This window comes from Perna viridis, chromosome 3 (assembly GCF_037379345.1).
Source record: "Perna viridis isolate PV_CMFRI_1.1 ecotype Kerala chromosome 3, ASM3737934v1, whole genome shotgun sequence".
In the NCBI taxonomy this organism is placed as follows: Eukaryota; Metazoa; Mollusca; class Bivalvia; order Mytilida; family Mytilidae; genus Perna; species Perna viridis.
Genome location: NC_142447.1, coordinates 31357429 through 31497039, shown reverse-complemented (window position 1 = coordinate 31497039; position 139611 = coordinate 31357429). Strand labels below are relative to the sequence as shown.

The 139611-nt window shown below is 33.9% G+C and overlaps 3 protein-coding genes and 2 long non-coding RNA genes across 12 annotated transcripts; 3 read left to right on the top strand and 2 right to left on the bottom strand.

Moving 5' to 3' along the window:
- Positions 1 to 5790: 5790 nt before the first annotated feature.
- Positions 5791 to 21749, bottom strand: LOC148621864 (serine/threonine-protein phosphatase 2A 55 kDa regulatory subunit B alpha isoform-like). The gene is made up of 8 exons (XM_088576655.1): positions 21584 to 21749; positions 21391 to 21462; positions 20784 to 20881; positions 19158 to 19323; positions 13921 to 14211; positions 9217 to 9381; positions 7847 to 8108; positions 5791 to 7542 (listed from the first exon to the last, which is right to left on the bottom strand). The coding sequence occupies exons 1-8, from the start codon at positions 21588 to 21590 to the stop codon at positions 7266 to 7268; spliced, it is 1338 nt and encodes a 445-aa protein (XP_088432781.1). The 5' UTR covers positions 21591 to 21749; the 3' UTR covers positions 5791 to 7265.
- An 8276-nt stretch (positions 21750 to 30025) lies between these two features.
- On the top strand, positions 30026 to 63871 carry LOC148621863 (uncharacterized). 4 transcript variants are annotated; one of them, XM_088576651.1, is made up of 25 exons: positions 30026 to 30268; positions 32549 to 32982; positions 33253 to 33348; positions 34144 to 34246; positions 38025 to 38226; positions 38814 to 39003; positions 41293 to 41388; positions 41865 to 42013; positions 44497 to 44614; positions 44921 to 46073; positions 47513 to 47602; positions 47884 to 48192; positions 48956 to 49116; positions 49773 to 49919; positions 51104 to 51237; positions 51477 to 51609; positions 51798 to 51913; positions 52277 to 52433; positions 59035 to 59160; positions 59625 to 59788; positions 60068 to 60173; positions 61102 to 61242; positions 61450 to 61589; positions 62719 to 62880; positions 63159 to 63871. In XM_088576651.1, exons 1-25 carry the CDS (start codon positions 30133 to 30135, stop codon positions 63262 to 63264), a joined length of 4869 nt encoding a protein of 1622 aa, XP_088432777.1. In that variant the 5' UTR covers positions 30026 to 30132; the 3' UTR covers positions 63265 to 63871. The 4 variants fall into 4 exon arrangements, with proteins under 4 accessions (XP_088432777.1, XP_088432776.1, XP_088432778.1 ...); XM_088576650.1 differs by having other exon boundaries at positions 59601 to 59788; positions 63159 to 63426; XM_088576652.1 differs by lacking the exon at positions 63159 to 63871 and having other exon boundaries at positions 59601 to 59788; positions 61450 to 61579; positions 62719 to 62858.
- A 15759-nt stretch (positions 63872 to 79630) lies between these two features.
- Positions 79631 to 83267, bottom strand: LOC148621862 (uncharacterized). Its single transcript, XM_088576649.1, has 2 exons — positions 82905 to 83267; positions 79631 to 82134 (listed from the first exon to the last, which is right to left on the bottom strand). Exons 1-2 carry the CDS (start codon positions 83125 to 83127, stop codon positions 80612 to 80614), a joined length of 1746 nt encoding a protein of 581 aa, XP_088432775.1. The 5' UTR covers positions 83128 to 83267; the 3' UTR covers positions 79631 to 80611.
- Positions 82043 to 110306, top strand: LOC148621861 (uncharacterized). 5 transcript variants are annotated; one of them, XR_015921248.1, is made up of 5 exons: positions 83852 to 84086; positions 87553 to 87651; positions 88305 to 88415; positions 89964 to 89997; positions 107496 to 110306. It is a non-coding gene; the product is annotated as an uncharacterized LOC148621861 (long non-coding RNA). The 5 variants fall into 5 exon arrangements; XR_015921245.1 differs by lacking the exon at positions 107496 to 110306 and adding an exon at positions 91185 to 91446 and having other exon boundaries at positions 83853 to 84086; XR_015921247.1 differs by lacking the exons at positions 83852 to 84086; positions 107496 to 110306 and adding an exon at positions 82043 to 82157 and having other exon boundaries at positions 89964 to 90537.
- A 4762-nt stretch (positions 110307 to 115068) lies between these two features.
- LOC148621860 (uncharacterized) lies at positions 115069 to 132032 on the top strand. Its single transcript, XR_015921243.1, has 3 exons — positions 115069 to 115101; positions 128662 to 128692; positions 131722 to 132032. It is a non-coding gene; the product is annotated as an uncharacterized LOC148621860 (long non-coding RNA).
- Positions 132033 to 139611: the final 7579 nt, after the last annotated feature.

The following is a 139611-nucleotide window of genomic DNA, read 5'->3' as shown; positions in this document are numbered from 1 at the left end:
TCCCTTTATTTTGTACGAAAAATCGGAATATAATAATAATTGAAAGGAAACTCATATCATTGCGGTTCAAGGGCAATAACTCTAACAAGGAGTTGTCCAAAAATTTTGACTCCAAGAAAAAATCAATTTTGACTCAAAGAAAACTTTGGTAGGACTAACCATGGGGATCATATCATCAATTGAAAGTTTCTATCTAGTATTACAGGTATTATAAGATGTTTGCCGAAAACTGCTGAAAACACCATTTTCGCCTTTCAAGGGCAATTACTCTGACAAGGAGTCGTCCAAAAACTTGGATCTCCACACACTTTTGTAGGTCTTATCACAAGAATCATTTTGGCAATTTAAAGTCTCTTTCTACCAAACATAGTTTTCAAGATATTGGCTGAAAACATGTAAAAAAACACAAAACAAAACAACAATTTTCATCTTCCAAGGGCAATAACTCTAACAAGGAGTCATTCAACAACTTTGACCTAATGCAGACTTTTGTGAGCCTTCTAATGAAGATCATTTCGGCAATTGATGGAATTTGGCTAAAACTTAACGATTTTGGAGATATATGCTAAAAAACTTCTGTCTGACCCCTATGTTCTATTTTAGTAATAGCGGCCATGTTTTTCAACAGATCAGAAATGGCCACATCTGGCCTTTGGCCAGGTGAGCTAAAAAGTGCATTAGCTGTAGATTGCATTGGAACCAGTAGCTCGGTATGAGATGATTTGCTACTTTCAAGAGTGAATGCCCATTTATAGTTCATTTGGGCTAACGTGTCGTCCCTTTACTTTTTTGGGAAAATTGATGTTTATATTGAAGTAAACTTTCGTTTGGAGAACAAGTGTTAGATCTCAAGTTGAATTGCCTTTGATATAATGTTAACAAATTATCAGCACTTCACGTTTGGAGATGTTATGATAGTTTGTGAAAATAGCTAAATATTTTAAAACCATGTGAAAAAGAATAAAATGTTTCGCAGGGCTAAGCTTTGTACTACCACAGTGGTCAACCCTGAACAGTTGCGGCATATGGACACAACATTCAAGTTTGATACAGTTCAGAGTTTTGATTGTGATTAAATGTTTGACACAGAATAAGATTCAACAAAGAACGAAATTGTGTAAGAAAAAAAAACTTTAAAATTTATTTAATTCGACAATTTCCATAACTGAAAAATCAATCAAGAGACTGCAAGCTATGTCGTGCTAAGAATACACCCACTCAAGCCGGTAAGGGAGACACCGAGGCGATCGGTAAACAGGATGTAGATGAACGAGAACATGAAAAGAGGAGACATGGTTCAAGTCATCATGCAAAAGAAATATACTTATACCAAATATCTAAGCATTCCCTCATATAGAAGCTGAAAATTTCCATCATATGCCGCCTGAAAAATGCCCAAGTCAATCGGTAACCGGAAAGAGAGGAGTTGGGAACCTGAAACAAGAGGCTCTCAGGAGCCTGAATCGCTCACCTGGTTGAAGTTTGTCTTTCAAGGGCAATAAATTTAACAAGGAGTTGTCCAACAATTTTGACTCAAGAAGACGTTGGTAGGACTATCATAAGGATCATTTCAGCGATAGAAAGTTTCTTTCTGTCTATTATAGTTTTCAGGTTATTAGCTGAAAACTGTAAAAAGAAACCTCTCATTTTTCATCTTTCAAGGGCAATACCTCTTACATGGAGTCGCCTGACAACTTTGATTCCTAAAAACTTTTGAAGGCCTTATAATAAGGGTCATTTCAGCTATTGAAATAATTTTGCTAAATCTAACGGTTTTCGAGATATATGTAAAAAAAACTACTGTCTGACCCCTTTGTTCTATTGGAGTGTTCATATCTCAACTCATACGTTATGCCAGAGCTTGCCGAAACTATGCTGACTTTTAGTATCGCGCTAGAACTCTAACAAATAGGCTTCTGGAACAGGGTTGTGTTGCTACAAGATTGAAGTCATCACTACAGAAGTTTTATGGTCGTCATCAGAAACTCGTGGATCGTTATGGTGTATCCATCTGCACCATGAAAACCGATTTATTCAACGGGTCATAGTTTTCCTTTTCTCGTTTGTCTACTCCGGACTTGACTTTTTATGAGCAACTCGGCGGGTGTTTCTAGAAAAGCAGAGGACGCTTGCCCTACCGGTGCACCTGGTCCATGCCATGCTCCCAGTTTTTAGTGGAGTCCGAGTCGTTCATTTGCTTGTGCTACTTTGTATGTATGATTTTAGTTACTTTATGTTCTTTATTGTATATGTCTGTTTTCCATGTCTGGTCTTTGTCCCTGGATTACATTCTTTTGATTACCGCTATAACCTTGGTTCCCTTGATTACTCTTAGTAACGGCGGCCATGTTTTTGGACTGATCAAAACTTTCCAGATCAGTTTTATGCATGATACCCCAAGGAAGGTTCATATCAAGTTTGGTTCCAATTGGTCAAGTAGTGACAGAGGAGGCGATCGTTGAAAGATTAAAATGGAAGTTTGACCACAGGTAGATCTTATCATGTTGAACACTTCTACCCCACGTCAGAATTTGGCTATCGGTTTTCGAGATATATGCGAAAAACTACTGTCTGACACCTATGTTCTATTTTCAGTAACGGTGGCCATGTTTTTTGACTGATCAAAAATCCCCACATCAGTTCTATGCATGATACCCCAAGGAACATTCACACTATGTTTGGTTCAAATTGGTCAATGTCAGAGGAGATTTTTGAAAGAAATAACATTGAAAATTGCAAAAAAGGTCAAAAAGGGGCAATAACCCCACCATGGCTTAACAGATTAAAATGAAAGTTTGACCACAGATAGATCTTATCACGTTGAACACTTTTACCCCACGACAGAATTTGGCTAAACCTATCGGTTTTCGAGATATATGCGAAAAACTACTGTCTGACTCCTATGTTCTATTTTTAGTAATGGTGGCCATCATTTTGAAAGATCAAAAATACCCACGTCAGTTATATGCACGATACCCCAAGGAACATTAACACCAAGTTTGGTTCTTATTGGTCCAGTAGTTTCAGAGGAGAAGAGTTTTGAAAAATTGTTGACGACGACGGACGCCAAGTGATCGCAATAGCTCACATGGCCTATGGCCAGGTGATCGAGCTAAAAAAGGGAGACACGGTACAATTCATCATGCAAAAGCAATATACCAAATATCTAAGCTTGTCCTACAATAGAAGCTGAGAAACCTGTTATAAAAAGTGGAAAGAACGGACTAATGGATGGACAAGACTGAAATTTACACCCAAACAAGTCAAATACCCGTAGATTAATTCATACGGTACAATCATCATTATGCAAAAGCAATATCCAATATCAAGGCTTTCCCTCCAATAGAAGCTGAGAAACCTGTTACAAGAAGTGTAATGGACAAGGTGATTACAATATAGCCCCAAACAAGTCAAAGAATACGGAGAGTTTCATTTATGCAAGACCACATAGATAAATCTGATATGATCATATCAGTTAAATCCTAAGTGTTAATAATACAAAATAGACAAATTTATTGAACTAAACAAATCCTTTATTAGAATTTTTCCAGGTTTTGACATATAATATAAAACACTTTGAAAAATTTTCAGTTTCATAAAAGACGGGCTAATGTCACATACCTCTTTCCCTGGACCTTCCTGTGAAAATATAGCCAGTTACTCAACTGGTTGTAGAAATTAATGAAAAAAAAAATCATTATATTTATCACCATATAGTAAACAATTATTATATTCGTATAATACTTATATTCAATTAAATGAACGTAAAAATATGCTTCATTGAAATCAATAAACAATTAATATGCAACTGCACTGAGTGAGACCTAAAAACAGAATTTATGTGTTGTACATTTTACCTTATCTCATGAACATATTAACACGCACTACTGATACAGCTCTAATTAAGATTGGGAGAAAATGTTTGACACAGGATTCGAATTTGCCTCAAAATGATGTGGCTCCCATTCTCCTAATCAGCACAAGTTACGTACCCAAAATCAATCCTCGTCCTCCTATTACTGTATAGCACCTTGTGGTATAATTTCGAGATCTGAAATTATCGTCGGGAATCAGAAAAAAAAACTTGTTTCTGGGTCTCTTATGCTTAAATGGTTCAAGTCACGATTCCGAAAATTAACCACGCCCTACCTTTGTTAGCGTGCCACTTTATGGTACAATTTCAAAGAGATCCAATCAACTCACCGAAGTCATTATCTAAACTTAAAAAAATGTTTGGTTTCTAGCCCCTCATTTCTGAACAGTTCATGCAACAACCCCATCCCCACAATTCAATTTTAATTTTCTTTTTGTGGAATGACACGTTGTGGTTAAATTTAAAATAGATCTATTTTTATTATATAGATAGCAGTGATTTATCGATTGTTCTCCGTGTAATTTTTTTTGATAATTCACTGTGAAATAAATTCGGTAATTTCACTCTCGCACTTTCTCCCGCCAAAACGTCACACCGCAAATATCAGTCCGCTGTTCACAAAATTTAAAATTTGTGCTGAAAATAACAATGAATAATGGAGGACATCTATATATTAAATAGGAAAATCAATTGGTTATCGTGAATAACCAAAATATGATCACCCGTGCCGTGCCAAGAACGCATTAAGATTTAACTCGTGCGCGGAACAAGTTCCGCACACTCGTTAAATATAGGCGCTCTTTAGTGATCATATTTTGGTTATCCACTCTTTCCTATTAATATTTACTCCAAGTTATTATCCAGCATAAAAGCATTTCAAAGTAGTTCATGTCATAATCCTTAACATAAATTTGGTAGTATGATACATCGTCGAACAATATCAGAGATCCATTCACTTCAGGTCGTTATTGTCCATGTAGTACAGTGATTTTTCTTGGTCCCTTATTCTTAAGTCACAACCCCAGCAATCCTTTTGTGGTACCATTCAAGAGTTCATTTAACATTTTCCCAGTTATTTTCCGTGAATCATGAAAAAGCCTGGTTTTTGGCCCAAACTCCTGAACTGTTCACGTCACAACACCAAAAATAGACCCAAGACTTTCCGTTGTGATACAATTTCATGGCGATCTATGGTTTTACTCAGTTGATAGGGTGGATGTGTCTACAGACGACAACAGCATGATACCCAGAAATTTAGCTTTAGCATAAAAAGTGTCTGCCTCCACACAATTTGATATTCTTATTAATGAAGATCAGGTAGGTGGAAGTTGGCAGAGACGCTGCTTTTTTTATTATATGATCTATTTTTCTGTAAAATATAAGCTGTCTGAACCTGTGATACTGTCGATATTTGTAAGCACACAAAAAAATCCAAGTTATTTCAAAGAAAACCAAATCTCTGAAGAAGATGACAACACCATAACATCATGCAAGGATTTTTTTGGTGGTTGAATACTTTTTTTTACATGTCATTGTAAACAACTAGTTCTAAACCTACAGACAGAGTAATCTAGAAACCCAGATGAGCCAAAAACATGCACAACACAAAATCCATTGACTGTGCCCAATTATCCCACTTAAACCAATTGATGAGATAGAGGTTAATTGTCCTTTACACAGATTCATTGACGGACTGATTCTCAATGATCCAACTAAAACCATAGGGAATGACAGACCACATTTTTTGCTGTCATATAAAAATCCAACTCGGCACATTGGGACTAGTATAAATCAATTTAATCGATTAAATATTCTCATTCTGAAACAAACGAAATATCTTTTATAAATGGAAGTAAAATCACAGTTGGACATTTTTTTACTAGCACATTTAAGTAGCTGAAGAAGAAGTACAGGGCTATATTCATTACTTTATTTTTTGTTATTTTTATCTTTGACATAAAAAATAATACTTTTTCAACAAAAACATTTGTTCACATAAATATAACAATACCTGCACAATCAAGTACATGATTTTATGACACTAATCTCAGGAAAATTACTTATAAAAAAAAACATGGCAATACATTGGGCAACATAAATTACCAAATCAAGATCTATAATTATTTCATTTAAGCTGTGACTTATAAATGATTTCCCCACAAGATTCAGTTGGAATGTAAAATGTTCATCACAAAGAAAATCGATGATTAGCTAAGAAGTGACTTTGAAGCAATAGAAGTAGTTACTTAAATTCAAGTTTCAAAAGAAAAAAAAATGCTTCAGTTTTTTATACACTTAATTCCATACCGAAACAGTTTTGACTATCATAAGAATTACATCTTTTAACTATACATTTACCATGACAATGAGCTACATGATTTAATATAAATGTAGAAAAATGTTATCACTCATTTAAATTTATAAAATGCATGGTGATCATTTAAAAACGGCTTACCATGTTCACCGAGGTCACAATTCTTTAGTCACTGGAAAAAACTGATTTGAGGGACCATCCTGAAAATTTTGATCTCTGTTGCTAGGTAAAATCTAGAGAAGTGAACATTCTATTTTTTTCTTGCTCTCTCCTTCTACAAGATCACTGCAAGTCAATAATGAATGAAGTCAACTTTAAATATATGGAAATACTAAGAAATATTCCCTCCCCCTCCCCTCCCCCAAAAAAAGAAGATAGAGTATTTCATAAAACCATTTACATGCATTTGCACCAAATTCTTACCACATTTAGAAACAATGATTGTTTACAAAATGATAGCACTAATAGTTGAGTGAAAAAAAATCTTAAGGACTGTATGTGATTAATGGAAGAGACAAGTTTTTGTAGCACTTCATTATGCACCAACTCGATGCCTGATAAATTCAATACCAGATCTGGTTTTACACTCAAGGATTACAAGAGACCTCTACAAATTTGAGTCTCATTCATCAAGAGTAAACCAATATAACTGACTCATGAAAACAAATATTTTTCAACTTGACTAGTGTAGTCAGAATAATTCAACATTGAATACTTCTAAACAAATGCTATTGCACAGATTCAGAACTTTTTATCAACTGATCTTTGGCTTGATGACAGAAGAAGGAATGTCGACAGCAGCCTGCAGCTGTTTCATATCACATCCCACCCACTATCTACTGACAGAACATTAATGCATGTAAAAAATATATTCAATTGTTCTGCTACAAAAAATGTCCATTTCCTTTAATGCCATCACATTCAGTACCGACATTTAGTTCTGCCATTCCTGTGTGTCAATAACTTAAGTAGATGTTTCATCACACTCTACCATCGTTGCCAGCACAATAATGAGTTAATGGACCAAGGTCTGATAACAGCACTATATGAAATAGGTAGAACTAGGCTTGTTTCACATCAATCCTTACTTTGGAAAATGTACAAGTTATTAGTGGCCGCAACTGCTAGTATATTTTCGTTAGGGTGCCAAGCAGTATGTAAAATTTTCTTATTGAAATCTAGACAGTCAACACTAATTTCTTCCTTCTTACGTTTTCCACCAGTACAGACTTTTCTTGGTTTGAGAACTGTTCTAGGTTTCATATTTTCTCTACTGGCCTCAAGTGTGTTGTCTCTTTTACTCTCCCTGTCAAACATCCTGAAGAAGTTGTTGTACGACCCAGTCATTATATGCCTGCAATAAATATTATAAAATTTTTCACATGCAAGTTAAAGTGATGAAAATCACACATTATCAATAACTGAAAATTACTTAAGGCATCATATGATATTTGTTTTGGTATTAAAATCAATACAATGCTAAGGAAAGCAATCTTTTTTGTTCTTAACAGAACATTAAACATGACATAATGAAAATGAAGTCTGGGCAAAAACGTAGAAACAAAATGAATATTACACAAAGATCAACAGACGTCTTTGACTCACTGTTGACCTTCTGCCACTTTTACTAAATTTGGTCATGGCCTCTCACAACTTACCTATCATCACCACTCCAAGAACATTCAAATTTATCAAAAATGCAGTCATTTTCATACAGAGAACACAATTTACTGCGTAAGTACTCATGAACTTGATATGTTTCTATTGGTTTAGTGTCCATTTGTAGGTCCCAAACTTTGACAGATAAATAGTCTCTAGTCACCATGTACCGACCATTGTGACTAAATTTAACATCAGATATACTAGAAATTATTTCAGAGAAAAAGCTTCTATTTGTAGGATCCTCAGGTTCTTCAAATACTACAAAGATAAAATAAATAAAATTACTATTGAGAAACAAACACGTAACGAAGTATTATACTCAATTTTATGGGGTTGAAATTCTAAAAGGTGTGCATTGATACTTACCCTGATGCAATATTCAACAAAAATGAATATTGTGATGGTAAATTTACATTAAAACTAGGCTAAAAAATGCTGATCAGTACTAACATTCAAATAAAATAGGATGCTTGATATCAATGTTAAAAACAGTACCAATCAGTGTAAAAAAGAACAGTACTTCAGCAGACATTGTTCTTTTTACCAGTATATTATACTTATTTTTGTACATAGGTAACGGGGCTCGCTGAATCATGAAGGAGAATCGCAGCACGAAGCCTATGGTTATTCTACCTGCCACTATCATTGCAATAGAACATGAGCAAGTTCTATTCCACAAATGTCTAAAGCAGGTTACTATTCATAATTCACACTATACTATACTGGCTGTTGAATTTATTTTTAACACTTAAAAGCTAGTTGAAAGAGACCACTTCAAAATTCAATACAAATCTAGCTAGGCTAGTAATTAATTTAAATAGCACTCTAGGCAGTATTCTGTCCTACATTATAACAATGTGCCCTACTTAACTACATGTACCACAGAACACCTGTGTAATCTTTAGGACACTTGTCTTTAAATTTTGGATAGCTGTCAATGATGATGACCTTGACCTTTAAATTTGTCATCCACCATTGAAAAAAAAAAAAAGTCTCATACTGCCTATAAATTTTTTTGAATCAAATTGTTGACAGGAGAAGATCAACTACATATGTTGAGGACTAACAATCCTACAAAAAATTGAACAAAATGACTGAAGGTAGGTAGAATAGTAACTCCCTAATCTTGCTATCAGAGCGAGTACAGTACTCATAGAATTTTTTGGGAAGATCCATTTTATTCTGGAAAAGTTGGGAAATAGCACAGAATTTCAATTTTTGCCATACCACTGATACATTGTAAATTCAAAAAGTTTCTCCATTAACTATTATTTAATAACAAAAAAAACCAAAAAAAAAACAAAAAACAAAAAAACAAAAACCCCAAAAATACCCAATGGACTAATCACAAAACTTAATCACTTACATTTGGCATGTTTATCACATAATGCTTGCTGGCGCATATCACATAGCCGAATAGTTCCTTTACTACTACTATATACAAACAAATTACACTCTAGTGGATGGAATTCTGCGGCAGTAATCACCTCTGTAAGCTCTTCCATATTGGCAGGTTTAATATCCACAATATCTTGGCAAACATTAAGGAAACTGACTGGTAGTCATCCAAGGTTTTTGTGTGGATGCCATTTCAGAATATATGTATAATGGTTTTCAGATTGTGTTTTGCCTAAGGCCGAAAATAATAATAGTCTAGTTTGTTTCCTGCTACCAGCAGGAAACAAATAGGGTAGGAAGGTAGGAAAATTGTTTTCTTGTTATTTTTAATTGAATTCATGGGGAAACAATATAAACTTGAACCATGCTTCAGCCAGAATGGCTATAAAATGTTTAGGTAAGGAAGCAGGAAACCAACATTTTTTGGGGCCTAACATGCGAATAAGCCTTTGACAGGGTAAAAAATAACAAGTCCTTAAGAAATTCAGAGGGTCCAAAGATAGTGAAGGGTCTTATATTTAATATGTATTTCTTTGGTGTACTGGCAGTACAAGAATTAAATCTTTTCCCTGCATTATCCAAATGAGGACAAGACGGTAACTTCGTGAAATCTATGTTGTTTTTTTTTTTTTTCGCTGAAAAAAGCTTCCAGTTTACTCCGAGACATTTCTAAATTGAAGTATGCTTCAAATACAATCTATACATATATTATCATTTTAATGATTGGTTGTGTTAATCAATTACGGGCATAAATGGATGCCGACCTATATTAACTACTGTAAAAAAGCATCCTTGACAAACCTTGTACATAGTTCCTGATGTGTGTCTGGTCATCAAATGGACTTCAATTAGTTTTAACAATGGACAGTTAAGAAGTATTAATTAACAAGAAATATTCATTTTACAATCCTTTAATCTCTTTTCACTTTATATTTATTGATCATAAATAACACGCTTTTCATCTGTGCCCCCGTTTATTGTGCCGACGTTTTAGATTAAAGTTGGACAAATTAACAATCAAACCAACTTCATGTTGTGTAATCATGTTACTAGTGTAGATTTTGGCAATTTGAATGAGAATTTTCACAAGTCCCCTCAACTCCCCTGTTGTGTTGGGGACCCTGAAGCTAAGGTTCCTGAAAACCCTGCTTGAACACATAACATACAAACCAATAATTTTTGCTCAAAGATGAGGACACAGAAATAAACCTTTCCTTCAAAAAGTAAGTACCTCAGGTTAGGCTAAAAACAAAAAAATGTGTGTAAACTGTATCCTAACGAAAAAATAAAAAAAAGAGGGTCAGCATGTCGACTTGTTTTTTTTTTTTTTAAATCATGCAGTAATATTTGTATTTCTGTTGGAGATGCCAGATACTCAGATACTATGTTTCTCTGAAATTTAGTAACAGTTTTATTGGTAAGTCAATAATAGTTGTTGCTTGCAACACCTATTCATACACCAATGTATTAAATTCATTCTAGGATTTATTCTATTTTAATTTCTAGTGTGAATCTGTAGTTCAAGATTTAGTAGATTAAATTTTATCATTTAAATTTTAATGATGAACTTCAATGTCTTCAGCAATGAACAAAAAGAATATAAAAAAAGATACAAATGTCCATGTAAAATGCACAAGATTATAAATTTTGTTGTCTGACATTACTGCAAATAAAATTATCTTTAAGGTTTATAGACAAGCTAGAAATCATGACTATAATATTGAAGATTTTAAGGAACCAGTAGAACTACATGTATATATTTTTTTTCAGAATAATCGATAGTCTTGCAATTCTTAAAAGAAAATTTAATGTGACTGGAAAATGTTAACTGATGTTTTATGCAAATTTAAGTCACATTTAGAATGGTTTTGCCACCGTTTGTTTGCCGTCAGCTTTGCAAGTGTCACACAATAAATTAACGACATCCCTTGCTATGAGGGTCGGAGTAATCAGTTTTGATAGAACACCCGTTTTTCAAATTAAAATCATTGTGTCCGTGAAATATATCAACAAACTTTGTATTGTCACTGAACTGGGCTATTACACTCTTCTTTTCCTTTCATGGGTGAATTTTTTGAAAGTTAGAGACAGGTCATTTGACCAGGCATGGAACTAGACTAAGATGTCGCCATGTTTGTTTGAATTGGTAATAGACAAAAATGTGGACGGAGAAAAAATTAGCTGGATTTTTCATTTTCTGCCAATTTTTCCTTTTTCCATAAAATGTTCAAGGTCGGCATCAAGAAACAGGGTTGGTCAGGGTACCCTAAACAACATATATATATATATATTTTTTTGTCCTATATAGATTTTCACAGCAAACATAATTAAGTTTGTCAACATACTTCCTGAAACTTCCTCATTTAGAAATCAGACTGTATTCATGAACGAAAAAAAATATACCTTCCATAATTCAATGGTTACTTAACCATTAGGCTCAGAATGTCAGTGCGGTTTAAGCAAGTCAAAACAAATGAAAGCTTTAAAATGTGACCACATGTGTCAACTTGTTTGTGAATACTTGGGTTATGAAGTTTGGAAATAACAGAAGGAAAGTCCAGCAAATGTATGTTACAATATTAAAGCAGAGAAACCCCATAAACTTCCTTCTTCTAAAGAAACCATCTGAAAAGTAGGTCATTACCACACATTGTACATAGGTAACGGGGCTCGCTGAATCATGAAGGAGAATCGCAGCACGAAGCCTATGGTTATTCTACCTGCCACTATCATTGCAACAGAACATGAGAAGTTCTATTCCACAAATGTCTAAAGCAGGTTATAATGACCAAAATGGATGACAATAGTGTGTTGGGGAAACTTGGACAAAGCTAGCAGTTATGGTGTGTCAAGAATTTTTTGTTTTGGTTTAAAAACATAGGACCAGAGTTTACCCACAATTAATTAGATAGGAAATGATTAATATATTTTTTAAACCTTGACATAGCATTGCTCCCCTCAAGTAAGACTTACTATTTTTAGCAAACTTAGTGCTGAGTTAGTTTTTAGATTACAAGAACTTACTGAAGCAACCTTACATCAAAAGTATGTTGTAACAAGAGGCTCTAGAAGAGCCTGAATTGCTTACCTGGCAAACCATATCCTATTAACTAAGTAAAGGTATCATGCTTTGTTACCATGTTTGAAAAAAACCTGCTGAAACAGAGCATCTACTGATGAATGCTGCAAGTTCAACTGAGTACCTAAGGCACTGTGAAATGTTGGAAATGCCTTTAAATTGTTTTTAGAACCTCTGTAAAAAATTTGGGCAGGAGTCCCCCCACATCCTGTTATCCCACCAAGTGTGAGGGGGGCATTACCACAATATACATTTGCTGAAAAAGAAGATAAAATGAAGCTAAGTCTTGGCTATACAACATTTTCATCATCACTTCAACTCAGAAGACCATGTTTACTGTATAAACCAAATATCATTGAAATTAAAGTGTACAAATTAGTAGGAAAATGGCAGCCATTTCGAAAATTTATGTCTTTACATTTCAACTTAGAATCCCAAGTTTCCTTAATCAACCAAAAATCACTGGAATCCAAGCAACTGGTAAAATGGGCACAAATTGGCAGCTTTTTTGAAAATGTTCACATAACAAAAATTTCAATATTGCCATTTAACTCAGAATATCATGTTTACCTTACAAGTAGCTTTCATCTTTCATTCTTCTATAATTCAGATAAAAATAGGAAGGGCACATTTGATTGTTTGTTTGTTGGGGTTTAACGTCCGAGCAGCAATATTTCAGCTATATTCAGACGAAGGACACATTTGACCCCTATGTCCTACTTTTAGTAATGATGGCCTTGTTTTTCAATTGATGCAAAATTTTAAACAATCAGTGTGTGCAGGATACCCTAAGGAACAATTATGCTAACTATTAGTAAGTTTTGTTGCATGGTTTCAGAGATTTTCAAAGTTGTACACGTGAAAAACAACAAAAAATCTGTTTCAGGGGCCACAACTTCTACATTGGGTGACAAGTAATTTTGAAAATTTCGACATAGGTCAGTCTTCTAATGGGGAACAATATTACCCATGTCAAAATTTTGCTAAATTCAACTTTTTTGAGTTATTAGCAAAAAAATGTATTTTAATCCTTTATTCTATTTTTAGAAATTGTGGCCATGTTTTTTTCACTATTTCAAAACTTTTGAACAATCAGTTTGTGCAGAATGTCCTTAGGAACAACTACGCCAAGTTTCATTCAAATTGTTCAAGCGAAGTCAGTGGAGATGTTTGAAAAAGGTAACTACAGACGACGAAGCAGAGTGATGAAAAATAGCTCACCAGCCAGGTGAGCTAAAAAATGTATTCAAAAAGGCAAATGTATTACATATTAATAAAATTCAATACATGATCTGTGAGTGGAAAAGTTCACTGACTGTAAAATTCAGGAGTGGCTGAACAAGTCTATTTATCTGCACTACACTTAACCATAATCATTAGAAAATCTATTTTTTTTTCTATTTTATAAAACCAGGAAAATAATTACCCATTCAATATGAATAACAATTATTTACCCTAATGTAAACCACAGTAATATTTTGATATTTTTAAGCATCTTTTATATTTTATATCAATTTCATGCTGCCTTGTTCATCAAAAACTTCTGATTTTTAAGCTGTTATGTTTCAAAATATACCATACATAGAAGGATACTGAAACTTTGATCTGTCACCTCCATGTGCCAGAGATTAATTCTAAGATCATCTGCAGACAAATAAGTTTCTTGATCACTGTTCACAGATATTGAGTTGATGTGGTAAGTATGAGCATTAGCAAAAATCCTCCTTGGACTGGCTTCAACCATAAGTTCCATAGGTTTGAAGACAGGAACTTTCAGAGTAGTAACAGAGGTAGCGTCTCTCATGATTCCTGTATCATCTTTTAAATTAAATCCTTCTGGTCTCTTGTCTCTTTCAGTAACTTTCCACAATTTGATTGTTTTATCTGAAAAGAAGTTTTACTATCATGTCCTTGTTCATCCATGGCATTTCAAACAGTCTTAAAGGCATGGCAAAGCAAAACTTTAAGCCTATTGAAGATAAAAAAGGCCCATTAACATTATAAATACAATGTAATTGTAATAAATGATGAAACAGGCCCTTTAGAAATAATTCTTTCCTGACCACTGCTTATGGCAAAATTCAGAAAAAATATGGGTTACTATCTACTTATCAAAATAGAGCTAAGAAGGAAACAATGTGTATGCACCTCCAAATTGGGAAATACAAGAATTAGGATAGGAAAGGCCGAGCAAAACATGGCTTGCTTAAAATATTTATTTCCTATTTTAGGGCAAGGGCGTATGCCACATCCACCTATGCACAGGGATCTCCATGGATCAAAATGAACACATGGCTGACTCTGTGGTTGGAAAAATTTTCATCATGGCACATGTCCTTTCAAACAGAAAATAACTTGCCAAAAAAGTATGATAAGTTTGAATGTGACGTATTTAATAGCACAAGCTACAGCATAGAAATTAACAATCAACAATGGTCATTTTTTCTGTCTGTATTGTCTATTTCAATTATACCAAGGCAACGTTTACCCTTACCTAGGCTTGATCATATGTCCACAGCTCTAGAGAAATTAAAATCACTGTTAGGTGTGGTCATTTTGTTGATACCATTAAGCAAGTTCTTTTATAATTTAACCACAAGAACTTTGGCAGTCAAATATCATCTTTGTCTGAATTGTGTCATTAAACAATCCTTCAGAACTTTTTGGAGTCAATCCATTGCATTTTAATACAAGTTAGGCAAATTGAACTGCTTTGCTGTATCAGATTATTTCCGAGATATTTAAGACATTGTTGTATAAATTAAGATTGTCGTTCCCCATCTCCTATTACATCGATCTTTATCAAATTAAATCTTGATACTTTCTACATTTCATTAAATGAAAAGTTTTCAAATTTTGTTCCTTAAAAAAATGAACAGTAGAAATCATTCAGCTTATTTGAAGCTTATTCATTTTGTCAACGGGGTTATTCGCAAATTTGAAAGATCTGAGATATGTTTACCCACGCATTTCCCTCCTTGACACATTAAACCCCCGGAAATAACCAATCAAAACATTGAAATTACCATTAGAATAAACATATGCGCCAATCATATAGATTGATGACATGTATAAGTGATTAATAAACAAGACTTATTGGGAAATACAGTGCAGATTTGTAATGCAAGACGCGAAATTTGAATACATGGCGCACAAATAATTAACACATTTTAATTCATGGTACAGTGAAAGAAATTAACAGTAGACATACGGACTGAGTCTATATAAAATCAAGCAGGTCTATGTTGAAATTGGCTGAATTTCCTTTGAAATGTACAGTGTGGTCTACATAAAATTACGATGGGTCTATGTTCACAAATAAGTTTCTAACACTGATGGCACAAGGAAAGTAACACATGGCGCAGCACCATGCAAAAAGAGGTCATGGAGAACACTGCATGTGCAGGCGTTTCATTAATTTTTCAGGCAGGAAGTACTTTACACAAAGTAGGAGGTACTAAATAAATTCGGCAAGGGGTCTGGGGGCCTTTAGTGGCCCCCAGTGGGTCAAGGAACTCCTGGATGTTAGCCTTTTTGAGAATTAAATTTTGACTTGAAAATATGGGATTAAGTTTGCAATATTTGCTTCAGTTTTGTTCAAAATATATGAATTTGAAATCAAGATATATGATGAATTTAGTTTCAAACCCCTGAAATCCAGGAGCTCCCCATGATTCCCATCAGATCCATTTCTAGACTAATGCTGATAAATTTTGTTGACTGTTTAATACTATGCCATTTTATATGAAATTTTGATAAATGTCATAGTTTGTTCTTAGGCTTTTATTTACTTGTTACAAAATTTGAACACTAACACATACAAATAAAAGCATAGGAACAAAACAGAACATTTATTTATTAAATGAAATTCCATAACATGTGGTGGTTCCTAGTGCTGATTATTTTCATGATAAAATTAAACTTAATTGTTGTTTATAGCCTAATTATTACTGTGACATGTAGAGCAATTGCATGTGTCTTATTGTGTAATGTTGGTCTAAAAATCATAGTCTGATAAGAAATTCTTTGCTTCTGAAAAAGAACAAGGCTGGCAGTTTTTGTCTGGTTGACTTTTAGATGGACAGAATTTTTTAAACATTACAATGTATTTATTTTCTATTATAATCAGTAGCAGTTTTGAATCCCTGAGCCAATATTTTTTTTATATTCTTGTGAGCAAAGGCCAGACATGTTCTTTTCAAACTTAAGGTTGACAAATTTTTTTACCGAACCTCCCTCTTTCCCGCCGAATCGAATGGTCATGCCTTAAATCATATTCGAATGCTGTAAAAGTCTGTTTCACATGTTAACTCAATGCACAAAATAATCGGTGATTGACATTGTTAAGTCACCATGTTTTCTATAAATGGACACTACGTTAAATCGTCGTAGGTTAAAGCACTTTACCGATTAGATTCCGACACGGACCTCAACAAAGACACCAATATAAACAATATTAAACACTAAAGATCACGATATTGGAGACATATCCATAGCCTAGACGGAACGATCTTAGATATCTATTTACTAGATTTTTCCTCATGATTTTTTTGGCTTTTTATTTTATTCTGCTGGTACCAGACGCTACCGTAGCTGGGTAAAGTACCAGGTACCGGCTCTTAATGACAGCACTGTATGTGCATACATTGCTCATTCAAATTTTGTAAAATTTTCACCAAATTTACCTGTATACAAAATTTATAAAAATTGTTTATGCTTTAATTAATAGTTTAAATTGTATAAGGGCAGTTGTAAAAAAAAAAAAAAAAAAAAATTAGGAAAATGAGAAACTGCTTGACACCCTGCTTCAAGAGAAAAAATTCAGATTTGGCAGGGAAATAAGAGAGCTGGATTACCATAATGAAATACATCATTAAGTACCTAATAAAGTGGATAACATGTATATATGTATATACAAGCAATACAACCATGACAGTGTTCTAAGATATTTTGGTCAACTTGACTTGCCACGGGTAAGTGGCCTCCGAAAAATGACTTACCCAGACTTTTAATGAACTCACCCACATTGAAAGTAACATTTCAAGGACAAAACATGTTGTATGATTTGGTAACATGTGCAACACAGTTCTTGTGTGGAAGACTATCATTATGGGACCAAAGGTTTCTATGCCAAGTTGTTGACCCAGAAACAAATTTGCTATGATTAGCTACGATAGGATATTCTTTACAACATATGCAGAGCATATGGTGCTTGAATTTAATATATTCTACCCAGAAAAAGTCTTCCTTCCTTGTCGATTTCTCTTTTCTTAATCATAAATTATATTCCTTTCCTTTTTATCACGTTTTGGTTTCTTAGAAGGGGAGGGCTCTACCTCTTTTGAGGATGTCAACCCAAAACTATGGAGATCCATTTTTATTTTGAATTTCCCATGCTTCAAACATTTAGTATTGTATTTAGAAAACATTGTTGGGCATAACTATGATAAAAACTTGTACACTCCTTGAGACGTTTAAATTTCCAGCACACACGAACGCTAAACGCTCACCAAACGCACAATAAACAAATGACGAAAAATAATAATATTGACATATAATGAAGACAGAAAAAAATAGAAAATAAAATTAATGAATTATATAAATTAATTATAGCAAAAATATAAAAATAACTGTTAAATCGAGGAAATAATCAAAGTACAAAAATACACAAACACTCCTATCATGCGCTTAAACGAACACAAAACGATGTGTAAACGCACGACAAACGATGCAGGAACGCTAAAATGGGAAATGTGAACTTCTCAAGGAGTGTATGGGAACTTTTACATTTTTATGGCTTTTTACCCTTTAGTCACCTTTCTCAGGCTCAGGTGCCACCTTTCCCCTCAATTCATTTCATATTTATTTGCAATCAAATATATAATGATGAAAGAAACTAACCATCTGTTCAAAGTAACGAGTTTTAAAATCTGTATTTTCTTATTTTATCGTTTTCGAATATAAAATTATTGTTTTCGCATCAAGATTGTGTTTGACTTCAATGGAAGAAAAAAGATCTAATTACAAGTGCCGATAGGATTGTGATGACGAAAAAAGCAAAACAAAACAATCACATTTTCTAAAGATTAAAACTTAAATTCAGCAGAAATAAATTCAGATATAATTGTCACAGGTCAAGAAAGTAAGGACTTGTTTTCAACATACCCAAACTTTAAAACTGACTTCCCCACGGGTAACCAAAGGCTCCCAAAGGACTTTCCCGTACCTGAAAATTCAGTTACCTCCGGTAATTGGAAATCCTAGAACACTGCTTGAATAAGTAATTGAAAAAACAGAAACAATTACTGACCAATACAATTCGGATTATACTGGACTCAAAACCTTGGATAACTAAAACATTTTGCCTGGTCCCTTCGACTTAACAAAGTTTGACTGTATTTGCAGCTAGAAGACTTAATGTTAGAATATTTCTCTTTTATCATTAACTTGACAAGACCATATGATTTAGGGATAATAAAAACAGGATTGTTGAAATATTTATAAAATATTCTTTGTTTACATATTAATATGCAGTACTTGTACAGTACCAAATGGTTTTAGTGACGTCACAAGCTAATAGTAAGCTATTGGTAAAAATCAGCAACATCTGCCCATGATCAAAACACTATCGCTTGAAAATTTTAATTTTGCATTACAGGTTTTTTATTTTTGATTGTGTTTGTGCGAATTTTCATAAGAGCCTAACTTAATGCCAAGGTGGTTTTTTCCTTCAAACAAAGAAAAGGATTTAAGTCATTTCATGATAATTAACTCCATATCTTTAAAAAAATAAATAAAAATTAACACAATTAACTATTCTAAATTTATACCATTAGTAGAAAGTAAGAAATTAGCAGGATTTGTTCTACGTAGCCATCTTATCTTGTTGATTTTTTCTTCTATCTCCAGACTTTTTAGATAATCAAATTCTGGTTCATGACTTTGGAAGGTACTGTAAACATTGTATTCCCCACGACGAGGCACAGACACTTTCCCCTGAAATCAGAAAAGGTTTAACTTGTAACACTGAAAATCAAGGCAGTGTGCAAAGCCCCACTAAGACAACAACATAATGCCAACTGGTAAACTCACTTTCTTACAGGAATACAAAATTTAATCTGCAGTTAGATTAGACAAAACTGATTTCTTTTATAATCTTTATCAGTCTATGTCACTATGGAAAGTCAATGTTCGGCCATGTCAACCTTAGTACTAGCATAGTATCATTAGTAGATTTAAGTGCCATATTAAGGATGTACATATACATGGAATAAAACTAAATCGCCCTCAATAAAAACTTAAATGGATGTTAATACAGGTTTTTCTACCTTTGATTTACTGCTGACTATTGACCCATTCCCAATGACAAAAAGTGTCTTTTTCCTAAAAATTTATCAAATTTCCCCAACTGAAGCAAGCAATATGCAAGTTGTCAATTAGTTTGTCTGTCAGTAGAACGATAATCATATTTTATTGATGAGTTGGCAAATCGTTATGGTCACAGTTTCTCAAGAGCAATTTTAAAACTGGGGAAAGAAACTAATCTATATCTCAATTTACAAGTTTTTAAAGCAGCCAATTTACAATAACTATTTCAGAAGTTCTTTACCAATATCTTCCATCAGTTGTTCAATAAAAGGCATCCAAAATGAGAAAACCATAGTTGGTTATGTCTCATAATAGTAAATGATTTTATTTGTTAGTTTCTTCCAGACTGACCAAAAAAAAAAGAAAAAGAAAAAAAGCCCTGTAATATATTGTGGTTTCATTTATTTTCATGGTTAGAGGAAAAACAAGATTTTGTTGGATACTCGAATTCCGTGGTTCATAGGTCAATGAAATAAAAAATGTTGACACATTCTGTATTTCCTGCAAATTGTCATTGATGCAATACTACTTTTGCTAAAAATTTTACACAAAAATAAGGATTTAAACTATTGAAAGTTGTTTTGAGGATGGGAGTTTTCCCACCTGCACTGAAATGCTTAACTTATTTTAATTATGATTAAAATATGTATGATACATGTTAGGGAATCAATACTCCTGTGTTCATTTTCCAGATTATGAACAAAGTTTAAATCAAGTTATGCCATTAAAACCTGAGGCATCATTGCGAGTTTTGTGACAAGCCAAGAATACCGAATATCACTTGTGATTCATTTTTGGTTAACTGACATTGCATAACACAGCTAGCCGCAAGGCCATACAGGTTTATATAACAATTGATATTCTGTCGAATTATGCGGGTAAGGGTAGCAGGATATCGACCTCAATGATTTGTTCACTGATACAAAGATTGAATGGAGTAAACATTCTTTCACAGAAGAAATTGTTTGTTGGAATCTTAATTTCATGCTTAAGCTCCAACCCCCAAAATAAGTACCTTATGAATAAAACTACAGTACACGATAGTATAAGCAGTAAATATATAACTAAATTAGTACACAAGAACCTACTGCCTTGTCCCGCTGGAATATTACAACACGGCCTCCTTTGTCACCAGTTGCCAAAAGATCCCCAGTATGGTTATATTCAACACAGGATATGATATCAGCTAAAATAAAATAGGATATTTATTCCTTATTTCTTCAAAATAAAAAATTTCAGACAGGTGAAACTAATCCACAACATTAAAAAGATTTAAGAAATATGATTGTCAAGATAATGGGTACATGGTTTTCTCCATTTTTACAATCTTTAAAACTTGACAGATTATTGTCATTTGTAAATCATGTCCTAAAATCTGAAAATTAATTAAAGTTGTTCTTGCATCGACAATTGTCAGTCGATTACAAAATATACTGCTTTAAATGATGTAACAGAACCTGGCTTTTTCAAGCCCTTCCAGAACAGAATAACGGGCTACATAACTATTCAAGTCTACAAATCATACCAATCATGTAAATAACTAATTTTTAATGTCAACATCAACATTAGCTATAGTTCTACACTATATAAATTGAAAATACCAGTGAATTCAAGGCCATAAACACGGAATTCGTAAACACATGAGGGTTTTTGTTAACCTGAACGGGGGCGGGAAAATTGTGCGAATCTTCTAACCTTCTGTGATATCTTCGGTTTCAATAGCACCCTTTACTTGGGAAAAACACCACTGTATGTCAGCACCATTACCTGAAACAGAAAGTGATAGACAATATTTCTCTTCCTGCAATTTTACTTACTCGGATTGTCAGAGTTGAAAGATTTGCAACAGACAGGAAGTGCTATAAAAAGGACCCAGTAATGTTCTTACCCGCCATTATTTCATCGAAATCGTGAATTATTAGGAACGCTTAAAGTCTCTACTTCTGATTTTGGGCACTTAAAGTGGACGAAGTTAATGTCTTTGACTGTGATGACATTGGAATCGAAGGTCGGTGTCCTGATTCCTAGTCAATATGGCGTTCGCATTTAGAATCAGGACATGACGTCATTCAATGGAATGCCGGGTAAAAATAAATTAGAGAATCTGACCTATTACCACTACAGAACATTCGGTAGATGCATGTAGACCTGATGAAATTCTTAAATTACCCAGATAAACCTTTAAGGTTGATATAGCAAACTCTTCCACTATTAAAGCTACTTGATCGCGTGAAAAAAAAAAAAAATATATATATATATATATATATATATATATATATATATATATATATATATATATATATATATATATATATATATATATATATATAATAGCTGAAATTTTAGTACTTAAATATGTATAACCCAGTACTAATGAACGAAATACCAATATCCCTCGTCCCTTTTAAATTCTTAAATGACAAAAAATTATCACGCAAAATAAGTGCATTATATGAAGTATGCAAAGTATGAGAGAGTAATCAAGGGAACCAAGGTTATAGCGGTAATCAAAAGAATGTAATCCAGGGACAGAGACCAGACATGGAAAACAGACATATACAACAAAGAACATAAAGTAACTAAAATCATACATACAAAGTAACGAAAGCAAATGAGCAGCTCGGACTCCACTAAAAACTGAGAGCATGGACCAGATACACCGGTCGATAAGCGTCCTTCAGAGAACTTCAGTTTATAATGTATTAAAATAATTACTATCAGTTTTAAAATAATTTATTGATAACACTTCAGTTATTATACATAATTCCTGCTTAATATTTTAGTAATCATACATGTAAATAATTCCTGAAAATTTCAGTAATTGTATATAATTTCTAAAAATGCTAGTTATTACATCCAAGGTATATAGGCTAGAAACCACTAATTCCACTTCCCATAGGCTTCTATGCTAATTTCACAATATTCAATGGTTTCTCTAGACTTTACATTAACTTTAACATGCAGAGCACTATATATCAGTATGATTCTACATATATCAGCTCACAATCCTCAGAATGGCATGTGGGGTTAGCAGACTTGCAATGCAGTACTGGTCACCGGAAGAGAAGGGTCTATAAATAGCATGGGAAATCCCAATGTTTTCACAAGATAGGGGTATATTTAGAAATCATTATGGAGATTAGGCTTCACATCACAAGAAGCAAAATGTACCTATTAAATGTACAGAAATGTTTTTCCTTTCAGAAACTGTTAAAATTTTTAAAATAAAATGAGAACTTTTTTCACAGCACTATGAGGAACAGGGGTAATTTCTGCGTAGGACTATTTTTCCGTACGTTCCAAATGCTCATTGGTTGAATTGGTGGTCTGTAACCTAAATATAGGGGTCAGAAAAAAATAGTTGATTATATAGGAAATCACTAAGCCATGACAGTGCCGTCAGCCCCCTCTTTTGTAAACCGCTGGATCACTCTCTGATACATATTAACTGAAATTTTCAGTAATTATATAATTCCTTATCATAGATTTTATTATCAATTTAGATCGGAAATCGGAATTGATATATTATGTCGCCAGAGCCTTTAGATTTGTAATGCCCTTTAGCATACTGAAATTATCTTCCACTACCGCAGGAGAATAGTCCCATTGGCATACCCCAATAAGGTTCAAATGCAGAAAGTTAGGTCCACTTAGCAGGTATTTCTAATATGGCATAGTTAATTCTATGCTATTGATGCCAATAAACAAAGCTAATAAACAACTTTTACTGCAAACTAAATATGCTGATTAATTTGGTTCGTATTAATGATCCAATTAAAAAATGGTGAACCTCTAACCTCATCAGTACCTGTTTATTTATATACATTTACCCGAATAAACCAATCGTTCACAATATTATATTCAATATCGTCGATATATTAAAGTTGTCTACAAATGCTTCATTCTTAGAAAATAATAAACCATAAATTTGATATTTAGCTAGAATTGAAAACCCTACGAGATTATAAATAGTCAACGATCATAGAAATGAAAAAGTCTAATGCAGGGCCTGACGAGTCCATATATTTACAAAAGGGCCAGGTGGTTCCGATGAAGAAACTTATATAAAGAAAGAGGTTCCAGACAGGGACTACACTCCCTGTTGCAGGCTATTATTTGCCACTCATTTTTTGTTAATTTTTAACAAAAGGGTAGTATATTCCCCGAAATCATCCTGATATATCACCCACTGTATCGTGTATTTTTATTATGGTTACCGCCTCGTGACAACGGAAGCCTGGAGATGACAAATAAAAATGAAACTTTGCTAATAGGCGATAGTATAGGAATTTTGATAATGCATTTCTTAGGGATGGTGTCAGTCTGTGGTCTGGTGTATTAATATCAGCTTTTTGTTATCATCATTCTATTTGGCTATTTTGGCATGTGCTATAATGATAGAGCTGTAGGTGTTTCTGGGCCTTAGAAGTGCATAACGAGTGTTTCTTGCACCAGACAATTGTAGCAATTTTATTATATGACTGGTGTTTATGTTAATGCACGTGTCTCTGGAACTATGTGCCCGGAAACTAAGCGTTTTTGCATGACACATAGGTGTTTATGCAATAACTTGTAGGACTTAAGCTGTATAACTTATCAACTGAGAGATGTAGCCAGTTCAGAGGGACACGTATCAATAAAGACATGCTTTTTTTTTATCTCCAATGATTGTGGCTTAAGTTTGAAGTTTCGACCTGGAGATCTTTAAATTGAAATGCCGACTTGAAAATTTAGAAACTGTATATGGCCAACTAGTAGTTTGTAGTTCAAATATGCAGTATGTTGGATTTCTTATGTTATTTCATCTAAATGTTCAGTGTAAACCAACAGAGAACTTGGATACTTCCTAAACTGGCGCATTGCCTGCTACGAACTTTGTTGCATGCTCACGAAATGCCCTTCATAATCAGAATGGTGTATTTAAAAAAATAAATCAAAGAGTTCAATATTAAACCTTTACAACCTTAGATACGTTTGAATTCGATTCCCGTACTTTCCTTTTATTTCTGATTTTATCCCATATTTTTGCAATTTAATGGTTAACTTTGGTTTGTATTATTAAAAAAAACCTAAATCAAAGAAAGCTCACATATCAACCATTCAAAAACCTTGCACAAAACATGTGATCGAGCTGCATATTTTGCGATTTCTTTTTGTGAACTGAAGGCGAATGAGCAAAAAGTAACAGCAGTATTCGGATATTATGGTTTTTTTTATTGTTTAGGCGAGTACTCATTTGATTTATAGTAACCTTTATTGAACCGTGGTTTGTAAATACTTTACTGTCATACCCCTAATATTTTGCTCCATGAAGTTTCTTCTCTCACTATTCATATAAATTTTAACTTTCTGGTCAGTTTTTTGAAGTAGCACTCCAGATAAGAATCATGCAAAATGTGATTAACTGTCTTAGGAGATAAAAATTATATAGAATGTACCGTAGAATTCATAATTATGGGAGAAAACTCTGTAAATGACAATAAAACACAATAGAAATTGTTTGATTTTCAATGTGGATAATCTCCTAAGAGCATAAGACGAGAAATTCGGAAAAGAGACAAATTTCGATGAATGGCAATCTATGTGCAGAGAAGGAGGACAATGTAACCATTAAGACAACAGTTCCGTTACTCAATGCCAAAAATGAACAATCAAACATCGTCAGAAAGACGGTAACAATGAGCATGCTGGAAGAAGAGTATCCATCAGAATTGTGGGCAAGAGTTTACACAGACGGTTCAGCCACAAATGCGACAACAAAAGGAGGGGCCGGTATCTACATAGAATACAGAAATGGAGAACAACAGTCAATGGCAATACCAACAGGATTACATTGCTCCAACTACAACGCTGAAGAAGAAGCACTCATCCATGAGGCAAATTACATCAAGGAAAAGCAGAAAATATGCAAGTAGTACTCTTAATAGATGCCCTCTCCGTAATACAAGCACTGACCAAAAACAAACTACCACAACTTGAAAGAGCTATTTACTCCATCAAAAGCCTTTAAACTGCCAAACAGTGGATATCTTCACATTGTGGAAACAACGAAAATGAAAAAAGCAGATAAGCTAGCAAAGGAAGGCGCTCAACAACAGCAAGATGAAAATCCTGTCTTCTACACAGAGATGAAGACCTTCATCAAGTCTCTGCACAATACCCCTCAGAAGCAAGATAGCTACCATCAACTAAAAAGATTTGAGCAAAGCAAAATCTTCAGGCTCAGGACAGGACACGACAGACTCAACCAACATCTGTACATAGTTTTGAAGGTCATACCATCACCTATGTTTCCCTGTGGATAAGCAAAGCAGAATACAGAACTCTTTCTGCAGACGTGCACGTTACAACAGGCACAGAGAGGGAAGATATGGGATAAACCAACCCCTATAACAGAGGAACTGTATGGACCTGTGGAAGACCTACAGAAGACGGCCAGATTTGTTGAGGAGACTGGCATTCAAGTGTATGGCGAACGACAAGAAGAAGACAAATTTCGGAAAAAGTCATCCTCTTGAAATGAACGAATTAAAATATAAACACCATAGAAATAAGGTGAATAACATGATAAAACAAGCCAGAGAACAATTTTATATATATGTTTTCTTAGACAGAGATCCGATTTTAAACCGTACTGGAAATTGCGGGTTAAAGCGCATTTATGCAAACCATCCTGGTCTACCACCATACCTCCATTAAAAGACTTAGTTAATGACATATTGGTATATGATGGAAAGAGGAAAGCACTTGGGAACAGGATTTTTTTATCTAAAAAATACCAATAAATCATTTTGTTTCCATATTTAAGTTATTATACGTCTTCTCATACATGTCCGCTTGATATTTAATGGCGTTTATACTATGCCCAGTTTTTCGTCTATAATGATATTTTTTTTTAGATAAAAAAATTTGGTTCCCAAGTGCCTGTTGGAAAAGCTGATATACTCAATACTTATTTTGTTCAATATCGAATATTAATGATACAAATTTACTTACCCCTGCATTTGAGAAATCACTAGCAAGTAATTATAGACCTATTGCTGTGTAGGTAAGGTATTTGAAAGTGTTGTTTATATATACATGTTTATTTTTTTTACACGAAAGATCTCCTTTATACAGGTATCAAGCTGGTTTTAGACCAGGGCATTCGACTGTACACCAGCTAATAGAAATCATCCATAATGTGTGCCTGGTTAAGAAAAGTTAAGCAGTGTGTTTAGTGATATTTCACGCGCGTTTGGCCGTGTTTGGCACAAAGGGTTAATAATCAAATTGAAAGGATATGGCCTTTCTAGCAACATTTTGAATTGGCTGATAGATTATATTAGCAACCGAAAACAAAAAAGTATTTTTAGAGGCTTATCTTCAGAATCTGATGTTTTGATTGCGGGTGTACCACAGGGTTCGTTTAATAGGAACTTTGATATTTATAATATCATAAATGACATAGCTTATCGCGTCTATTTGCAGACGATACTTCACTTATGTATTATGCAAGCAATTTACCAGACCTAGAACTTAACCTAAATAATGATCTTAACATGAGTGGGGAAAAAATGGTGTGTGACAATTTCCCCTCTTAAAACTGAGTTAATTTCATTTTCAACCATATCAAATATACCAACTCCAAAGCTGGTGTTCGCTAGGGAAGAAGTTGAATCTGTAGACAATCATATATAAACATCTCGGTTTAATTTTTTCATCAACTTGTCGGTGGAATGCTCATATTGACAACATCTTAAAAAGTGCAAACAAAAAAAATAGCAATACTTCGGAAGTTCAAACTTCTTAGTAGAGACAATCTACCAACAATTTACTTCACCTATATTATACCTAGATAAGAATATTAATATGCATGAGAAGTATGAGACGTGTGTAGTCAATTTTATAGTGACAAAATAGAAAAAAATTCAATATGAAGCAGTCAGAATTGTGACCGGACTCACACGATTTGCTAATACCGACTCATTCTATTTTGAAACCGGATGGGAACCTTCTCAATCAGTGAGAAATCGAATAAAATTAAACTTAATGTACAACATCTAACATGAAAATTCTCCCGATTTTCTACAGGACTCTGTAATAAGAAATATGAACGTTAATCGGGTATACAATCTCGGCAATAATGATAAATTGACAGTTCCATTTACAAGATTAGAACTATATTCGAAGTACTAGTATTTTTCCCATCTAAGATACTGTTATGGAACGAGCTTGATATAAACTTGCGCCAGTTGCCAACATTCAATCACTTTTAAAATACCGCTTATTAGAGGGAACGAATTCCCTAAACCGCCGGCATACTTTTCAGTTGGTAATTGAAAGTTTAAACATATTACATACTAGTTTAAATCGCAGATATTAGTAACCTAAACGCGTATCTAATCTGAGTCGATTCTACAAAAGATGCTAGGTGCAGAGGTGGATGGCATTGTGAAGATTCGCTTCACTATTTTACAGGAGGTAAATTATATCAAATTGAAAGGTTCGTTCTATTTGCAAGATTACCTTAAAATTTGCAGATATTCAAACAACACTCTCTGGTAATGATTTATCGTCTGATGAGCATAGTAGTAGATTTTTTCTTGCCGTGCAGAGCTACACCAAGGATACCCAAAGGTTTGGTAAATGATCATATGACAATCCTTTCTCTCTTATTTTTTTCTTTTTTCTTTCTACTTTCACCGCCATTCTCTCCGCTCTATGTCATTTGTTTATTTTTTTGTGAATATACTACTGATTGATGCTAATTATATTTTGTATTATATGGAGAGAACATTGATAAGTTGTCAAGTAAACTTGAGTTCAATCATCTTGTTTTATGGACAATAAAATGTGTTTAATCTAACCAATCCCATTTTTATTTCTGATATTAAGTTGCTTTATAGGTCTATATGGTGAAATTTATATTACAGAATTTGCATGATTCTTACAAAGACTAATATTTAATCATTCACAAGTCTGAGTAAGGATATTTTCAATTTGTTTCAATATTTTCAATAAATTTTCTTTCAATAACATTATTTTCGTAGACTAGTATGATTCGCTTTTCAACTCAAGCAAACGATTAACCGTCCTAAACGTGGTCTCGTGGTACCACGCTCGATCCAAGTGCGGGAGGTCTTGGGGTTTCGATCCCCGACCGAAACATCTCAAATGGCAGTCTCTATTTCTCCTCCAAGCACGCAACATAACGAGGCGACTAGAGTCAAATCTTTAAGTGTCCGAGTGGTGTGGCATATGTCCCTCGGTGAGCTACCAAATTAAAAATCCGACTCAGCGTGTCGGTCAGTCGGACTAAGTTTAAGAAAATATTTTGTTAATTATACATACTATATTGTGTCGTTACTTGAAATGATAGTGACAACTGATTCATCTTCGTTTCACTCATATCTATACCTTAAACTATTCATAGATGACAAAGAATATTTGAAATCAAACGCGATGATTTTTAATTACCAATTGTAAACTTACCATTTCTTAGTGATAATATACCAACATCTCCTGCCCACGGAGTAAACGTTTCACAACTGACCTTTTGATTGACCTTTTACTTCCAAGACAGCCTAGTATATTCAACCGTTGTTCCTAATATTACTTCTGAAGTCACAATTTGATTGACCAATACTAAGTTTCTATCTAACAGACGAGACAAGATATCTTCAAATTTCAGGCCTTACCGGATTGAAAGCCTAACGAACTTGACGCTTTTCGGATTTTACACGCTTGCAAGGTGAACAGTGTCGCTGATGGAGCAGGAATGTGTACCCTTGAAGTGCATCTGATGTCATTCGTGGTTATTTTGTGAGCATTTAAATTGCAAGCGCTTTAGATTTTTGTCTGCTGTCTTCTTGTTCTTACCTTCAGCTGTTTCATTTTATTGCATTTTATTAATCTGCTGTCTATTTTGTGTATTGCGATCGTTTCCTGTTGTCACATTTGACAATCTTTGGATTCCAATGTCTTTGTATTGTCCTTCAGTTGTGATGCGTTGGTACACAGGCACTTTTTTCTATCAAATTAGCCGGTTACTTTCAAATACGAATATATTCATATTTAATAGTAATCCACTAATGTTAAGTGCATGTGCGTCGGTATTTTGTTGCCAATATATATTTTTGAATGTTTGAAAAGGATTAAAGAGTACAGATCTCACAAATCTGACAATTAACTAACTTAACGTTCATTTCATTTTCTTTGTAGAAAGTGAAAATGTTTGCTGTGATAAATTAAATATACTATAAAGTCATACTAACATATGTCAGGTAGTCCCGATCTCACAGTGCATTTATCTGCTAATCGTGTGACGCATTTTAAACTGTTTTGTATATAAACCTTTTAACGACATTCAAAACATGCCACGTGATTGTATATGGATAAACTGGGACACGACGAACACATTTCCTAAATTAATGAATGATTTGATTTACTGAAATCATGAGACGAGTTATTTTTGTTGTTTGTGTTTTTGTTGTCGTTACTTTAGGTAAACATATAGAACAAAAAACAAGAGGGAAAGCTCAATCTGAAGTAAAAGTAGGGAATAATCCAATGACACATTGTGCCGATAAAGGTAAGTGTTTAATATCATCAAATACAAATATTTAAGCAATATACTGATCATATATGTATATAGAATATTTATTTCATCACAAAAAGTTGACATTCACACAACTTGTTTCACTCTATTGTAGTATTGACAAATAATTATAAAGATAGTATTCAGTAGAACTAGAGTTTATAAAAGTTTCTGAAGAAACAATTAGTAATGATGGCCTTCTCAATTCCCGAAAGGTATCAAATGCACATGTAGATACTGGCATGAGATATAAAAATATTAACTGATCATCCTAATCTCCCACAAAGTCGATAGGACATAATTCTTAATCAAATCAATGAAGATTGGTACACTGTTTTGACAAAATATAACATATAAGTAGTATGCTCGGGTAGAAGTAAACGTAGTATGTGCAACTAATACTATCAATGTAGGGTACATTATCTATAACAGTAATATCTGTACCCTGCGATCAGATAACTATTCTGTTTTAGAATATTTGTTCATTGATATCTGTTTCCTGTTGATATAGTCAATTTGGTTTTTCAGAGTTACCCATTTTAATTTTTAACTCTATAAATAATAACCCCAAAACGTGTACGGAAATAATATGAAATAGTAGATAGTCGACTTATTGCGTTTATTAATGAAAATATCGCGGGTCTATCACCTCTGTCTAAAACACTCCAACATTTTAATTTCCTCACGAAAAGATTTTGTTTGCCAATGTCATTCAATGTATCGGACCTTTTATTATTTAAAAATTTGTCTTGTCCATTCCATGGATTCGCAAAATACTGAACCTTTTAATTGGATCAATGACGACATTGTTGCCGGATAGCTTATTAGTTTAAAAATATAATGACCTTTGAGAACTACACAGAAAATGATGTTTGACAAGATAATTGTAAATAACGAGGTTACATAGATATAAAATTGTGATTAAAACGAATAGTACATTGAAACATGTGAACATTTGTCAAAATAAAATAGTTCGTCATTAAGACAAGTTCGAAATGAGTTTACTATTAAGTGCGCTGCGACTATAACACACCAAAGAAAAGATGACTGAAGAATAAGACGGTGATTGTACTAAATTCCATCCTTAATTATGCTTATGTTTTCGAACAACACTGCTTTTGTCAACTTTGATATATGACATATTTCAAAGTGCGTAACATCACATTGATTAGCCACCTAAAACTTATTTCGATTCGGTTTTTACCCATGCAGTTTGGGCAACATTTCTTATCTCTCATTTTTGTCGGCCCTCTCATATTGGTTTCGTTCAGAGTTTGCCGGTCTTGGATTACTTCCAGACCAGAGGACCAACAATTAAAGTATGAGTAACCTAATATCAAACATAACAGGTACTTAGGCTACTTAATCTTCTACGGTATTTTACAAAGTATTTACATAACTTTTACTTTTACAAGTACAAAATTAGCCTTGTTCTCAGGTAAATATATCGCCTGTTTTTGATCAGACCATATCGTACGGTTCATATCCGACAGTCAATGAATATTTTTGTATCTATGAAAAATTAAACAACCTGCCTTGGTAAAATTCAAACAATTTTATGAATGGCATTCCGTCTGCAAAACACATTTACCGTTCTAGATATTTAATTCCAACTCTCTTGTAAACACTGTGGGTTGGTCTGGTTCCTAAGATATATACTGATTTGAAAACTGTCTCGGTATTCGAGCTATTATCAAACAGCTTTTGGCTTTTAAGAAGAGAAATAATTTTATTTCACATCTGCAAAATTTCTCTCAGAGGAGATTTCTTCGGATATGAGTTGTCAAAGAACAAATTTACCTGTTATTACCATAAATTCAGTATGATTGGTTTGACCCTAGGAGTATATTTTAAAAATGTTGATTACAACCTTCAGTAGATTTAACAATTTTGCCGGGCAACCTTCTGATTTTTAATATTCCTTATTTTTGACAAGACTAATTTGCCGTGTGATAATGGTTTTATGCCAAAAATAAAAGTACAAAAGGGCAAACAATATTTTGTCTCAAATTAATCAACCTTTCAAGATCTACCGACTTTGAAAGGGTTTTTATAACGTGTCATTAATTTTACTTGTTTTAAAGAATAAAAACTCGAAATTTGATGAATATTTTTAATACAATTCTAGTTTGTTCCTGAACAAATCCTACCCAATTACCTTAATTACCTTCATATTTCAGTGTATTGCAATATGTATAACGTCAGCTGCATTAACCGTTAACTTTGTAAACATTGTAATTCATTGTAACACCAAAAACGTTGTTTGTATTACAGATTGTAGTAAACAATATATTTTCCATGTTCGTAACACTCACAAACAGCATAACAAGAGAATCAAGAGAAGACGCATTCGTGGCAAGAAAGGTCATAGAAAATCTCGAAAGACAAAGAAATTTCTAGATCACGGTTCTTTGACTACATATGAACACCATTCACCAAATGCAAATATCCATGTATTGCCTAAGTCATTTGCACACAAAACAAAGGCAAAAACAAAGATGCCCATCTCTTCGTCTCAGGAACGACACTTTCCTTTGAATAGAGACCGATTATTGACAGAAACTAGCGGATTACAACTGAATGACAGAAATAATAAAGCATTGCCGAAGTCAAAAAGATATGAACTTCCAGCTGAAGACCCGGACGTTATATACAAGAATTATGGTTGGGATACTAAGGCTAATGTTCCTCGAGGAGTTGCTAGATTGGTAAAATCCAGGTTTTTATAAATTGTCGGGGAAAAAACCCTCAAAATTTTGAAATTTAATCATTAATGACTCAGTTGCATTTTTTTTTTGGTTCAGCTACGGACATGTGTTATATATTTTTTGTTTCCCGAGCTTTACATTGTATCACGGTTTGTTGTATAAAATAAAGTAATGTGAACAAGGCATTTGTAGTGTTACTGTTGATTATTGATATCTGTGTGTTTATCTTATTTGTTGATTTATTTATTAATTTTCGTCAATTATTTTTAGGAGGATAAGATGTACCCAAATATCAGACACGCTGCCAAGAAATTTATGGATAATTTACAGACGATTCTACACAAAATTCAAAGACAAATACGAATGGTGAGAAATTTCATGCCACGGCATAGAAATCCCTATTTCATAGGTGCATGAAAAAAGTCCTTCACTTTGTATCAGGTTCCCGAGGAATTAAATCAAATGACATCGTGTAATGACAGTATCGAGTGTTTATAATGCTTGTTTTAAATTTCTATTCAATGTACACTACAAAGTAATATGTGCACATTTAAATTACCGTGTAGATATACGTCATTGATAATTTTTTAATGGTACTCAGATGTACCGGTATACTGGATTTTAAACGTTATGTAGAAATTTAAATATAGTATTGACAAAACCTTTTTTGTAATATTTATGTGTTATTTTATGCTCTTAAATCAATCTCTGTTGGTTGTCGATTGATTCAGTTATATTTCACTATTCAGCTTTAGTTCGTTTGCCGAAGTCTAATTCCTCCCTTTTCCACAGGCTTTGCGTGCCGTCTCGTTTTGTTTAATTAGATACTTAGCCCGACTGAATTAAAATCTTAGATGCAGTGTGAAAAAAGGACATCGCAGAGACTTAAAAAGTCAAATGATCCTTAAAAGACTAAGTCCTCTTGTTTAAGAATGATTAATACAAATTTAGTGATGGTTCATAGCTCTGAATTCAATTTCATTTAAAGTTCTGAAGTGTTTAGTTCACTGCTACTGCTCTATGGTGTAGCCATTTTAGTACGGTTAAATAACGGCAACCGAAGTTGCCATTAAGAACATAAATTTCGAACTATGCATTACGGATTAAAAAAGTCATTCTTGTATTGAAAACATGTAGATTATTTTTTTCCCTTTCTTACAGGTTGATGACGAGTACATTACTGTTGGAAAAAAATCACGCGATGCCATGAAGGATGTTCGAAGTGAACTCCAACAGATTACTCATGAAAATGATAAAGTTTATGGTATATATTCAACCTCGAACTAAATACAGGATGTTATTATTGACCTTTTTTGGTTTCAAACCCTTTTATAGAACAGAATAAATGACATCACGTCAAGAATTTCACCAAATAATATAACTATCAGACTTCTAAATTTATATACGATAGTACGTGGACTGAGATACCCCCATCCCCACTCATCAACCAAAATATGTTTTTTCAGGTACCCATATCCCTTCCAGTTATGAATCATTTTGTCGCAAAAAAATAAATAAATAAATAAACTGAAGCATTTTCGTATTTTTTGGTCACTTTTTGTACATCTTTGAGGCAAAAACCTGTTTTTTTTTTGTTTTTGTTTTTATTATTATTCTAATTCTTTCTACAAAATGAAGTAAATTGACATAATTAGTTATTATCAGGTAGCTGAGCATCGCAACATTCCAATTGTTCCGTAAAAGTAACACCTAGCGGTTTGGAGTAAAATTTGAGACGTGTTAGATGTGCAATATTTGAACAATCGAATTTATGCGACTTTTTATAAGAAAATCCGAAATCCCATTTATTGCAATTTTTGATAAATTCTGAATATGAAAATCACCACAAGTCATCAAAAGAACTCCAGAAGTGTTAATTGTGAAAATACTACACAGAAAATACCTGAATAAGCCATTTACTTACTGAAGAATAAATACTCTTTGGGTTTGACATTGAAAATATGTCAATTTAAGCGATTTGTCGGTGGGGTAGAGGTACATTTTTTTCATTTTTCTCCAAAATCCTGTGTTACCGTATGTGTTTTGGTAAGATTGGACATTAGGCTACATGAAGACACTAATTCATATTTAGTTTCTTTACACGTGATGCAATCGGAAGAGTTAGACGCTCAAACCATTGAGCTACAAAATCTTGGCTTTTTGTGTAAGTGGAAGTACAAATAAAGGCTTATACTAGAAAAGAATCTGAGAAATTTTTGCCTACATATTTATTTGGTAATAAGAGGTATAAAGGTACATGAACATTCTATTTTGAATCAAAATGATTGATGAGTTGAGGAGGGGGTGCACGTTGGACCATCCCTGTCCATAGACTTTTACTAGCAGTATTTTGAACAAATCACATTTTACTTAATCAAATTAAACGATTTTTACGACCTCTAGAGGTGTTTTAACAAACCGTTTCATTTACTTACCCTTTTTAACGGCTTTCGCTACCAGGGAAAGACCTTATTGTTTTTCTAATGTTTTTTTTTATTCTTCCGTTATTTGCAAAATTTTCTTTGACATGCTCTCCCCTATTCATCTCTCAAGATATCATTACCAAATTTGAACCATCGATAGAGCTCATTAAGGACTTTTACCAGATGACCCTGTGAAGAATTCCATTATCCATTGTAGAAGTTATCTCCCTTTTATTGGCGCTTTTTTCAAAACATGGTCCCCCGAATTCATTTTTCAGGATATCATGACCATATTTGATGAACCTGTAGATGTCATCAGGTTCACTTAGAAAATGACCTCGCTAAGGATTTCATTACCATTTTTAAGAGTTATGTCCGTTTAAAACAGTTTCTTTTGATCGCTCATATCTTAAAAATCATAAGAAACAGAATAATTCTGAAAACAATTTCATGCACATAAGCAGACGGCCTAATTAATAAACATAAATTTGTATTTTGTTATCAAATCATACGGGAGTTATATCCCTTGAAATATCGTACTTAAGTTTTAAAAATTTATATTTCGAGAACCGGAAGTTGTAGAGACGTGGGACCTTCACCAATGATCTTTGGTCCATGTGACCTTTCATTTGCACATAGGTCAAAGATCACAGAGTGCTAGTTTTTTCCCCTTTCAATATTTACTTTGGCACCGCCCTGTTGCGTCATCTTTCAAGATATCATTACAAAATTTGGTTCATCGATAGACCTTTCTTAGGACTTTTTTTCAGGATAATCCCATGAAGAATTCCATTATCCATTGTAGAAGTTATCTCCCGTTTATTAGCGTCTTATCAATATGGTTAATAGGTCCCCCGAACTTATTTATTAGGATATCATTATCATACTTGGTGAACAAGTAAATTTCATCATGTTCTTTAGAAAATTACCCTGCTAAGGATTTCATTATCATCTTTTAGAGTTATGTCCCTTTAAAACAATTTATTTCAATCCCTCATATCATGACAACAATAATAGATAGAATCAATCTAAAAACTGTTTCATGTACACAACATGAATACCTAATGAATAAACATAAACATGTATTTTATTATCAAACCATACAGGAGTTATATCCCTTGAAATATCATACTTAAGTTTTTGAAATTCATATTTCGAGAACCAGAAGTTGTAGAAACATGGGACCTTCATCAATGATCTTTGGTCAATGTGACCTTTCATTTGCATCCAAGGTCAAAGTTCATAGAGTGCTAGAAAGCCTTCTCACTGCAAACTACAGGCCTTTATATTGAGAAAACAATAAGAGATAAGTGCATACATACAGCGTATGAAATGACCCTGAAATGACCCTCTTGATAATCCCTACATTTTGAGACAAAATTTACAACTGTCAGACCGTCTGTTCAAAAGTTATGACAATTTAAATGTTTTGCAGAATCCGGTTTGTGACGTTGACATAAACGTATGACCTTGACCTTGTAAGTTTTTTCAAGGTCAGGTAATCCTAAGATGTATGGTGGTAGTTTCATGTCTCTACGACTTCCGGTTCTGGAATTTGTTATTACATCATATTTTAATAATCATTGGGCTCAAAATGAGCTCCAAAATTGCCCATATTATTTTGTAATTTTGTTGTTTATGTTCTGCAAATTATCATACAGTTTTCAGATTTGACATATCTTGTCTAGTTTTGGATCTATTGAAATTTTAAGTTTTGAGAGCGGGGGTATATATTTTACAACCCACAGCAGACACACGAATGGTCATTCCACAAGTACAACTGTTTCACAAAATACCAAGAACCAATATAAAAAACCAATGATACTACAACTTAAAATTTTCATATTTTCCAATGGTTTGATATATTTCATCAATACCTATTTATAGATTTGATATTGCATCATTTTTTCAACTCTGTCGAAGGGGGTCATGTGATATATCATTTTGAAGGTCTAAATGAGGACATTTAAAAAATCAGAGTTTCAACCATGATAAGTAATACATGTTCAAATAGTAGGGTCATTAAATGAAAAAAATTATAAAGTGTAAGGTTGTTGCATATCAAATGAAAGGTCTTAAAGCGTACACCGAAATATCGATGTTTTGTCTCGAAAATAAACGACTTGGGTGAGGTCAATGAGTGCAAAACTTAAGTTGTTTATATAGTTAGGTTGTCGCATATCAAATTAAAGGTCATAATGTGTACATCTCAAATTTCAATTTATTTATATAGAAGAAAGAACTCAGTTGGGGTTAATAAGTGCAAAATTCTAAAGTTCACAGAAAGTAGGGTTGTTGTATATCTAACGAAAGGTCATCGAGTTGACATTACAAAAGTCATGATGGAAACATCGACAATTGCATTTGACAAGGTCACCAAGTGCAAAAAGTCAAACTGTTGTAGATGTTTTAATGTGTATATTACAAAGAGAAGTTTTCAAGGGAAAGACCTTTCAATTGTTTAACAAACAATTGACATACTAGTTTTAATTGTTCTTTTTCATTTTACCAACATCTAAACTAAAGATAAACCAATGTTTGTCTCTTGTCAATGCTAAAAGAATTTACGTTAACCTACCAATTACGTCTTAAATTATTTTTATGTTTTTTTTTCAATAGACACTATGCTGGACGTATCTCAGCTGGTCCGATACGTATATAGACGAGCTCATGAACACGGATTAGCAGGATCCAAGAACTCTAATGCTTTATCAAGGATACCAGAAATTTCCAACTTTAATCTTCACAACCATTTATCCGACAGTGAACATGCTAATTATAGTGCCTCCGTTGTATACCATAGAGTTATGGATCTAAAAAGGTAAGAAACATTTTAATTTAAAGACATTGTCAGGATATGTGGAACTGACAGTTAAAGCTTTATGACAATGATCAAAATTATTAAGATAAATAAACAAACAGAATACAAAAAATGTCTTTCAATCACTTGAAGAAACCCAACTTTACTGATGACGACGGTGTATTTTTTTCTTGTAGTATGTTTAATGATGAAAAAGCTAGGAGGCCGTGAAAAATACATACGATGAATATGATATTCATATCCGGTGACAATGAATGAAACATGTTAAAAATAGATACAGAAATAATGAATAACTGAGCACCTGGAGTAATCGTCTTCTGGTTTTATAGAAACTTCTGGACCGTGATGTCAAACCTGATTTCAATCGAAACTATAGTACATTATAAAAAAAACTCACTGTTTTCTACACAAACGGTGAACGAGTTTATATTCTCGACCGTATTACTATAAGTGAAGTGATAACTTAAGTCTTTTTGCAACATAAACAATGTGTTTCAATAGCAGACTTGCACAGATCATAAAGACTTTACAAATCCATAATGTTTCATAAAAATAAAAGCAGACTTTATCATTTTATTCCTAAAAAGGAGAGGTATACAGCAAGACGAATCTAAAAGCACTATAATTAAAAAAGTTAAAGCAGCCTCGCTATCGGAGAAGTTTCGATACTTTGAAATATACGATTTGAGACAACGTTGTCGATTGGCCGTACAAAAGGCGGATGTTCTAGCAACAAATGTACTGATTCCAGTCAGAAATAGGATAATGAAATACAAGGTAATAAATAAACCTCAATATACCTAGTAAAAATTGAATTATTCCTATTACCATGTACTTGCTCGTGACAATGCAACATCCATAATAAGTAACTATGCTATGTTCATATATGAACGATACAAAATGTATGTTTTTTTCAAAACTGTTCCACATCATTTAAGAGTCAATTATAAAGTTTAAAGTATCTGAGGACACCACCTTTTAATTGGTGGGGTAAGGTCAAATCGTTTTCACGACAAGATTTATACCATCTTTTGCAATCTGATCCAACCTGTGAGACGTAATCATTTGTCGATCAAGAGTTATCTGTCCGATAGCGGAAAACAATATCTTTAAACACCGTAATTGTTCAGAAACAGACCATGGTACACATGTACTTTTTGGCAATGTTTCAAAAAGATTTGGGGTTTCCATGGTTTCGCGAATGAAACGATTCGGTTGAAATAAAAAACTGTAAATCGTACAGACCTTCCACGTAGATCTTAGATTGATATTTGCTCACTTATTTTACAAGTCCCTCAAATCTTTATTTAATTGAAGTCTAGATTTTCTAAAGATAATCTCCCTTTCATTTTTATGTTAATGAAAAACATTTTTGTATCCTTACCAATCGATTGACGGAGAAAACTATTTACTTAGTATTACTAAAGATCGTCCTCGAATATTGCTTCTTAAAAGTAAAAGAAATTGTAACTTTGATAATTGTCTTAAACCTTACCATTTAAAATATATGCATGAGATAAGTAATAACATCTCAATTCTTTAGTAGCCTCAATCAGCTGTTCTCCCTGGCAAACTGGCTTTGGTGCAATGTGGCAAATTAGATGAGGGTTGGAAAGCCCTTTCAATTTACTTGATTAGATAACTTCCGTTCTGGTAAAATCTGTAATTTTAACGGAACAGCAAAATGACGTGTAAAACTGGTTACGATATTTCATTTTTTAAAGCTAAAATACATAGATTTTTGAAAATAGTTTCCCGCCTTAATCAGACAATGCACAAATTAAAGCATGGTTTACAAGACAGTTTGGTGACATTGTTTCGACCATCAAATCTTTTTCTCATTTTGATCTGGAGTGTCAGATATACTTCGGTCTTTTTACTGTAGTGGAGAATTGACGGTACGCAAATTATCCATGATCATTTCAAATTACTAATAATATTCCTTGAATATTATCACTTATTGAGTTAATAATGAGGCTTCCTTGTTTAGTGGAAAATAGTGGAAGTGTTTTTTTTTTCAACAGACGGTCGGCATTCCAGTGGGAACAAATTTTTCTTCACTATTCGCTGACGTGTTCCTTTATTCTTGTGAGGCTGATTTTATAGCTGATTTGATCTAAAGGAAGGAACATCGTTAAGCCAGATCTTTTGATCTCAGTTTCCGCTATATAGTTTTGTCTTTAAATACTCATAGTATTGTGGATTTTATTTATAGCATCTACCCCTTAAGAAATTGACATAAATGACACTACAGATACTATGAAGTCAGTCTCATATCTTGACCTACTCGTAGAGATAACTCATGACAAAACTCTACGACAAACGCGATGACTTCTCATTCGATATCGTCAACTTTCCATTCAACTGAGACTTCAGCACATTCAGCACTTCCATATGGAGTTTTCACATCACAATTCACACGTTATGCCAGAGCTTGCCGAAGCTATGCGTATTTATTGTACCGTGCCAGACTTCTTACATTTAAACTTCTTGAAAAGGGTTATGTTGCTTCAAGTTTAAAGGTTTTATGGTCGTCATCATGAACTCGTGGATCGTTATGGTGTATCCATCTGCACCATGGGAAACGATTTGTTCACAGTGTCACAGTTTTGTTTTTGTCATTCGCCTACCTCGGACGTCCATGCTCCCAGTGTTTAGTGGAGTCTTGTTTGCTTATTTGCTTTTGTTTTCTTGTACGCGTTATCTTAATTAGCTCCTGTTCTTTGTTGTACGAGTCTAATTGACATCCTTGGATTCTTTTGATTTCCTTTCAAACGTGTCTTCGTTTCCATATCGTTACGACAGCTTATTGGCAACAATTGATTTTTGGATACTTTTTATACTCCCATTTCGATTATGTTCGTATTCGTTTCATAAAAGACTTATTTCTATCGTCGTTATTGTTTTTAAATTATAAATAGTGAAACGTTTTTTTAAGTACGAAAACATAAAAAAAAACATTTCCTTTGTCGAAGTTCCCGATTAAATCCAGTGTTATTTCATATTTATGAGTGCATTAAAAGAAGTCAGAAAAACACTATAAGACTATTTATTGCTGTTCTATAGATGAGCAAGGTAAACATATCAGAGAAAATCCACCATGCCAAGTATTTGACGGGACTTGCTTATCAATCAACGAAAGCCAGCAGAGATGCCTATCAGGTAAGCCATAAGCAGCACTCCTTTAGTTAAAATTGGTTTGACTTATGTTCTTTGTAGGTTCAACATCATGACAAAATAAACATTAGAATTCTGCATAGTTTCAATCTAAAGAAATATCACACAGTAACTATCAGAATCAGAAGCACATATAGTCTTTGATGGAAATGGGTCCATGCTTCTGAAATGTTCTCCTTTTAGGAAGTCCATTATTCATAACATTGATATGCTGTTAAACGTGAGAAAGACAATCATCTTTTACTGTTAAAAAATGTCATTTGTTAAAGATAAGAAAAGTAATGCATATAATTTGTGCATTGTCTAAACCATTTCATTTTTGTTATCATGTACCATAGTAACAAGGAACATTAAGTGTATGATATGGGTGCACAAGTAAGTCTTTTATATCTTTTCTGATACTGTTTTAATGATAAATTTATTTATTTTCAATAGCATAATATACTTTTTATTAATAACAGCTTAGTAAGAAATACCACGACACTGCAATACGGGGTAAGAGACAAGTTAGAAGGAAACGGTCAATAAATCAGAAACAGCTAGAAAGCCTGGTACAAAGAACTCAACGAACATCTAAACAAGTGGAAAATACTGCGGAAATCGTTCAAAGGTAGACATTAGACATTTCGTATCCTTATTATATAGACAGCAGCAGTCGTACAATGTTTCACGTGTAATAAAATTGGTCTAATAAACCCTTTTGTGCTAAGATTGGGATAGTCGATGAGCATGCGTTGACATTATTTTTATCTACCCAAGCCCCAAGCCCTATAAATGTCCGAAGTTTGGTGTATCCTGATTTCTTCAACGTGTCATAGTTTTCCTTTCCTCTTTCGTATACCCCGGACTTGACTTTTTATAAGCAAGTTGACGGGTGTTTCTAGAAAAGCAGAGGACACTTACCATACCGGTGCACCAGGTCCATGCTCCCAGGTTTTAATGGAGTCCGAGTTGCTCATTTGCTTTTGTTACTTTGTATGTATGATTTTAGTTACTCTATGTTCTTTGTTGTGAATGTCTGTTTTCCATGTATGGTCTTTGTCCCTGGATTGCATTCTTTTGATTACCGCTATAAATTGGTTCCCTTGATTACTCTTCCATTATAATCTAAAGGAAAAAAAACTTTTTAGTCCCAAAAATGCAAACGTGGAAAATTAGACAGAAAAGATTAGTAACAAAATCGTTGAAAATGTGTTTTCGACATTTTCGTCTAAGTTTAACACTTTGAGTCGTGAATTTCCAATAAGCACCACTGCAACCATTAAAATGTTTATCTTAGTACCGTGAATTAAGAAAAAAAAACAATTTTTATGCACAAAAGGGTTGGTAAGACGCATTAAGGTGAAAATTAACTGTTTGGTTAAAATATAGAAACCTTATGTAGCTTATAATGACACAATTGTACGAAGCCCAACTGACTTTACAATCGTAACCAGGCGTTCAATGTTAATGAAAAATGTTGTTAGTTCGCGTCTGACCGTGGCATATTCAGGACCTAATCTAGACATCGATGATAAGGAAAAGTTTTACAAAATTATATTTAAAAAATAACAATATTGACAGTTTTGTCTGTGTAATCTAATACAAAATCTTCTCCCTGTCAAAGATAAATGGGAGAAGTGAGAGCAAACGAAGGGAGATTTTTGTTCATTTCTCCTTGTACATTAGGGGCTGGGCATTTTATTAAATATCAATATCACGATATTGACCAATTTATCAACAACTATTATATTTATTTCATTGAGGAACCATATCCTTGATTTGTTGTTGTGGACGTCTGAATCGCAACTGCGTTTTATTAAAGGGGCGTAACTCTAAATGCCCGGCTTGTCATCATCGTCAAATGTTCTGGTTATGACTGGTTTTCTGGTCCGTTTTTCTTCGTGGTATTGACTGATGGAGATTCTACCGTGGAATTAAGAATGACACATGACTACCTTTTATTCAATTAGAAAATCGGATATTTCACTGATATGAAATAACACATAACACCAGTGTTTCCAAATCAGACAAATATATTGTGATTCGTGACGTACATAAATGGCCTAATCATAGTATTTATTCTTGAGTACTTTTCCAAAATATTAGGAAAATTGGTCCAATCCCTTTCAATTGATGAAATGAAGCATTCAATAGTCTTTTTTATTAGATGGACGGCCTTTTTGGTAAGTCAATAGCACGAAAACAATTATGCATACAATGAAACTTAAAGTTGATGAAATGATCCTCATGACCAGCCCTACAAAAGATTCAACTTCTTGGTAAGAAAAGACACTTGATAGGAGTTGCTGCAATTGAAATAAAAAAACCAACAAATTTTTGCATAATTGGTTTATATTTTATGTAATATTTTACATCATTGTACAGGGTTTGACACTCACTTCATTTGATTGGTGGTCAACGGGACTACTTCAGAGGTAAAACAGGTAGTCCACAGACGGTAATGACGGTTCTGTTCTTAGATCTTATGAAAAATTAGGCAAAATTTAGATAGTTCATAGGACTACCATGGAAATTGTTAGTCCTCTCCAAAATTAGGGTAGCACAGGACTACTGGACTACCGACTATTGTCGATCCCTGATTGTATCATCCTGTCATCCTCGTCAGTAATCAGTTGTTGTCCATACAATACCTTAAGTTTAATTGTACAGATCTCTTTGAAAATTTGCCACAAGCTACTATACCACAAAATAGCTGGAAATTGTGATTTGAGCCGTTTAGAAATGAGGAGCCAAAGAGGAGGGCTAGAAACAAGCACTTTCCTGATGTCCAGACATACAATTAAAAACATACGTACTTCGTCTACTTTATCTAATTTCTGTCAAAATTACATTTATATATAAGTTGACATAAAATATTGAATGCAAATTCATATTATTCATGAGACTGACTCATCAAAGAATACGCAAAATTCACAGTTCCCTACTTCTACACAACAGACAATTCCTCAGTGTGATTAAAATAATTCAATATTTTTATGTTAACTTTTCATACTAGTTTTGGTATTTCATTCTTGTCAAGACATATACCTTGGCTTATTTATTTAGTATATACTATGATATGTATATCAGTTAGGTATTTATGTGTTTCAGAACATTATCACCACTAGTCTTCAGGTCTCATGCGATAATAGCTAAACTGCGGAGTGGGACAGCTGGTATCTTAACTGAAGTGAAAGGAATATTAGTAAAGATGGTTTATTCACTGTCTGTAGGTACACCTAATGCTCAGTTTTATTTTACAAGCTGTAGCTGTATTATAATATCTTTTGTATTTAAATATCAATATGTTATAAATGTAATATCGTGCTGCAAAGGTGTCGGGAATGGTAAAATGACTTTGTTTATCTTTCATGGGTATGAGTAATAAGGTACATTTATTAACTTCCTTCTTTTCATTAACATGATACTCATTCTGCAAAAAAGACCATGCTTTTTATTTTTGTGTCATAAAACCCTATAGCTATTTGCATTCAATATTTTTGTATTAACTTATATATTAACGTAATTTTGGCAGAAATTAGATGATAAAATAGACGAAGTACGTATGTATTTAAATGAAAGCAGGATCATTGAAGCCCGATGCGAAGAACTAGAAGGGTCTAGCTCTGTTCTTCAGTGTGATAAATATGGTGTATTTGAAGGATCGGGATCGGGAATGGTTGATGACGATGATTTATTTACATACTCAAGTACGCCTATAGCAACTAGAACAACTATATCACCTGAAACATCAATACATATGAAATCAACAACAAAAGGCTCATCAACGAATAAGCTAAATTCATTATTCCCTTCTTCTACACAACAAACAACGGCAACGCCAGGCAAAACACAAGAGTCGCCTACTTCAACCATCCCAACTAATCCCTCTATCACAACTACTTCCACAACAACTACGTTGAAGCCATCCACCACCTCTACCACTCCCTCGACGACAACTATCATCACAACAAAAACGTCAAGACCATCCACCACTACAACAACACCCTCGACGACAACTACCACCACAACTCCGTCAAAACCATCCGCCATCTCAACGACTTCCTCGACCACAACAACAAATGTATTAACACCGTCTTCTTCCACCACAAAAGCTTTACCGAACATTTCTTCAACCACAACAACCACTTCGAATTCATCAATACCAACAACTATACCATCAACTACTCAATCACCAGCAACGTCTACTTCTACATCACCATCGACAACTTCAACGAAGATAACAACTTTACAGCCAAAATCGTCGACAACGACAGAGATTTCATTGACACCTGATGAGAGTGAGTTGGAAGGGAGTGCTACTGAAGTTACAGGTAGTGGTGATAGTACAACAGACGATGGAGATTTTGTTTTTGAAACAACGACATCTGAGACATTAACAGATCCGATAGCTACAACCACGTCAACAACAGCTGTACAAGGTACTACTGCTTCAAAAACACCTATCCAGATAATAACAACAGAAAAAGCTCCATTAACATTTTCTTCTACTCTTAAAAGTACCACAACATCAGTGGTTATAGAGGAAGGGAGTGGTTCTAAAGAGGATGATTTTACTTTTGAGGAAAATGACAAAGATAAAAAAGAAGATGAAGAGAAAAAGGATGGCGGTTATTGGTGGTGGTCCGATGATTCAAATGTCCTATATGATCATAAGAAAGATCTAAGTAAGTTGCTCTTTTATTACACTAGCTTGATAGTATCTAAAAAAAGTAGCGGACTGTACACCAGACATCCACGTAAATAGTCATATATAAAACAACCCAGAAAAACACACACACACAAAGAAAAAAACAGACACACGAATGCTTTATCTAGACCCACATGAAATGAAGCCTCACCTTTTCGTTTCAAATTCAATGGTATACCTTTGACATCTATGTTGTAGTTTTAGTACCAATACCTAAAATTGAATTTGAATGTTTCAAATATACATTATTCGTTGATTGTTTGTTTGTTTGTTTGTTGGGGTTTAACGCCCGAGCAGCAATATTTCAGCTATATTCGGTTAATGAACATGAAATGGATGATAAAATGAACATGAAATGATGATGAAATGAAAAATGGGATGGGACACAAGGATAATGGGGTCGACATATTTTGATTGCCACTGGAAATAGGTAAAGATGGATAGGGTCGGGCAATTTAGCCTCATATGGCGGATCCCTATGGTTCCTTCTCCGGGAGAATACAACATTAGGGTTTTTTATCGTGCGAGGAACATGGCATCTTTCCCAACACGGTGCACCACTATGGTTTGCGGTCAGGTTTTCCATACTATAGCCTGACAACCCCAGCATGTAACACACCAGGGGTACCCCATTTCACCATCTGAGGCACACAACCCAGTTGCTCTGTGGGCAGAGCGCCCTAGCCCCCGGCTAAGGTTCTGAGCACTATTTATTCGCCTTTTACGACATTGATTGATTGATTGATTGTTGGGGTTTAACGTTCGAGCAGCAATATTTCAGCTATATTCAGACGATGAACATGAAATGGATGATAAAATGAACATGAAATGATGATGAAATGTAAAAAAGGGATGGGACACAAGGATAATAGGGTCGGAAAATTTTGATTGCCACTAGAAAAAGGGAGGGATGGGTAAGGTTGGGCAATTTAGCCTCCTGTGGCGGAGTGCAAAGGTTCTTACTCCTATCGAATACCATAGCAGGTTTCTTTAACGTGCGAGGAACTGACATCTTTCCCAACACGGTGCACTACTATGGTTTGCGGTCAGGGTTTCCGTATTATAGCCTGACAACCCCAGCATGTAACACGCCAGGGGTACCCGATTCCACCACCTGGGGCACACATCCCAGTTGATCTGTGGGCAGAGCGCCTAGCCCCCGGCTAGGTTTCTGAGCACTATTTAGTCGCCTTTTACGACAAGCTTAGCGCTGCTGCAGGCCTATTTTTTAACACCCGGATCTGCACGGGGCCCTTTTACGACAAGCTTAGCGCTGCTGCAGGCCTATTCTTTTGCCACCCGGACCTGCACGGGTCCATTATTCGTTGATAAAGAGTTTCCAAATTTACAGATGTTATATGTTTTAATACAAAATAAAAGAGTCAATTGTTACTTGTTTGATAAAATTTCTTTTAGAGGAGAAGCTTTCAAAGAAAGCGTTTGAAGCAAGGCAGGTTAGTGAAAATATCTACGAACAGTTGAAGCCTGTATCTGGTAGATGGCAAGGTAATTAAAAATGCATTGTTTCAATCGTAATAATTTTTTGTATTATTTGCATTTTCTCAGTCATTAAAAGATTAACAGAATTTTTATTTCATTCAAAATCAATAGATGAATGAGAACACTCAGAGACACAGTAATTATAAGAATTGTATGTTTAAGTAGTATTCAAACGTGAACAAACAATACAAAAACTTTTGCAGAAATGTCTACAAGCCTTCAATTCAAACATCTTTTTTGTGGAAGAAGGCCACTCGCGCTAAGACTTTTTTAATTACCAATTTCAGATATAGCTAATCGTTGGGATAAGGTAAATCGCACTCTTGGATACCTGCAAAGTTTTGTTTACGGTGCTAGGGAATTACAATTTTCTTGGAACACAGCCGAGTTGCTGTTCAATAAAATACACACATCTATCCCTAATCGAACATCAACCGTAATGGATAAGTCTAACATAGCCACCGCTAAAGCTGAAAATGCACTCAATATAATTAATAAAAAGTTGGATACAATGGTTAAACTAAAGAAGGACAAGCTTTCAAAAAGTGAAACCGAAGAAGGCGGACCTGCATTTATTGCTGACCTGATCTCGAAAGGTATTTGCCGATATCGTTACAGAAAATGACTGATTGGGAGGTCCAAAATTCCAAGTTAATTTATTACAAAAGAAATTAATTAACAACGATTTTAAAGGAGGGCGACATGGACAAAAATATCTGCTTCCCCAGAATACTGTTTTGCTTATTGTCAAGCACGATCCAAAGGCTTCAAATAAATTTAGAATGTTCTAAATTGAAAAAAAATCATAACTCTATATATATTTTTATGAACTTAAAAAAATGAATATAATTAGTATTTGCCAATATTCACATTTTTAGTGATACTCAAAATGAACTTGATGTTTTTATGTAGTTTTACTTTCACCTTTTCATTGTGACAAGTAACCTATCCATTTCATATCTGACACATATGAATGATTGTCCCCTGCATGTCACTTGATGTATTTGATAAGAATTAAGTTTGGGTTTATGTTAAAACTTTAAGATTGGATAGAAATTCTAGATACTAGTAGTGCACGTGTACATATTTTATAGAGGTGCGAGTAATCCTTTTGTAAGCTATGTATGTTGGGCAGTAATTCTAGATTAATTCTAATAATAATAGTTTTGAATTAATACACGCATGTTTTACATAAGAAAGGGAAAAAAACAGTGCATTATGCGTTAACTTTACAGAAGCACACTAAAGCTGTACTCAAAATTCATTTATTGTTTATTTTCCATCCCGACAAACATTTCTTGATTTCACATGCATGCATGGGATTTCGAACTTTCGCCTCATTTACTATTTTCTTTTCAGTACAAACGGCAAGGCAAAATTCAAAAGAAATTCTAAGACTACGCCAAATAAACCCGTCACCCTGTTCTAGTGTTCAAAATACAGCAACACGACTCAGGAGCAGCATTGCTCAACTTAGATCAAAAATAGAAAAAGCTAAAACTATAGCTTCTTCAATACCGGTAAGATATAAAAGTACTAGAAAATGAAACTAACTAGGCGTTATGGTTTCTGCAATCGGTGATGTTGCATTATAAGGTAAAAAGTACTAATGCTATGCATATTTCAAATTTTTATATGCTTCTTTCAACGCCACTGACACACTAAAAAAAGAGATGGTAATATCATTTCGAAATCAATAGAATTTGTGGAAAATCAGTTGATGAAATATTTTAAGAGAACATGATGTTGAAAATACGTGTACTACTTAACAGTAGTGAAAAACATTAAAAGCACTTTTTTTAGACTTTTGAATTATGGGAAAGTCTTGGAGAAAATAAAAAAGGAAACCCCCTTACCTATATGATACACACTATTTCAATATGACAGTAGTACTCTTTGTATGCATTGGATATATATTTCTGTTTTGAGCTATATACCCCTTTAAAAAACAGGACTACATGGACGAGATTTTCCAGGGATATGTTCATAGATACACGTACATGTCTGTGTTTGTTTTCTCTCATGTTTGCTTTATTTGGTTGCTCTTAGGATTGTTTGTTGATGATGTGTATGCAGCAGGCTTAGTTCACTTTTCTTAAGATTTTCCGACCATTTAGATGTAACAAAATTTTGTGCCTCATGTGTTATTATATGAAAACAACCTTATTTTATCTAGCTATCCATATCATTGTCTGGAAAAGAGGCCGTAAGAGCTTCTGTTTTTGATACAACGCTATCAGTATCAACATCCTCATCTATAGATATGTGTATTAAACCTTCAGCAGAAAATATGCATGTTGCGACTTTTCACGGGAATAATTCTGTAAGTATTTCCTTTTACTGGTTTCTGTTTGTATTACTGGTTTCTGTTTGTATCCGGACTTTGTCATAATTTTTTTTTTGTTAATTTGCTGTAGTGTAAAAAGTATTTATGCTAAAATGTATCTAAAGTCAGATAAGCTCTGTCGGTGGAGTTTCTACATAAAATCAAAGACTGAAGTCTTCAAAGTTGTTAATAGTCAAATATTTACTATCACTGATTTTAAAATGGTACAAATGCGAAATGCTCTAAATTCGGGTGACTTCCGCTAAAATCTTGGTTCACTTGCGTACTCTTTCGTAACCGTTATGACCCGAATGGCTATATATAGATATCGGTGTCCTGATAATATAAATGACCTTTATATAATTAATTGTAACGAAAGCCTGAGTTTGAATCGGAAACTGGGTAATATTACATAAATTCAATGCTAACCGATCATTTTATTTTTTAATGTTAACTTCCCGTTTTATTACAAGAAAAAAAAAACACGCATATAACATGTGTATGATATGTTTTAAAAAAGGTACGCTGTAGTGGTCTTTGGGTCGCTTATGATATTGACCAGGGAGCCAGTTTAGTAACCTGATTATGCAGCTGGCAATGAATATTCATAAATAACGGGACGTGCTAATGTATATGACATGTATTGTCTTGTAACTAGCCTCGGTGCCTGAATCGGAAATTTGGTAATGTTCAAAGTAACTGAACATTCCATGTAAACTTCCCGTTCTCATAAAAACAAGAAACACACGTAGAACACACGTGTATGATATTTAATAGGTACATTTTTATCTCGTATGTAGCTAGAACTATAATGCTGTGGCGGTGAACACGGCGAAGATCTGCAGGATTATGTGGCGTATAACTACAAATTTATGCAAATCATATGCGAATATTAAATACAGAAATTACGAGTGCAAGAAGTCGCTAACTATTAGCGACTTAAAAAACGAAAAGAAAACATCAAGAACACGTTTGATTTTTGTTGATTTTGAAGTTTCCTTTTTTCTTTGTTGTTCTTGTACTATTTTATCTCAGGCAGTATCTTAGAAGAATAGTTTCGTGTCATGCTTATTTTGGTCTATCCTTTCTGAATTCCGATGTGTAAATGGTGATCGTCACGAAGATATTTTTTTTTAATTTCTGACAGAAGCAGCATTTAAAACTTAAACGATTTTTTTCAGCAAGTCTATTCTCTTTCCCTTGAAGACTCCAAGCCTGTTATGAAAGTAACGGCTAAAGATGGATCAGATATGGGTAGCGTTTCTTTTGAAACTGGTCTTGAATTAGACGATTGGCATTCACTGACAATCAAGAGGTATTTTTGTATTTGTCAAAAATGAGAGGTGTGGGTTAAAGCATTGTTTTATATTTGTAACTGTCAACAAAATGAAAGGTATTGCTTTAAAGAGTATTTTCCTATTTTGATTTTTACAAACACCTTAATAATCTTTTCGTTTACTATTTATCACAATTTTTTTTTAATTTTTCCATTTTAAATTCTTAGATTTATGTTTAAAAATATCCGAAATTGTATTTTTTCATATCTGATTATAGATTTGGTAGAACTATTGAACTGATAACAAAGAAACTTAATGAGACTGATGAAGAGAAAGTTGAAGATTCTTACCTTCCGAAAATAGATTCATACCATTCACCCGTTACTGAAGTTATAATTGGAAAACCAACGGTATATTACTTGTATATCTGAAAAGGGTCATTTGTGAAGAAAACCAAAATTCATTAGATATAAGTAATGTTTTTGTATCTACCAAATAAAACAGTTTTTCTTTCAGATGAAAATGTATTCTGTCTAAATAATATTTAAATAATGAATAATCTTTCATAGCGAGGTAATGGTGTCCGTAACACTTTTAGGATGGATCTGACCTACCGTACTTCTCTGGATGTGTTGGTGATGTTATGGTTGATGGTAAAGTTGTCCCATTCAACAGAAAAGATGGTAAATTACAATACTGCACCACTGGTAGATGGTATGTTTAAATACTAATACAAAATGTAGTCTGAGTTACTCCTCTTTATTTAATTATTTTCAACAAATTTATAAATTTCAGTACGTTTACGGTTATAAATGTAATTGTAGAAAATGAAAACAAACAAATTTAGGAATAAAACGCATCTTATAAAAAATCTAAATTGTGCCGTTATGCTAAAGGGTATTCACGTAATCCGACGAACAAAAGCATGCTTTTGTGGCAGAAGTTTCAAGTAGGTTTCTTTATTATTTGTTGTACAGTTTTTGACTGTCTTAGTGTTAATTGTGTCGCCAATTGATGTTGCCACTGATTTCACTTATATTTGTTTCTTTTCTTTTCTTTTATTTCCACAATTCTAAGCATTTCAAGACCGACAAAATCTATGATTTTTGAAGGAGATGGATTTGTGATGTTTTCTCCTACATTAGTAGATGCATCTTACATAGACAATATTGACATCAACTTCCAAACACTTCAAAGAGACGCTGTGTTATTGTATATTAACCACAAACATAAGGTAGTGTGTCTATTATTAATTATTTCACCACAGGTTGATTGAACCATTGTGTATCTATTTTATTATGTCCGTTTTGACTATCGGTTTACCATCGTTGATCAAAATGCTAATTTAAGATGATTATCATCAAATAATGTGAGATGAATTCTACATACTGATTAATGAAAATGCGAAGTGATCAAGTTCATTTTGTCGCCAATATATAAGAAGAGGGTAAGATATGCAGCAGTTTGAACGGGGTCAGCTGTTGAGTTTTGCTAACAACTGACAGAAGTATCTTTAGCTAGATATTAAAAACTTTTTTACTTCTTTGTCGGCTTTCGTCGTGGACCATCTGTTAACACTGGTTATGAATTTAATCATTCTTTACATCTATTCAGGGACACTAATCTAGAGCAAACATAACTCATGTAGTTTTAACTGTACATTGTGGTCCTCCAACACCTATATCATTTTTGTTGATGTCTTTGGTTTATAGTAGTTGTTTTGGATTAGTGAAGTTACGTTGTAACATGAATTGATTTTTCCTTTGTTCTTTTTCCCAAATAAATATGAGAGGAAGACCAAGTGTGCTCTAACTGAAAATCTTGTATGATATTGCATGAAAGGGCATGAACCCCATAGAACTCAATTCGAAAACAGCCATGCAATATTCAACCTCATTAGCATATGAATGACTCTGTCTCTGACGAAAATGACTCCGCGGGGAACGAGAGCACGAGTCTGTACATCTCTCATTGGTCGCCCCGTGCAGGTCCGGATGTCAAAAGAATAGGCCAGTAGCAGCGCTAAGCTTGTTGTGAAAGGCGACTAAAAAGTGCACAAAACCCTGACCGGGGGCTACGGGCGTTCTGGTCACTGAGCAACTGGGTTGTGTGCCCCATGTGCTGGAATGGGGTACCCCTGGCATGCTACATTATGGGGTCGTCAGGCCATAATACGGAAAACCTGAAAAATTAGAAGTTTTATTCACTTATAACTAGTAATTCAAACATTTCTGACAAACAGAAACAATGCAAATAGTAATTGCCAATATTAGAGACTAAAGCATCTATAGACACTTCTGGTTTCAATATTTTTATGATTTTAAGATGTTTTGAACTACTAGAATTTGTTTGACCTGCGCAAAAATAGCTTGCTGGGTCTACCAAATATAAAAATAAGAGGTGAATTCTCACATTCAATATCGTTTTATATCATATATTTAGATTAAAATCTACCTCTTGTGTATATGCATTATAAGTATTTGTTTAAACCTTTTATCGCATACCCTATCTCACACCTCTAGACCTATATCGCATACACTGTATTACACCCTACGCAAAACACACTTGAAGTATAGTTAAAATGTATGACATAATGAACATGACATGTCAAATCTGTATCGCATTTGGTATCAACCCTTGACCTATATCATCCCGCGGTCCGGTGGCCCTTGGGGTGATATAGGAGTCTCGTATTGATACTGCATGCGATACAGATTTTGACATGTAATATTCAGTATTTATGATTATGAATTTGTGATTGCCATGATACTTGTAGGGCATATCAGTATCAGACTTTTGTATAGGACTGAGCCGACCATACGCACATACATTTCTTTATAGTTACCCTACTGTCTAATTATCAGATTCTTTCTATTTTCTAATTCATTTTATATATAAAAAAGGCTTCAACCTTAACTACAACATCAGTTTAAGCATAGGAATTAATATCTATTAATTAATGTACTGAAGTGTACGGTGTACAGTAGTGGTAGTAGTGATGCATTAAATAATTTTATATTTGAGTTGTATTTCTTCTCTTTTTATTTTTTAAAAGACTTTTTAGGGTTATTTTTACAGTGATAGTATTTGTCTTAGGTTACAAAGGAACTGCTCATTCAGATACAGGGAGTTCATTAAGCTATCTCAATTAACAACTTTAAAATGTGTTAAGTTGTGAAAACGTCACTGTTTTGCATTCCTTTCATTTTTATTGTTTTTACGGAAAGATTAAAAAAAATCCCTATGTTCAAGATATCTACCCAAAACATTTAACTTGGCCAAGTCTAACAGATATTGTACTCTAAGGCCTAATCTAGACATTAATGACGAGGAGAAATTTAAGTCATTTATGTTTCAAAAATAACAATATTGACATTTTTGTCTATGTACAAAACTTTCTTCCTGTCAGAGACAAATGGGAGAAGCAAGCACAATTTAGTTGAAGTTTTTGCTCATTTCTTCCTCTAGATGAGGCCCTGTTTGTATACCTTTTCCTGATTTAGATATTACGTAGAAATTGGCAGCTTTCATATTAAATATATGACAAAAGAGATTAGTTTGATTATCCAATGTCATTTTTTATTCTTAGATTTTTTTTATACTCCTGAAACACTCCCTACTTAACTGGTCATTTTACTCATAATTGTAATAACGTGCCAAATTTTAATGAATGCAACAGATTTCTTACATGAAAGCATTTGTTCCAGGAGATTCGAAACTCACGAACTTTTAAAGATATTCACTAAGTTTTTCACCGTTACAAAATATAATAGCACTTATATGTTCTTAATAAAAACTAATGTTGCTCATCCAGGTTTTACTGAAATACCTGTATAGATTAGGAAGTACATTCTTCAAACAAAATAAAAATAATCCGATGGATTTATCAACTGCCCTTAATAAGTTCATTCGTAAATGATACGATTCTAAAATTATTGACAGTTTTTAACCTTGGTTTTTTTTTCAAAAAGACTTTTTCGAGTCTTGGCTATTTAGTATTTGACGTTACTACTTCATATCCGGTCCAAAGGAATTACTATGACCGATTATTTCTATTGCTTATAGTTTTGTGAATATTGTCATCCTTCAATATGTTCTGAGCTAGCTTTCAGTGACTACGAACGTTTTCTTTGCAAAAATTGTGCATGAATAGTATACAGTATTTGTACTCTTCCTTTCCAGCTCTGTGATAATTTGATATTTTTTTATATTTATTAATCAGATTAATGAAGACAAGGTATGAAGTGTACCCCGTCACATGGGTTAAATTATACTATTCATCACTTTATGTGAATACTTTCGAGAATAGTCTTACTCATCTTTCATTTGAAATGACTGTACCAAGCCAGGACGAATGCGATGCTTTTCCAACTTTCCGGTTTTTTGCCCTGATGTTGCCATTTGCTATACAGACTTTCCGTTTATACTCTTCCTTTTGACTATTGTCTGGATTTATTCAGTTCGGTAATTGTGTTATTACCCATCACAAAATGTATGTTACTTTTATTTTCCATGCTTATAACATGCCTCTCTGATTTGTAGCAAAGAACATGCTTTAGTTGTATTTCTTCTCCTTTGGAAGATTATTGAAAGACTAGAATGCTATTTTTCAGTGGTAGGTTTTGTCTAAGTTTACAAAGAAATTGCTTATTCAAAAAATTGTAGTTAAGTAAGTTACCCCAATTGATATATGACCAATCCCACCTTTAAATGTTGTGAAAACGTCAAAGCTTCGCAATCATCCTTTGATTTTTTATATATTCTAAAAGTAAAAAAAATGGAATAACCAATTTAACATATATCATACTGTGCAAACACGTACGAGAAATTTATGCAAAATGAACCTGTTTTCTACCAATTACAAAACATTGATATTCCAACTACAATTCAAATGCATGTTGGTTGTTGTTTTAATGTCGTTTCGCTGACCATATAAACAACTTATTGGTTGGAAGTTTGGTGAAGATTATGTTTTTGCTAATAGTGTTACAAATATCGACTGAGCAATCCAAATACATTTTAAGAATTCATCTTGAAAAGTGTTCATATATATGTCATCAATTGTAACGGCCTTCTTATCTCTTATTTTAATGTTTTGAGTCGGTGAGAATAAATTGGTACTGAATTGACACGACTCTGTGATAAATATTGTGCATAGATTTTATATTTCTATTCTTCCGTTCACACGCGATACTTTGATACTTTTTAATATTTATTGAATTAATGAAGAAAAGGGAGGAGTTTATCTCCTCATATGGACTAAAACTCCTCAGCAATTTTTAAAACTGCGGTGCACTTGTTTAAGATTTGGCTCAGCATGAGCAAAATTCATACAAGGTATGGATATATGCTCCCAAGACAGGCGGAGGTACATTTGGAGGCGGACCCGACGTAGTCCCATTTGCATAAAATCTTGCTAGTACCATGTAAATACCTACGTGAATGTTATACAAAATGTACGTTACTTATTTTTCTCATATTAGTTAATGTTGTAGATTTATAGATCCGAAAGGCATAACTACTTTTTTACTTCATCTTAAAAGCCTTTCCTTATATGTGTAATGAAAACTTACATTTTGAGTAAGTGAGAATAAATCGGTGATGAATTGACTCGACTATCTAATAAATATACCTGAGCGAAAATTGTGCATATAATATATTTACACACTTCCATTCCTACTCTGTGATATTATGATACGTTTTGATATTTATCAATCGAATTTATGATTTAAAAAAAGGGTAATCAAGGGAACCAAGGTTATAGTGGTAATCAAAGGAATACAATCCAGGGACAAAGACCAGACATGGAAAACAGACATACACAGCAAAGAACATAAAGCAACTAAAATCATACATACAAAGTAACAAAAGCGCAACTCGGACTCCACTAAAAATTGGAAGCATGGCATGGACCAGGTGCACCGGTAGGGTAAGCGTCCTCTGCTTTTCTAGAAACACCACCGCGTTGCTCATAAAAAAGTCAAGTCCGGGGTAAACAAACGAGGAAAGGAAAACTATGACCCGTTGAATAAATCAGTTTTCATGGTGTAGATGGATACACCATAACGATCCACGAGTTCATGATGACGACCATAAAACTTCTGTAGTGATGACTACAATCTTGTAGCAACAAAAAAGGGCGATTAGTTTACCTCTTCCTCATATAGTTATCATACTATGTAAGTACTTACGATAATTTTATACAAAATACACATTACTTTTATTTCACGTGTTTATTATAGATACCTAACGTATGTCTATTCACTCCTCCACCCTTTATTTATAATCAAATCTTCTAGTTTGCTCCATAAAATATGTAAAATGAACACCTGAAGGGACGCCTTCATGTATTTTGTCCGTCGGTTATTTTCAGTGGTCATTGCTCATTAAGCATATTCCTCTTTGTATTATGGCAAATGACATTTTTTGTTTGGGTTTTAGTTGTATTTCTTCTCTTCTGGGAGACGTTTTAAGGTTATTTAAGGTTAATTTCAATTCACAAAAGACCAATCCAACATTTGAAAGTTGTGAAAACCGTCACTGTTTTGCCATCATTCTTTGCTTTTTTATGAAAAAAATGAAACGAAAACCAGTTTAATATGTATCATACTGTGAAAATACTCTCGAGAATTGAACAATATACCTGATTTCTATCATTTACAAATCATTTTTAGTTTAGAATAATATATTAAAAAGAAAACAGAAATGACTAACATTAAAATATATACACGAAAAAAAAATAAATGCTTTGATGCATAAGCAAGTACTATCTTAAAAAAAGATAGCCGACGCAGTAAACTCTTGTCCTTTTTACGTATAAGTTTCTACATTTCATTCAAGAAAAACTATAACACATGATACGCAATTTCAATTTTCGATACAGTTTTATTTCGAACGCCACTAATGTATCAGTATTTGCCAATCGGAGATTGCGATCAGGTGATTTGCGTTCCCATAGAAGAGCGTCCTTAAGGTCAAAGGGTAAAAGCGAAACTATACCGAAAAAAAAGTTCTGGAAGTTCTTCAGGTCAATTAGGACTATAAATGAAAGAAAACAAATTAAGTAATTAGTATGTTTTTAAATTGCAAAAATTATTGAAATACAAAACCAATGGCCCATGAACCTTTTAATGTATACTCGCAACACATTGTTAACCGTTGTCGTACTGCATCCGAGCCTATCCGGGATTGGTCCTGTTGCCGCTTTATTGGTTCTGGCAGTGTTAATCTTAGTTCAGCAAAGCTCAATTTGTTTCCATCTGCAAGCAGTGTGACTGTGCTTTAAAACGAGACTTTCTGATATAGAGTTTTTGAAAAATATAATGACCGGAGAGCTGAAAAAAATCCTCATTTTTTTCAAACGAGTGACCCTTCAGGGGACTCCTGACCTCCCACTCCTGACTGTAACAAACCTTATTTGGCTTCACGGTGTACAAGCTGTGGGATGATCGTGCTTTGGTTCCTGTTTTGCTCCTGTTGAACCCAACATGTAGCAGAAATGACCATTTTCGAGTGACCCACCCATTTTACCGCGTTGCCCATCGACCCTCCCACCACCTCCTCATCCCATCCACCCCATCCCGTGATCATCCATCTTTAACTTATATATAACAATCAGCATCAGTACCATTGTGAACTAATTTGCATAAAATTTGCATAAGTTTGTAATATATCGAAATCTAGACATTTTTCAGAACGATTCAGCACGATAAGTGTTAAAAGAGCAAAAAAAGAACAATGAATAAGCAGTCGTCTTTTTAAGGGATATGACATAATAACCTCTATAGTCTGAAGGTACAGCGTAAGAAAATGACATATTATTTTTTACACTATAGTTACTACAGGTGCTCATTACTTTACGTGAAGGTGGGATCCATATTGAAGTAAGCACAAGGAGGGGAACAACAGTCCTTAGTTCTGTCATAGATGACTACAGTGATGGCAATGATCATTTTATAGAGGTAGATATTTATTAATTCGGGGGGTATAGTATTTTACATATTCACATATTTGCTGAGTCTTTATATTCGATTACTGCTAGCGTGGTATAACATGCGAATATAAAGAGCAAACCTTGTGTTAATGAGTACAACATCATATCCAACATGAATTTTATTTTATTCTAATATTACAATTTCTACTACTGAATATCCCAAAGATGTTGTATTTGGTTGACATGTAAATGAATTGCAAGACCCTTTGTAAATTTAAAATAAATATTTGCGAAAATACTTAATAAATACCATTTTTTCCAAAATGTACGTTGAACGTGCATGTTTTTTTTTGTTTTTTGTTTTGTTTTTTTGGTATTAAGGAATCCTTTTCAATGGCACTGAATTTTTAAAAAATGATATTTTAAAGAACGCGCAGTAACAATAACTGGCTGCTAGATTTGTCATAGATTCCCCCAAAACATTTATTTCAGATAATATTTGGTAACGACGTTATAGATGTAACAACAGATATTGTTGATGATAAGTTTGAACAGGAACTTGTAAGACAAGAAATAGCACCTAGGATACCAGATGGTATATATCTAGGTGGACTGGATGTCCAAAGTCATTCGTTGTCTGGTAAAACTAAATTAAGGTATCCATCTGTTTATTTCTTGATTATATTGATGCCACTTTATATTTACTCGATTTATTTGAATTCTCTTGCTTGTATTAATATTTCTAAATTTTCATCGTATTTTTTTATGAAGTTTGTTTTAAAATTATCGTAATTGGGAATAATTTGACTGAGTGAAAATTTTAGTTCAATGAACAAATTATTTAGTAAGTTGCATTAAAATTGTATATTTATTAGAAACATGTTTTTTGATGTATTGCCACTTGCATTTTAAAGTTTGTTAACTATTTACTTCAGATCATTTGCTGGTTGTCTCTCGTCTGTTACAATAAGTAATAAAGAACTTTCACTTCCATTGATGGAACGTAGTCGGAATGTGTACTATGGAATGTGCAGTGAAAATGTAAGCGAAATACCTTTGTTCCTTTGGAATGATATTAAATATATGTAAAGACAATTACTGCAGAAATTACTCAAAGAATTTTCACTAAAAGTCCAGGTCCAATTACACTTTTATCATATTATTTTGCCAAATATTGGCTAATTATAAGAAGATAGACACACTTCTTAGTATAAGTTGCTTAAAGAGTAATCAAGAGAACCAAGGTTCCAACGGTAATCAAAAGAATGTAATCCAGGGCAAAGACTAGACATGAAAACAGGCACACACAACAAAGAACATTAAATAACCAAAATAATACATACAAAGTGACAATAGTAAATGAGCAACTCGGACTAAAAACTGGGAGCATAGATCTGGTGCACTCTGCTTTTATAGGAACACTCGTCAAGTTGCTCATAAAAAGTCAAGTCCAGGGTAGAGAAGAGGAAGGTTATGACACTGAACAAATCAGTTTTCATGGTGCTGATGGATATACAGTAACGATCCATGAGTTCATGGTGACGACCGTAAAACTTCCGTAGTGATGACTTCAATCTTGTAGCAACATAACCCTGTTCCAGAAGCCTAGATGTAAGAAGTGTAGTGCGATACAAAAAGTCTGCGTTGTTATGGCAAGGTCTGGCATAACGTATGAGTTGTGATATGATAACTCCATACGCAGGTGCTGAAAAGATGTGGCCACAGATGAAAGGGAATTTGACAATCCGGAATGAAAGGTCATAGCGTTTTAGGGTTTAAACTTACAGGGTTGAATGATTTAAAAAAATAATCAAGAATCAGCTGCAAGAAATGGTTTCAAATGGTAAATAGAATTGCATACTTTTGGAATTTACTTTTTGTTTTGAAAAATTGCATTTCAAAATAGAATATTAATTCTGAAGGTGACTACCGATCAACAATTCAAGTAGTTTTTAATATATTATTTCAGATGTGGAGGAAATGTGTAAAATTTACGGACCAGAGTAAACCAATTAAGTTTTCAAAATCTGGAGACCATAAAAGTATATCTATAGTATTCGGTACAGATTCTTTAGGAACGCTTCTAAATTTTCAGCGCGTAAAGGGAGAGGTAAAACATAATATATTAATACATTTTTATGAATTTAAAATGAACGTTTTGAATTGGATTATAATTGAATCCTTCATCCAATCAATGCACTGGATTTCATTCTTTTTTTTCTTTGATAAAGAATAAAATGAAGCGAAATAACTATCAATATTAAATACTTTTAGATCGGATTTGTAAAGTGGGTCTTACCTTTCTACTTGTCTTTAGGATTTTGACTTTACCATAATCTATGACGGGAAGAGTTTAGAAATATCTAATAACAAAGACGACGTGGATTACATGATGACCTCCCATAACCAGGATAAGGATTGGCATGTTCTTACAGTGGAGGATACAGGTAATGAAGAGTAAGTATCGTGGGCGTTGTGAACCAGGAACTGGTACTGTTATAAGGTGGAGTATCTTACGAGGTACAAGATAACTTTTGCACCAGGATATGGTAGGACAGTTCTCATGAAATAATTCTAGACACTTGCGTGTAACTTTTAGTATTTGGCTGAATAATTGCCCATTTTATCCATTCGAATACAAATACTCTTCACTCACATCTACAAGTCTGCCTCTGCAATAAAAAAATCAATTTTTGTAGTACCACTTTCCTGACAACTAGCATTTTCCTAATACTATGTCTTGTCTACCATAGATGATACTTTGGCCTTTAGAAATTATGTTACATGTGTTTCGCCTTTTCCTGCTCAGCATGAGACCTTTTAGCAATTAACACTTACCTGCAGTTTAAATGTCATTAGCACATATTTTACAAGAATCTTTCAGAGATGTGAACAATATTTAGTACAATTTCAGACAAATTTCTCTGCATGTACGCCTTTAATTCTAAAAAATGGATAAATAGTGTGTTTTACTACTACTGTCTGCATATGCCATGACCAATATGGTGATTGTTTATGTCAAAATTAATTTTATCGTGCATTCTCTTGAGTTTTTTAATTATGAGTTGATTACAAGTGTCACATTCATTTATTTTACTGTGTCCGTGCTTCATCACATTTAATGTCATGTTCGATACGATCTTAAATTGTAATCTTGGCTGTGGCTCGTAGATATTTCGATTTATGAAACTTCAATGTGTATGTTTGTGTATAGATCCGTGTGAAATTTTGTCACATGTTCCTTATATGAAAAGAAATTTTAAGTAAATTGTCAAGTTATGTCATTAACGGTTTTTAAATTAGATCCCAATAAAAAAAAAGCCAGAAATGGATTTAATATTTCTTGACCAATTACTGTTAACAAGTTTTATTATCAAGTCTTTCTTGCACATCTGGCTCGATGAAAATGGAAACGGTTTTCTTTTAACATGCTGTAAAGAAAAAAAAAGATTTTTGTGAACCTTATTAAGTCAATCACTGTAAATGACAAATTCTATCGAAAATTCTCACTTTTGGAGATGAAATGCCACAAGAATAAAACAAATACATGTATGTTGTATTCTGTTTACTGGTTATATCATTCTAGGTTAAAAGTAAGCTTTGATTCATCGATCAAAACTTTGCCATACAATGTACCATGGAGATGGATTACTCCCGTTTTGGAGTATATTGTAGCAGTAGGTGGGCTTCCAGATTCAGAAACAGCCACTTTTCTTGGGGGAATTTCTACAATCATTTTAAATGACAGGTAACGTCTCAATACGACCATAGAGTACTTATGGAATATACGTGTAACCAGAAAGTTACTATGTAGACATACAATAATGAATGACATGGTTGTTTCTTTCATTTAAAATCGTGTATACATTTTACAATAAGAACAAATTACTCATCTGTTTTACATGCAGACCTGCTTCATCAAATAATTCCACACTTCTGTTGTAATTGTCCAATGATATCAGACGGATTTCGATTACCTCCCTTCATATAATTCTACATGATCATATAATTTCTTTTACTATTTAGGCCAATAAAGTTGGATGAAATGATGTCCGACAACAATTTAAGACCTTGTGAGAAAAAAATATCAACTCATCTTATGTCTGACATGGAAGAGAAACCAGTGTGCTGATTCTGATGACTACTAAAACCTTTTGAAACGATCTCAGGAGAAATGTAAACGTGAATAATGATGGATGTCCCTTGCTTCAATATGACTTGCTTACCTATTTTACTTTGGTACAGTTGTATAGATAATGTCTTAACGGTTACTTCAATTAAACATAGGTCTGTCTCTCTCGTTTCATATTCATTCAGATGACCTACACGATATTGTAAAAAAATATATATTTAATGTTAACTGAATCATCTGATTTGACAATCACAAATTATATAAAATGGAACAAAAACATTCTTAACATTTGTACTTTGTGAAATATTTGTGTGTGGTATTAGTTTGTTTATACATTAGAAAAATACTTCGTTTCTTGATTTGAAAGCGTGACATTGAATACGAATGTCGGATAAAAAAAAACTCGATAGAATATAAAAATGTTGCCATCTATAGCATTTCATACTCATAAGTATACACAAGTTGTGCATTACATTTGAATCATATATTTCGAAACCTTTTTACTTAGAATACATCGCATTGCTTTGGTTTTACAAGTGTTATTATTGATGTGTTGTTGTCTCTGTAAAAGTATCGAATTGTTTTAATAAAGCTTTTCTCATTTTCATTTTCATTTTTGTTTAAGGACTTTGTTTAAAGAAATGTAAGAAAAAGAAGCAAAATAAATTACAACGAATAAGAAATATCAATGTCAACTAGTTTAGTCTATGTTCAATAGTTTGGCGTTTTCTGATATGGATAATACTCTACCAAATTGTCACCAATATATGTAATCACACAGAAACGGGTCGGAAAATATATGTCATTCTTTTTCCACGTTAATATTAAGTGGCATCCGAATTATAACGGTCAGTTCTACTTACAGTAAAATGTTTCTAAATTCACATAAAGTTTTTTCAGGAATTAATATGAAGAAATTAAGGTATACAGGGGCGTAGCCATGATAGCGCAAGTGCAAATATGTTTTTACCCATTTAAATGCAGTTAGAACCATTTAGCCATCGTCTCGGAAACCTTTAAATGTTTTATATTGCAGTTAAATTATTGCAAACAGTACCGGATACTTTCGCTGCAAGCAGAGTTGAAACCAGTTCGATTCCCTGCAATTACATAGTTTATGTAAATATTGTGTTTGTTCTCCATTTTGCCCGACAAGCATTATTAGAAAATTAGAGTTATTGATCAAAATTAAATGGTACCTAATATAAAGAAGGTTAATAAATGTCAACGAATTTAGATCGCAAAATTCTTGAAATGATAGTAAATCAATGCTAAAATACAATACCAGTGTCTAATAATACCCATTGGTTAACGAAGATGTGACGTAATATCAGGGAAATGACGCACGATTTAAAGCTATTTTAGGAGTTGTAGAACCAGAATACTGCAATCATATTGGAAAGGCTACTTTGTTCTTTATAAACGTCTACAAGCTAATTGATAAAGATTTGGACACGGTATAAAATAGAACAAAATTACAAATCAATGAATTTGTATCCGACAGCAGCTTTATAATTCCTGCTTGGGATCAATATGCAAAAAAGTAGTCATTAGAGGGCAAACAAGAAAAGCATGTAATTGTAGAATGACGTTAAAGGAAGGTGTTAGCAGATTATGCCATAATCGTGTTATAATCCTCAGAGGTGTTTCATTTTTTGCTAATACAGCATGTTTTGTTCCATACCGTCGTTGCCGGATCAAATGCCTTCCGGCGATGAAGCACATCATTGATAACGTAGTTCTATTACAGATATCGCCATATACGATCAACTTTAAACCTTTAGATTAAGCGTAAAAGCATGCAGATAAATGTATGTCATGAAACTAATTTTAGACACCTTTGCTCGAAATTCAATACATTTTTTTATAATTGGAAGCTTTTACAAGGCATCAACATGAGAAAAACCACGATCCACAGGATAATGTTTATGTTTGAAATATCTAGTATAGCATCAATTCGACGTTTATGACATAGAAAAATGGAAATGCAATATAAATATGATGTAGCCTAAATATCTAGTGCAGTGCAAGCTAGCTATAATTCGTAACAAATTGCCAGATTTAAATGAAAATTTTAATATTTCATGTTTATCGGTGTTGGTATTTAGCTGGATTATGGCAAAAATTATCTAAATTCATACAAATTTAAAGAAATGTCATTTTTAAAGAAAATTAATGCTAGCTTGCACTGCATAATACATTTAGGAACAGGACTTATTTATATGAATTTCAGACTTCAAATCTGTTTTTGACAAATGTAGATTTATTCTATAATATGTTGTTAACAGTTTTGTTGTCATATTGTATAAAAGTCATAAAACATTTTTTTCCTTAGTTAGACATGTGTTTGTGTGTTAAACGCATATAAAGGTGCTTTCAGCAATGTTTCAACTAAATTTAATGTATTATTATAACTATGAATGAAAACATGTTATTAAGGAATGTCTAACATATTGACTTTAGCTGAACCTTAATTATATATCTCTGCAATACTGACTTTGTTATCTGTCATACAAAGGTCATAGATATTCATTAGTTCCATAAACTATTGCTATATTAAAATGTACATACCCTGGTATCTCGCTTTAAATCGGTTGCTTATACTGATCAGAATGTCCGCCCGTCCGTCCGTCCTTCCACTATGTTCTTTCCATTATCGTACGAATTCTCCCCTAATCCGTTTGATCGATGAGTTAACGCCCTGCCATTTCGATTTTTATGGAAACAAATTAAGGTTACCAATAACTCAAATGGATTTTATTAATGACCTGTAAGTTAGTATGCATGTCCTGCATGTAACCGCATTCGATGTTCTATTACAAGAACAACGAGTAAAGCGATGGAAGCTACAACAGGAGCAAGGAGTTCTAAAGGATCACAGAGTCAAGTGATTCTAAATTAAAAAAGAAGGAACAATTAGTCGAACGGTTCTAGCAAAACAGGAGTAAAGAGTCAAGTGGTGCTTTAACTACAACAAGTCGGGTGGTTCTAAAATATTTAGTCTAATTTTGATTGTTTCCATTGTAAATCAATTACCAGTTGAGTTTTATTGATTAAACAACTAATAAAATTGTAAAAGTCAAAGCTCTGTAAAGAATAGCAGTCATGTAGTCATCCATAATAGAAACACCTTAAATCACAGATTATTGATACTGTGGAAGAGTTATCATACAAATTTATCTTTTTTGAATGTCAAAGTAGCAACGAAAACAAACTAATAACCTTAACCCGAATAATATCAGTCGTGTACTTCCGCCGATCTACGATTGCTCCATTCGGGTGGAGAGAATCGGAGACGGATAGGGCTTGAATAATTCAAGTTGTAATAATTACTGTGATTCTGCTAACTAATTACCATAAAATCATCAATACCGACCATTCTTTATTGCAACATATAGATTCTGCTGATACTTGGCTTAATCTAAATCAAAACAGTACAATATTCCATTAAAAGTTATTTTCAGTTTATCAATTAAAACTGCGTCGGAGGCATTGTGTGATCGGAGAAAGAAGATAACCTACATTATAGTGTAGGAGTTAATTATTTCCAAGTCTTTTTTTGTTGTTGGAATAAGCTTCACATTAACCAAAGTTTGATAACAAAGGTTTATTGCATCCGCGTTTGATATTCACTGTACAAACTTTGTCTTTGTGTGACCTTCTACTGACATTGGCAATTAAACAATAAATATTCTGAGCAAAGTAAACATGAATTCAGTTGACATTATTGTACACATTAACTTACATGTTTCTTGTTGATAGGAGACAAGGATAAACAGATTGATTTCTTTATTTTTAGTTCGAGCATGAAATCTCCTGTTGTTTCGAATGGCCATTTCAGTTATCATCATAAGTTCCCGTTTGCGGCTTCAAACATCGGATTCAGTATCATTAAAGTTAGATATAGATGCAACAAATTGAATTTGTTTAACTTGAATGCGATTTCATTCGTGTGCTCAATGCAGTAAAACACACAAATAATTTTTACATATCTTGTAAACAGTGCCATGAAATGTTGGGTGTGACCATCCGTACTTGTTTAGAAAACCATCAGCCAATAATGTAAATTCTAAGTTAGTCGTGTTATTTCCTTTGCCTGCCTTGCGTGATCATCCTTCTGATCATAACATTAACAATAAAGTAGTAAGAACTGAATGAACATGTTTTTCTGCTACCAGAAATATTTTTTCCTTTCCCCTTTTAATTTCATTTAGTTCAATCACCAAAAATATCTCGATTTGTAGAAAAGGATCCCTTATTTAGAAAAATCCTGGCTTTTTATAGAAACAGAGTAAAACAATAACCAGGAACTGCATCAGAAAACACAATAAATGTTTATTTTAAGATAATGGATGTTTGCGTCGGAGGCTATGTGTCAACAGCATGATCACATTGACATCCAATTGTGTTGTTCATTATTTATTTAGCAGGACACTTTAAAGTAGAAAATAGTAACAAATTGATCCTTGGGAGAATACCAACATAACAGCACAAATATACCGGTCGATGGTGCTTACATTGCAATTCAGTGTCTTTAACAAGAACAAATTTTTCTGTTTTTAGAATAATGGTCACCACAATCGTCAATCTGGTCCACTTTAGTTAAAGGCGAGTTCTATTTTGGTACTTTTTAAACAAAAATGCACGGAACGTGAATATTTACAGAAGAATACGTGTAATTCTATATGATGGTAAACAAAGAGAACAGTTTCATATCATACACGAATCGAATTGGTCCGATGAATATCAAGAATATAGCATAAAGAATACAAATTTCAAAAAAAAAAAAAAAAAAAGAAAAAAAAAAAAACAACAAAATTTGATTTCAGCAGCCTACTGAGAGTGCACCAATGCACTAAATGGTAATACATGTAAGTTCTACTTTCTTTGTATCGAAATTTAACGAGAACGGATTTGGTGAAAATGTCAAAGAGAAAACAACCCCACCGGGATGAACAATGTCAGCTTAAGGCCACCCAATAAAGCATGTTATCATAAAATTTGCCTACAAAATGAACTAAGAGCCCATGATTTAATTTAACAAAAAACAAAAAACAAAAAAAAATTGTGTAATATATTTTGGATTGATGTGTACTTTCCGCATAAAGCGATAGTAGTCGGAAGCCAAAGATAATACATGTACATAATAGCCTCGAAATGATGACCAGTTGTATTACCTTGAATTTTCGGTTATGCCGCAATAAATATCTTTACATGAATCTGTAGCAATTTGACAAAAAAAAAACATAGTACCGTTTAAATAACATATTTTGTAGCTTTGATATATGTAAAAAATAGACTTCTGATTGATATTTTTCATATATCTGCGTTGAGAAATAGCCCTCGTCCCAAATCATATCTCGGGTTGAACGCAATAGTAATAGATCGAGTTTACAGTGTGTCGTCTTACTGATGTTTAAAAATAATTCAGCGTTGAACTTACACATAGTATTCCAAACAATTCGAAGTTTGTTTTTTTAAAGTACAATCCAAAGTAAATTGGTGCTACACAAAGCCTCTTTGTTCTCAGTTCTTTATTGCAAGCTGATTGTGTAAAAATCTATTAGGTGTCATGCATAAGTCATGAGAATGTAGCTAGCAATTATCACCAGAACGGTTCGATACGTCTCCAAGGTCTGCGTTGGTGGTAGTTTTTAACGGATTGATGAATATACATATAGAAAGAGCTTTCTGTGGCCAAACGTTTTATAGTTAAAGTACACATCACATTAAGCTTAAATAAGGTAAAGGAGTTTCAGTACTTAAAAAAAACATGAAATACTAAAACACATGCATATCCAAACTATAAAAGAAAAAATACCCAATGCGGTGTTGGTATAAGGCGATTAGTTTACATCTGCATGACAGTTCCTACGTAAGTGGTTGGAATACCATTCCTCCTAGGACTAACGTGCTGTGTCGGTAGCACCAAGTAAGAAAAAACTTGTCAGCCAGTCGTTGCTGGAGCATCAAAATACTTCTGAAAATATATGTAAAAAGGGAACGAAAGAACACATACTAATACGACTTAAAATTTATTGAAGTTAATACCACTTGTGAAATTCAATCAACTAGTACTAAATGAATATAATCTCCTGCTATTTTAGGCTATACAAGTATTACAATTATTCGTAATTCTTGCCGGTGTGCTGCTGTCCTCTCAAAATAAATCTAACAGCCTTTTGTAGTAGTGGCAATAAAAGCCTTCGAAAACTGATTATATTTTTTTCTGCAAAAGGTAAAAACAACGCCTGAGATAACGTTATTATTTTACATAAAATGGACCCTTAAAACAGACGGACAAAAGATAAACTGTACAAGAATATAGTTGAGACAGATTTTTTAATAAGATTTTCCCCATGTTTCATCCACAATCATAACAAAAATTCGATAATTGAAATGGTACCTTTTGATAAAAATGTCGACATTTTTAAAACGTTTCAAGAATCATCTCCGTCACCAAAACAATTCGATTGATATTCAGAAAATATGCTTTGGAATACGTATTAATAAATCATACATTAAAATTTTATCACCATTTCACAATATATCTTCCTCAAATATGACGTGAATAGCAATTTGATGTGCACACGTGGGAATTGTGGTCTAAAACGGTTTATAGAGACGTGACAAAGATTTTCGATCAATGTCTTTACGTCCGCCAGTCCGTCAAACTGTTGTATGATCAAGTTACAACTCATTCTAAACCACTTTATTGATTTTGTAGACATTTCTTTCTACTTGTAATGATATCTGAATGAAAGACTTTGATATTACCTTAGATTCATGGCAGGGATGCCCATTTTGTATCTGTAACCCCTCCTTTACCTCTTAATGAATTATTCAGTGGATGAATGTTAGGACATTGTCATTACCAGTAAGTTAAATGGATGGTAGTGCCGATGTTAGAAAATCAATAGGATTGTTTGCCTCAATATCCTCTTCAAACATTCTATTTTTTGTGACCCAAGTGGTTCAGCTGGTTAAATGTTGCAATCAAAGTAATGAAAATAGGCTACTAGCCGTAGGTATTCAACCTCGTTCTTTTTGGGGGGAGGTGGGATTAATGCAAAGAAAATGACAACCTTCTACTTAGTTATAGTTCAATTGCATGAACAATCTTAAGACGATGAAACAAATCGTCCTGAAAATCAAGTAATTAATACGCGATAATCAACGGGGAATAAAGATATTCATCGCATTCCAAAGATTGGTAGTGGTGAAAAATTATATTGAAATCAATATATTAAAAAGCAACAAGGTTTGCGCATGGAAAAAGTCACATTTTAATAACTATATATTGTGATGCGTCCTTGGGCAGCGGTAATGATATCGACTTTTATTAAATTGATATGACGTCTATAGTCGCATTGAATTTAAATAGAACCATGGATAAAACACGTGGTTATCTGGTGTGATAAATACTATTGTAACATACGTGGTATTTTTTTATGATTTAAATTGTTTTTAATTTAGCGCATTTCAAGCCGTCTTAACAGGCTTATAAATAAAAACGACACAAGCATGTATACAAATAAACGAAACATCCTATTCCAATGTATTTAATCCAATAATATAGAACTAAGCACACTTAAATGAATTGTTTCCTCTAATATGTACAATTTTTGAGACAAGGTCATCATTTCGATAGCACCGTTTCGAGAACAATGAACAGGGTCCAGTTTCATAAAAACAAAAGTCATAAAAAAATCTCAAATTGAGATCTTCCTCAAAGTTGTCCGCAACTCAAATTTCGACCAATCAGAGCACTTAAAATGGAAAAAAACTCGAGGATTTGAGTAAAATCTCAATTTGAGATTTTTTTGTGAAACCCTTGGCCCCAGGGAACTTTTCAAAATAATATTTTCGAAACGCCATATAACAACAAATGCTGATAAAGTCATATTTCTGTTAAAGACTATATGACTGATCAATGTCTTGTTAAAATATAGTCTTACAAATGAAATATATAGTGCATTGTCTGAAATGATAGACATAACGATTTACTTGTGGGTAACAAAAACTCGCGCTTCCGTTACTAGTTAGGATGTACTTCAAAGACTGAAGAAATTAAACCGCCACAGAATACAATCAGTTGACATTTCCCCATTCAATACACGGTTACATCGATAAAAAGACACTTAATCATCAACATATTAAAATTAATAACTAAATTTATTATCCGTTGTGATGAGTGAAAACGTATGCCTTCTATAACTTGTGTAATTTTCACAAGGATCCATTTATGTATAGTTTTAAAATACGTATCTAAGTGAACTATTATGTCAACAAACTGAGACAGTCTTGATTTGTCTTAAGACCATTTGTAAATCATGGTTGGGGTAGACTTTTGTTGTTATATCAATATGAGATACGATTAATCGTTATTTAATCTTCTCTTATAGACGTATGATATGGCGGATCAAAGTCTTCAATTTGAAATATATTATGTTGATCCTTTTAGGCAACAGGAATGTGTTATTATACTGATTGGGACAGTCTGAAATCACAAGTCGGCTATCTAGAACATGGCCACCAATAACTACAAGTCAGCGTCAAAAGAACGAACGAATGAAAAATTATAAACTGTAATTCAATGACACCATGTAATGCAATGACGACTGTCATAGCGATAACTAGTTTGGGATGCAATGCAGCGACTTCGAAGATGTAGTGCTAGTCTTCTAGTAAGCGATAATAACACTGTGGTACTGCTTTAGTATTAAGTAGCTGCCTTTATAAAAATCAGACAAGGGGTGATTCTTGCTTGTCTTATTCAGAAACAGTTACAGACCACTATACCAGTCTTAATTAGTTATTCACAGTTATTGCACTTTTGCAATACAATGTATATACCGGTAAATTGTGCGTAAAATTAGCAGTTTTCTTCATTTGGTTAACTTATGTGGGAGATGAATGTATGGTTTTCTCAAAAATACAGATATGATCATAGAAAGGACTATCGTTACATACAAGACAGTTTGGTTTTTTTTCTGCACCATGAATCACCTCTACTATAGAAAGAGACTGAATTTTACATGGATTGGTACGGAAATTGCAAGTTAACGGTGGCAGGGGTGTGTTAAGTTTAGTGCTTTACTGGAGTCTACGACAGTCTTCATATTTCTGAGATTATGAATTTTCCTGTAATATCTATACAAAGATTTCTTACTTTTGGCTGAAAAGAAAATCGCATGATAGTCACAAAAAAAAACGACAATTTGATCATCGTCAAGAAAGATAAATAAACGATTTTTGAATTACAGATGGATATATACAAACCGAAGTGTCCTTTGTTTTTTGTTCTGTTTGTGTGTGTGTGTGTGTGTGTGTGTGTGTGTGTGTGTTCAAAGGTCCAACAAAGAAAACTAATATGAAGCTAAGAGTACTTTTACAAGTCCGTAGACTAATCTCAATCTCTTCAAAGCTTTTCGGCATTTATATTTAGTTTCCTACATTCTCCGTTGCTAATCAAATCTTATTTAAAGCATTTTCTATTGTAGTGTTCAATTTACAAATATCACCCGCATAGGTGCAATAATGTTAAACTGATGTCCTTTCTAAAAACCTGCACTTATGAGTCTTTGTTTCTCTGTTCTGTTTTTTAACGCCTTAACGACACATGTCCCGTTGATAATACAAAATACGTTTAAATATGTTTGAGCATATAGAAAGACAAGTAAATATTTAAAACTTAAACTGCAAGTATGTCAAGTGTTCGTATTACAAGTAGTATCGCAAATCATCTGTTTGCACACAGGTCATTGAAATACATTAAAATACATTGACAGATGAATTACGGCAGCCGTTTAAGAACGTTTTCGGTGACATTGTATTTAACAACCAGTGCATCTCTTGCGTCACACACAACAGATATAGGACAAGCTTTTTATCTCGTAGTACGCGGGTGTCTACTATAAAAAATTCTCGGATTAAAAAGATTTTATTTGGTATTAATGTTATGCCATTCATCAAGTTTTATCTTTGTTACTAGTAAACATGAAAATGGGTGCACAAGTTCCTGAATTGTTGGAGATATAAACGTATAGAAATATCCACCACCTCTTCTATTTATTTTACTGCCTAATATTAACATGTATGCAGCCTGCCCTGTGTTATGAGTTTCTTCATCGTACATTGAAGGCCAAAGAATAGCCTTTGTTGTCTCTTTGACATGTACACCCTACCAATTCTCGTTATATGTATGGCATGTACATGCATCGCGTTTTCAATTCTTCATACGTTGTGTTAGGTCTCTGTGAAATCTGTGTCAGCAGAAAATAGATGGTACACTTCATGCCACATAATAGCATATAAGACACAACGTGTCGTGAGATATTGAAATATATAAGGCACAGGGCATGTACTAGAAGCACTTTTCTTGATTTAAACTAAAGATTATTTCAAAGCCAATCTACATGTATGTATATGCGTTTTGAAAAACATGACAAAATGGACATTACCTACCATTCAACAATAGGTACGTTTTAAGGCACATTGTGCACTTTAAGAACCAGTACTACATACATTCTTTGAGATGAAATACGTTCTCCTTGCGTAGCTATGCTATTTGTAAGGTCATCAATTATCTACAAAATCGATAGCTAGAGATCTTATAAAATTGTCATATTTAATCTTTTTGTTTGGTACACTTATGATAGATAGCTTTAATAATATTCCATTCACTTGACGTCAATGTGGTATAATCAATAGACAAAAACGGTTTTAATAATAAAGAAGTTGCTCCGTTACTGTCTGGAAAGACTTAGTAGAGATTTTTAACATTCGTCTTTTTCCATTGGAATCATTATTGCATGTCGTAGATTAAAGCTTTCTGGCGTTCACATATTCTGCTCCTTTTGATATTTTAAAACACGACCATCTGAGAAAAATGTCACTTTTAGACTTACATATTTACAGACAGCATACTTCGAAAATTGGTCTAGTGGAGGTAAATGTTTTGGAATTTACCTGGTGAGTCATTTTTTGTAGAGAACTCCAACTGACACTGACATAGGATGATGTCATATATACCATTACATCGTATCGAGATTTACATCACGTTGAGCCTTCATATCTGTAGGCGTCACCCAACAACCAAAACATTGAGAAAAACCGCATTTATCTATCATAACAATATATCTACTGTACGGGAATATTTAGCAACGCATGTGACGTTTGAGGTCACCATAAAGTAAATATAGCATTAGGAGATGTCGTTTCTGCACGTACAGTCTTAAAAAATTGTGTATGACGATATATACAAAGATTGTCCGATACTCCGTTCATATCCAGGTGACGCGTCTACATGCTTTTTGTTTTTGTTTTTCTTTTTACTGAGCTAATTTTTCTTAGTTTACAAATGAATTCACCAGTTAATATCCTTACATTAGGAATGTTGCTATACCAAAAAAACCTTAATTTATTCTGTTTGAGATCCTAATTCCAAAGAGATGATAGTTTTGTTGTGTTTTTTTAGTGCCAGACAAATCTTTAGTATTTAGATATTGCCTTAGATTGCAAGTTAATGCAGTTACAACATCTTATTTTCGCATGTTTTCTTCTTCCCTGCGTTACACACGTTCGTTCTTTTATCCAAAACAGAAGATCTGGCCTGTTTCATAACAGTGTGAGCGTTGAATTGTTTTTGATAAAATTAGCAGTTGCTGCTTGCCACCATAACCAGTTCATGGTAGTTGATAACATCATGTCGGACAGGACCACGAAGTGATGTCATCAGAGTTGTTACATACTTGTATGCAGTACGTCATTCGAACTCAGTCTGACCTGCCAATTGGCAATCTCTGCAACAAACTTAGTATATGATCACATATTCTAAAAATAGCATTTGGTAGCTATCCAAATTCTTTAATGGGATACTATCTACTATTACACAATATATGTTCATGACGTAACATATGAGTCTGGATACTAAAAATTTTATTTACAATTCATGAGGTACAACATCATCAGCAATAAAGTCGTGAGTCATGCATTCAGACGGTTGCGTAATGTCTAAGCATGAACTCCCATTGTTGGAAAATGCGTAATTTTATGAAAATGATGAAGGACGTCTATAGAGTATGTAAGAATTATTGTGATTCATCTAAAGTACGAGAAATAAAGCAGTTGTGAAAAGTTTCATGTAGGAACCTTGGTATTTGTCATTGCTTTAGTACGTTGAACTCAGTTGAATGTAGTGGGGTATTGCCGGGTTTCCTTGTGCTAATAACTAAATATTTTATACACTTTGAAGCCTAGATTAAAGAAGAGCTTGACTGATACAGATATTGATAGGACTTGGTTCAAAAATAGCAATTTTAATACTTTACTTTTCTGCTTACTAGACCAAAAATTAGAGGGAATTTGATCCTGCTTTGTTGGTGTAGTTTGAATACTAGTAAACGTATTCAAATTCTCCCAGTACTACCATGGTTATTTTTGCGTTATTTTAGTCACCTTCCCTTTATTGTTAAAAAACTAAAATTACGTTGTCACGCCGAACAGCTGTGTACAACATTAAATGGAGCTACGTCATAATTAAAATTTGAAAGATATAAGACTATCAGATTATCCAACATAGTTGTTTAATTGTCTGACACCGGTGCATGATGACATCACACTCCCCTTGACTTAGTATCAGAAGGTACGTCATCACTCGATCTAACCACAGTATAATGTGGGTGTCCACAAAATGCAATGTGTAAACCACAAAAATATCAATAAAGTTTAAAATATTTTATTGTTCGTTTATTTATAAAAAAAAATTAGCATAAATATTTGAAGTGAATCATCAATATTATATTAAAGTGCAAGCATGCCATTAAAATATTAAATATTTTGATTAAAGATTGACCGCGTAAAGTCAATTCTACAAAACACAAATTACTTCCTAATGCATGTGGTTTATCATCAGATACGATTAAGTAAATGACACAAATTAGTCCGCTCATTAAAGCACAACTCTCACCAACACAATATTGGTTCCAAATTTGTTTGTGTCCAAGATGTAATGTCTGAAATAGATAATGTGCCAAATATTCAATTACATAGACGCAACTTTAATTATTTTTTGGTGATGTTATTAGTACTCTTGGAATAAAAAAAAAACCTATAGCAGTTTTTTAGAGTATGAAAGATACATATAAGAAAATATTGAGTCCCGATATTGGATAGATTTTACAAGGCATTATTCTATGTTAATTTGTCACGATTTCGATTTGATAACGATGCGCCTCGGTATATGAGCTAGAATACAACTGCAATATAAAACAGACATTTACAAATCAGTCATGAAAATCTACAATAGTATGTAGTTGGTTCGATTAAAAAAGATAGATGGAAATATTCCTTATACCCCTCCCCGTAAAATATGATATTTGCTACATCTTGGGAAATTTTGGTCTACAGCAATTGCGTTTTTCGCATGAATGGCTTTCTTCTGATGGTTTGAAGATTATATAAAATTAGAAAATATCTTGAATGTATGGAACTTAATCACACTACACCTTGTGGGTATTTAAACGCGGAGTGTATTCTTAGAAATATTCATCGAGTAAGAAAAGCAAGAACATTCTAGAAAGCCGTGATGTCATCGAAGTGGTATCCATTACATACTAGTTGCTCTCGTTACGTCACCGCAAACAAAATTTATCTCGGACAGATCGAGTAGGTAGTGTACCACAGTGTTTTTGCTGATGCGATTAGTATATGCGGTTACACAAGTATTGTGTTATGATTAAACCATGCAAACGTGTAAACACTATCTGATTTAAAAGTACAACTTTTTGCAAGGAAGTATATGTTTTTGGTAGTTATAAAAACGGATGGCCAAGTGTAAATGTGTGCTTTTATCTCTATAATTTAAAACGCCTAACATCAATTGGAAAACTTACATACACTAAAACAGAAATAAATAAAAAAATAATTAGAAATGAAATAAATTGTAAATAAATAAATAATTCAAGAGTGAAAAAAAAACACTGTTTAAATGAGCGATATGGACTGTATACAGCCATGCGTATGATCGCTTCTTGTATCCGAGTGCTCTCAATGAACTTATTGCCATAAAATTTACCGGCACTCATGAAATTATCGAATATGTGCTGTGTTACCAAATACACTGGTGGGTAATTCATTTCATATTGCACAATGGGTCAAAGATTTTTGTTAAAACTGGGCTGATTAAAACAGAAGAATGTAAACAGATATCTTTTCATGCTTTATATAGATTTGATTTAATTATATTTCATAAAATCACGAAAAAAGACTTAGAGCAGTCTGTAATACCCTAATAAACGCACTCATCCCCGCGGCCGTGTGTAAAAAGTAGATACTTTTGCCAAAAACCAGTAAATATAAATATGTTAAAAAAAGAAAAAAAAAGATTTTTTTATTTCTCTATAGTCTCTTAAAAAATCGCAAGGATAACAATGTAAGCATAAAACAGCTGTAATAATATGTTTTCAAGAAGATAAAGGAGTTCCAGTCAGTAAACCGACTCGTACAAACAATTTATAAAACCATGCTAAACTAAATGAAAATCAAATGAAATTAAAAATCAAATTTTGTGATTGTTGGACGTTCTTTTAAATTGTAATCGTTCAAAATCCAAACAAATTACATTATTCATTGCTCTTTTCTCATGCGACTGCAATCATATTAGGGTCTACAAACAGTCCAAGACACAATAAAGGCATCGATTGCAGTTAGACAACAGATTACGTGTGTAAACACTATTGATATACTTGTGTATTGGAAGTATACGAGTGTAGCTTGTGCTGATTTTGTGTATTCCGATTAAAGTCTCTGTGTTCCTGTGAAGTTCTTGTCCCTTGATCTAACAATGTATATATATACAGCGTATATACGGATATTTCACCCCGGTTACGATCAGCTTGTTGTTTTTGGACTATTTTGAATTAAAAACATCAGTGATAGTAAATAAATGAACCAAAACCATTGGAGCGGGATGAAAACGATAGGACATGTCTGAGAAGTGAACCAGGACATCGATCCTTATCTCATATCATACAACCTTCACAAGTGCCATGTCTCGCTGAAAGGTGTGACAATTCTCTTTCAAGGAAATATATGCAAGGCAATTCTTAATCTTTTTTTTGTATTTTTCAAATTATGACTACTTCAATGATTTCTGTCCAATTATTTTAAATGTACTTCCTGATGAATTTATGCGATTCATTTTTAATTTCTTATAAAGCGAAAATATGAACATTCGGACTAGTTTTTTATCTCCATGAGTTCGACAATTTCAATAGTACTATTGTTTCTAAGAACACTGAAAGGTCGCTGCGCTGTCTGTAAATGTCAAGATTGAATGTGTAACCTCTTTTCTTCCAATATCTTAACTGCTATTTCTAAGAACGACTGTAAATTGCCTCGGAGTCTCTTAAGGTCTCAGTATCGTATTAATTTTCCCATAGACTTCTATAGTTAAGTGCATATTTTTAGGATTTAAAAAAAAAATATGTAAATTGATTCAATAAAACTTTCACTTATGTAGCATTTCTAAGGACATGTGAAAAAATAATTTCCGGCGAAGAAAATAGGGTGAGTTCACGAAGATCGGACAGAAAAGTAGTCTTGAACTATAAATAGCCATTTTCTCTACTTTCACGTTTTGCACTCATCAAACCAACCTATTCATCGGAACATTTTTATGTTACTATGTTAGATTTTCTTATAAAAAAGTTTTTCATCTTACAGTGTGTTTTTTGCTCTATTTTTTAAGTCATTGTTCATATCTTTTGACAAAACATTAGTTTGTAGAGAGGCAAAAAGAAAATGCACTATATTTTTATAGCATCAATGTTTTGAAGTACACCCGCTCAGAGATATGCAAAGCGACAATGGTACCTTAATGCCATGACCGTATGGTTAACCTCTTTTTCTTCAAACACTACTGTGAACTTTCGTTATGTAAATGAAAAGTTCATCAGTGCCAAATGTCTCGACATATTAAGTGTTTTAAGCATAGTTTGTCGACCTTTAACTTGTAACTATGAATATATAGAATACGTTTTTTAAACAGCAGTAATTGTATTTGTGTAATAATGTTTTTGCACAAAAAAAAAACAAAAAAAAACACACACACACAAAAAAAATCTGCAACTGCAAGAACTGAATATAAGCGATCATTACCAAATTGAGTTCCGGAAGTGTATATGGCGCTTTCTATCTGCTTGAACAGAATATTATACTACATGTGTATGGTGTTGGATATATTTGGAAGAATCGTTACAACAATTGTCAACTTCTGTCTGTGTATAATAAACCGTATTTTATGTGGTTTATAATTATTAACTATGTGCATATGGCTTTCTAATAGATTGAACAAGAACAAAGATTTTAATTTTTATATTACTTTTATTTCGCTCTAATATGCCATTCAGTGACATTATGCCATACTCTTTTTTAAATCTTTGCCAGCAAGAAGTAATAACAAGATGAAAAGACAACGATCATGAAAAATAGACTTGAAAATATAGAATTTAACATTTCAGCAATTCAACAACAATTTCAACAACTTTCATACAACAAAAACAAAAACTTAACACAACATCAAAATAATAAAAAAAAATGATCTCTTTCTTCTTACGCCATTTTCATTCTCAATAAAAATGAAAGGATATGAGGTAAAGGCAAGGTTTTCAATAAACGACAAGGTTATCTCCCTTGAAGCTTATTTGGTGAAGTTTGGTAAACGAAGGCACGGTAGTAAGTGGTGGGGTGGTCATAGAAGAAAACATTAAAAAAAAATAAAATCAGATCTTAAAATAGCACTATTAATCTCAAGACTTAAAGCAAAAGAATAACCAAGATGTTGAAATGGAAGTAGAGCACCAATAATAATAATAATGTAACAAATGACTTAGGATTTCATGGCCCTACTCGCTGTCAAATGAAATCTGCTGCCAAAACTAATTTAAAAATAAATCAAATAAGCTACTTGGAACTACAACATCACTGATGTAAGGTAAACAAATTCTCCTTTGATTTAATGTGTTTTCTTGTCACAATACATAAAGAAAAACAGTTAACAGAGGGGGAAATCATTGCTATATACATGATATAGTTAAAGCCACATCTATTAAAGCTTGAAGTTTAGGCAGAACATTGAAAAAAAGAACGACTAGGAGAATTCATTTCCTAACGCCACATCAGGCAGACACTAGCGATGCATCTACTTATTGAAGCACTACTGCTGTGTACATATCTACCAGTTTCCCTGATATATCTCTGGTAAGAAATTCACAATTATTAATAATTATAATAGTATTGAGCATGAAAAATGTAAAAACACGACAATGAAAAATATGGAAAATGTTTACAAATTTGTTGTAGTTACTATCGTCGGTAAGTTAATGGCACTAGGCCCGCTAGTGCACGACGGGAGATAGTCTGAGATAGCACCAGAAGTTGAGGGCAATGACACACTGGTCGATAATGTTTTAGCTTCCTTTTTCATTTTTTGTTTCAAATGTACTTTAGCATGTCTTTTCTTTTCGTCACTTCGTGCGAATTTCTTTCCACATACGTCACATGAGAACGGTTTTTCACCGGTGTGAGTTCGCACGTGCGTTGTTAGATGATCACTTCTGCTAAATGAGCGCATGCAGATTCGGCAATGAAATGGCTTTTGACCGGTGTGTATTCTGATATGTCGTGTAAGTTCATCACTTCGTGAAAAACGACGATCACAACCTTCTACTGGGCATGCGTATGGCCTTTCGTGAGGCGGTGTTTTGCTCGGTCTGTTCGGATACTTTCGTGGCTTGACCGGTAGAAGTTTTAGTGTACCGGCACCTTGTTGATAAGGTGTGTTCAGCACTGAAGGTAATGTTTGTTTTTGAACCACGCTTGATGTGCCGGGTAATGTAAAGTCCTGTGACACAGTAGTTGGATTAAAAAATTCTGGTGACAAATCAGGCTCAGTTTTGATTAGAGGAAACTGTGCCTGCTGTTGAAAATTAGCTTCAGAGACTTGAGGGTTCAAGGCAGTGAAGTTTGGTAATTGATTCTGATCTTGTTCAACTGTCCATTTGAAGTCACTAGTTAAACTTATATCCTTTGTAGAATAATCTTCTGAGAATTGTATAACAGTTTGTGGTACTGATACCGACATTGCAGCTGTTGTGCTTGGATTGAAGCTCATTGCCATAGAGTGTGCGCCCTGTTGTTGTGAACAGGAACTAAACGTTGGTGGCTGTTTTATCGGCTGCATTTCATACGATGGTGGGCGCGAGTACGGCGGAGGTGGGCTCGTGTAACTCATTGTATCTTGAAGCATTTGCATCTGTTCACAGACAGGTATGTTTGGTTCTGGAGAGCATGGAGTTGACTGAGTGGAGCTAACAGGCGAAGCAAACCCAGCGGAATATGTATCACTAGCATCACGAACCCCCATCTCTGGAGGTGGAGAACCAGCGACTGACTGTTGTGAAGAACTTGATGGAGCTGGACTAAATCTAGGCTGTTGTTGTTGCTGCTGCTGTTGAATATACTGTGATAGCTCGGCAATGTCACCAAGGTATTCTTGTTGTGATGGGACCTGTGGTACAGTAGTTGATATTTGAGCCTGCGCCTGAGCAGCTTGTGTCAAGATGCTTAGCAGAGGAGAAAGTGGAGCAAATATAGGCTGAGAACTTGTTGGTGGTAGAAGGTGTTCCGAGCTTGAAGATGCAGGTGCGACAGATGAAGTCACAAGTGTGCCTTTGTATTCGATTCTGTGTGTGAATTGCTGTTGTTGCTCTTCCTGTTGTTGCGTTTGTGCTTGTTGTAGTTGTTCAAGTCCAGCTTTATCTTTACTTGCTTCTTCTGGCTTGTCAGGGAATGTGTTTTTTACACTTGCTGTAAAAAGGAAAAAAGATATGGTAAGTTATGTACATTTTAAATATTAAATCATGTTCGTGATATTTTGTTTCGTATTTTATTAATACCTACATTTCTTATGTTTGAGCATGAAATTTAGACTAAATTCATATTGGCAACTTTTTTCTGACATACTATTCAATTTTCAGTTTTATATTTCTGTATATGAAAATCTTCTCATAATGACAGTTATCTGTCTCTGGCTCTACTTCAGAAAAGCGGGCGTGCGTCATCACCCCGACTAATGACGCAAAAGACAACTTTTCTATAAATAGCTACTCCAATATTCATAAGCTCCGCCTATTATGGAGTATTTCATGTGGGCGATTTCAAGAAGTGGGTGTCTAAACATAAACAGAACTCCATGTGTTTCTTACTATGATTTGTAAAATCACATGTTTTACTATAATAATAGTTTTTAGAATTTAAGAAATCGTAAAAAATGACTTAAATATGGTCGCGCCTTAATATTAGGTAGAGACTGCTGTCTGCGCAAAATCAAACCGATGACGCACGAAGGATTTCATTCATAATCGACATTCTTCCCTACATTCCAAGTCTTATTTGACAATTTTATGAAAAAAACCCAAGAATATTTCTCCTTATATTGTATATTGTTAACTTTATAATATTTCTATACAAGTTATATAATTGAACTTTCATGCTGTCTGCAAAGCAACTTAATATTCATTCTGTTATGGAGCAGCAAGATAAACGACCACCAAATTAATGAATGAAAAATGACCTACCAGTAGCAGTAATGGGAACTGATTCCCAAGGATCTCCGCAACTAAAGAAAGTAACATCCTGATTACTAGTGACAGGAGTATTAAGATTATCATCCACTGACATAGAAGGCAATCTACCTCCACCAACTCCTTGTGTATTGTCAATATCAAAACACAACTGAGCAATGTTCACTTGGTCAGCTAAAGCGACCTGAGACAACGTATCTAATCCGTCCATAATCATGTTTATAAACACAAGTTATGAATCACAAGTATTATATAATGTTGTTCTATAGTAAATTTCATAAGTCAAGATTTTAACGTCTACATTCGATCACCAGCTCAAAACTATGAATGAACAAAATCTGTCGTACAAGTATTTATGAATGAACGAATAATTGCAGGCTTACTCCAAATAAGGAAACCTCATTAATATTCTGTCCAATGGGAATCGTTATAGTAGGGTAGCTTAGCAACATCTCCTAGCAACCTACTCGCGTCACCATTGACGTCAATCATAAATAATTGATAACCGTTACTACTATGATTTACTATGAAAAATCTAGGTCAACCGAATAAAAGCCATTTTTCGTAAAATTTTAGCAAAAATGGAAGGTTTGCTATAACAAACATATTGTTTGCAGCTATCCTACCAAAATTCAAATCATATCATTATTTCGTTTTTGAGAAAACCTACATAGTACGTTTTTACACATGAGTAAATTATTCTCGTAAAATTGACCTTTGATCTTCCGATTGGCATATTTCCTTATATGGAACACAAGGTCGAATTCCGATTGCTGACGTCAAACTCGGAAAGGAAATAATATGCCCATATTAGGAGAATGTGTCCGTTTTTTTTCGTTAATTTTCGTAAAACCGGATTAGTAGTAACCAAAAATAGAAGTTTCCGTCATACGAGTTTTTACGAAATATAGCGAATGACAGAAAATAGTTAGTGACGTCAAAGCACTTGTTCCCGAGTGAAGCAAAGTAAGGAGATGGCGACAGGAATGAAATTAACCTTAATCCAATCAAAAATCTATTTTTATCCTAGAATGGTTAGATCAATGACTCAAAATGTCTAGTGGTTTGATCAGCGCTGTAAAACAACAGTCTAAAGATAGTTTTGGAAGATATTTATAGCACTGATGGGGAAAATGGCGGTTTAGACAGCGATTCCAGCAGACTACAGGGATCAAGGTGGATTCATTGTGGGCAACATGTTATGTTTTGTTCGAAAACACCGAGAAATCGCAGAAAGCTATAGAGTTTAAAAATATATACATGTATAACCAAGTAGTCTATTGTTTTAAAATAAATATCTATTAACACTTGCAAATGAATGTTTACAATTTTTTAATACTTTTTTTTTTTTTTACAAAAGACAGTCATTGTCATACTGGAACCTGAGTTATGTCAGCTTTTTAGGGCATGGGAACTGTCAGTGTTTAACGTGTTAACAATCGATAAATCTGATCAATCTTCCCTCGGATCATTTACGTTTATTAAACAGATAAAAATAAATTAATAAAAAAAACACAACTTAACAGTAGTGAATATTAAAATGAAGTGTGTGAAAATTAATGGATGACCCTTGAAATACATATTATTGAGGGAGGACCAATATTAGTTGGGTGAGATGTACATCAACACTAAATATTCTAGTCACAATATTTTTGGAATTTTAAAGATGAATCCATTAGTGGCATTACACACATGTAGTAATTGAGTGCAGACCTAAAATTGGTTAAGGAACTAAGGCAAATTTTCAAAAGATAAACAGATGTTGAGGTCTCACCTTCCTAATTAAAAAAAAGCCTTGTGTAATCTTTTAAGTAGCTGTCTTTGTAAGAATCATGCAAAATCTAAAAAATGTGATGCATCCCAAAAAAGGCTATGTATTTTTATTTTTGTAATTAAGTTGTTTTATGGGTCTATACTTTGAAATGTGTAATTCTTCATTCAAATCTGCCTGCTCTTAGCAGATAATCAACAGTGAAAATACAATAGATTCTGTTAATTGTATTTGAGTGTCATTTACAGAGTTATCTCCCTTAATTTTGAAATCTGCAGTGCATTCTATATGATTTTTATCTCCTAAGAACATGGGTTATAGGAAAAAAAAAAGAATATTAATTTCTGTTTACTATGACAAATTAAACAAAATATCAAAAATAAAAATATGTAGGCTTTTTACCCATGAATCACATTTTGCATGATTCTTAGCTGGAGTGCTACTTAACTCCAGACATTTTTCTGTGTATTTATTTACCATTTCAGATTTTCCTTTTCTGGACATGCTTGATTAAGCATCACCTATAAAACAACTCTTGGGTAGATTTCACACAAGAGTAGTTTACATTTTGAATATCTGTACACCTTTATTACATTGTACATATGTATTTTTTATTTTATTTCAAAAATACAAATTAACTTTATATTAATTGATGTACACTAACTAGAATTTAAAGCTAAGTTTTAATTTCTTCATAACATGAATATGTAGGTCACAACTAATACTTCAACCTTGACATTTTTATTTACTTCTTGTCCACAGCATATAATTAAATCATGGTCAAGTGTTGTATTATAAGGGTATATGTATTTATAGAAGTATATATACTAAGATATCCACTTACATGACATGAGAGGTCAAATTTCATGTTAGGTACATGTACACTTACCAGATATTATAAATGATATAATAATAAGATGCTAAAACCAAAGTTATCCTTATTGATTTCTTACGTTTTTTTCCTTTATTTTAACTAGTATTTTCATCATTGTGACTTGTGTTTCATTATTTTACTTGGGGGGAGGGGGAGGGGGGATAAATGACATCAGTGGTGATATTTAAGATAAGGAATAACCACACTATATGATATTATAGGCCCTGTGTTATTGATTTACTTGCTACGTGGTAGAAAACAAATGAAATCATGCTAATTCAATACTCAGTTTAAAAAAACAAATGTGTATTATTTTTTTTTTTTAAAAAAGCTTTACATTAAAAGGAAAATACCAGTCTCCCTCTTCTAGTAATTGTTAGTGAAATAATCAGTGCTCAACTGAGCCTTGGACAAAAGTGTTTTCACATGTTTATAAGATCGTCTCATTTACATTGAGCTTATAAAGTGATTGTTATGGTCAATTGCACACATGTGTAACATCGATCCAATAGTATCCTGTGGGAAATACTTTCCACTATAAAAAAATTTAATCGAGGGATATTTTATAATAGTTGAACGTTTTCCATGGTTATCAAATTTTTTCCATACTCAACATTATGATGATCAGACATATACAAGTATTTGAAAGGGTTTTCTTTTTGGGGTACTTTAAAGAAGGTAGGGCTTGCTTTTGTTGTGGGGTAAAAAGAGTTCACAGTGTTACATGTAGGTGATAACAATTCAGATAGTTTTTAATGTGATATGTTATCCAGGATGTTTTCAGATAATAACATCTATCCTGGATATTATTTCATGTGATGTTTTACGCTTAGTTTTTGTTTCACCGAGGATATTATTTCATTGATAAATATTATCCTGGAAATTGTTTACTTCCAGGCACATTTTATATATTAAAGAAAATATATTATTTTCATTATATTATTTGAAAATGAAATTTTATCCAGGAAAACTTTCAATAACAAAAATTAATCAAATTATTGAAAACACTTTTCCATGTTTATTAATTATGAATACTGTTCACTCTAAGTGAACTTTATTCACGATATAATCAAATTGTATGAGATAATATCCTGTGTGCAATTTGGAATACCTTTAGATTTTTCATAATAAGTAATAGTAAATATCATTATTCAAGAAGTGGAAACAATATAATAGGTGTGGAAACTTTTTCATAGTGAAATGATATCCTCTTGAAAAAAATGTGAAATAATTTCCACAGGATAAGATTTCATTTGGATAGTATTATGTCTTCCACATATCTCTTAAGTACTTCAGACAAAATGTGTGTAAGGTGTGGCAAATGTTAAAAATAACAGAGATTTTGTTGTAGTAAACAAGTATTTATACCGCATTTTCTCCAACAATAACCAACGAAGTGTTTGTAAAGTTTGCTTTTTTAAGATATTGGTAGGACAAAGTTAGTTGAAATGCACAATGGAAAAAAGATGGGAAAAATTTTTGCACTTTTTCACCTTCATAAGCAGTAAAAAGATGCTTCAGGATAAATTTAAACAGCTTTTCAGTTGTTTTCTAGAAGTGTTGAATTTATTTTAGGCAAGAAAGACCAGATTGAAAAGTACATTGTGCCACCCATTGCCTGATTCTTATACAGAATGATACATAAATTGTTAGAGTACTGGTAATCAGGCCTAAATTCATAAGGGGAGATGGGCAAACCCAGCTTATATCCCTCCCCTCCATAAAGTTGGAAACCTTTTTTGCATAGAATCTTAAAATTTAATAAATACCACACAAAAACTTTCTAGTCTCACTTTGCTCGGCCTTTGATTTTAACTTTATTTTATGCCCCCCCAACCTAGATTCTTGGATCCTCCTATTTTAGTGATGTAGACAGCTGTTTTAAATTTTGATTTTAGTAGACACACTACAGTTTAGATAATAACATGTAAATATCCCATACTTGTGGTTAATAATGTTGTCTATATTGGCTTATATTTGTTTGTTTTGTATTATAGGTGATCGTTGTGTTGACCTAGATAAGAGATTGGACAGTTCCTTGTTGTTACACGTTTTCACCTGGTCTAACCTCTGGACATATTATCTTGTCAGTACAGGTAGACATGTGTATTCTTTAGGACATGAGATTTTTCATGTTTTTCCTGTCCAAGTTTAATTTGCAGGGGCATCAGAAATTACCATTTAACAATCAACTTTCTGTCATGTATACAAATAGTGGCAGGTCCAATTCAGAACCCTTAAAATCCCTTTCATGTTGGAACATTTTGTACAAAATGAGGAAAAAAATGAGCCAATTATAGCATGAAACCTCCCTTTTCCTAACTTTAAAAATATATTTGGTTGGTAGATATACCCATCTTACCCGAAAGATCATTTATTCAAAATTTGTTAAAACTGCTTGTTCTGTTTTTTTAACACTTTGATGTTAATAACATAATTTATAACTTTGAATTGTAGAAATTACTTTTTTTTAAACAGTTGTTGGGAAAAAAATTCGGGTCTATAGGTGTATATAATTGGCTTTGCAGGATCTGACAGTTTTGTGCAGCCCAAATTTCTTAACAAAAGAAGTTAGAATCTGATTTCTTAGATAATTTATTTGAGAAAATACATGTTTTAATGTTGACTTTGATTTTGATGCAAAAGAAGTTTTGCAGGTAACTTATGCATTGCTGCAAACAACTTATTCGCAATATTCAAGGTTAAATTCATCCTCTTTAATTTCTAGGATTTCATTGATAATTTTCAGCCTACATAGGAGTGCCTGAAACCAACGCATAGTACTTTTAACAGTTTAACAGTTTCTCAAGACCTCCTGAGTGATGACGATAATTTATCACAGCTTTTCCTGGTGGACAAGGTAATCAGCTGAACAAAATTTTGTAATATTGCAAGTATGCAAACCAGAGATTTCCTTTGTGTTGATAAAGTATCTTTCCCGTCTTCACACTTTGCATCAAATAATGTAAATTTTCTAGGAAAATAATTATAATTCAGTACATGTTATTATAATGATGGTGCTTTAATGAATTGAAGGAATTACTGGTCAGTCAGCTTAAAATTTTAAAGATATGTCTGATAAATACTTATGATACCAAGTCAGGGCCATTGGTATTGCAGTGTTTCCAGTTTTCTGGTTCTTGCCTTGATATTGCCATTTTTTATACTGACTTAACCTTTTTACTATTCCCTTGACTATTGCCTAGAATTTATTAGTTTGGAAATTTTGTCATTGCCCTTCATTTAAAGATACTATAAAGAATTTCTTTTTGTTTTTGGCTAGTTTTGCATTGAGTTAGTATGTTTTCGGTGGGAGATTCCAGAAAAATCATGAAAAATCTGATAATCTCCTGCTTGCATGCCGGTGTCATAGTAGGAGATTTCTCCCCTTTTATTTGAATTTCATATTAAAATCCTAATCAATTACTTAAATTCTTGTCAAAACATATCACAAAAACAAAAACTGGGCAAATCTCCCGCAGTTAGAAAAAATTTTAGTGGGAGATCTGCTTTCGAAGTTAACACTTACGATTGTACTATTGGTCAAATCTAAGACCTGATTAGAATTACTAGGAGCAAACTCACAAATAGAAAACTCAGAATATTTTCTCTATCAAATATCCAACAATATTTACCTTCCTTCATGCATATCTTAATATGATTATCCTTTCAATAAAGTTCATAGATTTTGGATTTGCTCTTAATTAGAATGTTATGTAGTCAGCCATTTTGCTACACTAAAAAATAACCTCGGATACAGAGAGAAAGTATTTTAAACATAAAATCTCAAGGTATTAGTGATAAAATATTGATAGACTTTATTCTGAGAGGATAAAACAGTTAGTTTACAAGAACATAAACATAGGTTAGGCAGAATAAAAAAAAAAGATGTATGTTTCCTATTATTTTCAGCTAAAATAATATAGGCCTAAGTTTTCTTTTGTCATTTTGCAATTAGTACTGTTAATTAAGTCAGTATTTCTCCCATGGACACCATGTAAAAAAATAGTAAAATGAAAGAAATCCCTACCAACCTACCCTATCTTTTTCAAAGGTGTAATAGGAAACACGCATTATGTTTTTGGCCTTATAAACTGAAATTGTGAATGTGTACTCCCTTCTTTAAACATTGCCCAGATCTATATCCAGTAGGTTAGCCATTTCCTTTTAACAGGTATCTTAAATACTTATATGAAACTTCAAATGGTGATTAATGAAACTTTAGTTCAAGATGGAAGATTAATTTCATTATATGCATGGATTTGACATGTTGGTTAATATAACTTACTTTTTAACACAAGATACTGGGGATAAACTCAGCTTTCTTCAGACTTTTTTATTGATATTTTACATGACTTAGTTTTTACATCTGACGTGGTTAGTTGAGAATCAATTTATGTATTTACAGAATACTATACATACTCAAGAGTCCAATTATCAAGGTAAATTAATCTATTGCATGAGGAGTATTTGTTGGTGCAGATTACAAGACTGACAAGTTCCAACTAGGAAACTTTCGGTTTTGATCTTTAGTTAGTTATAATTTTACTTGTGTTTATATGTACATAAGATTTAGTTGAAAATGGACTGCTTTTTCTGTGATTAAAAAAATGCTGTTTTGAACATCGACTAGGTGACTAGTCCATAATCTGGGATTTTTAATTTTTTTTATATCTAGGACAAGGGAAATAGGTTTTGCACTGAAATGGAAATTACAAGTTATTTGCAATTATAATGAAGTACTTGAATTAAGAAATAATTTTTTATGTTTTCTTTTATACTTGATAAACATTCATTGCTCAATGCATGATTTATTTGATGTTAATATCCAGAGAAGTTGTTGATCCAATGGTTAAGTACCATTTGGAAAAACTTATTTTGATTCCTAACACAACATTGGTAATTTGTTTTTTGCAATTCATTATGTCTAAATATAAATGTAATTTGCTTAGTAATGTATAGAGTAAAATCATTTTACCTAGTGTGTTAGTTTATTTCATGGATTAATGATCAAAAATGTACACCTCAGTGATAAGCATAATTGACTTTTTCTTTGATCTGAAAACTTTCCACTGTACACCTTGCTAAGACATGAAAAAATGCAAAATTGCTGTATTTTCTTGCAAATGAATTTTGTCTTTTAAAAAAAACAACTAGAAATTATAAAATGAAGATATTGAGAAAGCATGGAATTACACAGAGCTAAAAAAGAATTGGTTCCCATTAATCAATTATTAAGTACTGTATTTGCTTAGCAGAGTCATTCAAAACAGTTGTTTGTAGGCTATTATCATTTAATTTTTACTCCCAAAATGTGCAAAATAAAAGAAAAAAATCCTACAAAAAGACGAAGTTCTTACCCTGGAATCCCCATGATCCATCAATGGCTTTAAAATTATTTTTGTATATATGCTGAGGAATAGCAATTTAATATTATTCCTCCACTCATAATTAATTATAGGCCATAGGGTGTATTTAAATCACCTTGACCATCCAAATTTGGTGGAAACTATATTGAAATGGATTGATTGATTTCTAATTTGATGTGTGGCTTCATATAAATGGGGCATATGTTGTAAGTGACAACAATGCATGCAACTTCATGTTATATTATGGTTTATAATTTCAGAGATCCGACTGTCCATGTATGCATTTCTTATTAGAAATATAAAAAGCCATTTTAAAAAAACATTACTACAGAATAACTGATACTAAAGTTGATTGTTTGAAGAATTGAAGAAGAAAAGATGGTAAAGAAATCATATCGTATCTCATTGTTTTCATGTTGATATATACCCCCAGCTTGAAAAGCATGGCAAGAAGTACATGTATATAGTGGTCATGCTGTACGTCCGTTCTTCTCTCACTCTGCTGAATGGAATTTTACATAACTCACACATTCTTTATTACTAGCCTGATCTGATGGGAAATATTTTAGATTGATTTGATTAGTCTAGTGTAAATAATTGGTAAACCCACAAACACCCAGCATACTTTTTTTGGCATGTTTTGCTCAAATCTTGTGTATGTAAGTCAGTAAATGTTTGCATGTGTGCCTTGTGTACAAGTATGGGATTTTTTTAATCTGCATAACCAACAGTGAAGGCAGGTCTTATAACCACTTGAACAGTGAGACCTGTCTGAATTGTATACCTTTTTGGCTCACCTTCTCACAGGGCCATGTGAGTTGTTGCCATCACTGTATAAGTTGTGTTTATCTGTCCTTGTTGGTTGACTTTTTCATCTTGTCTGAAACTACTGGCCAGATTGTAACCAAACTTGAATGTTCCTTTAGGTATCTGTGCATGGGGATTTTGATTTGATCTTGCCTTGGTGGAAATATTGTCCTTATACAGTGTTTTTTGGCTATTTTTAATGTTTTTACTTTCAAAAAATTTCTCCTCTGACAGAAACTACTGGATAAAACTCAATAAAATTTGATAAGATTGTGTTCTCTAGGTATGAGCGTAAGGAATATTTATCTATGAATGAAAAACATGGCTATTTTAAATAAAAAAATAAAATGTTGCTTATCAAGCCAGGTGAGCAATTCAGGCTCTTTAGAGCCTCTAGTTTACTTTTAATTTGGTTTGGATTAGACAGGGATTCAGTTTACTAACTGTGAAAATACCATATGAATTGATTTAAATGGATTTCAAAAAGTGTCTGGTTTAGACAGGTTTTGTGATTATTCAAGGTTTGGCTTAGACATGTTATTCAATACTCAGTAGGTTTATACAGGTAGATCATTTCACTCTATACATTTCATAAACAATCTTTAAACTACAAAGTAGTTTTTTTGTGGTTTTACTTTGACAGCTTTTTTTCACCGCCATTATGAATTGTAAAAGATCTTACTTGAAAAATCATTCAGTTCAAAAATCACTATGAAAACTTCTTGAAATTTAAAATTTGAATTGACTTTCACTGTTAAACTAGAAATGCTTTTTGTTTTAGTTTGATCTTTTGTAGATAAGCTTCCCCCACAATTCATTAAAACCAATAGACACTGTATAAAGTACACTACATTTTGTTTATTACACAAGACACACATGTAGGTGTATCAGATAATTACATGTACACTTATAACACAATATTGAAATGCTTAGTTATATGTAGGTGTTCAATGTCAAGGTCATTACTAAAGGCAGCCTTCTTTAGGACGACTATGACTAATGGAAATTAACCAAATAAAATACAATTATTGACAATCATATGTACATATAAATAGATATAATATTCAAGTTTTATGTTGAGAATTTTATTCTGAGTTGAGTTCAATTGTATCTGCTGATCTAAATTTATAATTTGTGGGTGGCATGCATGGTTGTGCTCAAATTGTGAAATGCAGCAAATGCTGAAAAACTGGAAGACTGATTGTGGTTTATAATATAAAATGCACACAAACTGGAAGACTGATTGTGGTTTATAATATAAACATGTCATCGTCTCTATTGGCTGAATATTTAACAAAAGTCTAGCTAGTTTACCAACTTAAAGCTGTTATGGGAAAGTTATTTGTTACAGTAACATTGCCAGGATGTTATGGACATGAGATTACAGAAAAACAGATTGATATTCTTATGTTTACCAGCAGTACAAATGAATTCTCTAGAAGAAAGAATTTAAGAATAAGAATATTATATTTATTTAAAAAAATATATAGAAAAGGCCAATGATGATAGTTGATGTAGTTAATGGTTATCAGGCCAGAACTGACTACCAATATAATGCCTTCTTGTGGTTCATTTTTTTCCCTTAAGGTCATGAAAAGTTTGGTAGGACATTTTTACTCTACAGTTTCAATTTAGTCTCTGGACATATGTGGATCTGATTTCTAATATTAATTATAAGCTTATACCATATGCACAAAAATAACTTGGTTGCTTTCCTAAGAGCAATTTAAAGATCTATAATTTTGACCAAGGTTATAGATTTATGGCTTTAATTGGTGTCAGCATTGAAGTTGTATTTAACAGTACAATGCTTGGCCTAGGGGGTAAACTCTGGATTAAAGCTGTGCTAAAGTGTTATATAGAATCCTACAAGCTAGTGCACTATATTAAACTTAAATTCATATTTCAATATTTTATATGTGTCAAGTTTAATGTCCATTCTTATCCCTACTGTTAACTATTAAGGAGGAGATAAGCAATTTTTGTTATGATAAATTGCATTATGAAGAAGAATAAAGATGAATGGTTTTGTTTTAGGTTTTTCAAAAATTCCTATTGGGTCTTCAGTAAGGGACTGTTACAGATGTTGTAGATGTTTGAAAGTGCTCAGTCTGTCTGTCTGTCTGTTCCTGGCAAATCATGTTCAGTCAAACTTTCATCTTTTGGTGTAGAAATTTGATATTTGATGTGAGGCATGAGGGTAGATCAGATCAATGGGATGTGTCATATATTAGTGACCTTTGACCTTGAACTTTGATATCAATGTCAAACCAATGATTTTTTTGCATGACAGATTTATTGGTGCTTTATTTTTTTTGTCTTTCGGTGTATGCTCTCTGGGTGGTATTTAAGCCCTGTGACTTAATTTCAAGTGAAAATGGCAGAGTAATGATACATAGCCAACATGAAACCTGATATGGTATTGTTAATTAGGTCACCATGACCTTCATTTTACACATGAATGATTCCAGTTGGGTTTTGTATTTACATCAGTTTGGATAAAAAGCAGCGCATCTTGGGTTTTCAAAGACACAGTTTTTAATATAAACAATAATTATGATTATATAATATATATAAAAAAGTAATATCCATTTTTTTGGTCATGGTATAACCATGTCATCATTGTTTATTAACTTGAGTAAAACTTATCCAATCTTTTTGAAATTTTAACACATCTTTCCTATGGACCATAGTATGGAGATGATGGCCCTATACTTTTGGGGGTTTTTGTCCCACTTCTATTGAAAGTAATGGTCTAAAAATGGGTAAAAATAAGTGTAATTATTAGAATTAATAGAAAAATCTGATCTTGATAATTCAGATGTCTTTTTTAAATTCTGTTTAAAAGTATTTAAAGAGTAGGCTTATCTTAAACCATTTTGGAGTAATGCTGTGCCAGCAAAAATATTTTTTTTTTTGGGTCTGATTCGAATTTTCCATTTGATTCTTTGTGAAACCCCTGCCTTTGGTTTTCAATCAGATTTCAAATATCTCTTACGATTTTGAGTTTTAAAGGGGACAAAAGGGGACACACCCCCAAATATTAACTTTTTGAACTTTTGGTCCAGTTTGACTGCTGTGAAAAATTTCTGCCTGCATGTTTCTAGTCGATTTAAATGTCTTTATTGACAGCAAAAAATGAAGGTTGGTATTGAATTTGGGATTATGGCCCCAACCATTTTAGAATTGGGGGCCAAAAATGAGCATTTCATACTATTTAACTATATGACTCCAGTAAAAGCATAGGAATGTCTATGGTGTTGTTCCACATATTCTACATCACAATTGTCAGACTGGTATTAATTTTGGGGGTTAAGACGAGCATTTTAGAAATCATGGGCAAAAAAGGTGGCCAGAAACATGCATTTTCCTGATGTCCTGACAGTATTATGACTTTACGTAAATGAATCACTTTGAAATTGTGTAACTAGATGCCATAACACCAAAGGAAGACTGGGATTGATTTTCGTGGAAGGGTAAAAATGAAGGACCGCAGAGGGGCCAGAAACAAGTATTTTTTTATTTGTAGATAATAATTTGAGTAAAAGGGAATGAATGGCCTTGAAATTGTACCACAAGTGCAATATCCCAAAAAGAAGGTGTGGATTGATTTTGGAATAAGGGGCCAAAACATGACTGGTTCAGTTCTGGTAAAATTCTTATCCTTTGTTAAATATCTAATCATAATAAAAATTCAAAGCAGTATCAAGTTGAAATGATGTGTCCATATTTGTCCTAACTGATCAAGGTTTAATTTATGTGACTGTATGAAGCTGCGCCCTGCAAAACATTTTATTTAGTGATAGGGATCAAAGCAAAGGTCATTAATTAGCACCTTTACAGCAGAATGTTTTTTTAATCTTATATTGAATATCAGAGTTAGTGCTGTATTGTGTCCAAACCAGTTGTTGCATCCATAATGAACTTTTTAGTTCCTATGTTTAAGTGTCGAAAATTAGTATTATGTCCACATTTGTCTGAAGTGTACTGCACAAAGCTCTTTATTATATAGCAAAGGATATATTTGGACAAAGGGTTTTTATATTCAGTTATACCAAATTTGCAAGGAAGTTTTTGTCCCCCACCTTTCATGAAAATGGAGGAGTATAGAATTCGGCTTTCCATACGCCCATCCATCAATTGGTTTTCAGGGCATAAGTTTTGAGCACCTTCATAGAATTTCGCCGAACTCTTGCAGTATGAGATAAAGAAGACATCTATTGATTTTGAGGTTAGTAGGTTGAAAGCGAAGGTGACATGGACTTCATGAGATAGAATTTTTGAGATGTAATTTGGTTTTCAGGGCGTAATTTTGAAAGCCTTCATAGAATTTCATCAAACTTTGTTAGTTGAAGCCTAATTTGAGGCCAGTAGGTTAAAGGTCAAGGCACAACTACTTAATAAAATATACAATTTTGGGGTGAAAATTGGTTTCCAGAGCGTAGCTTTTGAACTCTTTAATAGAATTTCATCAAACTTCGACAGTTGAAGGCTTATGGGTAAGGAAGACGCCTATTGAATTTGAGGTCAGTAGGTCACAAGGACTTAACAAAATATTATTCTGGGGGCGAAAATTTGTTTCCAAAGTGTTAATTTTAAACACCAAACTTGGACAGTTGGGGTAAGGAAATAATATTCCATGAAATTTTACTTTTGTTGCGAGGCCTTGGTAGGAGACTTTGTTATGATAAGCAATACTCTCAGAACATTATGAATGTAGGTATTTATCTTTGATCACTGCCCTTATTTTTTCTTTTAATGGAAGAGATTTCTGGTTAAATGTACCAAAAGAATACAGTAAAAGTATCAGAACTTCCTGTTCATTAGTGATTTGTTTGTTCCGTTTTGAAAGTTATTTGAACAAATCATAGCATTTTGTAACTAGGGACCTCTTTGGTAAAAAATGAAGTAATTTTGTTGTTGATTAGATGCCATTGAAAATGGCTGTTTTAAAGTATATTACATTATGATCTGAAGTTTATTTGTTTTGTTCCTTAGATTTTCTCTACATTTTAAAGTTGATATTATGTTATGTCAAGGCAAACATAAAGGCAATCCTTTATCATTTATTATTAGTAGTTGAATATAACTTCTCTTAAAGTGCATATTAATCACTAGAAAGTGCATGCTATGTCTCTTTAAACACCCCATGGAGTCTAGAAAGAAAGACAGAAGAGACGTCTCTTTACCAATAAAGTTCAGATATATAGTTGACGACTAAGGATATGATCAAAATTGTTATCGACTTCAACATCTCGTATGTCAGTATTGGACATCAATTGATGTTAAGTTTATTTTCTCTCTATTTGCACCCTCAGTTTTCTTGGAAACTCGCATAGCATTGAAGAGACAAACTGGGAAGATTGATATTCGTGTAACAAATGTTAATCTTTGTTATGTTCATTCAGCTCTGTTTGATGGCTTGTGTTGCATTTTAGGGAAATGCAAAGCGTACTTGTTTTTATCTTTCTATATAGTGCTTGATCAAAGCAGGATTTTGACTCAACATTTACATTTGACTTTATCTAGTTGAAAACCTACGGCACGTTTTGTATAAAATGTTACATTTTTTACTACAGTATGCGGATATTTTTTCCGAAACCTCATTAAATACATTGTTCCAATGAAAAGCAATCAGCTGCATCATTCATTAATGAATGTATGCATACACCATGACTATATTATAGTTTCACCCATTGCAGGTCTTGATGTCCAAAGAATAAGCCTGCAGCAGCGCTAAGCTTGTTGTTAAAGGCGACTAAATAGCACTTAGAATCCTGGGATAGTCGTTCTGCCGACAGAGCAACTGGGTTGTGTGCCCAGCTTTTGGAATGGGGGTCTTCCTGACATGCTACATGCTGGGGTCGTCAGGCCGTAATACGTAACACGTTAAAGAACCCTTCAGTGGTTTTCGATAGGATAAGGAGCCTTGGCTTCGCCACAGGAGGCTAAATAGCCCGACCCTGCCCACCTCTCCCAATTTCTAGTGGCAATCGAAACCCGCCGACCCTATGTTATCATTGTGTTCCATCCTATTTATCGTCTCATCATCATTTTATCATCCATTTCATGCTCACCACCCGGATATAGCTGAAATATTGCTGTTTTGGCGTTTAACACCAACAATCAATCAATCATATGGTTTAACAGGTACAAGTTCGCTATGCAAAGTGCAGAACTGTAGTAGATGGTAGATAAAAGGATGGCCAGAGTAGCCTTGCATATTTATTAGTACCGTCTAATTACATAATGAGGGTTACAATTGGACACACATACTTTAATTGACAAAGTCATCTTTGTTTCATTTAAAATGTAAAGAACAATTTAGAGTAACAGTGTTTGTGCGAATGTCTCTTCAAACTAAGTACACCCTGTACCATTGCTCAATACTTATTTAATTAAATTAACCATTCGAATTTAATATAAGAGAATAAAAAATAGATCTGGTCGTTAATATGATGTAAATGTCGGGAAAATTTCCCATTGTCTGTGTAATGGTACAACACATGTCTGATATCAATAACTTAGAGAACAATTATCCCTAGAAGAATTGATGTCATCGCTGACATACATCAATACTGTGTTTTACATCTATCGTGAGATGTTTGTATAAAATAGGCAATGATTAGAAAATCAATTCCACAATGTGCTTTAGGTCAATGGCTTTCTTTTTGAATACCGGCACAGACGTTTTATAAGATAATCATGACCCGCTGTATTTATTGTATTTTTTATTTTTATTTTGAGCCATGTATTAGTGGGATGTTAATTATGTCAACCATGTGAGAATTAAGTGGCATTGTGAAATGTTAATGTCTGAGATCAAGAGAATAAAAGAAAATTTGAAACTTCGATTCCCACGTTTCTAATAGATTAATCTTTCCGCCGTAAATGATTTTATTATGTGCATTTGCCGATTTTTGTTGTAGGAAAAGGGAGGTTTCTTTTAGAAAATATATATTTTATCATTTCTACATAATACATGTTCTGAAGTCTTAAAATTTTAGTTTATTTTACATATACTGACTTTCATATTTGTCACTTATGGGACACATTTTCAGCAAACAATCGGCATTGCAATCATTAATGTGCCCTTCTTTCAGCCAATCTGTTTCTTTATACATATACATCGAAGTTCCTTTAAAATATTGTGAAGGGCAAGGTTAAAGAAGCTAAACCTTTGATTTCATATATCGACATATTGATGATGTTTTCTCCATTAACTAAATTTGGAGAATAGCTTCCATTCAATTATCTTTTTAGAAATTACGAAGGCCACTGAAAGTGCTTCCTACGCGTAATATTTAGACCTTAACTTCGAATTTGCCGATACTAATCATCTCAGTACAAATATAATATGACAAACGAGACAAGTTTGATTATGAAATTATGAAGTTCCCTTTCATGTTCAGTAATATATCTGCTACCATTTCATATGTATTTCTCAGTTACTATTTCTGAATTAGTTTCCAACGAAACTCTGTAAAGCACAACGACTTAACACAGGTTTTTAGTAGGTGCCGGGGGAGAGGTAATGTCCATAGTGTACATTTTTCTGTGTTTACTAATCGGTTTTGTTGTGTTGCTGGCTGGATTTGTGTTTCGTCTATTTTTTCTTTTGGCATTGTTTTGTCCGCGATGTCGCGAATTGGATCCCTGGTTTATCAATAATTCATCTATCAACACAGTCCATGAGATGTAAAATTAAGTTTTACGATATAACTTCCTTAACTTTAAATTATCTGCCAAACATATTAAAGAAAAGTGGTCAGCAAACGTTATTCTCGTGCTTATATAAGGCGTTGATTGATGAATAAGGAATTACACAAGAACTCCTGTTCACACACCTCACAGTTTAAACCAATTGAAGAGGTGTACATTCAAGATGTTTTAGAAGTTTATTGTATTTTCTTCAAATTTCTGTTATTCTTTCGTTCTAAATGACATTAGTACATGATGTACTCCTTTTGATTGATGCATCGTATATGCACACAAATGCAGTCGATTTAGACTACATAACAAATACAATATATATGTTTCATGTCAATAGACTTGTTGCAATTACATTATGACAGATCTATCAATTTTACAGGATATCCTTGAGTGAGATCATCTAATCCTAAAATATTTCCTGGTCGGTAAATAAAACTTGAAAAATGTTGTTTCAAAGTTTAGCTACTATATCATTATAAGTGTACTGTATTCAACAAAACGACAGGATGAGTATATGTCAGGGAAAGTAGATAGCGTACATAACTTAACGAAAGACCGACAATCAAGATCAATGACATCCAATGTACCAATCTTATTAAAATTTGACCTATCAATTGTTCCATTCCATTCAGTCACTGCATCTACATGATCTAACAACACGCTACTGTACTTTCTGTATAGGTGATCTTTTTAGAATTCTCGGGTTTTTCCTTTTGAATAGTGCTTACAAAATCATGAAAGTTGAAATCTGATTGGCTGATGGGAAAGGTCATCAGAGAAGAAGTATAATAGTGTGTTGTTAGATCCATTATGCAATGACTTTATGGAACAATTAATAGGTCTTATTTTAATCAAATTGCAAACGTACAGTTTTAGTGGAATTACTCTAAAATTGAGATGTTACAGCTTTTATAACGTGCAAAACCTCCCTCTTCCATCAATACAAGATTAATTAACTTCAGTGTAGAACTTTGAATTTTGTAATTCAAGATTTGCATACTAATATAGAAACTTGATACAAATTTCAAATTGCAACTACATATCATGGTCGTTAACTCTTTGACTTATTTAAGTTTCGTTTGGATAATAAAATACTCTTGCTTTTTACTCACTATTATTGAAAACCTGTGCTAAACATCAACATTTTTCAATATTTGTATTTTACAATCGATGACCAACAACTTGTATCCCCTTCCCAATGAATCAATTTGTTTGTTTGTTGGGGTTTAACGCCCGAGCAGCAATATTTCAGCTATATTCAGGCAATGAACATGAAGTGGATGATAAAATGAACATGAAATGATGATGAAATGAAAAATGGGATGGGACACAAGGATAATGAGGTCGACAAATTTTGATTGCCATTGGAAATAGGTAGAAGTGGGTAGGGTCGGGCAATTTAGTCTCCTGCGGCGAAGCCCTATGGTTCCTACTCTGGGAGAATATCACAGTAGGGTTCTTTAACGTGCGAGGAACGTGGCATCTTTCCCAACACGGTGCACCACTATGGTTTGCGAGTAGGTTTTCTGTATTATAGCCTGACAACCCCAGCATGTAACATGCCAGGGGTACCCCATTCCACCGCCTGGGGCACACATCCCAGTTGCTCTGTGGGCAGAGCACCCTAGCCCCCGGCTAGGGTTCTGAGCACTATTTAGTCGCCTTTTACGACAAGCTTATTCTTTTGACACCCGGACCTGCACGGGTCTGGATCAATTAGATTTAATATTTGAGACAATATTATATTGAATAAATAAATTTACATAGACTGCTGTATCAGACATAAAGTAGAAAAATAAAAAGGACTTCATTTACATTTGCAGTATTTACAGTTACATTGATTTAAGTTGATACTCACATAACATTCTATTGTACTTATCGAGGTCACGATTAAGATTTCAACTGATGAAGTTTTTTTAACACTTCATATTCGTGAATCCCTCTTCGATAATGAAGTTTTATAGCTTTCAACCCAACCCAACAAACTATACAATTTATTGAAGGAAAAAATCAAACTTGTTAAAATTGTACTAACATGATAAAACTATTAAACGATTTTTAGTCCCCCCCCCCCACAAAAGATATAATGCCCAAGAGTTTGCCTTTAATCTTGTTTTTGTGTTGTTTAATGATTCAATCCTTTCCTTATTTTGGATGTCGCGTTGAACTTTGTTACTTTTAAGTAGTATATATTTATTCTAACAAATATGATAAAATATAAAATATTAACGATTTCTCAAAAATAAAACATGAACAAAAATGAATACTAAAATTAAAGGAAGACTTCTAATTCGTCTTACAAGCCGTAATTGAAGTTACTTAGACTTAAGTACTAATCTTTGCAAGATTAAAAAAAATATTCCTGTAAAAAGTACATCACTTGGCGTCCGTCGTGAACATTTTTTTCAGAACTCTTATCCTCTGACGTTACTTGACCAATTGGAACCAAACTTGGCATAAATGTTCCATTGGGGTATCCTGCGCAGAAGTGATGTTCGGATTTTTGATCCGTCGAAAACATTGATGCCGTTACTAAAATAGAACATACGGGTCAGACAGTAGTTTTTCGCATATTATATCTCTAAAAACCGTTAGGTTTAGCCTATTCTTTCAATTGCTGAAATGTTCCTTATTATAAGTCTTGAGAGATCAAAGTTAGTTGTCACACGACTCCTTGTAAGAGTTATAGCCCTTGAGAGGTGAAAAAACATGACGTTTTTTGTTTGTTTGTTTGTTTGTTTTTTTTTTAAACAGTTTTCGGCCTTTCAGCCAATATCTTGAAAACTATGATAGATAGAAAGAAACCTTCAATTGCTGAAATGATCCTTATGATAAGTTCTACCAAAGTCTTCTTGACTCAAAATTGTCCGACAACTCCTTGTTAAATTTTACCCTTTAAAGGCAAAAAATTAAACTAGGTGAGTGATTCAGGTTCCCGGGAGCCTCTTGTTACTTTACCTGTCTTAAGATATCAATTGATGGTAAAAAAAGTCACATTTGATTAATTTGACTCGGAGTGTTCTATACCTTAGTTTTGATGGTACAATTAGAAAACACCAAAACACAAGCTTTGAAATTATTAGGTTTTTCACATTGTTTCGCCCACTGCCTATTCTTACAGAGATCTAACTATACTTCGTATTTGAATCCAGAATTTGCCACGAATTTTATTATGTGATGTTTAAGTAATTAGAAAGGTCTTATTTTAGCTTTTTCATGTAATGACTTTTGTCACATCCAAGATAAAAATATTAAAAAAAAAACCAAAAAAAAAAAAAAAAAACGAAGTAAAACAAATATTAAAAAAAGTACGCAAGTCATCTAAAACGTTAGAAGTTGTCAAACACTAATGATGAATTACACAAGGAGTAATTTAATTTAGATAATTATATTTAAAGTTAATAAATGAAAGATTTGTCGATTGATTGATAATAGTGTTATTAGCTTTTCATCGCAATTCGCAGACTTAGACATTTACATTTTTTCTTGCTGATTCCTCGTGTTATTTACTTTTTGGTTTTATGGTTAAAAGTTTAAATCTGCCAAAACAATACACTATTTTTTATTCTTAAAGACGTGTACTTTCTAACTATATTTGCCCTTGTACACATTATATTTGTTGAGAATGCATTTATCTTTAAACCCCAGATTATAATAATTCTTTTGACTGAGTTCTAATAACAATGAAATGTATAGGGACAACTAAAGCCTTCGGCAAATGGAACCGGTTTCAGTTACTCTTTCTCTATGCCATTGTCACAAAGTAACCTTGAAAACAAATCCGACCCAAAATAGCAAAGTAAATTCAACATAACATAACAATGCTTGTTCATACATTGAATACCATTATCGTTTACTATTCATAAAAAGGAAGCGATTGTAGAAATACCTATACAACCTGGTATATAATGTAGCTATATTCTACTCAGATAAATGAAAGTACAAAATAATTTGATTTAGATTGTTTTGCCAATTAAGCATTGAATTTTGGTAAAATCAAATTACTAATTTCAAACTCCAATTACTAATTTCAAAATTTATTTTACTTTTATTTATTATAATGAAATATTTTATCATTTGTTATCGAAAACAGACAACAAATTAAAAATTGCAGTCGAACTTGTTAAAATACTGTCTCTTCGTTGGGCAATTATTTAGTCATTGGTATTCAGTTTGTTTGTTTGTTTGTTGGGGTTTAACGTCCGAGCAGCAATATTTCAGCTATATTCAGATGATGAACATGAAATTGATGATAAAATGAACATGAAAAGATAAAATCAAAAAGGGATGGGACACAAGGACAATGGGGTCGAAAAATTTCGATTGCCACTGGAAATAGGTAGAGGTGGGTAGGGTCGGGCAATTAAGCCTCCTGTGGCGGAGCCCTATGGTTTCTACTCCGGGAGAATACCACAGTAGGGTTCTTTAACGTGCGAGGAACGTGGCATCTTTCCCAACACGGTGCACCACTATGGTTTGCGGTCAGGTTTTCCGTATTATAGCCTGACAACCCCAGCATGTAACACGCCAGGGATACCCCATTCCACCGCCTGGGGCACACATCCCAGTTGCTCTGTGGACAGAGCACCCTAGCCCCCGGCTAGGGTTCTGAGCACTATTTAGTCGCCTTTTACGACAAGCTTAGCGCTGCTGCATGCCTATTCTTTTAACACCCGGACCTGCACGGGGCTTGGTATTCAGTAGAATGGCATACAAATTATAAGAAGCCAATGGCGTACGAAGCAAAAAATGGCCAGTTTGTTTCACCAGTGGCTTAGTAACATTAAGACTAAATCGCAAATGTCTCCATCTCGTAGGTGGAGAAAACAACCGTAAGAACAATTCAATGCAAAATGAAGGCATTAGGCAATACTTTACTAAGTTAACCTATATTTCTTTTGGATTTGACTTTAAACTTTAACATTATTTGTTATACTTGAACGATTGTCGTCTGCCTAAAAATCACGATACGAAGACTTGGAGATAGTTACGCCAAATAATTCTAACATTAATAGTTTTTATTACATTTTTTAACGTCTTAAATTAATGCATTAGCATTCGAAGTAGGTATACTATATCTGTAAAAGTTATTGCCAGTTGATATCCTCATATAAGTAATTCAGTTCTCTTGATCTTGAATTTTATTCTCAATATTTGTAACGATATAAACTAATGGTTTTAGTCCTTTGAAAAGCTTTACGTTTTTTTCTATTATGAATTGCCTTTTTACCTTATTTCACAAGTAGGTCAGTCGTTCAGGTCACCAACCTCAAAAACTCATTACAATAATGCATACATATAACCTCAACTTCTATACTTAACTATTGATGGGTCATTCGGTACATTGATATATCCTCTTGTATTCACCATATTCAGGTTTAAAGCAAGCTTAAATTCTGTTACTTCTTAATTATGTTCGAGTGTATTAGATTACTTTCACAAGATGAGGACTTTGATTTTTTTTATTTACCAATTCACTACGAACCAAAATGAAAATCTTGGATGTACACATAAGAATGTCAATATATCCGTTATTCCAATACCCTATAAACTCAAGCGTTATAGAAAATTTCACAAATTACATACTTCATTTCTTTATCCCCACCCCCCCCCCCAAAAAAAAAAAATAAATAAACACACAAAACAAAACAAAAATATGGGAGAAGAGGACTTTTTTTTTACATTTTTTAGTAGTTTTATATTTGAAAAAAAATGCACAGGCAAGAGAATTAGAAATTTATTCAAAATATTTATCTGATCCTTTAACATTTTTCGAACGTACTCCCGTCATGGTTTAATGGGGGAACACATTGAATATGAAATAATAAATATTTTTAGTGTGTAAAGAGTAAATGTCCTCGATGCAGAATTAATAAGTTGAGATTGATTGATTGTTGTTGTTTAATGCCGTTTCGGCGACCAGGGCCATATCACGGCAAGAACATTTAATGTAAGGAAAATATTAAAAGCAAGACCAAAATCTCTTCATATAATAATGAAATTGAAACAAACAGCTATTTACATATAAAAAGGTACATAAAAGGTAAACATCAGACATAAAATACATATAGAAACATAACTTTGATAAAACATTTAAAATATTGAAAAATCAAGGAAGGTATCCAATTTAGATTTTATTAAATAAACCGATGTCCCGCAAGAAATCGATAATGTTGTTAGATGAAACGGTCTTGAACAAATCAAGCATATTGGCGCAGTCAAAATAATTTTGCCTGGTGTTGGCAAAATCCACACAATCTAAAAGAACTTGTTTGACAGAGAAAGGGCAATCACATGGGATACACTCAGGTCGAGGATCGCTAACAAGTAAATGGCCATGTGTAGGTCTAGAACATCCAGTACGATATCTCGTCATGACCACTTGCTCTTTGCGATTGCCCGATCCGGATTGATGAACACCTAGATCGGGTTTTATGGAATGGAGTTTGTTGAGAAACTCAAAATATCTCAAAATAGAAGCTAACTTATTTGCAATGATATATGCATTTGCACTTTTTTTTTAGAGAAAAATCTAAAATTTCCTGAAACCAATTTTATATTTATAGAAAAAGAAATAGGGTAGTGAATGAAAAATTATATTTTGTTTGTTTGTTTGTTGGGGTTTAACGTCCGAGCAGCAACATTTCAGCTATATTCAGACGATGAACATGAAAAGGATGATAAAATGAACATGAACTGATGATGAAATGAAAAAAAGGATGGGACACAAGGATGATAGGGTCGACAAATTTTGATTGCCACTAGAAAAATGGGGGATGGGAAAGGTCGGGCAATTTAGCCTCCTGTGGCGGAGCGCAAAGGTTCCTACTATCGAATACCACAGAAGGGTTCTTTAACGTGCGAGGAACGCGACAGAGCAACTGGATTGTGTGCCCCAGGTGTTGGAATGGGATACCCCTGGCGTGTTATATGCTGGAGTTGTCAGGCTATAATACGGAAAAAAACTGACCGTCATGTTCGGAAAAAATGCCACGTTCCTCCCACGTTAAAGAACCCTGCTGTGGTATTCGGAAGTAGGAACCTTAGCGCTTCGACACGGGAGGCTAAATTGCCCGACCCTATCCATCCCTCCCTTTTTCTAGTGGCAATCAAAATTTGTTGACCCTATTATCTTTGTGTCCCATCCATTTTTTCATTTCATCATCATTTCATGTTCATTTCATCATCCATTTCATGTTCACCTCCTGAATATAGCTGAAATATTGCTGCTCGGGCGGTAAACCCCAATAATCCATCCATCAATCAATCAATCATAAAACTTTGAAAAAAGTGTTGTTTTTTATTATTCTCAGTCTGATGTTTAAAATATTTCTATTAAGATAAAAGAAATAACATAATTTGGAATAGAAAAAGGAATAAGGTTATGGATTTTTTTTCAAAGTAATGATAATTTTGAGTTTCAAATAATATTTTATTTTACCCATCTTTCTGTCAATCATACCGAATATTTCTTTATTTCTATTAGTGTATTTATACACTTCACTCACTAATCAATGTAAATGATGTTCTTGCACATCAAGTTATCGGTAGGAGTTTAGTACCTGTCCAGTACTACTTTTTCGTTTGAGACAGGTCAAAGTACTTAAGGAATATTTGGTAATATGTTTGCAGCAACTTCTACAGTTTTATTCTTGAGCACAAAGTTCAAATACGGGTTTTACATTAAACTGTCCGAACTCATTTTAACATACGAAAGACCTACAGGGAAAGCTTATATATATTTTTTGTATTGTATTGCTGACTATAACACATGTCTGATATGAAAGGGTTCGTTTTCAATGAATAAACTTTTTTTTCTATTTAGGAAGGCATGCATCTTACAACCCAAATTAATTTTATTTTTCAAGGTCGGTCATATATTAATTATCTATGATTCTTCATATTGTTAACTTTAATATGTCTTTACCTCTTTTTCACCTGGATTAGAGTAACATATGACGAACCTAGTGCCGTAAATCGTTAACGTCATCAACTATCAACGACTGACACCTGCGTTTTGCAATCAATAAATGGTTTATTTTATTTTTTAGTGCTTGGACACAATACTGCTTTGTTAATCAACGTGATCTGATACCATACTCTGATTCATAAGAAGCATTGGATTCAAATCTAGACTTTGATCAACAAAACATTCACGATTCTTCTTTTGAATCGTTTTTTTTTCAAGCTTTGTACAAGTTCATTGAAATGAAATGTTTTTGTAAAGCCGCCAAAAGCATTAAAAGTTTTTAGCAATAATCAACTTAACATAGTAATATAGTCATTAACCCCTAAGCTGCCTCAAAGAATTATCTTAGATAATCTCAGCAGATTTAGTTGCAAATTATTTGGATAGATTTTGTTGAATTTTTTAATTGTAACAAATTATTTGTAAAATTACAGTTAGGTTTTTTAATGAACTACATATGTGAATCAAATTTAGCTTTTTTATTTTAGGACTTTTTTCTTCATGTTGTTGAAATGTAAGTCAAAAACTACTTTATTTTTGCATTGGAATTTATGAACCTTAACATATATTTGCCAAGAAGTACTCGTAATAAAGAATCACGTAAAAATCGACCGAGATTTTCTGCTAGGAATGAAATAGGAGTTTTTTTTTATTGGATTTCGTAATACTGTCAATTTCGGTAAATAACTTATAACACATTTAGGGCCTGTCAAGTCTGACTACCTGACTTGTGAAAACCACCGGAGACCTTATATGGTAAGTTTTCAAATTTCGATATACTGTTCACGTGTTTCAAGGGACAACCTCTCATCAGCAGCCATATAACCGAAAACATAGGAAGATCTTTATCGAAAAGCTAATTATATACAGGAAGTACCACAAATTTCGATAAAGAAAGTAAGTTCACCACCTAGCGGTTTTACCATGTGCAATGGAAGGAACGAGACCTTAGTTTAGAGACATATCTTCAAAGTTGTACATCCTGATTTTTTTTTTATCATTTTATTAATCTCTTGTCTAATCTTTTGCATGTTCAATGTCTTCCTAGCAGCAATACCCAATCTTTATTTAAAAAAATGAAATGGTTAATCATAACTAGACAGACATTGTTTATAGATATAGTGGACATACCTGCTGTAAAATATGAATAATCAGTAAACCAGTCAAGCCATTCACACATCTCAGTGCATAGTACTGACATATCCAACATGTATTTTGGGACACTAAGATTTACTCCAATATTACTTCTTGACTTGCAATGATATGTGTGTATGAAGCTAATTTTGAAATCAAAAGTGATGGGCGGCATTAGTAATAGGGTGGGATAGGTTAAGGGATATCTAGCTGCAAATGTTTAATGTTGAACCTGTACACATTCCTACACAAAAATAGTAGTTTGCGGGGGAAAGGTTTGTGGTTTACACGTAGAGTGTAAACTGTTCTTTTAAGTGTTTAACTGTGTTTACCTATGCAATCTGTGGGTTGATTTTTTTTCTTTTGGCAGAGGCATAGAACTTTTATTCATCCATTTTAATGTAGGAACATGGCAATTTTAATTGGCAATTGATACAAAAAACCGAATTGCAACTTAGGGAACTGAATTCATCGTTAGTAGATTGCTGTTATATAAAAAATCCTGCACATGACACGAGTTTAATTCAAACATCTAAAAATTTGTTTTCTTTCTTTTTCTGATATATGACATTTGATTAAATATATATGTTGGATGGAGAGTTATATATGTGTCTGTTAACTAATATCCTACAACGCCGTATGGATTTGTTGGAGTAAAGACGATATGTCCTTGACAGTATCCCATATTAGTGACTTATTAAATGCAGGATTCATATTCATCATTTACACGTCCTGAAATGTATCTGATATCAATATTTGCCAGTTGGTCCTAAGGCCTAGCAACCAACCAACTTCATTTCATGAGGATTTTTAAGATGGAAAACATCACTGTTTATTTGATGCAACCTTTGACCTGCGTATATTTCATTTTATGTTCGCATCTTTCTTTGACCACGAGGACGGACTAAAATATCGTTGCTTTGTTTTCGGAAGCAGGAGTTTGAAGGTACTAGACAAAACTATACATGACTCTGGAATACTGAGGTACTACGTAAAAAGTTCCATGTAATGTTTGGATGCTAACAGTTTATCAAGAGTTTTCACTACACTGCATATACAACTAATGAAATGTAAATCTCTGATAGTTATGGTTTATTAAAAAAATCAGAATAAAGTCTCACGACAATGATATCTAAATAAAAATATCAAATTTGAAAGAAAAGAAAGAAGCAGACAACATAATATACTGGGTCTTCGATGAAAATTATCTGGCGTCGATGGATATAATTTCTGTAACTCACAACGGAAAAGCTTTCGCACCTACTACGCGGCACTTAGTGTCGTTTTTTCAGTCATTATATACAAACGTAAATTATCGTCATACTATTTTAATTTACTGTATTTCAAACTGAAACACCAGCACCTGATAAAATAATTCAATGGGGTTTAAATCCGTAGATTTGGAGATTTTTTTACCTTAAGGAGTAGCTGAAGGGTGCACAGGGACTGAAGGTGTTAATAATTTTCCCATCCACCTGTTATGAACGTATGGAACTAATTTATCTCGATATTTACCCGATAATGAGTTTTTACATTCGGATAACAAAAATGAAGCGACGTAAATGTATTATTTTCTCCGGCGTTATTTGGATATTATTACGAATTTAAGAATATCGAGTCTTTATTCAAGCGAATGCCTTTGTTAGAACCGTACAGGTCATGAAATTACAAGGCTTCATACAGAATGTTACAATGTTGCTTTAGTTGATTGCTTGATTGTTGGGGTTTAGCGTCCGAGCAGCAATATTTCAGCTATATTCAGACGATGATCATGAAATTGTTGATAAAATGAACATGAAATGATGAAATGAAAAAGGGATGGGACACAAGGTTCCTATGGTTCCTACTCCGGGAGAATACCACAGTAGGGTTCTTTAATGTGCGAGGAACGTGGCTTCTTTCCCAACACGGTACACCACTATGGTTTGCGGTCAGGTCTTCCGTATTATAGCCTGACAACCCCAGCATGTTACACATCAGGGGTACCCCATTCCACCACCTGGGGCACACAACCCAAATGCTCTGTGGGCTTAGCGCTGCTGCAGGCTTATTATTTTGACACCCGAACCTGCACGGGTCCAGGATGGTTTCATTTACAGGACCTTGAACTGGTCAGAAATTGAGACCATTAGCTAATAATGATGTTTCATCTTCATTTAGGTTGTGTAATGAAAGATTAATGACAGTGTTGGATGGTTGACTGCCAAGTTTGTTTCCTCGTTTAACACACACACACAAACACATATATATAAGGGTCTGAAAAATTCCCAACCATATATATATATATATGTGTGCGCGCGCGCGCGCTTATCTTGTACAAGTGCTTAACACTACATAAACACTATATAAATGTAAAATGTATTTGATGTTCAGCAATTACTCATGTCGCTTTTTTTTAATATTTTTTTTGTAAATAAAACCAACATATTCAAATACATCTAATGTGTTGTGATACAGGATAAAATTTTCGCATCAAAGAACAGTTGTAATGTCTTTACGAAACAATATTGTTAATGATTATCCAAAAGAATAGACTGTACGTTATTGTATTATGTGTGTATAATATTAAGCCTTATTGGCATTACTCCCTTTACATTTATAAACCCCGTGCAGGTCCGGGTGTTAATAGAATAGGCCTGCAGCAGTGCTAAGCTTGTCGTAAAAGGCGACTAAATAGTGCTCAGAACCCTAGCCGGGGGCTAGAGCGCTCTGCCCACAGAGCAACTGGGTTGTGTGCCCCAAGTGGTGGAATGGGGTACCCCTGGCGTGTTACATGCTGGGGTTGTCGGGCTATAATACGGAAAACCTTACCGCAAACCATAGTGGTGCACCGTGTTGGGAAAGATGCCACGTTCCTCGCCCGTTAAAAAACCCTGCTGTGGTATTCTCCCGGAGTAGGAACCATAGAGCTCCGCCACAGGAGGCTAAATTGCCCGACATTACCCACCTCTCCCTATTTTCAATGGCAATCAAAATTTGTCGACCCCATTGTCCTTGTGTCCCATCCCTTTTTCATTTCATCACCATTTCATGTTCATTTTATCATCAATTTCATGTTCATCGTCTGAATATAGTTTCAATATTGCTGCTCGGACGTTAAACCCCAACAAACAAAACAAACAAACAAACAAATACATTTATAATTATTTCTAAATTTTCTGATTCTCCTATAATCACACGCAATTTTAAATTGACATGAAATTGCAATATTTTATCTAATTCTATCTTTATAAGATAACCGGATTTTTCTCAGTTCTTAAACTAAATTATAGTGCGTTGAATGGCACCTCTGCACCTGAGTACAGACATTTTCACCAACTAGAAATTATTCGTAAATGTAACTTTTTAATGTCTTAATTGAGCGAATATGTTTGTCAAAACTAGTAAAATGACTGTAATTCATAAAGCATGGTATGTTTTTATGAACATAAATAGGTATGCTAGAAGTTGCAAAATACTCGTTCTAATCTTTACAAATAACATTGCGTGTTTTAAAACATGCAGTATTGTTATTATAATTGGATTGATATCAACACTTGTTATGTCATTCTTTACAGTAATAGTGTTGACGTTAATAATATGCAAGGTAACATATCCGGTTTTGTGTGGTTCAAATATGTGCATTTTCTCGACAATTAATCCCATATTTGTGTTTTATCTAAATTTTACAGTGAAGGTAATTCAATCTACTAAGGAATTTGTTTCGTCCGTCTGCTTGTCTGCTAACTAACAGTTTTTACGCAACTGCTGTTACATATATATATTTTTTTTTACTTTGGATATTGATAAAATATATCACAAATTAAATTAGCATATTGTTCTACATTTTATTTAGTTTTATAGATTGTTCAACTGTATTTGCATTCTATATTTTGCAATACAGATATGTTAGGTTATTTGTTCTTTTTTTTTTGTTTTCTGACATACTTCTATTAAACATAATTTAGCTTACATTAGTTCATTTATTATTTTGATTAAATTAAAGAAGAGGGCTTGCGTTTGATCATTGGTGATTCCATGAGGAATCCGATGTCTTAGTTTATTCTGTGAAAAGAAATATGTTTCTTTCACGCGGTGTGTTTTATTTTGCTTATTTTTTACTTCATTGTATAGAAACCTAACTCATGAATCAAAATGTTAGCAACGGGACCATTGCCATGCAAAGTCAAACGAGCAGAACTCCATTTACAGTGAAAGTGGTATTCTCCCGGAGTAGGAACCATAGGGCCCCACCACAGGGGGCTAAATTGCCCGACCCTACCCACTTCTCCCTATTTCCAGTGGCAATCAAAATTTCTCGACCCCATTGTCCTTGTGTCCCGTCCCATTTTTTTTTATTTTATCATCATTTCATGTTCATTTTATCATCCACTTCATGTTCATCGCCTGAATATTGCTGAAATATTGCTGCTCGGGCGTTAAACCCCAACAAACAAAACAAACCATTTACAGCGAAACCGCCCCGTGCAGGTCCGGGTAATAAAAGAATAGGCCTGCAGCAGCGCTAAGCTTGTCGTAAAAGGCGACTAAATAGTGCTAAGAAACGTAGCCGGGGGCTAGGCGCTCTGCCCACAGAGCAACTGGGATGTGTGCCCCAGGTGGTGGAATGGGGTACGCCTGGCGTGTTACATGCTGGGGTTGTCAGGCTATAATACGGAAAACCTGACCGCAAACCATAGTGGTGCACCGTGTTGGGAAAGATGCCTTGTTCCTCGCACGTTAAAGAACCCTGCTGGGGTATTCGATAGGAGTAGGAACCTTTGCGCTCCGCCACAGGAGGCTAACTTGCCCGACCTTACCCACCCCCTTTTTCCAGTGGCAATCAAAATTTGTCGACCCTATTATCCTTGTGACCCATCCTTTTTTTTTCTTTCATGTTCATTTTATCATCCATTTCATGTTCATTGTCTGAATATAGCTGAAATATTGCTGCTCGGACGTTAAACCCCAACAAACAAACAAACAAATACAGCGAAACCTGTCCAGACCGATTCTTTTTGAAAAATCTGATGCTGATGACCTGTCTCGAACCAGACGCTTAAACAGGTCCCTTAATAAGTTTGAACGTAAGTTTTAGGAGGTAAACCTAGGGTATGGGATACAACTTTTACAAATTATTGGAACGTTTGTTTTTACTATTTTACATCAATTTCATGTAAGCATCAAAGTAACTTCATTTCTTTCGTTAAAGGGAAAGCTTGAAAAGCTTTGTTGAAATTGAATATAATACAAACGCATCACTGATTTCAAGAGTTATGTCCCTTATGGTAGGGCTATCTCCTTGAATTTGAAGAAACCGAATAACTGTTTAAACCGGAGAATTTTACATTGTAAAAGTGGTTTAGCACTGGACCAAGTACGTTACGTTCTGATAATGATTTTAGGGAGGGGTCTGCTGTGTACTTTAAATTGACATTATAAAGCATTTATATTACATAGAACTCTAAAATCCGGTAAAACAGATTTGAGATTCCCATAAAATGAACGAAAAATGGCACATGAGATTATTTCTGCCTGTATTCTAATTGAAATTTTAATCTGCTCAATATTTTGACTTATTTTTATTATGTAAGAATTTTGACATGTAAAAAAAACTGAAATATGTAATTGCTTATATTTCAAATAAAGATGCAGGATTTCTTTCAAATTTTTTTCTTTTAATTTATTCTAAATGGTTATCTCATCTCAATTAAACTAAAGGTGATTTGTAATGCTTTTCCCGTTTTCTATCAAATATTAAGTTGCTTATGAAAAAGAATTTACAAAATATAGATACAAATATTGGATAGGATAAAATATTGCAATTTATAGATTGATTGAGATGAAAAAGTCCTTAAGGTAAATCTATATACACTGAATTCAATAATTTTCGTTTCAGTTATTCTGTTCACGCATGTTTAGATCCAATTTTCTTGATTTATTTCTGCAACATCTGTAAACACATTGGCTGTGATGTTAAATAACTATATCTAAGAGACTATAAAACGGTTATTGGTTTTAAATAGTATTGCCGTGAGAAAAATGTTGGTTACATAAATTATACCATAAAAACATAAATATTTATTTTTAGATATCACCGTCGAGAAAGTATTTGTTTTATTGCTGTAATGTCTGACTAATCATACAATGAACCCTTACTCAGGCTGATTATACAATAGAACCTTACTCAGGGTGATCATACAATAGACCCTCACTCAGACTGATCACACAATAGACCCTTACTTAGGCTGATCATACAATAGACCTTTACTCAGCCTGATCGACTTGTATTCTCTTCATGCGATATTTCACATAGATAATTAAGTTACAGGATACTTAAAATTTATTGATTGTATGTTACTATGAAATCATAGAAAAATCAAAAATTCTTAATGCGTATAAAGTTAGTCTCTATTATTATGTACAAGGTTGCCGTATCATCGCTCTAGAGTAGATGCGCGTTATTGGCTTGTGTACTTCAATGGTTAAACAGTTCATCAAATAACATATTCTATTTACATGTTTATGTCATCTTGTACCAGGTAATTCATGGTTAACAGTTTACATTTTTGCATGTAAGTGTGTAGTACTTATAATTTAACTCTGAATATGCAATGTAGGTATTTTCATTTTTGCATGTAAGTGTGTAGTACTTATAATTTAACTCTGAATATGCAATGTAGGTATTTTTTTTAACAATGTTATCGAATCAAACAAAAACCTAATTTAACAGATAGATACACATTGATTTAAAATATGAAGTTTAATTCCATCATTGATATTATAATCAGTATAAGACCTTAATTTTTCCAACAAAACAGTCTTCTGAAAAGTATAAATCTAACGTGAAGGATTATAAGTAAATTATTTATACTTCAAACAAACTGTAGTAACTTCATTTCCAATGAATTTGATTGTTTGTTTGTTTGTTGGGGTTTAACGTCCGAGCAGCAATATTTCAGCTATATTCAGACAATGAACATGAAATGATAAAAAAAAAGGATGGGTCACAAGGACAACAGGGTCGACAAATTTTGATTGCCACTGGAAAAAGGGGGGATGGGTAAGGTCGGGCAATTTAGCCTCCTGTGGCGGAGCGCAAAGGTTCCTACTCCTATCGAATACCACAACAGGGTTCTTTAACGTGCGAGGAACGTGGCATCTTTCCCAACACGGTGCACCACTATGGTTTGCGGTCAGGTTTTCCGTATTATAGCCTGACAACCCCAGCATGTAACACGCCAGGGGTACCCCATTCCACCACCTGGGGCACACATCCCAGTTGCTCTGTGGGCAGAGCGCCTAGCCCCCGGCTAGGTTTCTGAGCACTATTTAGTCGCCTTATACGACAAGCTTAGCGCTGCTGCAGGCCTATTCTTTTAACACCCGGACCTGCACGGGGCTGAATTTGATTGAAATGGACGCACATTTTCTTAAGTTTTTTAACATTATAATTGAAGCACTGGATTCATTGATGTGTTTTTGCTTGTGCATTTTAACTCATATTAGCTTCGTTTAGGTTTTCATTCAACTAAAATATACTTTGATAAATGTAGTAAATTAAGTAGGCAGTGATTAACTTTGTATACTAAGGGAAGTAATTCAATTTTACATCTGAGGAATACAACAGTATTGCCCATTTATACTTAAAATCTTACCTGGCAGCTGGAATCCCATGTTAAAATCCATTTTTACTGAGGCCTGGGATCCTAAAAAGGAGATAATATTATTAACAATGCTTTCTTCGTATTCCTGTTTTAGATTTTGTAACAGACTTGATTGTTATAACGTGTATATTTATATGTAATATGTTAATATATTGTCCAAAGAAATATAAAAATATTACTAATGCCAGTTGTTTCAGTATAATCAGCGTTATGTCATTATTCCTAGTAATTGGCATAAGTTTAATCCCATGGTAATATTAAACCGACAATTAAAATCTGACTGAGCTACTGACAGTGGAGTCGACGATAAAAAGGCAAAAGGCAGTGATGACATTAAGTACAAGAAACCATTTCTTTTGTCCTAACGATTCGAAGTAGAACTGACGATGGCATTACAATGTCGTTCCCATAAAGGGATTGTTTCGTTTGTTTGTTTGTTGGGGTTTAACGTCCGAGCAGCAATATTTCAGCCATTTTCAGACAATGAACATGAAATGGATGATAAAATGAACATGAAATGAAAAAAAAGGATGGGTCACAAGGATAATAGGGTCGACAAATTTTGATTGCCACTGGAAAAAGGGGGGATGGGTAAGGTCGGGCAATTTAGCCTCCTGTGGCGGAGCGCAAAGGTTCCTACTCCTATCGAATACCACAGCAGGGTTCTTTAACGTGCAAAATATAACTACCATCAGGATACATCTTATAGCTTTAAATTATTTTATGAGAAGTTCAATATTGATGACTTAAATTCCTATTGTTAAAAAAACGTGGGTTTTTCTTGTCACTTAGATGTTTCATTTTGTTCTCACATTAATTTGGTAAGTAAAATTGAAATAATATAATAAGACTGCACTTCTAAAATTGTTTTTGATGTAACAAGACTTGTAAAGTATGATTTACTAAATGAAACATTTTTTTGTATTGGAAGTATTTAAAAAAAATAACGGGTTATCCTATATTTGTCCCTTTTCATTTATTAGGTACTACACTACCCCAAATGATTGAAGGGTAGTTTTTGTGAAAGTAACAACATATATAGTTTGATTTCTGAAGTAACATGGTTTCTGATCATCTCGTAGACTAAACCTTTTTTAATGATTAATTATTCGTTGAATCTTGGTACTTAAATTGAATAAATGAATGACTGTTATATTTTTTCGGTCCTTTTGAAATAACCTCAATTCCCATGGTGCACTTTTAGAATAACTTGCTACGTAATTGATGTTATTTCTTTATAGACTAAAAACAATATTGAGAAGGAGCCTAGTAAAATGTTTAACACCGTCATAGTTTCACTGTTAGCATAGTTTTGCCATGTGCTTGTGATTAAAAGTAATGTGTGTTGACGGGTCATTTTATGGAATATGGGTACGTGTCATTTAATTTACTTTATTGATATTAAACCATTAGATGAAAAAATTCTTATAAATCAAAATGAAATCGAATGAAATGAACAAAGAATTTTTTTGTTAGAATTATTTGTACAGTAGATACAGAGTAATCAATTGCTAGGGAACCGATATTCAAGGGGAAATCAAAATGATATATTCAAGGGTAAACACTAGACACGAAAAACAGACACACACAACAAAGAAAATGAAATAACCAAAATAACACGTAAAAAGAAACAAAAGTAAATGAGCATCTCGGACGCCACTAAAAACTTATAACGTAGACCAGGTGCACCAGTAGGGTAAGCGTCCTCGTTTTTTTTTATATACAACCGCCAAGTCGCTCATAAAATTTCACATCCTTGATAGGCAAAAGAGGGGAGGAAAGCAATGACATGGTAAAGTAATCGGTTTTCTCTGTGCAGGTAGATAAAACAATAATCCACGAGGCTTCTTAAAGACATGTTTGATTTAGTTTCTACTTGTCTTTACTTCATATGGTCCATATCCAGATGCAGAATAATACTACATTATGATACACAATTGAACTTTAAGTACACACAGGTTGAACATAGGACATCCCCCCTCACAAAAAAAATATCCTTTAAAACAAAACAAAAAATAAAACGGTATTCGAATCAAAAACCCCGACTGTGAGCAGTTCCTTCATCTTACAAGACACCTACCATACTGATATTTAAAGGTCAAGTTCAGTGAAAGACCATAAATATGTGAATGTTGTCTCTCTTGTAACGGTCCCACTGTCAGTCAACCAGATAAGCATATGAACAGAGAAACGTGGAAATAAAGCTTTATTCTACCACATCCTTGACTTAATTTTCGTTGCGGTTGTGGAATAGTATTATAAAGAATAGAAAATAGAAAATTTAAGGAGATGTAGTTTCTGTGTATGTTCTATACATTATTTCAACCTTAACAACTAATTAGTGGTAATGCCTATTTTGTTTAGCAAATATCGAAATATTTTTTAATGTCATTATTCACAGTTGTTAAAGTTTGTTTTGTTTGTTGGGGTTTAACGTCCGAGCAGCAATATTTCAGCTATATTCAGACGATTAACATGAAACGATGATGAAATGAAATAGGGATGGGACACAAGGACAATGGGGTCGACAAATTTTGATTGCCACTGGAAATAGGGAGAGGTGGGTAGGGTCGGGCAATTTAGCCTCTTGTGGCGGAGCCCTATGGTTCCTACTCCGGGAGAATACCACAGTAGGGTTCTTTAACGTGCGAGGAATGTGGCATCTTTCCCAACACGGTGCACCACTATGGTTTGCGGTCAGGTTTTCCGTATTATAGCCTGACAACCCCAGCATGTAACACGCCAAGGGTACCCCATTCCACCACCTGGGGCACACATCCCAGTTGCTCTGTAGGCAGAGCGCCCTAGCCCCCGGCTAGGGTTCTGAGCACTATTTAGTCGTCTTTTACGACAAGCTTAGCGCTGCTGCATGCCTATTCTTTTAACACCCGGACCTGCACGGGGCAGTTTACATTGTGAAGTAACGGTATTTTTGGGGTTTCATACGTGAAGTATGTGTGTGTATAACTATATCGCTTGCATTCATAATCGGCATGTTTCTAATGGTACATTTCTTTAATTTATCGATTGTTGTTTATTGATGCACTGTTGACATTTAGAGTGAAAGAAAGAGAATTATTGAGAATTATTAAGCCAAGATACTTGGTCTGAAGGCATCCGGTGTCATTACAACTAATTCTATAAATTTCTACACGTACACATAGAGTGAAAAACAAACAATATTGATTGATAGAAGATTCAAACTGGAGTAAATCTTTCCAATCCGTTAAGTATGTCGTTCATAGAGAATAAAGAAAATGAATACAGAGAACGACTTCTGAACATGTTATCACGAACTTCTGAGTTTTTATTACATAGAATGTCGTAGGGAACGTAAGCGTCTGGTTGTAAGTAAAACGAAATTTTAACTTTTGCATTGTTTTGCATTTGTGGTACTGGTTGTCATTTTGACTGATAACTTTCATTTCGTTTATTTTACCGACCAAAAAAGAAAAAAATAAGTGAAAATCTCACGAAAAAGAATAAGAACACGTATGATAGGAAGACTAATCATTGTTGCTTTTCCTCATAATATAGTATGAATTGAAAATACAATAGAATATAAACAAGCATAATTTTCAGTCAACTTAAGACTTTCAATGTTAGGCATAAACTGAGTGTGTATGGTGGTAAATTGTTTGTTTGTTTGGGTTTAACGTCCGAGCAGCAATATTTGAGCTATATTCGGACGATGAACATGAAATTGATGATAAAATGAACATGAAATGATGATGAAATGAAAAAGGGATGGGACACAATGACAATGGGGTCGACAAATTTTGATTGTCACTGGAAATAGGGAGAGGTGGGTAGGGCCGGGTAATTTAGCCTCCTGTGGCGGAGCCCTATGGTTCCTACTCCGGGAGAATACCACAGTAGGGTTCTCTAACGTGCGAGGAACGTGGCATCTTTCCCGACACGGTGCACCACTATGGTTTGCGGTCAGGTTTTCCGTATTATAGCCTGACAACTCCAGCATGTAACACACCAGAGGTACCCCATTCCACCACCTGGGGCACACATCCCAGTTGCTCTGTGGGCAGAGCGCCCTAGCCCCTGGCTACGGTACTATTTAGTCGCCTTTTACGACAAGCTTAGCGCTGCTGCAGGCCTATTCTTTTAACACCCGGACCTGCACGGGGCCTCGGATTAGGAACCATAGGGCTCCGACACAGGAGGCTAAATTGCCCGACCCTACCCACCTCTCCCTATTTCCAGTGGCGCTTCGTGCAGGTCCGGGTGTTAAAAGAATAGGCCTGCAGCAGCGCTAAGCTTGTCGTAAAAGGCGACTAAATAGTGCTCAGAACCGTAGCCGGGGGCTAGGGCGCTCTGCCCACAGAGCAACTGGGATGTGTGCCCAAGGTTCTTGAATGGGGTACCCCTGGCGTGTTACATGCTGGGGTTGTCAGGCTATAATACGGGAAACCTGACCGCAAACCATAGTGGTGCACCGTGTTTGGAAAAATGCCACGTTCCTCGCACGTTAAAGAACCCTACTGTGGTATTCTCCCGGAGTAGGAACCATAGGGCTCCGCCACAGGAGGCTAAATTGCCCGACTCTACCCACCTCTCCCTATTTCCAGTGGCAATCAAAATTTGTCGACCTCCCATTGTCCTTGTGTCCCATCCCTTTTTCATTTCATCATCAATTTCATGTTCATTGTCTGAATATAGCTGATATATTGCTGCTCGGACGTTAAACCCCAACAAACAAACAAACTATTTCCAGTGGCAATCAAAATTTGTCGACCCTATTGTCCTTGTGTCCCACCCCTTTTGATTTCATCATTTCATGTTCATTTTATCATTAATTTCATGTTCATCGTCTGAATATAGCTGAAATATTGCTGCTCGGACGTTAAACCCCAACAAACAAACAATCATTTCATCATCATCATTTCATATTCATTTTATCATCCATTTTATCGCCTGAATATAGCTGAAATATTGCTGCTCGGGCGTTAAACCCCAACAATCAATCAATCTTCAATGAACCATTTTTATGATACATGATGTAATTTTGTTTCATATCAATATCATTTCGTACTTTTTTCTGTTGATTTCATGGAAATGTACTTCGTAGTTGGGTTATGTGCTAAATATGTAAAATTTTACCATTATACAGTTTACTACTCCTTTGCTTGACCACTGTTTACTATAATTAAAAACAGGAACAGATACGGTGAAACGCAAAAAATGTACCATTGTATAACCCCTATAAAAATATTGAATACTTCCAGAGATCACCAAAAGGTACACAATAACTGTAATCAGTACACCGTCAAGTAAGCTCTGAACGGCCCGACAACAAAACTAATAAAAGCCATGGTAACAGAATGATGACACTCCTCAAAATAAACTAAAATTGTCTTAAATTTTATATCACGGAGCAGTGAATCGTTCGATGATGAACAACGCTGAGCCAAACATTTACTAGAAGACTTCAAAAGAAATTAAAAGTATATCTCGGTGAACGTATTAACACGATAGCACGACGATTCCAAATTATAATAAAATGAGTTCAATCGAAAATACATTTATTATAGCAGGACCTGCGTTAGGATATTCGTGTACCTCAAATATAAGGCATTAGGACTATTGTAAAACATGAAGACCATATTAATTATATCAAGGCAAAGTCACCCCACTATGTAAGAGTAAAAGACTATTTAGCTATTTGAAAATGGAGGTTGTTCCACGTGGGTTGTTCAAACCCTTAATCTGCTTATAATTGACTAATTTATTCTACATTTGTCGTTATTTTACTACTGCAAAAGATTTGCGGTTGTATGATGATATCGTGCTATCATCGTTGTCCATAGACACTTCATGTCGGGACAATAATTTGATTATAGAATGTATATATCTTTATGAAATTATCCCCAAGGTGTCATACAAGAAACGGAGCCTGAGATTGACTTTGGGATTTTTGACCTGAACTGCTAAGGAATAAGGGGTAAAAAACGGACCCGAACCAAGCATTTTCATGATGTTTGGACAATGACTTTAATAATTGCAAATGGATATCTTCAGTTGTACGACAAGGCGTCATATCACTAAAGGAAAGCTGGGATTGATTTTGGGGGTTATAATTCAAACGGTTTAGAAAATCAAAAACAAGCTTTTTCATCACAACTTGACTATGATTTGAATTAATCTCTTTAAAACCGTACCTAAAGTGCAACACCACCAAAAGAAGGCCGAGATGGTTGATTGTGGTGGTTATTACTTGAATGTTCATTAACAAGGGGGCTGAAACAAGCATTTTTATGATGTCGAGACAAGGGACTTTATTTATTTGATATTGTACTACTTGGCATACTACGCAAGAATCACTTGGATTGATTTTAGGGTTTGTGGCTTGAACTGATAAGGAATAAATAGCCAAAAGTGGACCGGAAATAAACACCTTTCTGATATACAGATAATAACTTGTATAAGTGAATGGGTCTCTTTGAAATTGTACCACATTGTGCCATACCAAATTTGGGGGTTGTGATTATTGTAATATCAAACATGAATGGTTCGTCCATAATCGCCCAACTTTTCAGGGTTCGATCTCTGCGGTCATATCAAGCTACACCCTGCGAACATTTCGTTGAACATTCTCCCAGTAGAATATCAGTGTTTGATGTAATTGGATAGAAGATAGATTGCATATGCAAACCGCATTTAAATGTGACTACAGAACTATAACAAAAATACACGAGTTGATGAGTGGGGGTTATGTTTAGAGCAAAAATGCAATGAAGTTATCGAAACAAAACTTAAATATAGAGCCTTAACCAAACATAGAATTTGACCTGCCTAAAGAATACAGAAAAATTCAATCAATTATTTTTTTCTTGACAAAGTTTCAATGCCGATGTTTATATTCTCATTGAACATCATATTTTATGGCTGGCTTCTGGACCTGTTCGTTGAATAAACACAAATTTAACAAAAAGGCACTACTATCCTAACAAATGTTGTGAAAGCGCAGTATGGTACCAGAAGCGTTCTTTTATGTCGCTAATATTGTTGCCGACTTCTTGCACTCGTAATTTCATTACTTTACATTTGCATACGCTTTGCATAATTATATGTTACTACTCCACATTAAGCTGTTGATCGGTGCCGTGTTGACCGTCATTACTTCATAAGTCTAGCTTAGTACGAGATCAAAATGTGTCTCTTTAAAATCATACACACGTGTTCTACGTGTGTTTTTGCTTGTATGAGAACGGGAAGTCTACATTATAAGATGAAATGATCGGTTCTCAGTAGCATTGAACATTATCCAGTGTCCTATTCAGACACACGGGCTCGTTAAAATTTACTATATAGGCCATATACATTATCATGGCCCGGAAATATATCATAAGCGACACAATGATCGCTAAAATTTTAGAAAAAACTTATGGAACGAAAAAATTACCTGCACTTCCTGGTGACCAGTTGTTTTGATTAAAAGGTCATGATGGTTACCAAAGGGTAATCATATCAAGGGAACCAAGATTCTAGCGGAAGTCACCCTATTATAGAGCAAATCGCATTCGTGCCATTTCGGATTTTGAAAGCAAGCAAATATCAGTGGCATAGAATATTTGACGATAAGCGACTTTTAAATACTTCAGGCTTTGATTTAATAGTAAATGAAAGTACTATACTCGGAGTCACATAAATAACATACTATTAAAATTTGAATAAAAATATTTTCTACGACTTTATTGACACCTACCGTCGTTTAAATTGTCTTAAATGACTTGCTCATTCGTTTAGCCAAACGGCTTCTCCCTAAACATTGAATCGTTAAATTCCGGTCAGATTTTAATTCTAGGTGCCAATATTTACATTGTAAAAAGTCGGCCATGTTTACAGTGATCGGGTTGCTAGGAGATGTTGTTTACGTTTAAATGGTTTGTCCAAAAACCGAAGAACCCAGAATGCATTTCGGCGTTATTTCGGATATCTCGGATTTATTTTACGCGAACAACGTACAATACCGAGAAGTTAATCAAGCAGACGATTGTCACCGGAGTTCGACGGGAACTTACGAACATTGTTTGTAAACAAATCGTCCCGTAGAAACCAACATGGCGGATATTAGTATGGGATTTTACTGTAAGGATTTGTTACGCATGATTTAAGCTAAAAGCGACTTGTTCAGGGAGAAGCCGTTTGGCTAAACGAATGAGCAAGTCATTTAAGACAATTTAAACGACGGTAGGTCTCAATAAAGTCGTAGAAAATATTTTTATTCAAATTTTAACAGTATGTTATTTATGTGACGCCGAGTATAATGTACTGAATCAATTTATATCGTTCGTTTGAATTTTTACACCTCAAGTAATCGTCAAGTTGCATTGATTACAAAGGACGTTACAAAAATCACATACCAATTTCATAATGCATCGTAGCAGTGCGCAAGTTTGCGTAATAGATAGGTTCGATGTCGGTTTACATGGAATACCTAGATGAATGAACACAAAACTCTCCGACAAACTGCGTAATCGAACTACAAACTGGTTGGCCTTTCCCAGTTTCGAAATATTTTCAAGTCGAAATTTAATTTATCGACATCCAGGTCGAAACTGTTTGTCAAATCATTCAAACTTGAGCCGTCAAAACCTCTGAAATAAAGCAAGTCCTTAGATACATGTCCCTCTCAACTAGCTACATTCCTCAGTTGATAAGCTTTATAGCTCAAGTGCTACACAATTTTCGCATAGAAACCTAAGTGTCATTTAAAGTGCTTAGTTTCTTAAGCATCTATTTCCAGAAACACGTACATTTACATAAACGCAAAAGTCTTAGAATACAATTTCAACAATTATGTATGGTGCAGACAACACTAGCCATGCACTTTCATCTGTGGCAACATCCCTTCAGCACCTGCGTATGGAGTGTTCATATCACAACTCATACGTTATTCCAGACCTTGCCGAAACTACGCAGACTTTTTGTATCGCCCTGGAACTCTAACAAATAGGCTTCTGGAACAAGGTTATGTTGCTACAAGATTGAAGTCATCCCTACAGAAGTTTTATGGTCGACATCATAAACTCGTGGACATGGATCATTATGGTGTATTCATCTGCACCATCAAAACTGATTTATTTAACGGGTCATAGATTTCCTTACTTCGTTTGTCTACCCCGGACTTGACTTTTTATGAGCAACTCGGTGGGTGTTTCTAGAAAAGCAGAGAACGCTTACCCTACCGGTGCACCTGGTCCATACTCCCATTTTGTTATTGGTTGCTCATTTGCTTTATGTTCTTTGTTGTGTATTTCTGTTTCCATGTCTGGTCTTTGTCCCTGGATTACTTTCTTTCGATTACCGCTATAACCTTGGTTCCCTTGATTACTCTATAAGGCCATGTAGCACCTTGAGCACCTGCAGCTCTATTATATTTGCATATGGCCAAATTAGCCCAACAGAATGATTATTGCAAAAAAAGCAATATCACTAGACCACAGACTGACACTATTCCCGAGGAAGGCATTATCGAAATTCCTATACCATCGTCTAAGCAACATTTTATTTCATTTTGTCACCTCCGGGCTTCCGATGTCACGAGGCGGTAATTGTGTTATACAAACACACAATGAGTGATACATTGGGATGGTTCCTGGGGTTATGCTACAGTACTCTTTTATAAAAAATGAGTGGCAAATGATAGCATGGAACCCCTTTCTTTATATAAGTTTCTTGATCGGATCCACTGTCCCCTTTTTGTAAATATTTGGATAAAATACCAGAAGACAGCTTCAGCATTCCGACTAGTTATAGCCTTGCAGGGTTTTCACTTCTATCTATATTAAGTCGACCTAACTATTTGCATTTGAACTTAAATGGAGTATGCCAAAGGAACTATTTTTCTGCGGCATTGTCAGATATTTGCAGATGCTATCAGGCTTTACAAATCTAAAGGCTATGGCGACTGCTATATCAATTCTGATCTTCGATCTAAATTGATAAAAAGCCAAAATTCTATATGACTGGAGGTCTGTTAAGTTTATAGAGGTTCAACATAACTTTACAAATGTAATTGTTGAAAGTATTTAAGAAAATTAAGACTTTTGGGGGGTTAAAATGGGGGAGCACTTTTTAGTGATTATATTTATTAAAGCGGGATAGCCATGATCTTATAGTAGACTAAAGAAGACAGTAGTGTCCAAGTATAGTAGCAGAACCATAGGTTTGCTAAAGGGACCTTAAGAGAGAGGGTTTCGGGGCTATGTTCACATGTTATCCTCAAACCAAATGCGTATTCCTTACATATGAACATTCGGACAATATGCATCTGTGTCCACACATGTATTTTATCAAAAATAAAATGTACCTATGGTAACATAATTAAAAAATAATCAGTTTCCTTTACAAAGTTTTGATGACTTCCCAAAATTAACCTAAAAAAACAATTTTATACGACTGCACGTAAATTGAGGTCGTGTTATGGTATAGCGCTGTAGACACCAGCTTTTCGTGCTATAACATGAATATTATTTGGTTGATTTTTTTATAAAATTTTACAAGGTTCCAAACTACAGAAGGAATGATGGTATTGATCTTTTGGTCATAGACCCTACGGTTGTCTAATAAGAGGTCAAAAGGTAGCAAAAATAAGCATTTCATAGATTTTAACTATAACTCCAGTAAAGGCATATGAATGTCTATGATATTGTTCCACAATATTGTATACTTTAATGATGAGACTGGGACTGATTATTTGAAATCCGATTCATGAGAATAAGAAAAACAGATCAACTAGGAGAGGAACACAATAAGTGCCCACTGGAATGGCGATACTTTGTTGATAAATTGTCCATCCAAAAGTGACAAATGTGTGATCGAGGAGAAACTCCAGCGTACTGATCACCTGTTGCTGGGTGTAGCAACTTTTGTCTTTTGTTGTATACAAATTTCAGGACAATACAAATTAAAAGAAACATCCCTTAACAATACAAGTAGATATATTGATGTGAAGGCTACCTATCTCTTATAACATTCATATCCCCGTGCAGGTCCGGGTGTTAAAAGAATAGGCCTGCAGCAGTGCTAAGCTTGTCGTAAAAGGCGACTAAATAGTGCTCAGAACCCTAGCCGGGGGCTAGGGCGCTCTGTCCACAGAGCAACTGGGATGTGTGCCCCAGGTGGTGGAATGGGGTACCTCTGGCGTGTTTGATGCTGAGATTGTCAGGCTATAATACGGAAAACCTGACCGCAAACCATAGTGGTGCACCGTGTTGGGAAAGACGGGGCCGCACGTTTAAGAACCCTACTGTGGTATTCTCCCGGAGTAGGAACCATAGAGCACCGCCACAGGAGGCTAAATTACCCAACCCTACCCACCTCTCCCTATTTCCAGTGGCAATCAAAGTTTGTCGACCTCATTGTCCTTGTGTCCCAACCCTTTTTCATTTCATCATCATTTCATGTTCATTTTATCATCAATTTTATGTTCATCGTCTGGATATAGTTGAAATATTGCTGCTCGGACGTTAAACCCCAACAAACAAACAAACATATAACATCCATATCTTTTCAGCGTCTGAATATAGCTGAAATATTGCTGCTCGGACGTTAAACCCCAACAAACAAACAAACAAACAAACATCTTTAAATATTGTGATTTTGTCTTAGACGAAAATATAAAATATACACCTTCAACTTCTGGTGCAAGTTGTAAACTATTTTGATTGAAGATACTACATATCATTCAGAGTCAAGTCATCTGAGTTTTAAAAAATCTTAAAATGTCAGTGTGTTACTTTATAAACCAAGTAAGTTTGCAACTATTAGAACAATTATCAAACATTACTTAGATAGAATGACTGTAGTTAAATGCTTTTGTCATGCATGAAACATCTCATTGAACAAACAGTGAAATTACTTTTTTTGCTGTAACCCATTTTAATGGGACTTTTCGAAAACCTGTCTATCCTACAGATAAACTGTATAATACTGCTTTTTGCCTTCGCTTGTTTGTTTGTTTTGTTTTGTTTTGTTTTTTTCATTTAGCAATTATTGCTTTGTTAACTAAACTTTACACTGAAACCTCTAGTTGTTTTTACTTTTACTTTTGTTTTGTTTCCAAATAATTGTATTTCATTTTTACTTTTTTCATAATCCTTAATGTCCTTTGATTTCTTGCTACCATGCCATTTTCAATTATTTTTTATGTTAAATTGATTACGCATTTGTGTAAAGTTCGTACACATTGGAAAACCGATCTACTCATACGAGTTTAAATTATCATTTGAATTAGGTCCTTTGGATTATTATCTTAGTATGTGAGATTATGGAAATTATATATACAGAAAGACAATTTTAAAGCCATTTTCTAATATCAAAGGTTGAAGAACTTATTTATGGAACCTTATAATACTCTGTCGATTTTTCATGTAAGATCATTTAAGGCCCGTCATCCATATTTAAAAAAAAATTTTTGTTTATTCTCGTAATATTTTTTTTTTACGCAAGGAGTCTATCTTTACCATGGACACACTATCCGGTGAGTGGTTTTCTTTTTAGTTGTTTTATCCCTAATGTTTTTAAAGGCAACAGTAATATCAAACTATACACATATTACATCCCGCTTTTTAAACGCATGCGTTCAATGCTTTTAAACTCGAGAATATACAAGAACAAATTATGTCCTCTTCATCACATTGATTGTACTTCTTTTTCATTTTTTCTTTTTTTTTCAACCTACGTCTTGTACGCGAAATGGCAAAAATGGATTGATATCTAACTAGGCAAACAATTAGGTCAACATGTGCAAATGTGTACAAACTATATGAAATTTCAAATAAGGCCGCTGTTCAAAGTTGAAAAATCGGCATGATAAGAGAAAATCGTAGACAGGTACATAGTTGATACTTGGGTTAACAATAGGTCACTATATACAAAAATACCAATTCCAGATTTCGATATGCTGCACACGTGTTTCAAACAAAAAAATTCTCTTGAGCAGCGTATGGATCAAATACACAAGAAGATCTAATTTTAAAAAGTTATTATTTACAAGAAGGATCGAAATAGGAAGCTAAATCCAGTTATAGATTGACCGTATTGAAATAAAATAATGGTCGCCGCTTGAAAACTAAAAAAAAAAAATCGGTAAATTAATTCCTAATTTTCCCGTGACAATAAGGTGTTTTGGAGAATATCTGTTACGTTACGCTGTGCGCAACAGTTAAATACAAAGTAGGATGATCCAAATGCGTTAAAGTCCAAAAACATGGCCTAAACATATGAAACAGAGACGACCTTCATACACAATTTAGAGTACCGCACGAAAAAAAAATTAAAGCACTATCAATATGAATTCACATAAAAAAACGAGAGGAACATCAGGTGCTCCGGAAGAGTAAGTATGTCCTGATTACCAGTGGCACTCGCCATAGTGATTATAATCCGGTAATAATCTAGCAACAAAAATGAAGCTCCGAATTACGCGTCAAAATGATATAGACAGATAAATCAGGCCATTTTCTGTGTTTTGTTTGCGTTTACTCTTAGAATAAGTAATGTTTCGACTAACAAACATATATTTGTATTTCAGTTCATCATTTTTTTTTGACGAAATAATGCATTATATATTTTTATGTAGGTATCCTGGTGTATAGAGTTGAAAAATAAAACGCTCAAATGTTGATACAGTAGATTTTTAAAACATAGTTTTGTATTTAAAAACTCATTCTTGAATAATAGGTAATGATGTTTTGGAAAGAAATAAGGTAATGAATTGAGACCAAACGATATGACGCTATTTGTAAGAATTCTGTTTAGTGGTTGACAAAAGATATGACGTTAAAAAAGATACAAAGCTATACATTACTCACCTCTGACAACAATGTGTGATCACTGGCATGTTCAAATATTGAAGGAATTATACTACACGGCTTTGGTCCATTTTCACCTTAGACAGTTTGGCATAAGCAAAATGCATTTTTTATATTTATGTCTAAAATCTAAAATGAACACACTCATGTTGAAGTTATGCAACACAGAAAGAAAGGTTTATTAGTTACTAATTAAATTTGAAATTAGAAAACATGAGCCCCGTGCAGGTCCGGGTGTTAAAAGAACAGGCCTGCAGCAGCGCTAAGCTTGTCGTAAAAGGCGACTAAATTATGCTCAGAACCTTAACCAGGGGCTAGGGCGCTCTGCCCACAGAGCAACTGGGATGTGTGCCCCAGGTGGTGGAATGGGGTACCTCTGGCGTGTTTGATGCTGAGATTGTCAGGCTATAATACGGAAAACCTGACCGCAAACCATAGTGGTGCACCGTGTTGGGAAAGACGGGGCCGCACGTTAAAGAACCCTACTGTGGTATTCTCCCGGAGTAGGAACCATAGGGCACCGCCACAGGAGGCTAAATTACCCAACCCTACCCACCTCTCCCTATTTCCAGTGGCAATCAAAGTTTGTCGACCTCATTGTCCTTGTGTCCCAACCCTTTTTCATTTCATCATCATTTCATGTTCATTTTATCATCAATTTTATGTTCATCGTCTGGATATAGCTGAAATATTGCTGCTCGGACGTTAAACCCCAACAAACAAACAAACATATAACATCCATATTTTTTCAGCGTCTGAATATAGCTGAAATATTGCTGCTCGGACGTTAAACCCCAACAAACAAACAAACAAACAAACATCTTTAAATATTGTGATTTTGTCTTAGACGAAAATATAAAATATACACCTTCAACTTCTGGTGCAAGTTGTAAACTATTTCGATTGAAGATACTACATATCATTCAGAGTCAAGTCATCTGAGTTTTAAAAAATCTTAAAATGTCAGTGTGTTACTTTATAAACCAAGTAAGTTTGCAACTATTAGAACAATTATCAAACATTACTTAGATAGAATGACTGTAGTTAAATGCTTTTGTCATGCATGAAACATCTCATTGAACAAACAGTGAAATTACTTTTTTTGCTGTAACCCATTTTAATGGGACTTTTCGAAAACCTGTCTATCCTACAGATAAACTGTATAATACTGCTATTTGCCTTCGCTTGTTTGTTTGTTTTGTTTTGTTTTGTTTTGTTTTGTTTTTCATTTAGCAATTATTGCTTTGTTAACTAAACTTTACACTGAAACCTCTAGTTGTTTTTACTTCTAATTTTGTTTTGTTTCCAAATAATTGTATTTCATTTTTACTTTTTTCATAATCCTTAATGTCCTTTAATTTCTTGCTACCATGCCATTTTCAATTACTTTTTTTATGCTAAATTGATTACGCATTTGTGTAAAGTTCGTACACATTGGAAAACCGATCTACTCATACGAGTTTAAATTATCATTTGAATTAGGTCCTTTGGATTATTATCTTAGTATGTGAGATTATGGAAATTATATATACAGAAAGAAAATTTTAAAGCCATTTTCTAATATCAAAGGTTGAAGAACTTATTTATGGAACCTTATAATACTCTGTCGATTTTTCATGTAAGATCATTTAAGGCCCGTCATCCATATTTAAAAAAAAATTTTTGTTTATTCTCGTAATATTTTTTTTTACGCAAGGAGTCTATCTTTACCATGGACACACTATCCGGTGAGTGGTTTTCTTTTTAGTTGTTTTATCCCTAATGTTTTTAAAGGCAACAGTAATGTCAAACTATACACATATTACATCCCGCTTTTTAAACGCATGCGTTCAATGCTTTTAAACTCGAGAATGTACAAGAACAAATTATGTCCTCTTCATCACATTGATTGTACTTCTTTTTCATTTTTTCTTTTTTTTTCAACCTACGTCTTGTACGCGAAATGGCAAAAATGGATTGATATCTAACTAGGCAAACAATTAGGTCAACATGTGCAAATGTGTACAAACTATATGAAATTTCAAATAAGGCCGCTGTTCAAAGTTGAAAAATCGGCATGATAAGAGAAAATCGTAGACAGGTACATAGTTGATACTTGGGTTAACAATAGGTCACTATATACAAAAATACCAATTCCAGATTTCGATATGCTGCACACGTGTTTCAAACAAAAAAATTCTCTTGAGCAGCGTATGGATCAAATACACAAGAAGATCTAATTTTAAAAAGTTATTATTTACAAGAAGGATCGAAATAGGAAGCTAAATCCAGTTATAGATTGACCGTATTGAAATAAAATAATGGTCGCCGCTTGAAAACTAAAAAAAAATCGGTAAATTAATTCCTAATTTTCCCGTGACAATAAGGTGTTTTGGAGAATATCTGTTACGTTACGCTGTGCGCAACAGTTAAATACAAAGTAGGATGATCCAAATGCGTAAAAGTCCAAAAACATGGCCTAAACATATGAAACAGAGACGACCTTCATACACAATTTAGAGTACCGCACGAAAAAAAACTAAAGCACTATCAATATGAATTCACATAAAAAAACGAGAGGAACATCAGGTGCTCCGGAAGAGTAAGCATGTCCTGATTACCAGTGGCACTCGCCATAGTGATTATAATCCGGTAATAATCTAGCAACAAAAATGAAGCTCCGAATTACGCGTCAAAATGATATAGACAGATAAATCAGGCCATTTTCTGTGTTTTGTTTGCGTTTACTCTTAGAATAAGTAATGTTTCGACTAACAAACAGCCCCGTGCAGGTCCGGGTGTTAAAAGAATAGGCCTGCAGCAGCGCTAAGCTTGTCGTATAAGGCGACTAAATAGTGCTCAGAAACCTAGCCGGGGGCTAGGCGCTCTGCCCACAGAGCAACTGGGATGTGTGCCCCAGGTGGTGGAATGGGGTACCCCTGGCGTGTTACATGCTGGGGTTGTCAGGCTATAATACGGAAAACCTGACCGCAAACCATAGTGGTGCACCGTGTTGGGAAAAATGCCACGTTCCTCGCACGTTAAAGAACCCTGCTGTGGTATTCGATAGGAGTAGGAACCTTTGCGCTCCGCCACAGGAGGCTAAATTGCCCGACCTTACCCATCCCCCTTTTTCCAGTGGCAATCAAAATTTGTCGACCCTATTATCCTTGTGACCCATCCTTTTTTTTCATTTCATGTTCATTTTATCATCCATTTCATGTTCATTGTCTGAATATAGCTGAAATATTGCTGCTCGGACGTAAACCCCAACAAACAAACAAACAAAGACTTACAAACATATATTTGTATTTCAGTTCATCATTTTTTTTGACGAAATAATGCATTATATATTTTTATGTAGGTATGCTGGTGTATAGAGTTGAACAATAAAACGCTCAAATGTTGAAACAGTAGATTTTTAAAACATAGTTTTGTATTTAAAAACTCATTCTTGAATAATAGGTAATGATGTTTTGGAAAGAAATAAGGTAATGAATTGAGACCAAACGATATGACGCTATTTGTAAGAATTCTGTTTAGTGGTTGACAAAAGATATGACGTTAAAAAAGATACAACGCTATACATTACTCACCTCTGACAACAACGTGTGATCACTGGCATGTTCAAATATTGAAGGAATTATACTACACGGCTTTGGTCCATTTTCACCTTAGACAGTTTGGCCTAAGCAAAATGCATTTTTTATTTTTATGTCTAAAATCTAAAATGAACACACTCATGTTGAAGTTATGCAACACAGAAAGAAAGGTTTATTAGTTACTAATTAAATTTGAAATTAGAAAACATGAGCCCCGTGCAGGTCCGGGTGTTAAAAGAACAGGCCTGCAGCAGCGCTAAGCTTGTCGTAAAAGGCGACTAAATTATGCTCAGAACCTTAACCGGGGGCTAGGGCGCTCTGTCCACAGAGCAACTGGGATGTGTGCCCCAGGTGGTGGAATGGGGTACCTCTGGCGTGTTTGATGCTGAGATTGTCAGGCTATAATACGGAAAACCTGACCGCAAACTATAGTGGTGCATCGTGTTGGGAAAGACGGGACCGCACGTTAAAGAACCCTACTGTGGTATTCTCCCGGAGTAGGAACCATAGGGCACCGCCACAGGAGGCTAAATTACCCAACCCTACCCACCTCTCCCTATTTCCAGTGGCAATCAAAGTTTGTCGACCTCAATGTCCTTGTGCCCCAACCCTTTTTCATTTCATCATCATTTCATGTTCATTTTATCATCAATTTTATGTTCATCGTCTGGATATAGCTGAAATATTGCTGCTCGGACGTTAAACCCCAACAAACAAACAAACATATAACATCCATATTTTTTCAGCGTCTGAATATAGCTGAAATATTGCTGCTCGGACGTTAAACCCCAACAAACAAACAAACAAACAAACATCTTTAAATATTGTGATTTTGTCTTAGACGAAAATATAAAATATACACCTTCAACTTCTGGTGCAAGTTGTAAACTATTTTGATTGAAGATACTACATATCATTCAGAGTCAAGTCATCTGAGTTTTAAAAAATCTTAAAATGTCAGTGTGTTACTTTATAAACCAAGTAAGTTTGCAACTATTAGAACAATTATCAAACATTACTTAGATAGAATGACTGTAGTTAAATGCTTTTGTCATGCATGAAACATCTCATTGAACAAACAGTGAAATTACTTTTTTTGCTGTAACCCTATTTTAATGGGACTTTTCGAAAACCTGTCTATCCTACAGATAAACTGTATAATACTGCTATTTGCCTTCGCTTGTTTGTTTGTTTTGTTTTGTTTTGTTTTGTTTTGTTTTGTTTTTTCCTTTAGCAATTATTGCTTTGTTAACTAAACTTTACACTGAAACCTCTAGTTGTTTTTACTTCTAATTTTGTTTTGTTTCCAAATAATTGTATTTCATTTTTACTTTTTTCATAATCCTTAATGTCCTTTAATTTCTTGCTACCATGCCATTTTCAATTATTTTTTATGTTAAATTGATTACGCATTTGTGTAAAGTTCGTACACATTGGAAAACCGATCTACTCATACGAGTTTAAATTATCATTTGAATGAGGTCCTTTGGATTATTATCTTAGTATGTGAGATTATGGAAATTATATATACAGAAAGAAAATTTTAAAGCCATTTTCTAATATCAAAGGTTGAAGAACTTATTTATGGAACCTTATAATACTCTGTCGATTTTTCATGTAAGATCATTTAAGGCCCGTCATCCATATTTAAAAAAAAATATTTGTTTATTCTCGTAATATTTTTTTTTTACGCAAGGAGTCTATCTTTACCATGGACACACTATCCGGTGAGTGGTTTTCTTTTTAGTTGTTTTATCCCTAATGTTTTTAAAGGCAACAGTAATATCAAACTATACACATATTACATCCCGCTTTTTAAACGCATGCGTTCAATGCTTTTAAACTCGAGAATGTACAAGAACAAATTATGTCCTCTTCATCACATTGATTGTACTTCTTTTTCATTTTTTCTTTTTTTTTTGCAACCTACGTCTTGTACGCGAAATGGCAAAAATGGATTGATATCTAACTAGGCAAACAATTAGGTCAACATGTGCAAATGTGTACAAACTATATGAAATTTCAAATAAGGCCGCTGTTCAAAGTTGAAAAATCGGCATGATAAGAGAAAATCGTAGACAGGTACATAGTTGATACTTGGGTTAACAATAGGTCACTATATACAAAAATACCAATTCCAGATTTCGATATGCTGCACACGTGTTTCAAACAAAAAAAATTCTCTTGAGCAGCGTATGGATCAAATACACAAGAAGATCTAATTTTAAAAAGTTATTATTTACAAGAAGGATCGAAATAGGAAGCTAAATCCAGTTATAGATTGACCGTATTGAAATAAAATAATGGTCGCCGCTTGAAAACTAAAAAAAAAATCGGTAAATTAATTCCTAATTTTCCCGTGACAATAAGGTGTTTTGGAGAATATCTGTTACGTTACGCTGTGCGCAACAGTTAAATACAAAGTAGGATGATCCAAATGCGTAAAAGTCCAAAAACATGGCTTAAACATATGACACAGAGACGACCTTCATACACAATTTAGAGTACCGCACGAAAAAAAAAAACTAAAGCACTATCAATATGAATTCACATAAAAAAACGAGAGGAACATCAGGTGCTCCGGAAGAGTAAGCATGTCCTGATTACCAGTGGCACTCGCCATAGTGATTATAATCCGGTAATAATCTAGCAACAAAAATGAAGCTCCGAATTACACGTCAAAATGATATAGACAGATAAATCAGGCCATTTTCTGTGTTTTGTTTGCGTTTACTCTTAGAATAAGTAATGTTTCGACTAACAAACATATATTTGTATTTCAGTTCATCATTTTTTTTGACGAAATAATGCATTATATATTTTTATGTAGGTATGCTGGTGTATAGAGTTGAAAAATAAAACGCTCAAATGTTGATACAGTAGATTTTTAAAACATAGTTTTGTATTTAAAAACTCATTCTTGAATAATAGGTAATGATGTTTTGGAAAGAAATAAGGTAATGAATTGAGACCAAACGATATGACGCTATTTGTAAGAATTCTGTTTAGTGGTTGACAAAAGATATGACGTTAAAAAAGATACAACGCTATACATTACTCACCTCTGACAACAATGTGTGATCACTGGCATGTTCAAATATTGAAGGAATTATACTACACGGCTTTGGTCCATTTTCACCTTAGACAGTTTGGCATAAGCAAAATGCATTTTTTATATTTATGTCTAAAATCTAAAATGAACACACTCATGTTGAAGTTATGCAACACAGAAAGAAAGGTTTATTAGTTACTAATTAAATTTGAAATTAGAAAACATGAGCCCCGTGCAGGTCCGGGTGTTAAAAGAACAGGCCTGCAGCAGCGCTAAGCTTGTCGTAAAAGGCGACTAAATTATGCTCAGAACCTTAACCGGGGGCTAGGGCGCTCTGTCCACAGAGCAACTGGGATGTGTGCCCCAGGTGGTGGAATGGGGTACCTCTGGCGTGTTTGATGCTGAGATTGTCAGGCTATAATACGGAAAACCTGACCGCAAACTATAGTGGTGCACCGTGTTGGGAAAGACGGGGCCGCACGTTAAAGAACCCTACTGTGGTATTCTCCCGGAGTAGGAACCATAGGGCACCGCCACAGGAGGCTAAATTACTCAACCCTACCCACCTCTCCCTATTTCCAGTGGCAATCAAAGTTTGTCGACCTCATTGTCCTTGTGCCCCAACCCTTTTTCATTTCATCATCATTTCATGTTCATTTTATCATCAATTTTATGTTCATCGTCTGGATATAGCTGAAATATTGCTGCTCGGACGTTAAACCCCAACAAACAAACAAACATATAACATCCATATCTTTTCATCGTCTGAATATAGCTGAAATATTGCTGCTCGGATGTTAAACCCCAACAAACAAAACAAACAAAGAAAACATGATGTTTATCAAAGGTATTGTCGTGCATCTAAGCCCTACTAGTCAGATTTAAATCTACAAAGACAAACATTTTGGTTATAAACCGAACTGTAAAAGCTGACCAATTGCCTTTTAGTTTCATCCACAATCTGCCGTCTTGACATAGTTCTTGATTAATCCAAAAGCTTCATATACACCCTATGTCATCCACTTGGTGTGTCTCTAACTACTACACCCCCGTACATGTCCGGGTGATAAAAGAATAGGCCTGCAGCAGCGCTAAGCTTGTCGTATAAGGCGACTAAATAGTGCTCAGAAACCTAGCCGGGGGCTAGGCGCTCTGCCCACAGAGCAACTGGGATGTGTGCCCCAGGTGGTGGAATGGGGTAGCCCTGGCGTGTTACGTGCTGGGGTTGTCAAGCTATAATACGGAAAATCTGACCGCAAACCATAGTGGTGCACCGTGTTGGGAAAGATGCCACTTTCCTCGCACGTTAAAGAACCCTGCTGTGGTATTCGATAGGAGTAGGAACCTTTGCGCTCCGCCACAGGAGGCTAAATTGCCCGATCTTACCCATCTCCCTTTTTCCAGTGGCAATCAAAATTTGTCGACCCTATTATCCTTGTCACCCATCCTTTTTTTCATTTCATGTTCATTATATCATCCATTTCATGTTCATTGTCTGAATATAGCTGAAATATTGCTGCTCGGACATTAAACCCCAACAAACAAACAAACTCTAACTACTACACAAACCGAAGAGTAGTTGTCTTTAACAAAACATTACGTCGTTCATTCGTTATTGACAGGTTAGATACATATATGTATTTGCCAGATAATAAGCCAACTTTTTAGTTACTAGTAGATTTTTTAAATTATGAGATGTAAACTAGTTATGATAGGTGTTTTAAACGAAATATAAAAAATGGGAAAATGTTATATGTTGTTTGTTTTACAGAGAAATTGAATGAATAAAACTATTCCATGCAATTTCCAGACATCAGTTTTAATAATCTAAATTACAAATATTATTCATACCTTTTATGAATTTTAAAAATCATATTTTCAATTATATTGTATGAGCAAGGCTCAGTATGGAACAATAAAAATACAATATACTAGGCGTCAGTTAAATCCCGTTAAAACCCTCCTTTTCTCCAGTCAAAGTTTTCTTTCTTTTCATTTTTTATGAGTTTTCCCATTCATATCCACGTATACTATGAACTTGCAACAACACAAAACCATACTGAGTTACTTTGATAGATAATAAATCCAAACACAAAAAGAATACATTACTAATCAAACAAAACCTACATTGTACTAGTCTGACTAGCTGAGCCAGATGTTTCATTTGTTTCATGTCCTTCCGTGGGTTCACATACCACAGGAGTCATACCGGTATTACCCCATCAAGACACATTTGCTGACTCCGAGCCAACCAGTTTTCACCCTATCTCATATAAGTCACGTGCTCAACGGAGTAGCAATGACTTCTAATTTTTGAAGTGTTTGGTTCGACTTGGCCGGGAATCGAACCTAAACAACCATGAGTCCGCCTATACCGCATGTTATTTGTTTCGTAAAAATAGCATTCTATAGTATTTTGAATAATAATCTAACAAATCTCGACGATAGATATTTTCAACACATATGATTCAATTTTTATCAAAGTTATAAACGTTGCGTTGTTTACATCCAAATTTTCACATATACGCAATATCCAAGTTTCAAACTTGTATGTACAAGTAAATAATGTTCTTAGTACAGCAAATTGTGCTAACGTATTTACGAGGATTCTTTTTCTTAGTTTAAGCAGTTTAAATTATAAAATGATGTTTTGTGAAAAATCTAACTAGGTAACACCCGATTGTTAGAGAATATTAAATACTTTGTTTTTATATTTTGGTTCCATGTAATAGGAGTAAAACTTCTTTTCCATATTTTTCTTTGATATTTTCATGCATCAGTTGATAACATAGCTTGTTTATATATTACTCTTTCTGTTTTGGATGTTTTTAACATTATGCAGTACCATCTAGAAGAAAAAAAATCATTTAGAGTTTTCATTAATTTGAAGTTAAGGTTTTCTAACACCTAAATTGGGCTTTTGATCAGAAAGTTATACATCCATTTTAATCTC

Bases quoted from the DNA above. Each gene is read 5' to 3' on its own strand.
- LOC148621864 (XM_088576655.1), bottom strand. The intron at 14,212-19,157 runs GTATAAATTTAG...ACTTCTTTTCAG, and splicing joins TTTCTTACTTTCTACTAATG to ATAAAACAATCAAATTGTGG. The intron at 9,382-13,920 runs GTATCCTTCTAT...ATGTTTGCCAAG, and splicing joins GGTGACAGATCAAAGTTTCA to ATATTGTGGATATTAAACCT.
- LOC148621862 (XM_088576649.1), bottom strand. From the start codon at position 83,127: ATGATTATGGACGGATTAGATACGTTGTCTCAGGTCGCTTTAGCTGAC. The intron at 82,135-82,904 runs GTAGGTCATTTT...TCCTTTTTACAG, and splicing joins AGTTCCCATTACTGCTACTG to CAAGTGTAAAAAACACATTC.
- LOC148621863 (XM_088576650.1), top strand. From the start codon at position 30,133: ATGAGACGAGTTATTTTTGTTGTTTGTGTTTTTGTTGTCGTTACTTTA. The intron at 49,920-51,103 runs GTAAGTATTTCC...GATTTTTTTCAG, and splicing joins CTTTTCACGGGAATAATTCT to CAAGTCTATTCTCTTTCCCT. The intron at 51,238-51,476 runs GTATTTTTGTAT...ATCTGATTATAG, and splicing joins CATTCACTGACAATCAAGAG to ATTTGGTAGAACTATTGAAC.